Genomic DNA, 144,179 nt, shown 5'->3' with positions numbered 1-144,179 from the left:
TACTTCCTTACACCACACACGAAAATAGACTCAAAATGGATGAAGGACCTCAATGTGAGAAAGGAATCCATCAAAATCCTTGAGGAGAACGCAGGCAGCAACCTCTTTGACCTCAACCACAGCAGCGTCTTCCTAGGAACATCGCCAAGGGCAACAGAAGCAAGGGCAAAAATGAACTATTGGGATTTCATCAAGATCAAAAGCTTTTTTTTTTTTTTTAAAGATTTTATTTATTCATTTGTCAGAGAGAGTGAGCACAGGCAGACAGAGAGGCAGGCAGAGGCAGAGGGAGAAGCAGGCTCCCCGCCGAGCAAGGAGCCCGATGTGGGACTCGATCCCAAGACCCTGGGATCATGACCCGAGCCGAAGGCAGCCGCCCAACCAACTGAGCCACCCAGACGTCCCAAGATCAAAAGCTTTTGCGCAGCAAAGGAAACAGTTAACAAAACCAAAAGACAACTGACAGAATGGGAGAAGATATTTGCAAACGACATATCAGATAAAGGGATAGTATCCAAAATCTATAAAGAGTTTAACAAACTCAACATCCAAAGAACAAATAATCCAATCAAGAAATGGGCAGAGGACATGAACAGACATTTCTGCAAAGAAGACATCCAGATGGCCAGCAGACACATGAAAAAGTGCTCCACATCACTCGGCATCAGGGAAATACAAATCAAAACCACAATGAGATACCTCCTCGCACCAGTCAGAATGGCTAAAATTAACAAGTCAAGAAATGACAGATGCTGGCGAGGATGCGGAGAGAGGGGAACCCTCCTACACTGCTGGTGGGAATGCAAGCTGGTGCAGCCACTCTGGAAAACAGTGTGGAGGTTCCTCAAAAAACTGAAAATAGAGCTACCCTATGACCCAGCAATTGCACTACTGGATATATATCCTAAAGATACAAACGTGGTGCTCCGAAGCGGCACGTGCACCCGAATGTTTATAGCAGCAATGTCCACAATAGCCAAACTGTGGAAAGAACCTAGATGTCCAACAACAGATGAATGGATAAAGAAGAGGTGGTATATATACACAATGGAATACTATGCAGCCATCAAAAGCAATGAAATCTTGCCATTTGCGATGATGTGGATGGAATTATGCTTAGCGAAATAAGTAAGAACCTAGATGTCCAACAACAGATGAATGGATAAAGAAGAGGTGGTATATATACACAATGGAATACTATGCAGCCATCAAAAGAAATGAAATCTTGCCATTTGCGATGATGTGGAGGGTATTATGCTTAGCGAAATAAGTCAATCAGAGAAAGACAACTATCATATGATCTCTTTGATATGAGGAAGTGGAGATGCAATGTGGGGGGCTTGGTGGGAGGTAGGAAAAGAAAAAATGAAAAGATGGGATTGGGAGGGAGACAAACCATAAAAGACCCAATCTCAAAAAACAGACTGAGGGTTGCTGGGGGGAGGGGGGACGAGAGAGGGTGGTGGGGATATGGACATTGGGGAGGGTATGTGCTATGATGAGTGCTGTGAAATGTGTAAACCTGGCGATTCACAGACCTGTACCCCTGGGGATAAAAATACATTATATGTTTATTAAAATAAATAAATAAATTTTAAAAAAAAAGAAAAAAAAAGTTTCCTCTTTTCTCAAGCCATTTACTGTTCCTTTACAATCCATGCCCAGCATAAAGTGCCAGAGAATATTAACCCTTGCTCAGTGCTCACTGAAGCTATTTGCGACCCACTTGCTTTGCCCCATTCTCTCCATTGCTTTCTAATTCTTTCTCACAGTTCCCTGATCTTGTTATTTGTTCTTAAATTTCTTGTCTCTTCTCACCCCCAAACTTGACACTGTCTCCCTGGATATTGACTTTCTTCCCTCTAAACCATAATTTGTGTTCACTCTCAATGACACTTTCTCATTCTTTTTTTTTTGGGAAAAATAATCTTCGTGGCACAGGAGTTGGTAACATTGCTACCAAGCTTTTGTCCTGGCCCCTCAAAGGAGAACCAGGCAGCATTCATTCTGAAAAAACAAATGAACAGAACTTCATACTTTAAGAACGTATCTTTTTGTTATAATAGCCTACTGTATAGTAAGAAAACAAACATTTAATTTGGAAGTCAATTGGAAAGTCACACAATAGAGCTTTCTTTCTTTCTTCCTCCCTCTTTTCTTTCCTCCCTCCCTTCTTCATTACAGTCCTCCCTCCCTCCCTCCAGCCCTCTTTCCTTCCCTTCCTCCTTCTCTGTCTCTCCCTTTCTTCCTTCCGCCTTCCCTCCCTCCTTCTTTCTCCTTCCTTCCTTTCTCGCTCTCTCTCAATCTCTCTTTTTCTTTTCTCCTTCCTCCCTCCCTCTCTCCCTCCCTCTCTCTTTCTTCCTTCCTTCCTCCCTCCCTTCCTCCTTTTTACTTTGCCAATATCTTGACTTCCTTTCTTAACATATCCATCAAATGATTACTAAGTATATAATTAAGTATTCTAGTCATGGGGAACTTACTCCTTCCTGAGGCAGCCCAGTCTGTTTTTTGTTTCACTCTTTTGGAATGCTCTTCCTAATATTAAACAAAATTATATTTCATTGTCTAAATTCTTTGCAACTACATAGAACAAATCTATTTCCTCTTACACAAGACAATATTTCAACATTTATAAATAACTCTCACTGGGCTAACTCTTCCCGTTTACTTTGACCAGTCCTTGTAGGAACTTGTTTGGAAACTTCCACATCCTTGTCTATTGTCTTGGGTGGAAGAACCCTACTTTTTCAATATGTGGTTTAAATGATCTAACTACCTTTAATCCCAATGTGGCCTGCTCGGAATAGAGCGAGCCTGTTATTATCTTTGTTATGGACACTAAACATGCTTTTCACTAATAAATATATATTGGTCTCTTTTGGTTGCAAGTTGTAAAATAATCCAACTAAAAAAAAACCCACCAAAAACCCAAAAAGACAAATTTATGTTAGGAGTTAGTGAGCTGTGCACAGATTTGACTAGACTTTAGGAAGATCTGGAGCCCAGTACATAAATGTCTAAATGTTTTGAACCTAACCCTTTTAAATTTTGGCTGGAATAATAGAATACATAAGAGAGTAGAGCCCTGTCTATCCTGCTGACTCTCAATTATCTCTCTGAACTCTCCCCTCCTCTTCATCCCATGCTAGTGCATTTTTTGTGCAGACCTTTAGATTTTGACTGGGTTATGGCAATAACCTCAAAAGGGAGGCTGTGGCCACAGCAATTCACAGCATCACTATTGTAGATGCATTCTGGTTTCATAGAGAGTAAGATCCTAAGCAAATTAAATGCCCCCTCCCCCACCAAATACCAGAGAGGTCAGACTAATTATGGTGCATCCAAATGATGAAACATAATGGGCCCTTCAAAATCATGGATGGAGAATTTATAATGACATAGGAAAATGTTGATGATATAATTTCAGTGAAAATTGAAGGGCAAGAAACTGTATAACCCGTGTGATTCCAATTACATTGAAAACGAAGACTTCCACGTGGAAAATGAATAGCAACTCAATAGTGATAATATCTAGACCATAGATTATGGATGATTTATAGTTTCCTCTGAATATCTTTCCACAGCTTCTATGAGGGACATCATTAAGTTTATAAAAAATAAAACATAAAAGCCAAAAATAAGCAATAAACATTAAGGCTATTAAATTAAATAGGTATAAATTTTGATAATTGTGAGGATTATGCGATTTAATACATATAAAAGGCTTAAAAGAGTGACCATTTGTAGGTGCTCAATCAGTTTTTTTCTCTTTCATTTTCTCTGTTCAGTCCTGAGACTTTACATAAAATGATCCATCTAGATACTGCATACAAAGGCCAGATCGACAGTGAATAGAATTTAATGTAAGTCAACAGTATTAAAATAAAGTGTGTTGGAGAGAGAAAATAAATAAGTTTTGTGGTTTGAAGTAACCTCGGAGGTGACTTTTAAACCCTGGGTTTTGCTTGATTCTATGATCTACTCCAGTATGGTCCAATTAAATGTAGCATAATTAGGGGAATAAAATTCACATTTATATTCACAATAGTGTATGTGTTTAAACGTTCTCAAGGCTGATTGCCATTTCTGAACATCATTTAATACGCCAACGCTCTTTCAGGAGGATGTCTAACTTCACATGTGAACTTTTCCTATGAGGGCGAGGCCAGCCTTTTGGAGTCCCCTTGATCTAAACTTACGGAAATAAGCTTGAGAGTCAGGAAGTATTCATCAGTGTAAAGTAGAATTGGAACCAAGTTGCATTAGAAATGTTTCCTCTTCAGTTTTCCTTTTTTCTTTTCTTTTCTTTTTTAAGTTTGAAACTCTTTGCTAGTTCATTGTTTTGTTGGAGTGTTTAAAAAAAAATATCCTTGGCTTTTGTGTAACATGTCTCATGTTTGTACTGAATCTTCCCACCTCTCCTCTGCACACCATTTGCTCTCTTAGCTGTGAGTGTGATGCAGTTAAAAGCCTGCCTCAATGTACAATTATAAGCATTTAAGATGAAACCAAGCCACAGATTATACAAATGAAAGGAACAAAAATAACAGCATTTTGTATAAACAAGGGCAGAGAGACAATTTGTTCTAGTCAAAGATAAATAAAGTTAAACTCTACCCAAATTACCACCTGTCAAACTAATCAGAGGAAGCGTTGTTTCTGCAATGCTATTGTGCAAAAATAATTGAAATGACATTTTACCAAATCTAGCAAAGGTAATTTTTTTTTTTTTAAAGCAGGCCTACAAACTTTCAGATGCTTCAGCTCACCCTAAGAGCTATTTGTATTGTGTGCTCAACTGAAATAATTGAAGAGCATAGTTTCAAAATGTGTTCTTTCTGCTTGAGAGAATCAGGGCCATCTCCTGGGGTTCAAAGTAAAACTGGCTATGTTAAAGGGACCTCCCAAATTCCCTAGGCTGTCCTTTTGAGAGTCAACCCATGACTCTTATTTTTTGTTTGTTTGTTTCTATCAGTGCTTTTTATATTACCTGTCAATGTGCTCATCATAAAATCCATATACCTGTCATCTTTTCTTGCATATTGTATAAGAAATGTCTTAACAATGAGTCTGCTTTCTCAAAAGGAAATTGGTGTGAGTTTAATTCAGAAATTAATTTAGACTTTTATTGGGGCAGTTATCAAGTAGGAAGACTAGAACAAAGATGAATAACATATTCATTCTTTTTGTCTCTCATTCTATCTGTTCTTCTCTGAGGTCAATATTGCTTAAGGTTATAAAATGAAAGCTCTACAAATCACAATCACACAACTGTCAGGAGCCTTATTAAATTTCGTTCAGTTCTATACCAATTCTTAAGGGACCATCACTATCCTCCAATTTACGCAAAGATTGAATAAAAACTGATCAAAAATTTATGGGATTGAAAAGTCATTCTAAATTTGATCTGCTATTACTGTAGAGAAAACTAGGCCAAGAAGTTTAGCCTGTTAGGCAGTGGGGAGCCATTGAAAGCTTGTGAACAGAGGAGTGACATGATTATATCTGGCAGTGACAGAGAAAATTGATTCCTTGATCATTGCTTACATGTTTTTTTTTTCTTTTTTATTATGAAGGCATAAAAAACATTGTAGCAAGCCAAAGCATACAGACTTCTTGGAAAGTTAAAGCACTGTGGCAGACAGTACTCACAAAATATTCATGCAGTGTTCTCCATTTCTTAGGCTTCCTCGGAATTAAGTGATTTGTTTTGGCTGATGGTCTCTGAGTGACGTAGGTCATGGCTGGGCTAAGGTGGGAAAGAACTGATGTGTGTTTTCTGTCCTCTCTCCCCCTCATGATGGCTCGGAGTCATGAGATGTAAGCTGCCAATAGCAGCCACAAGGAGGAGGGTTGTTCTGGAGCGCGGACCAACGCAGGAGATAGAAGTTTGTTGAGTTCTGTCACTGATATTTCAACAAGGCCTAGCTTATCCTATCACATAGCCAAACTAGTATGAGAAAAGATACTCAAGCTTACTGTAATGGGAAAAAGGCAAGTTAAAACAATGAGTGAGGTACTATTTTACCTATAAGATTGAAAAACAACAGAAAGTCAGAAAGTTCCAAATTTGATGAAGAATATGGACAAATGGAAACCTTTTTGTATTGCTGGCAGAGATATTAAAAAAAAAATGATACAGCCATTTTGGAGAGTTTGACAGTAATAAAATTAGGAGTGACAGATCTGTAGACTAACAGTCCCCACTTCTCATTATCTATCCCATTAAAAATGTTACATAGGGGTGCCTGGGTGGCTCAGTTGGTTAAGCATCTGACTCTTAGCTTTGGCTCAGGTCATGATCTCAGGATTGTGGGATCAAGCCCTGTGCCTGGGTTTGCACTCAGTGGAGAGTCTTCTTGCAATTCTCTCTCTCCTTCTCTCCCCACCCCCCACATGCTCTTACTCTTTCTCTAAAATAAATAAATAAATCTTTTACAAGAATGTTGGGGTGCCTGGGTGGCTCAGTTGTTTGAGTTCCAACTCTTGGTTTTGGCTCAAATCATGATCTCAGGGTTGAGAGATCAAGCCCTGCACCGGGCTCCACACTCCGTGGGGAGTCTGCTTGAGATTCTCTCCCTCTATCTCCCTCTGCCCCTCCCCCCACTTGCAAGCTCTCTCCCAAAATAAATAGATCTTAAAAAAATATCACGTATGTCTATAAAGGGGATTATAGACAAGATTATTGTATCATCCCTTCTTCAAGGGACTGTCTCTTCCTGCTAATATGGTTCTTTTGTTGATCTTTAGATTTCAATTTGTTTATATAATATTTGTGGTAATGAAAAATTTGAGGTAATCTATGTGCCTATTTCTGGTAATATAAGTAAAATATCACAAGCAATGAAGTGGGTATATGTAATAAAACTTATATTGATTTTAGTTGCATAGTTTTGCATTATAAATTAATTAAGCATCATTTATGTAAGCTGAATACAAACATACATAAAATAACATTGAATGTTTTACAAAGTTATGTACACAGTTGAGAGTAGTGAGGAGAAAGGAAATGGGCACTGGTGATAGGGGGAAAATAAAAACAGAGTAAAACTAGAGAAGGGTTTGAGCAGCATGTTTACTTCAGAATTATAAACCCAAGGTAATAAACATCAGAAGGAAAAAAATAATTCCCTGTCCACTTTGAATTCCATCTTGTGGATATATCCACGTTAATATACTAGTATTTCCTGGGATGCCTGGGTGGCTCAGTTGGTTAAGTGGCTGCCTTCGGCTCGGGTCATGATCCCAGCATCCTGGGATCGAGTCCCACATCGGGCTCCTTGCTCAGTGGGGAGCCTGCTTCTCCCTCTGCCTCTGCTGCCACTCTGCCTGCCTGTGCCCTCTCTCTCTCTCTCTCTCTCTGATGAATAAATAAATAAAATCTTAAAAATATATATATACTAGTATTTCCTTTGCTATGCATACAAAACACCTATGAGATTGGTCTTTGCAAACTCTTACATTACCTCCACTGTAGGGGCACATCTCTTCCCACATGATCTGGGCAGAGATTCATTAAAATGAATTTCATCAACTGAAAACTTCCTTAGATAGTACCTCATCCAAAGAATAGCTCCATTTTACCAAACTCTGGCTCAAAGAGCTGAACTCAGTTTTTCGAACTAAAAGAAAAATTCAAGGGTCAGTGTCAACATGTTAAGTTCGATCTCCTGTAATCACTCATCAGCTTTTCCCATATTCGTGTTATAGATAAGAGTGTGGTAAGTGTCTGCACAAGATCAAAATAAACATCATCAGTCTGAATATTAGTCGGACTAATTCATGTTATACCAATTACGCCTGCCACTTGAAAAATACATTTTAAGATGATTTTTCAAGTGCTCAGGCAACATTTTCAGAGAAAACTATGACAGTACTAGAGACTGAGCTGCTGATTACAGACAGGGTGATTTTTTGGCTTCATGTGATTTGTCTAAAGAGGCAACAAAATAAATTGAAGTGGAAACAGGGTTCTGTCTGGGTGCTGTTCATCCTCATAGTATTTGGTCTTTACACTCAAATAAGAGGACTTCTTTAGCTATCATTCAGTTTTGTTATTACATTGGTTCAAGCATAGGAAATGTAAATGATTAAGAAACTTAAAAAAATGTCTAAACATTTAAAATTTTAATTCTAAACATTTTTTTTTCATAGTATTCAATTTCTGGAAAATCCCCAAGGAAACTGACACATTATATAAGGGTGAGATAGATAAACAGTGAGGAGGATCACTGCCTGAAATTGCTACTCCCAAAAATCTTCCACTGACGGTCAATGTGATGGTGGTCAGCATATTTTTAGGGTAAACTGTAACGTACATTGGCTTCTTAGGAGGTCAGTGAACATGCATGTGCTTTTTCAAAAGGACTTTCTGTAGGTGTAATCGCCAGGATCCCTATTTGAAGTTGCCAATATAGATTATTTTGAATAACAATATAGCCCTTATCAACTCTTATGAAGAATAAAAGCAAAATGGTAATAGATAATAAGACACAACAGCAGATATTTTCACTTTATAATATTGTGGACTACAATCTGTTTCTCAGTGTAACCTTTGACCTAGACTTTTACTGTTATATAGTACCACAGATGTTAACATTTATGTTTGAAAAAAAATTTTTTTTGCTAGAAAATCCAGAAATAGAACACAATCATTTAAAATCTCATTTAGGAAAATAATGTTTTTTTAAATGACATTTTTAAAATGTTTGTGCCAGAGTGTGAAATGGGCATTTTTTTGGTGTGTTTGTGGTGGTATAAATTGGTATATATGTATTTTTTTTTTGGCTAAATAATCTGTGTGAGCTGAAAAGATAATTTTTTAAAAACAATTTTACATCTATCAGCTCTGTGATCTAGAGCATATATCACTTAATCTTTTTGAGCCAGCCTTGTTTTACAACACTACTACCCCTAAGAGCTAATATTTTTTTGTACACTTATTATGGGGCTAGGAGTATACTGAAAGATTTTTCCTCTCACGCTGCGTCTGTGTGAAGTAGGTATGATTAACCTCTTTGAGCTTTAGTTTTGTCATCTGTAAAATAGAGATAATTAACTTGTCTAGAATTTCACAACTAAGAAGTGGCCAGGAATTGAACCCAAGTGTGTTGTACTCTACAATCTAGGGCACTTTTGATCACATATAATATTGCCTAGCCTATTACCCTTTCATGGCAAGGAGGGTAATACATCCCAACCCTATGTGTTCTGTGGGCTGATTCTTGGTGTATTCTTTGTTCTCCCTTCCGGTATACTAATTTAGGTCAAAGACTACCAGATTTTCCATCCTCCTTCTTCCTTTTCCTTTTGATTTTCTGGAACAAACAAAAAACCCAGTCTTCTCAAACCACAAATTTGATTGTGTTGTCTCTGATAAAAATCATTTAGTGGTTTCTGATTGCTCTCAGAAGAAAGTCTAAAACACTTACTATGATTTTCAAACTGTGCATGGTCTGACCCTGGCTACCTTCATGGCACCATCCTGCCTCACGCTTGCTCTAGATTCTAACGTTCCCCACTTCTCCCTGTTACAGGTTCTTTAGAGGAACACTTTCTTTTCTTGGAGACATTTTTCTCTACTCATCATCTATTAACTTTCTCAAGGAAATGTTTCCTTTTCATACAGTCAGTCAATTTTCTTGGTTAAATGCTCTAAGTGAAAAGCATCATATTGCTTTATAACATTTAGCTCAATTCATAGTGTTTTCTGTGCATTTGTTGACCATCACACAAAAGATCCACATTAAATTATCATTTAAGAGAAGACTAGGTGGTGATTTCATCAAGATAATGGAATTGGAAGCCTGGGGCCCTCCTTCCCCTCTTGAATACATTGGTTCAACAATATACAGACAGATTCCCTTAGTGAGAAATCTAGAAACTAGTTGCAAGACTCCTGTACCTGGGGAGAATGCAAAACCAGCCACACTGAAGTGGTTGGGAAAAACTGAGACACCCTCTGACCATAACCCTACTCCTGACACAGCACCGTACAACCAGAAGAAACCTCCAGCTCCTAGCTTCTCCCTGGGAGAGGGAAAAGAGCTCAACTGTAAGTCAATGTTCCAACTTCTCTGGGGGCTGCTCAATATACTGGCTTCTGTCTTACCTGTCTTGGCACACTTATGGGACCTGGAATGTTCTAGGCACCTTAGGATCAGTGAGAACAAAGATGGTGGTTTCTATTAGCATGGAAACAGTCACCATAACCCCTCCTTCAGGCTCCACATCAAGCAAGCAGGTGAAAAACCTAAGATCCCAGTTTCTGCATGGGTAGGGAATGAATTGGACTATATATTTAAATTTTCCAAAATTTCCACATACTATTCAAGGGAATAGTGCTATCTTGCTTATGTTGGAGCTCTGATGGGACCTACCATCCTCTACATTTGGTAGAGTACAGAGGGGGCTCTTACTTCAGTAGTGAGGAATAATTATCCCTGGACTGAGCATATCTCAGTGCTACCTAATGAATATCATTAGGAAAATTCAAAAAGATCAAACCATTTAGAGTAACTTAACTGCATTTCAGTACCAAGCTCAAGAATATGAGAATACAAAAAGTCCTGTACCCAATAAGGTAAATTCTAAATTTCTGGCATTCAGTGAAAACTTATGAGGCATGCAGAGAAGCAGGGAAATATGATTCGTAATCAGAGAAAAAATAAAACCAACTCAGAACTGACATGTATTAGAATTATAGGAAAGAACGCTAACACATTTATTATAATTGTATTCTTTATATTCTAAAAGTTAGTTCGGCACATAGAAGATCTAAAATAGATCCAACTAGAAATTCTGGGTATGAAAACCACAATGTATGAGATGAAAAATACACTGGATGGGATTAACAGCGGATTAGACATTGTAGAAGAAAACGTTAGTAAACATGAAAAGATAACAGTAGAAACTGAACAAAGCAAAAAGACAAAAGAGAATAAAAAATGCGTGGAGCATCAGTGAGCTGTACAAGACTTTGAAGAGCACCAGAAATGTAACTCTATGGGCAAATACAGAATTTTATTTATTTCAATTTAAAATTTTACTTATTTCTTGTTTTTAAATACCTTTAAAAGATCATTGGCCGTTCAAGCAAAAATAACAACATAGTGTGGCTTTATAATATATGTAAAAACAAAAAAATATGACAACAGCAGCATAAAGAGGGAAGCAGAGAATAGAAAGCATACCATTATAAGGATGTTATACTATATAGGAAGTGCTATAATATTACTTGAAGGCAGACCATGATAAATTAAAGGTGAATACCATAAACCTTAGAGCACTAAAAAATAAAAAATCCACTAAAATAACAAGACAAAGAATTATGGCTCATAAATCCACAAAGGAAATAAATTGGATTCATAAAAATATTTAATTTATATAATAGAAGACAGAAAAAAAGGAGAAAGGAACGTGAAAGATAGGACTAATAGAAAACAACAAGACAGAAACCTAATTATATGAATAATTGCTTTAGATATAAATACTCTAAATATATCAAGTAAAAAGTGGAGATTTTTAGATTGGTTAAAAAAAAACAGGACATTGTGTATGTTGCCTACAAGAAATGTACTTAAATGTAATGTAATAGGTCAAAAGTAAAACAATGGAAACAGCTACCATGCTAACACTGAGTGACTATTTTAAAATCAGACAAAGTAGATTTCAGAGAAGACTCTTACCAGAGAAAAGGTGATTCATAATGATAACGGATTAATTTATCAAGAGGACCTAATGATTCTAAGTGTGTATGCACCTAATAACAGATCTTTAAATACATGACAGTAAAACTGACAGACCTGCAACTAAGAAATAGACAACTCTACAATTTTTGTCATAGATTTTAATACATCTCTCTTAATACTTGATAGGAAAATGGATATTTGGTCAAGAAGACTCAAAATTGTTAAGATGTAAATTATCCCATAATTGATCTATGGATCCAGTGGAATCCCAGTCAAAATCCCCAGCAGTCTTTGTGTGTGGAAATAGACAAACTGATTCTAAAATTCATATAGAAACGCAAAGGACTTAGAATAGCCACAGCTTCTTTGAAAAAGAAGAATAAAGAATATCTGATTTGATTTCAAGACTTAATATGGAGCTGCATAATCAAGATAGTATGGGGATGGTTTCCTGAGTGTATACGTATGTCAAAATGAATCAAATTGTACACTTTAAATATATGCAATTTATTGTATGTCAATTATACCTCAATAAAATTGTTAAAAAGGATTACTGTGAAGAATCATAAATTTCAAATTATGTCAATAATGCAAGCAAGAAAGCAAACACTGGAAAATGATAGTCACATTTCTTTTTATTCCCCTACAAGCCTGTTGGCATGCACAGTGAGGCTAAAAACAACAAGCTAATCAAGTCAAACAAGAAGTAGACTGGAAAAAAAAAAAAGAAATTTTCTCGGAAACTACTTAATACATACATTACAGACATGATTATTAATATACCACATTCTGTTTATTTTGCTTTGAGATATTGACTAAAGCTTGTATGAAATCATCACCCTTAGCAAGATATTTAAGAATGATTCATCCAAACCATGAAGCAAACCCTGTGTGATTGGTAAATGAGTATTATGACTTATTTAGCAAGCTGATGATGTTCTTTCTTTTCCTTTTTAAAGTTTTCTTCATTGTGGGAGATAGCCAGTTCAGCTTTGCTAAAACATAGTTTTGAAATAAGTTGAACTAAGATCCAGACGTTTGAGTCACAGTTATATATTTTTAATGACAGTGAAAAGGTTCCTTATTCCAATAATACATTGAATAATTATTTTAACAATATGGGTCATTTCATTTTTAGTTCATATTTTAACAAGGTCTTTTATCCTGTACTCATAACATAGGATAGACTTGCATATATATAAAATTTATAAATAAGTGTATGTACGTTAGGAGAAGAATCCAAAGCAGAAACGAGTCTCTTGGGAATATTCAAGAAGTATGCAGACTGTCCAAGTGAATGCTACTGAATTCACAGAGAATTTATTAGTGTGTTTCTTGCAGTTCACCCTACAGGGCTAGTTCAAGTTTGAACTTAATAACATTGGAACTTAATAGTCCTGAAAAATATAGCATTTTGGACATATTCTATTTTGTGTTTTATAGAAAGCTGTTGAGATGTTGACCTACAACTATTTATACTAAGCCCCAAAAGACTTCAAATTGCAGAGAAAATACCAGAAACTTTCTCTAGTCCTATTGAATGGTGAGGGGCATACAAAATGTGGAATTAAGATCATGCCTCTATCTTTCCAATCTGTGTTATTTATTAAGAGCAGTCAAAGCTTTAAAAAAGTCCAAGAACAATAGCCACATACCTAGGATGTACTAAAACCATCTCAAATCAAATAGTTAAAATGGCAAATTTATTTCAGAGTTTCTGTTGTGATTGAGGAAATATTTTGATTCAATATTAAGAAAAATTCATAATACAAAACTGTGTGGAAATTATGATTTCAATTATCTGCTCAAATACATTTTGATATCTGTCTTTTTAGTTTTTTTTTTTTTCTAAACAAAGAGTAGTTGCCTTGGGATATGGATTTATTTACTATTTAATTTCTGCTTTTTAAATTTATATACTTTACACATTTATACTTTACAAATTTTATATGATTATATATTTTCTTAATTATCTGAAAAAATTTCTAACAATTTGGGGTAGCTTTACATATTTCACATTTTTTACCTTTTAAAAAATCAATTAAATGTATTTATAATCAATGTGATTTTAATCTTACAAGTTTAAAAATATTTATTTAAAAATTCAGGGGCGCCTGGGTGGCTCAGTGGGTTAAAGCCTCTGCCTTCGGCTCAGGTCATGATCTCAGGGTCATGGGATTCTAGGCCCACATCGGGCTCTCTGCTCAGCAGGGAGCCTGCTTCCCCTCTCTCTGCCTGCCTTTCTGCCTACTTGTGATCTCTCTCCCTCTGTCACATAAATAAATAAAATCTTTAAAAAAATAAAAAAATAAAAAAAATTCAGAAAATGGGAACTCTCTTTTGTTAACCTATGAACCAAATCTTTAATTTTGAAGAGAAATTTATGTCATAGGGCAGTGACATAGTGAGGATATTTCATATAAGATACTCTTTGCATCTCTTTATTATTGTCATATTTTTCTCCATATAACATGTTTTTATATATGATATGGGAACTAACCTGTACTTTCTCTTTTTAAGTTGTCATATTAGAGATGCATACATTTTTGGGTAATAGCTTTATGGAGGTATAAATAGCATACAATAAACTGCAAGGTATATAATAAGTTTTGATGTATGCTACACCCATGAAAACCTCACCACAATCAAGATACTGAACACATCTCTTATCCCCAGAAGTTTCCATGGGTCCTTTTGTAATCCCTATCTCCCCAGCTGTACAAACCTTTGCTTTATTCCTGGGATGTTCTTAGGCAACCACTGATCTGCTTGCTATCTCTACTGGTTAGTTTATGTTTTCTATAATTTTACATATATGATATTATGCAATAAGTACTATTTTTGGTTTCTTTTTCTTTAATATACAGTGTTATATTATTTTCAGGTGTACAATATAGTGATTCAGCAATTTTATACACTACTCAGTGCTCATTGTGATAAGTGTACTCTTTTTTTTTTTTCTAAATAAGATGTAAGTTTATTTTTCTTTCAAGGTAGGTAATCAAATGTAGGTATGTCAGTTGTAGGTATGTATGGTAGGTATGTCAGTTCAACAGTATATGTAGGTATGTCAGTTCAACAGTGCAAGAGACCCATGCTTCTTGTATTTTATTGCTCTAACATTCTCAAAACATGGCTTACATCTCATGGTACAAATTGGAATCACCAGCATTCACTATCATATTTAAAGTCCAGGTGGCAGGAAGAAATAGAAAAGGGGAGAGCTTGTCTCTTCCCTCTAAGTATATGATTCATATTTTGCATAAGTTACCTCCGATCTCCACCAAATTAGTCACAATTTAGTTTTATTGCTGTTTAACTACTAAGAAAGAAGGTTAAAATGGATATTGGAGGATTTGTAGCTTTTTTCTTTTCTTTTCTTTTTTTAATTTTTTATTTCTTTTCGGCATAACAGTATTCATTGTTTTTTTCACCACACCCAGTTCTCCATGCAATCCGTGCCCTGGTTCCTCCGACCTCCCACCCCCCGCCCCTTCAAAACCCTCAGGTTGTTTTTCAGAGTCCATAGTCTGTCATGGTTCACCTCCCCTTCCAATTTCCCTCAACTCCCTTCTCCTCTCCATCTCCCCTTGTCCTCCATGTTATTAGTGATAAGTGTACTCTTACTCCCCTTCACCTATTTCATCCATCCCCCCACCAACCTCCCCTCTGGTAATCATCAGTTTGTTAAGTAGTTAAGTCTATTTTTTGGTTTGTCTCTTTTTTTCTTTGTTCATTTGTTTTGTTACTTAAATTCCACATATGAGTGAAATCATATAATATTTGTCTTTATCTGACTGGCTTATTTCACTTAGCATTTTAGCCTCTAGATACATCCATATGTTGCAAATGGCAAGATTTCATTCTTTTTTATGACTGAGTAATATTCCATTACATATATACATATACCGCATCTTTATCCATTCATCTATTGATAGATACTTGGGCTGTCTCCATAATTTGGCTATTGCAAATAATGGTGCAGTAAACATAGGGGTGCATATATCTTTTCAAATTAATATTTCATATTCTGTAGGTAAATACTCAGTAGTGTGATTATTTTATTTTTTTTAAAGTAGTCTCCTTGCCCAGTGTGGAACCCAATGTGGGGCTTGAACTCATAACTCTGAGATCAAGACCTGAGCTGAGATCAATAGTCAGAGGCTTAATTGACTGAGCCACCCAGGGACGCGAAGGTAGTTCTATTTTTAATTTTTTGAGGAAGCTGCATACTGTTTTCCACATTGGCTACACCAGTTTGCATTCCTACCCACAGTGCAGGACAATTTTTCTCCACATCCTCATGCTCTGGCTTCTTTCATTCAGCTTACTTGTTTTGAGATTCATCCATGTTTGTAGTGTATATTAATAATTCATTTCTTTCTATTGCTGAGTAGTATTTCATTGTATGATATACTAATTTATTCATTCATTTACCTATTGATGAACTTCTGGGTTGTTTCTAGTTTTTAGCTATTACAGTTATATCTTTTATGAACATTTATGCACAAATATTTGAATGGGCATATACTCTTAAGTAAATAACTAGAAGAGGAATGGTTGGATCATATGGTAGGTGCATATTTAACTTTTAAAGAAAATTCCCATTTGTTTCCAAAGTGATCCTACCATGTTACTTTCACCAATTAACAGTATAGGAACATTCCAGTTCCTCCATATTCCTGCAAACATTTGGTATGGTCATTTAGAAAATTTTTTAAATGTTTAAGTAGATGCACAGTAGTATCTAATTGTGATTTTAATTTTTATTTGTCTAATGACTAATGATGTTGAACATTGCCTCATATGCTTGTTTGCCATTCATATATTTTCTTTGTTGACGTTTCTGTTCAAATCTTTTGCTCATTTAAAAAAAAAACTGGGTTGTTTGGTTTCTTATTGTTTTGAGAGTTTAAAAATATATTCTGAATACAAGTCCTTTCTCAAGATGTGTTTTGCAAATGTTTTCTCCCTGTCTTTTGCTCATCTTTTCATTGTCTTAAGTGTCTTTTAAGGAAGAGTAATTTTAAATTTGATGAAGTCTGTGATGATTAATTTTATGTGTTACCTTGAGTGGGTCATGGGGTTCCCAGATATTTGGACCAACATTATTCTGGGTGTGTCTGTGGGGATGTTTTTGGATGAGATTATCATTTGAATCAATATACTGAGGAAAGCAGGTTGTGCTATTATACCTGATGTGGGAACCCTTTGACCTCCTGTGAGGAGAGGGAACTCCTAATTGACTGCTCTGAGTATAGGACATTGGCCTTTCCTAGCTTTGGACTCAAATGGAAACATTGGCTCTTCTTTAGTCTCAAGCTTGTTGACTTTCAAGTGGAATTACACCATCATCTCTCCTGGTTCTTAGGTCTTTGAACTCAGACTAAAATCACATATCAACTGAGTCTCCAGCTTTGCTGACTATAGATCTTGATACTTCTTAGTTTCTATAATTGCATGAGCCAGTTCCTTACAATAAATCTCTTTCTATGTATACATCCTATTGGTTCCCTTTCTCTGGAGAATACTAATACGAAGTCCAATTTGTCAATTTGTTTTTTAATTGATCATTGTTTTAACTTCATATCTAAGAAAAATTACCCTAATCCAAGTCACAAAGGTTTTCTGCTATGTTTTATAATTTTCAGTTTATATTGTCTGTGATTGATTTTGGGTTAATTTTGGCATGTGGTATATATAAAAATTATTATCATTATGAATTATTATTATTATTTCTGCTTATGGGTAGCCAATTATTCCATCACTATGTGTTTATTTTATTTTCTACAGAGAGAGCACAAGCATGCAAATGGGGGTGGGGGGGTGTGAAGCAGAGGGAGAAGGAGAGAGAGAATCTGAAGCAGGTTCCACACCTACAGTGGAGCCCCATGTGGGCCTCTATCTCATGACCCTGAGATCATGACCTGAGCCCAAATCAAGAGTTGGACGCCCAGCTGACTGAGTCACCCAGGCTCCCTTCCATCACAAGTTTAAAAGACTTTTCTTTCTCCACTGAATTGTCTTTACACCTTGTTGAAAATCAGTTGTTTATGTATGTCTGGGTCTAATTTCTGGACTCTTTGTTCTGTTATATGGACCTAATTATTTTTATGGTAATAACTCACTCTTTTGATTATTGTAGCTTTATAATTATGATGTTAGTCCTCAACTTTTAAAGTTGTTTTGGAGATTCTAGGTCCTTTGTGTTTACTTAGATATCTTCTCCATTCAGTAGGTTGTCTTTTAGTTTTGTTGATTGTTTCCTTTGCTGCGCAGAAGCTAGTCTCAATTGTTTATTTATTTATTTTTTGAAGATTTTATTTATTTATTTGACAGAGAAAGCAGGGGGAGTGGCAGGCAGAGGGAGAAGGAGAAACAGCTTCGTGCTGAGCAGGGAGCTTGATGCAGGGCTCAATCCCAGGACCCTGGGGTCATGACCTGAGCCGAAGGCAGATGAGCCACCCAGGCACCCCGATGTAGTTCCAATAGTTTAATTTTGCTTTTGTTTCCCTTACCTTGGGAGGCATATCTAGAAAAAAGTTTCTGCATCCGATATTGGAGAAATTACTGCCTGTGCTCCTTTTGAGGATTTTTATAGTTTCAGGTCTCACATTTAGGTCCTTAATCCATTTTGAAATTATCTTTGTGTGTGGTGTAAGCCAATGGTATATGACCTGAATTTTTTATGGCTTGGAATATGCTATGTCTATAAGTATTCCATGTACACTTTAGAAGGCTATATACTCTGCTTTTATTGGGAGGAATGTTCTTAAATGCCAATTAAATCAAGTTTGTTTGTGATTTTCAAGTCTTCCATGTCTTTCCTGATATTCTTTCTACTTTTTCTATAAAGTATATTTGACTGTAATTTGTCTACTTTTACTTGAAGTTCTCTCTTTCTGCTCCATTTTTGGATGTATAAATGTTTGTGATTTATATGTTTTCTGTTTGACAGATAATAGACACAGCTTTCACATGTAACACATCTTAATCTACTTCGGTGTCTTTCCATTTCATTAGCCCCATAATGTACTTCTTTTTGTTTTGAAGGAAAATATGAAGATGTGACCCTTTCTCTTGTGATAATTATTTGTTTGACTAATATCAAATGAATGTTCTGTTACTGGTACTCTTTTTCTATGACTTTCTGTGTATTCAATCTTTCAAGTCAATGCAGAATTGTAACATATTTTCAAAGCTATTTTACATGGTAGTTAAACTCTACACATGTAGTTTCAACACTATCCAAACTCCAATGAAGAGATGAAAATATGAGCTGCTATGACCAAGTCTGATCATGTGTAAGCAATACCAATTATATATCAGTTGCTGTCTGAATGACATTAAGTATAATACACACCTTGATGTTTAAAAGTGAAAAAAAAGTGTGTCTTAAAGTCTCAGGAATACTATATATGTTAAATAGAAATATAGGATTCTATACAGTGAAGTAGCCAAGATTACTGTCCTCATTGAGCTTGCATTTTAATGTGTACAGGCCAAAGCAAAACAAGTACAAAATAAGCTAGAAAATTCTCACCCACGGTGTGTACTATAAAGATAGTTAATGGAGTCGATTAAAGGTGCCTTTGATTGGGTCATCAGTGAGGGCCTTCCTGAGGATGTCATGAGTGAAATGAATGGCACCAACACCTGAATAGTGGGAAGAGACCATTGGAGATGACTTGGCTGAAGAACATTTGGGTGAGACAGAGCAAGTGGAAAGCCTTTTATTTAGCAATGAGCTTAATACTAGAGAAACATAAAGCCAGTGTGGCTGGCATTTGGTGGGTAAGGGTAATCATGGAGCCAGGTGAAAGCAGAGAGATAGTTGGTAGGGCTATTTTTGCTTCGATCTCTCCAAAGTTGAGTCAGAAGATTAAGTATTCCTTCACTACAATGCATTAAACACATTGTAGCTCATGGATCTGTTTCATTTCAACCCTGACTGGGGACTAAAAGCAGAAAGAAATAAGTTGAGCCTCCCGGGGTGCTTAGCATCTGTACTACATGCAATTTAGCACTTGGATATATGTTTCCATGTGTTACTTGCAAATTGTATCATCTGTTTAAGCCCTTTCACTCTGAGCGGAAAGGGCCATATTATATTGGTTCGATTAATATTATATGGCTTCTCAAAAAGATGGTTATAGTTGGGGGAAGCAGGGGGTAGAAAAGGGTTGATGCAAAATCAGCACGTTTCCTGGCAATTATATTAACCTGTTAGCACTTAGGAGTATAATTGGAACATCTTTCTAGAGTGCAATCTGGAAATATGTGTAAGTGAATCTAAGGGTTTTTTTTTATGCTTTTATATAAGAAAATACATGAAAGAAGTGATTAGGACAAAGATACTTTAACTAGGATGCTCATTGAACTTTTTTTTTTATAATAGCAGGAAGACTGTAGACAAGTTAATGTTGGAAAACAGAGCTACCATGAAATATGTGGTGTTAAAGTTGTGATACAACTTATTTCTTGAGATGAAAAACATTGTCTAAAATAATTAAAGTGAAAAATATGGACAGAGGCGGGGTATAATCCTAGCACAGGAAAATAACAAATTTCTGTATGTATGAACAGAAAAAGAAAAAAATTCTGGCCATCTACAAAATTGGAAACAGTGGTTATTTCTTTATGGTGGGGTTATTGGTAGGTTTCTTTTTATCTTTGTATATTTTTATAATGTCTGAGTATTTATAGTGAACATACATGTTGTATCTAAAATGATTAGGAAGACATTCTTTCTATTTTGATAAAAAAACACAAGGGTTAGTAAGCTGCAAAACGAGCTGATTTAATGAGTAAAAGAATTTATGAAGTATAGCTAAGAACACCCTTGGGGCAAGTCCAGAAGAAAGTGGTTTCTGGCATTGTGCCTGACATGTTGTAGATAAAGAATAGTAAGTGGTTGTTAAGGGCTGAATTTGGTTCCCTCCAAAATTCATATATTGATGTCCCAACCTCTAGTACCTCAGAATGTACCTGTATTTGAAGATAAGTTCTTACAGGTGTGATTACATTAAAATGAGACTATTATGATGGGGCCCTAATTTGACATGACCAGTGTCGTTATAAGAAGAGGAAGAGATGCCAGTCATGCACACACCCAAAAAGGACCCTGTGAAGATAAAGGAAGAAGGCAGCTATCTGTAAGCCAAGGAGGGAGTCTTCAGAGAAACCAATCCTGCTGACACCTTAATCTTGGACTTGAAGTTTCCAGAACTCTGAGAAAATACATTTTTGTTGTTTAAGCCACCCAATCTATGGTATTTTGTTATAGCAGCCCTGACAGACTAATACGGTGTTTTTAAAAAAAAAGATGGCTGCTTATGTTGTTAAGACTTACAAATCCCAGCTACTGCATAAAGCAGCTTTACATGCATTATCTTATTTGTTCATCAAAAAAATCTTATGAATTAGATGCTACTGTTCATGTTTACTTTGCAGATAAGGTACTGAGGCTTAGGGATCGTAATTCATCACATAGTGGCAGAGCTAGGTTTTGAATTAAATTGTCTGATGTTATAATCCCTGCCCTCAAGTGCTGTACTAATATTAGTACAACAGCATAGCAGGGTGCAAGGTTAGGGTTCAAAGACGTTAACATGGCAAAATCAAAGATTTGGCACATTATTTCTACTATAAGTAATATAGCACATTATAACTATTTTCATATAATGTACACAATTTTTTCTTTTACAATTTTTATGTCCTTTTTTGTTGAATTAAAAAACTGCACTTCCTCTTTGTATAAGGTAAAGAGGTTTTGTGATATCTTATTTGTTTGATTTTTAAACCCTGGGAGTATAATTCCACACAGGTCTGTGAGAAGAATAATTAAGTACTAGAACTAGGACCAGGGTCTCAAGAACAAAAAGGAAGTTATTATTTGGAATTTGAAGCCCTTAAAGAGCCAGTGCCCCCTGCCAGTGTGCTTGGCTCTTTACATGTGAATACGCTTTCATGTACTCTTCAAATCAACCTTTTGAAGAAGGTTCTACTATCAGTGAAGAAACTTAGATTCTGGGAGTTTAAGCAACTTCTTTAAACTCACAGGTCTGACAGGTACTCCCGGGTCTTCCTAGTCCTGTGACGTGCTTGCTCAGGAGAGCCATGCTTGTTAGGGGAATCAACGCATTCTCTGTAGCCATTAATTTATATTTACTTCATGTTCATTCCATAGAAGACATTTGACCTTGTAGAAGAAACTCTGGGCTCCTAACAGCAGGGAGCTTTGAACTGCAGGTACTTGAGACTTGAAAAGTTTAATTCCCCAACATAATGCATTGGAGATGACCCAAGAAAGAAACATGGGGAAAATCACTCTTGTAATCTCAGGGTTTCCTAAATAATACTATTTCACCATTTAGCGGATGCTTCTGTGTGCCGTACACCATGAAACATATTACCTTATTTCTCCAGAATGCTGTGAGACGAGCACTGCTGTTATGTTCCATTTCTATATTAGGAAACTAATGCCCAGGGAGACTGGAGAAAGTGCAAATGGAATGTGGTAAGTATAGGATTGTAGCCCAGGTGCTTTATAAGCACTTGGTATTGCCCTGAGACCTACACTGGAAGAACTGCCATTTTAATTCCTGATGCCCCCTGCCTGCCGTCAGTTTAGGTCAATCATTTGCTTCCTCATTTATAAATTGGGATGTGGTGGCAAACTGCAGTGCACAATGCAGACTCACCTCCCATTAAGTATGAGGCATTCTTTTCCCCAGAGGCTGGTCTGGTTGGCTGCTAACGAAAGTGTAGAGTTGACTCCCTCTCTGGGAACTTCTGTTAGCCAGTTGGGTGGTCCTCATTCAATGACTAGTTGACCTAGGGTACAAGCACAGGTTAACACCGAGTAGCCATGCAGATCTCCCCCTAGATTTAACTGAGGCTTCTTTGTGGTTTATCTTCTCTATCTGCCCAGTCTTGCTTCTCTTATCTCTTACAAGTGTTTTTCCAGAGAGTGCTTCCCAAAACATCTCCTGTGCTCCAGTCTCTGCCTCAAAGTCTAGTTCCTAGGGAACCTGATCTAAGTCAGAAGCCAGTTAAAACTCTGTTCATTTGTTCACTCATTCATTCATTCATTCACTCATTCACCAGGTTAGTATCAAACACCTACTTTTTGCTAGGCACTATTCAAAGTCTTGAGAATATACTGGGATTCTTGGGATTTCTGAAAGCAAGATCTCTGTGGAGCTCCTTACTGGTTTTACTTAAAAAAAGGGGAGGGGTTTGCTTTAGGCTGGGAGAAAGTCTAAGCACTTTATCATTATTAAATGTTATTTAGTTGTTGCTTTTCTATTGAATTATAAAAATTACCGCAGCCCATGTAAACTCTGATTCAGGTTACAGCATCTGCCATTCCAAATTATTAAAATAACTTCTTCCCGGGTCTTCCTAAGTAATATCTCTTTGCTTCATCTTGTCCCTACTTTTGTTTTCTTCTTGAAAAGCAAATCTTATCTTCCAAGTGTCTGATGTGATACAGCTTTCTTGGTATATAACAAGCAGGCCTTACAGATTGGCTCCATGCAATATTTTCAGCTTAAACTCCCATCCCCAAACTTAACTGCTTTCCATCAGTCTCACTGATACCCCTTTTTCTTCTTATGATAGAAATAATTGCTATGGTTATATTATTTCATGTTCTTGAGGCTTTTGTACATTATTCCCTCTTGCTGACAGGGCACTCCATCTCCCATGTCGTCTGTAACCCTTATCAACATTTCTGCTTATGAACATCCTGGCTTAAATGTAACCTCTTAAGTTTTCATGGTTAATGTTCTTCCCTCCCCCACATAATGTCATCCAAATACAGTAGGATAATTCCTCCCTCTTCTATCCTCCCATGACATTTTGTGTATCGTCCTTTGTACACTTGACCAATGTGCATTGCAATTACCTATTTGTGTCCTTTAAAGAATTGTTACATCCTTGGTTGCAAGGACTATGGCTTGTTTATCTTCATGTCTCCAGCATTTTAGTGTGTGTATAGCCAAAAACTGGAAGTACTGCAGTTGAATGCATCTCTCCTTTTCCTGTTTGACTATCAGACACACAGAATTAGCATTCCATTCCACTGGATTTCCTCTATACAACAAAAGCAATATTTTCATATTAGTTTATATTGGTTCCTCCAGGGTAAATTTCAACCGCAGAGGAGAAACAGATAACGTGGTGGTGGTAGCGCCTTTCTCTTATTTAAATGATCTATTTCTTTGTTTTTGCTGCTATTTACCATTGTCTTTTTGCACTGACTTAGTTCATAATGCAAATCTCTTCAGTCAATAGATACGCTTGGAATAGTTAGCTTGTAGTGTGCTGTTTGGATAACTTTTCATCATTCAGCCTTCTGCATAATAAGTACTGTAGAACAGACTTGGGGGCTCATGTTGGAAGAGGGGAGCTGCTGAAGGATGAGTTGTAATGGAGAGCAGGAAAAGGAAGAACTGGGAATCTCTTCCAGTCTGGAAGCGTCCACTCACATTTCCCAAAAGTAATAACATGTTTTTAAAAATTCTATTAATTGGGGGCACATGGGTGGCTCAGTGGGTTAAGCCTCTACCTTCAGCTCAGGTCATGATGTCAGGGTCCTGGGATCGAGCCCCACATTGGACTCTCTGCTCAGCAGGGGGCCTGCTTCTCCCTTTCTCTCTGCTTGACTCTCTGCCTACTTGTGATCCCTTTTTCTGTGTCAAATAATAAAAATAAAATAAAATCCTTAAAATTTTATTAATTATTTGTGGGAGAAAACATGAGAGAAAGAGACTGAAAGACAGAGAGAGTGAGAGAGAGAGCGAGCGAGCTGGGGGCGGGGAGCAGAGGGAGAAGCAGACTCCTCACTGAGCAGGGAGCCCGATGCGAGGCTCAATCCCGGGACCCTGGGATCACAAACTGAGCTGAAAGCAGATACTTAACCGACTGAGCCACCCAGGAACCCAAAAAGTAATAACAGTTTAATTTTTAATAATTTTTTTTTCTGAACAACTGTATCTATGCAGTAGGTACCAGTATGTGGGAACAGGAATAGCATTAGTTCTCTCCCTCCACTTCTGCTCTCCTTTGCGCTCATGGTTCGGCAACTTGTGGTTAATCCCACCAGGGTTCTCCAGCCTCCCACTTTCCACTTGTCTCTTTCTGTTCTCCCCACACATACACCTCATATGCTCTTCTTCATTCCACTGCTGTCACCTCCTATTACCCTTCCTGACTCCCCGCAGATCAGAGTCATTTATTTTTTCTTCTGTGACATCATGTTTGTTTGCACCTGTACTGTTATTCTGGCAATGGTGTATTTTTTTGAAAGAGAACTTCTGATTACTTTTATGTACAGACAATTCAGCAGTGTACGCTTAGCCCAGTTGGGTGGCCTGTTCTTCAGCTTTTGCCTTTTCCAGCTTGACAACGTGAGCCACTGACTTCGGACGCAGAAGGTTGCCTCCCCAGTGATGGCCGAACTCATCATATCTGTCATTGCAATTGGTCCTGATAGATTCCACCAGCTTAGCCAGAGCTCCTTTGTCTTCTGAGTTACGCTGTGTGAGGGCAACAGTGGTGCAAGTCTTCCTGTGGACCAGAAGCCCAGCCTGGCCCTCCCCTTGATAAGGTGCTAGGGAACCGCTTCTCACAACGTAAGGCAGGCAGGAAGACAACCAGCTCACTGGGATTCACATCATGCACAGTTGCTATCAGCTGAGCCTTCCTGTTTTCCACCAATGTGGTGACAGTCATAACCCCTGCTTGAAGGACAGCTGGCCTCTTAGTGGGGACCGCCCCTTCACCAGCAGCTTTAAATTCTCAGCCTGGGCCAACAATCTGCTTCTTCTCTTGCTTTGTCTCTGGTCTGTGTTTGGGGGCCGGCTTAAGCAGCTGAGTAGCTATTTGGTGGTCCAAGGCCTGGGTGTACTGGTTAACCACGGGGGGCACTTTGAGATGTCTCCAGAGACTAGCCCTTTGCTGCTGCAGCCAATAGCAGGGCCATTGGACAAAGCAGGTGAAGTCCCTTTTGGGCTGGATGTCCTGTTCAGTTCTTGGATCTTTTCTCAAATAGGGGATTGACCACCTACTTGGGTTCCTGCTGCCTCACAACAGCAGGGGCTGAGGCCGACTTCGTTCCCTTGGACTTCTTTCCTTTCTACATCTTGGATGGTTGGAGGAGAGAGAAAGAGAAGACAATTGTCCTGGCGATGGCATTTAACTATTTGTTTGCATGGCTCCAAAAGAGAGGCTTGGATGACTCCGAAAGAGAGATTAAGTCTTATACCCCATGGCTTCTCAGAAGTTGCATGGTGAATGGGACAGGGCAGTCATTGGAAAATATGTATTATACAAATGATTCAGAAAAAATATTTATTGAGGGTGTTTTATTATATTACCTAACACAACTCTTCTAAGATATTTACCTATTTCAGCAATAATTTGTTCTTGCTCCAGGATGTGATAAAAAAGATTAGTACATGGCAAAGACAGATTCGAATTAGAAATACCACCCATCTATTTTTTTGTTTTGTTTTGTTTATTTGTTTCTCTTTCTCTCAGACACAAAACGTTTTTATGGTTTAAACCAGAAGGGTCTAAGTGACTGTTATTAGATGTAGCATAAGCCTTGAGTGTGTTGGCTACTTAGGAAACCTGAGCTAGTGTGTGATTAAAAATGTCAGTAACAGGGGCTCCTGGGTGGCTCAGTGGGTTAAAGCCTCTGCCTTCGGCTCAGGTCATGATCTCAGGGTCCTGGGATCGAGCCCCACATCGGGCTCTTTGCTCAGCAGAGAGCCTGCTTCCTCCTCTCTCTCTGCCTGCCTCTCTGCCTACTTGTGATTTCTGTCTGTCAAATAAATAAATAAAATCTTAAAAAAAAAAAAACAACCAAAAAAATGTCAGTAACAGAAACCTGATAGAATCTTCTTATTCTTCTTATTAATGTTATTTCTTCATGGAAATAAATATTCTCAGTATGCATAACAGATAGGATGTTAAGATTGACTCAGATAGGAGATATATATATTTTGTGTATATTTAGTGAGTTTTGTGGTTGATCATTGTTGTGCTATGATGTCCATTACTTCTTTAAAAATATTGGCTAATGGCTAGCCCTAATCTGATGTATACCTGTTCTTTCTAAAATTTATTCCTGTATACTTTATAGTATTACAGGTTTGTTATTTTGAGAAGAAGGAAAGAACATGTTGGTTAAAGTTTTATGTAATCCCCTTCTCTAAAGCATTCACTAGATGCAGAAATGGATACCAGTGGGGCACCTGGTTGGCTCAGTTGGATAAGCATCTGCATTTGGCTCAGGTCAGTGATCCCAGGGTCCTGGGATCAAGCCCCAGGTTGGGCTCCCTGCTGAGCAGGGAGTCTGCTTTTCCCTCTCCCTCTGCCTCTGCCAACTGCTTGTGCTCTCTCTCTCTCTTCCTCTCTCTCTCACTCGCTCACTCTCTGTATCTCAAATAAATAAATATAGTCTTTAAAAAAATGGATACCAGTGGCCCGTATCAGCTATAAATATTGAATGATGTAGGCAATTAGCCTTCAGGCAAACAGAAGTCCTATACTTAGCGATGGTACTAATTATAATCCAGCTTCTCTACTAGCTTCTTCTTAAATGGATTAAAATTTCTGTTTAATCTCTTCCACTGAGTTTAAAAACAAACAAATAGAACATCATGAATATTTGAAAGAGTGACTTTTAAGAACAAGGTGTGGTGCTTGAAACCTGAACCCCTGGAACTAACCAGAATATAAGGCATCGGAGCTAGGGAAAATGTAATTCTGATGTATGGTCCTACTTGAGGCAAGCTGAACTCAAGAGGTGTTTAGGGAATTGTAAACCAAAATGTTCCATCTTTAGTACTCAGTCAGGGTTAATGGAAGGAAAGTGTCATAGTCCCGGCTACAGGGGCTGGTCCCTGAGGTCTGCTCTGGGTTACCATGTCATCTACTCTGGTCTCCTAGGAGGGCTGCAATTGACAAGGCAATAAGAATCAATCTGGAGGGAAGAAACAAGCTATAGACTAAGAAACAGAAGGCACCAACAAGCTGATTTGGCTCAAAGGAGAGGTACTCAATCTTGACAATATCGCTATCATGACCTGTGTGACTATGAATTTTTTTGGTGATTATTTCTGACTTGACTTCTCTAATAATAGACAGTGAATTCCTGGAAGATCAACCTTATATCTTCAGTGGCAAGAACCCTGTTTGGAAAACACACACACATATGTGCCCCCCCACCCCACAGATACACACATACAAAAACATAGGAAAACAATCTATCTTTTGAGGTGTCTTTTGAATCCTACATTGTCATTTTCAAATGATAGATAATGAATTATTGTAGAAGGAAAGCAAGGAGGAAGGAAAGAAATGTTCTTAATCTTGACTTTCTCATCAGTCTTGACTTTTTCTTCTTCTGCAAAGTGGTTAGATCAGACCCATTATATTTCCTTTCCTTTCCTTTTTTTTTTTTTTAAAGATTTTATTATTTATTTATTTATTTATTGACAGAGAGAGACGGTGAGAGAGGGAACACAAGCAGGGGGAGTAAGAGAGGGAGAAGCAGGCTTCCTGTGGAGAAGGGTACCTGATGAGGGGCTCAGTCCCAGGACCCTGGGATCATGAGCTGAAGGCAGCCGCTTCATGACTGAGTCACCCAGGAGCCCCCCGATATGTTTTCAAAGCATTTTACAGAATTAATATTTTTTGGTTCCTTTGAAATGTTTGTTGTTATCCAAAGATAATGTTTGTTGTTTGTTTGTAAAATGTTTGTTGTTATCCAAAGAGGGAGGATTATAGAATACTCGTGCCGGCGAAGCACTTGGTGCTATCAAGCGTTGAAGAAGTAAACCTTACCAGTATCCATGGCCATTTCCAGGCTTATTTATTACCAGCCTTCATTGAACAGAAGGGGGTCTTCCTACTCGTGTCCTGGGGTTGTCAGAGTGGAATGAAACAGAGGGCAATTAAGAAAGAGTCCTTCGCTCAGTTTGTAAGAGGGCTCTCAAGCAATGTCCAGACAAAGTTCCTGCCTCTTCAACATTGCAGGCATGTTTTAGGGGATGAGGAATGATTTCATGGAGGGTCTTCAGCATCACAGAGAAATCTGGCCATATCACTTATAGGCATGTGACAGTGGGCAAGTCAAATCAAATGTGTAAAGTAATTGTAAATTTTAAGGAACTCTAACAGAAGTTGAAGCTATCAATGATTATTACTATGGATATTCGTTATTATTATAATTACTTCATCTCTTAAGTGGGGATGCTCAGTCCATTATTATTCTCTGGACAGGAGGTCATTAAAGTTTTCACTAATGCATTTATCAATAGTTTTTTTGTTGTTGTTGTTGTTATCTTGTGATGAACTGAACCTCATGCAGGGAGAGAGAATGCTAAAGTAGATGCTAGCACAGGAACTTTGGAGTTACATAGATCTGGCATAAAGATGAACACAATCTTTTAGCATATATGAGAGGTTGGCAGGTCAATAATTATCTCTGAACCTTGATTTTCTTTTTCTTTCTTTCTTTTTTTTTTACATAAAAAGAGTCTTATTTACTTTTTTTTTTTTTTTTTTTACTTAAAAAGGGTTTTTGAAACTTGATTTTCTTCATGTAAAACAGTATTTATATTTCACTCTCAGGATTCTTTGGAGAACTGACTGGGAAAACACATAGTCAACTTCTTCTAGTGGGGTTTTGGGAACAAAGCAGACATTCATTCACATAACCAAAATTTATTGAATACTTATTATTTCCTAATAATAAAATACTTAACAAAAATACAGTCTCTGTTCGCACAAATATTACTGTTTAGTTCCTTTAAATGTCAGTGTTTCCTAATAACAGAGAACACATACTCAAGGGAATGTGCACTAGGGTGGTGAATATTGCCAAGGGGGTATGGATTTGTCAGTCAAGAAAAATGGTCTCTGTTCTAGGGTGTGAGTGGTGCAAAGAAGAATCTGATGACAGAAGGGGCAGACATGGTTGAAGAGCAACCTAATTCAATCTTCACATTGTGTCCCAATAATATGATTTGAAAATAATAAAAATTAATTATTTAAATATAATCTTTGGGGCACCTGGGTGGCTCCATCAGTTAAGCCTCCGACTCTTTTTTTTTTTTTTAAATATTTTATTTATTTATTTTACAGACAGAGATCACAAGTAGGCAGAGAGGCAGGCAGAGGGGTGGGGGGAGGAACAGGCTTCCTGCCAAGCAGAGAGCCCGATGGGGGACTCGATTCCAGGACCCGGGATCATGACCTGAGCCGAAGGCAGCAGCTTAACCCACTGAGCCACCCAGGCGCCCCAAGCCTCCGACTCTTGATTTGGGCTCAGGTCATGGTTTCAGGGTTGTGATATGGAGCCCCATGTCAGGCTCTGTGCTCAGCAGGGACTCTGCTTGAAGATTCTCTCCCTCTGCCCTGCCCCCTACTAATGCACTCATTCTCTCAAATACATGAAATCTTAAATATATATATATATATATAATCTCTTACTAAACTAATTTATTTAAAAGTAGTAAGTGTCCCATAAATATCTTTGTAACTTTTTCATGCCTGTACAATGCCTTAAGTACAGAGGACCCAGTGTTTGTTGAATATCTTTAGTGAGTATTTGCTCATTTAATTCTCTCAGTAGACTTATTTGTAAGTAGCATCCATAAGCATTCCCACTGTATAGATGAGTAAACTTGTGAAATTAAGCAGCTTGCTCAGGATCAAACATTTAATAAGTAGTTCATGTGGAATTGAACTCAGGTCTCATTGGCTTAAAAAAGTTATCCCACTGTACTTTGTCAAAATGCAACAGCAAGAAAAGGAAAAATAAAATGAATAAAAGAAGTACTAATTTTCTTTATTTGAATGAAACCAGAAATTACTTGTGTCTGTAAGAGGGTAATATGCCCAGTTTATCTTTTCAAATGTTTATATGAACTGTGGTGAACAGTTGTTGGTCAAGGAATAATGAACCCTTCACAAATTCAGAATTTTCTATTGGCTACCAACGAAAATTATCAATTGGTCACTGTTTAAGTTGTTAAATGTTTGTTAACTTGAATCTATTTTCTGTGTAAATTATTGCCATGAGTCCACATTCTGTTATTGGCCAAATTATTTCCGTAGAAGATCTTTGACATTTTCCTTCATAATGCCAATACTGTGCATAAAACCTGTGAAATTATGAGTAGGCGTCTCTATATGCTTTGAAAAGTGATTTGTGTGGCTAATTTAAGCACATGAAGAAAAGATGAAGAAATCTGTGAGTTATGATTGTGTAAGCATGAGTGTGTGTTCTCTCATTTGTTCTCATAATTTTATCATGAACAGAATGACAGTGACTTTGCTTTAAGTCCCTTAAGCCGTCTATCAAAATATGAAGTGAAAAAAATGTAAAGAAGATAAAGAATGTAACACAAGCCTGTTCCTCATTCAGAAAAGGAATTATGGGAAATGCCCTAGGAATTCTGTCTCCACAGAGATAGGAAATTTTCTGGACATATACTCATAGTGGTTGAAATTGCTGGAAGGGGCACCTGGGTGGCTGAGTAGTTAAGTGTCTCAGCAGTTAAGTGGCTGCCTTCAGCTCAGGTCATGATCCCAGGGTGCTAGGATCAAGCCCCACGTTAGGCTCCCTGCTTGGCGGGAAGCCTGCATCTCCCTCTCCCACTCCCCCTTCTTGTGTTCCCTCTCTCGCTGTGTCTCTCTCTGCCAAATAAATAAATAAAATCTTAAAAAAAAAAAAAAAAGAAACTGCTAGAAATAGAGCTTCTCTAGAAATTCTTCTTCCTTGTGAATTTCTGGTACAAGCAAGCTGTAGAAACACATTATTACCAGTTGAAGGTTTGGCTTTATCTATAAATGTGGACCTTCTTCCCTAGACACTTACACTGCCATACCTTGGTATAGCCAAAACACGTACCTAAGCTCTTGCCATCCAGGTCTGAGCACGCCTGCCTGAGGACTAGAGGAAAATGGCTTAAACCTGAAGCCAGCATAGTGGTGGCCCTTCTATATACCCTGGGTTGCTCCCAATATTCTCATGGCCTATTTCCATTAACCACATGGGTGAAGAGAGAGTATTTAGTGGGATGCTTGATTTTTTCACTCCTTTGACATTCCCAGTCTCTCAGTCTGTGACATGTCACATCATCCCAGAGTGTGGTTAATCCAGATCACCATCCTTCTTTGAAATGTAGGGAAGGGGATGAGACCACAGGAGCCAAGATCCTCATTGAGAAGCTTACCCATCTTGCAAGGATCTTGTTACAAGAAATGTGGTAAGTGAACAAGAGCATATTCAACAGTTCACTGTGTGGCATTTGTGAAAGTGCCTTATAAAATCAGTTCTGATTAAGAAAAAACAAAACAAAACAAAACAAAACAAAACAAAACTGTAGGCGCGCCTGGGTGGCTCAGTTAGTTAAGCGACCGATTCTTGCTATCAGCTCAGGTCATGATCTCAGGGTCGTGAGATGAAGCCCTGAGTCAGGCTCTCAAGTCTGCTTGTCAGTCTCTTCCTCTCCCTCTGCCCCTCCTTCTGGTCACACTCTCTTGCTTTAAAATAAATAAGTATTACAAAACAAAACCAAACCTGTGGACTGCTACTAACCTAATTATACTTCTTTAAATTTGAACTATATAATATGGGCCCAACAGAATAAATCAGCCAGCCACAATCTGGATTAGTTTTGTCATCTAGCTACATTTTAGAGGAAAACATATTAGATATAATATTACAAACAAGGTACTAATGTAATAAATGAGAATATACAGAATTAAATTTTTTTTTTTTTTGCATTGAGATTGCCATTTTTATTGGTCAGCTACATAGGTTCATCTGAATACCTGTGGGAATGAATTCTCTGCTAACATTGCCTGAATCACAGCATCAGCTGCCTCACTTCTGTTCCTCATCAAAGTTAGATCTGGGGTAAATGCTGTGTTTCCATCACTGGTTCCTATTTTCCAAATCTATATGCTCATCTTCCTCTCTCTGTATATCATCTTGCATGAAACCATGATGAGAATAAAGTCAATTACCAAAATCACTTTTTAATAAAATTTCCTCAGTGGGTCAGAGATTTTCAGTAACAATGGGACTTTTTTTTCGTTCATCCAAAATATGCTCACATACTACCAGAACTATCTTTTTAATAAGTTTTTAAAATAGGTGCACATAAGTTTAGCAGTGAAGGCTCAGACCTTTCATTTTCTGCTTATAATCAATTTAGGACTATTTATCCTATGAAAGAAACAAGAGCAAAAAACTAACTCAGAAATTATAGCCTTGCATGTGTTACTATGCTCCACAGGCCATATCTTTAAATATGTTCACATTGTGAGAATAATTGTTTTTGTCTTCATAGTCAATTCATCTGTTTGACTAAGCATTAAATTACAAATGTACTTAGTTTTTTCTGTGCTGTCCTACTTTTGCTTTAAATTTGTGTGAGTTGTACTAAACTTGTATCATGTATTTTACTGATAGAATCCTTCAATTTTCCTTTTTATTTACTCACATTTCACTGTTAGCAAAAGAGAAGATTTGACCCCATCAATTTTCTTTCTATGACTCATATCTGATGACTATATGCTTTAAAGAGTAAACTCTAAGATTTTAATGTTTCTCTTTCTATTCCCAAAAAGCTGTCATTCAGAGAGGAGCAAAACAGCATGTTTTAAGCAAATAAGAATGTTTAATGTGCAAATTATCAGTATAATGTGATACGATGTGACAAGTATACCTCAGTGTGGAAGCTTGATATTACTCTATTATTATCCTTAAATGGGAGAAAAAATCCTTTATTCTGAGGGTAACCATATGCAAAGTGTTCATTGGAATATTGCAGGATCTTTGGGATTTGGTTGAAACGTTGACTCTTGAGTTAACACATCTTCACAGATCTGTTATGAGGGCAAATGCATGAACAAGTTCTGATGTGACAACTTGTCCCCCAGTATTTAAAAAAAAAAATAATTCAGGGGGTAGTCCAAGGTGGCAGAGGAGAAGGAGACCGAAATTTCATCTCATCCCAGGAATTCAGCTAGATAGCTATCAAACCATTCTGAACACCTAAGAACTCAGCAGGAGATCGAAGAAAAGAATAGCGGCAACTCTATGAACATAAAAACTACCACTTTCTGGAAGATGGGGCAAGACGTCTTGTTGCTGTCAATGAAAAAATAAAAGAAGGTGCCAGTTATTAAAGAGAAACAAAACAAATCAGATTGTTTATACTTTTGCATATTACAAAGCCCAGACCATGGGTTTTTTCTCATCCTTGTTGAGGAGATAATCCATTGTGTTTGGATGCATCTCTCCATCAGAACAAAAAACACAGTGCTTTCAAGGCTTCATAAGCAGGTCCTTATTAGTAGCTTTCTAAAAAGGCACAGGGGCTAGTTTTCTAATAATTGAAATCAGGATATAAGAGGCCTGTTGAGGGGTGAGCTCCTGCTCCTTAAAGAACAGCCCTCTAGAATATCACATGCACGAACATGATTGTGGTCCCCTCTTCATCTCCTATTTCCTCTTGCTTACTTTTTTGGAGGATTTGCTACTAGCCTTCATAGTCATACCTTACGTGGTGCGGGTGCATCCCATTATGATAGCTTAGCCTGATTTTTCCTTCGCTAAGTGCATTAGCTTTGACATCTGCCAATGTTCTTCTGAGGTCCAGTCACTGGTCCACTTTGTATCCTCTTACTCAAAAGCTGGGGATGACCATTTTAACTAGGAGAAGTCAACACATTTCTCGAACGTTGCAGGGGTTCCATGCAAATGGAAGTTTGAAGCCTACAAAATAGAGGAGGGAGAATGGGTTCAACAAATGTTAAACGTATTTGTAGGAGAAGCAGCACTTACTGTGTGCTCTTACGTGCCAGGCAGTGTCCTGAGCGCTTTCCCTGTTTTATCCCAATAATTCCTGAAAACAAGCATTGCCTGGGTAAGGAAAGTATCCTCTCTGGGAGGCGGTTACTATTATTATCCCCATTTAACAGTTGAGAAAATAGAGGCAGAGGTCGGTTATATATTGAGCTGAAGCTCAAGAAGCCGATGAGTGTCTGAACTAGGATCCAAAACCAGACGGGGTTTAAGCTCTTAACTGTTAAGCACCGCTTCTTCCTGGGAGCAGGCGATTGTGGGTGGAAGGTAAATGTGGGAAGAGGCATGTAGAATTGAAGAAGAAGGAGGAAAAAGAGTTCTCTAAATGATAGTGAGAACTACTTCCTCTAGGACCCATAGGGAATGATGAAAAATCTCTGGCAAACATTATCCAATTTAATTTAAAAAATAACGCCGGAATTTAGATGCCATTATATCCATTGTATGGGTAAGAAAACGGAGTTGGGTTGGAACCATCGTGTGGCATTTTCAACATTATGATCTGAGATATATTTTATCTCTCAGACTCCAGCAGATTTCATCTTTTTTGTTCGTTTTATTATGCTGCGCTAAGGAAGAAAAAAAATGCAGAGACTAATTCCATTTCCTAGCTTTAAGAAGCAGTAGTCAACTCTAGGCATGACTGATAAAAATTTATTTGATTGTGTAGTATTTACCTAAGTCCACTGAAGGAGCCAGATTTCCTTTAGTGTAGTAACAAGCTCCTACGTGACCTGAGCATTTTTCAGGAGAAGGTAGGTATAAAATTCTCCTAAATGGAGAGGGATATTTTTCCCTTAGTCCTATTACTGACAGCTTCTAAATTTAATAACACAAATGCTCGCCTACAAATAAGAGTAATAAAAGCTTAACTTGCCACAGGGGGAAAAAATGCTAAGATGTAACAGACCCAGGAATAAGTGAGATTTCTGGGAAGGTCACTGCCTGAGGCTACTTGATAAACTCTAGCCCTTATATGTATCCACTGTTTGATGTTTCAGTTTCGGATGCTGAGCCTGGTCACAGCACACAGGTCAACAGTTTCTTGCTTAGACTTCTCAAGAAGGTGACAAAATAAAATCAGTGTAAAGCTGTCAGATGAAAGGCTCTCCCATGAATTATATTTTGCTCAAGTAACCCATCTGAAGCCAAAAGTGTCCTTTGCTAACTCTTTCGAGAATTCAGCCCAAGGAACACCAAGGGGCTCCAGGATTGTTTCCCATCTGAGTCTCTTTTCAGAAAAATGCAGGAAAATTCTTGAGTCGACCTTGTTCTGATAAATCTCCTTGAAGCAAGGTCATCATAATTCTCACCCACATTTTTCTGCTGTCTTGTCAGATGAATCCGTGAAATTCACAGATTAACCCAAGTCCCTCACTTAGACATTCTAAACGCGCCAAATGTTCAAGTGTAACAAAAAATTACACATCTGGTAATTCTGCATGTTATTTATAGCCTTTCTGATAGAGGCATAATTGATTCAGAAATGTAATTTACAGCTTGGCATCTCCATTTCAAAGCCTCAATTCTATGACATCCACCAAGAGAGTAATCTCATTTTTGTGAGGAAGCAGAGATAATAATTATAAAGAATTTTTGTACGATAGCGTCATGCTTTGGCATAAAGTTTTTCTTTCTCCTTGTCTTTTCCTTTGCAAAGTGGGCAGTATTCATGTCAGCCACACACTTAATTCCACGGTATGATTTATGGAGACATAAATGAGGCATAAAGTTGATCAACAAACCCTGGGGTGATGGCAAATGGCTAAGGCAAGTTTCTCTTGCCCTCTATTTTTAATTGCAATCCTCCTAAGAAAACATTCTTTAATTTAACCAGGTAATTGTTCTTCTCGAAGAGAGCATTTATTATTTAGTTCCATTTTGAAAATTACTGAAGAATGCTGGAACATTGTCTTTATCAAAGAAACCCTTCTAAAGCATAAAATGATTCCGTCATTTACTGCTTTAGTCCCTGTCTAGGCCTTGTGCACGTTTTGAAGAAGATATATGGAGGAATTAATTTATGTTAGCCAGTGGGGTCCAGTATGAGTTTTATTGACATCAGTGGATGTATCTTATATTTACCCTCATGCCCCCAAATCATTACCCTAATTCTGACTGTGCATATCTAATCTAGGCCATGGAAGACTGACTACTTCAGTTCCTAAGGAGGAGCTCAGATTTCTCTCTGCTTGCAGAAATTGATCTGTTGAGTTTCCTTATTTTGGCATTGTTGGCCCACCCAGATCCAGACTACATTGTTATTGTTTTAATTTATGATTCTAGGAGCTATTCTGGGACATTTCTCTTGGCCGTTCACTGAGTTCCACCTTCTGGACTTGCTCTGGGCTGCCTGGTTTTCATTCCTGCCTTTGATACTAGTGTCAGACCCCAGTGTATTCCACCCACCTAACCTTTGGCGTTAGCTCTGAGATTCCAGCTGTGCTACTCCACGTCGGCAAATGTGACCTCTCTTTTTTTTTTTTCTCAAGATTTTATTTATTTATTTGACAGAGAGAGATCATAAGTAGACAGAGAGGCAGGCAGGGGTGGGGGAGCAGGCTCCCTGCTGAGCAGAGAGCCTGATGCGGGGCTTGATCCCAGGACCTTGGGACCACGACCTGAGCTAAAGGCAGAGGCTTAACCCACTGAGCCACCCAGGTGCTCCGGCAAATGTGACTTCTTTGGTTATGGATACTGGCCCAGGTGAAGTCAGAATTCACAGCAGCCCTTTTACTCTTCTATTATTTTTTATTTGATTCATCACAAGAAATCAGAAATACACTTCAAAGTCTAATAAGCAAATAAAAATTATACATAAGACAAATAAAAAACTGTCATCATATTTTGTGTATTTTTCAGTCTATCTATCATCTATTATCTATCTATCTAATTAACATCATACTGGTAATGCAGATTTTGTTTGATTTTTACTCAGTATTTTGTCATTTCTGTGCTCCTGTCTGTGAAGAATTTAAAAAACCTTTTTTTTTAATTTTGAAAAGGAAAAATGCTAATTTTTACCTTATATATGTGCCCCAGTTTGTTTACCCATTTCTATATTTTGGCATTTTGCAGAGTTACCAATTTTTTTTTGTTTTTGTAATCAAACCTTGATGAATATATTAGTATTTATCTAAGATTCTTTATTGAATACTTATTTTGTGTGAGAACCTGTTTTATGCATTGAAAACTCAACAAATGAAGTTGCTGAATTTAATAATCATGTAAAAGCAGAAGTCTAGAAAGGAATAGGAAAAAATGGCAATTACATTATTGTGTGAAAAGTGCTGGGGGCATATAAGTACTGGGTAAATTTGGAAGTCAGAGAAAACTTTTTTTTTTAAAAGATCTATTTATTTAGGGGCACCTGGGTGGCTCAGTCGTTAAGCATCTGCCTTCGGCTCAGGTCATGATCCCATGGTCCTGGGATTCAGCCCTGTGTCTGGCTCTGTGCTCGGCGGGAAGTCTGCTTCTCCCTCTCCCACTCCCCCTGCTTGCTTGTGTTCACTCTCTCTCTGTGTCTCTCTCTCTCTGTCAAGTAAATAAATTAAATCTTTAAAAAAAATCTATTTTAGAGACAGAACACGCAGAGGGGAATGGCTGAGAGAGCCTTATGCAGATGCCTCAGTGCGGAGCCTGAGGAGGGCCTCCATCTCACAACCCTGAGATCAGGGCCTCAGCTGAAACTAAGAGTCAGATGCTTAACCAGCTGAGCTACCCAGGCGCCCTAAAGTCAGAGAAAACTTTAAGGAAGAGGCAGTCTTTAGACTGAAATCTGAAAGGTGAATAAGAATTAACCAGATAAATGAAAATACTGGGGAAGGAGCCACTCTTCTAAGTGTAGTCATCAGGAAGTGCAAATACCTATGAACAAGAAAGAAACTTATGAGTTAGAAAAACTACAAGTAATTCAGGATATCTAGAACGTTGAGTGATAATAGGCTTCTTGAGAAGACAACTTGGGCCAGATCAAGAAAAGACTTTTACAAAATTTTAAGGAATTTGTTCTTTATTCTGAAGGCAGTGAAAATCTTTAAAATATTTTAGCCATGGGCTTAGGGGGGACAACATAATTAGAAATGCATTCTGAAAGATTAGTGGTGACTTTGTGGGGATTACATTGGTGGGGGAGCAAAGCAGACAAAGAGTCTGGTTAGAAAATGATTCCCATAAGCAAAGCATAGATGATGATAGCTGGACCTAATGTAGTAGGAGATTGGGAATTAGGATGGAGAAAAAGGATTTTTTTTTCCTTTTAAATAATGCTGATAAGACGTGATGGTTTTACTCAGAAAGTTAGGAAGGAGAAACAGTCAAAGATGGTGTTCCTTGGGGGAGGTTGTGGTGCCATGTGCTTAGAGAGGCCAATGTAGGGAGGAGTAGATTTGTTTGTTTGTTTTTAACGATTTTTATTTATTTGGGAGAGAGAGAGTGAGGGGGCAGGGAGGGAAGGGAGAGAGAACCTGAGGCAGCCTCTGTGCCAAGAAGGAGCCTGAGAGCTGACGTGGGACTCTATCCCATGACTGTGAGATCACAACCTGAGCCAAGAGTCAGGTGTCTAACCGACTGAGCCACTCAGGCACCCCAGGAGGGATACGTTTAAAAGCTGTGATATATTCTTGAAGAATTTTGTTTCTGAAGTTTAAAAGAGAGATTTGAGTGTGGGTAGAATAGAGATTTGAGAGTGAGAGATATGTCGACTCTGATCATTTTATTAGAAGAGAATTCTAGATGTGAAATTATTCATCAAAATTTGTTGATGCATTTGACACAGTGATGTTTAGAAAGGTCACAGATATTGGCCATTTGGCACAATAATTTGGATTTGGGGCCAGGTCTGTCCCTGTGTTCTTAGAGACCTTTTATACTCTGGGTTTGGTGCTTGAGACCAGAATGTCTTTTTCTCCTCATTCCACTGTTGCTGCATCAGAATGTCTGCAGGAGAATCATTTTACATCTTGACTCATTTCTCTGGTCCTCATGGGACAGGGGAAGATTAAATGCATGACATCTCTGAAGTGTTGTTTTAGCACTCTGAGCGGCAGCTGGAATATTTCTACCAACAATAAATAACACAGTGAAAGAGAGACCTTTTTCAATATCTGGCTTCTACTCAAATTGTGGACTCAGCTGTGATCCCTAAATATTTTAATTAATGTCTCTCAAAGGGAGGTTTTACTAAAGCAAATGAGAGGCACCTTGATACATATCCATTTATGTACTGAAGCTTATGAACAGGGGGCTCTGACATTCCCTAAAGATCTTACCTTTCATCTTGGAATAGATGATGCTTCCTACTCAGATGATAGGTCTGCATTCCTTTTACTATATCACTCTATTCCAGAAGCAAAGGAAAGGAATTAACCCATTAATCAGATAGTGAGCCACTGAGTGCTGGAGAATGGGTTTTGCCTTAAGATACATTGGGATTCTTAGGACTGTATTCATATAGTTAGGCCGCATATTAATTTCTTGAAAGGATAGAGTGGGAAAAAATATTGCATGTGAATGTACTCTAAATCCATTATAAGAAGATTCGATGCCATCTACCTAAGACAGAGCACTTTATTCTGCTTTAAGTAATAACTGGTATTACATGTTGGCTATTTGTTAGATATCCAGGAGTTATGTTAAACACCTCACATGTTATTCTCTTTTAAGTCTAACCACCAGTCTGTGGTATGCACAGTATCAAGATCATTGTATTGTAGAAGAGGAAACTGACTTAAAAGAAGAAATGTCTTGTTTGAAACCATACTAGGAGTGTAGTGGAACCCATATTCACACCTGGGGAGTCTATTCAGAGGGTGGATTGGAGATTACACAGGATGCAGGGCGGAATAGTTCAAGAGTGTCTGGAACAGAAGTCATTCTTTGTTCTCTTTCTGGGACTCACACTGCATCATAATCTCACAAAGGAAGGCAGATTAAAGTATGATAATGGTGTCAGTGTGTGTGGAAGACAAGAATTTCTAAATGTCTTATAAAAAAATTGCTTGTATAATTTCTAGTAAGGTATAAGCAGATTGATCTTCTGGTTCTATCTGTTCTTACCCTTAATTAGCAAATATTTGTCTTCTGTGAGGAGAAACTGAATAGCCATTGGGGTTTAAACTAGTCATAATTCACATGAAAAGAAAACAGTAATTTCTTTTTGGGGAAGGGATGGGATTTCATTATTTGATTGGGTTTTTAAGGTCTCAACCTAGTCGGTGGATATCCACTGAATCCGCAGTGGATCTCAGCTAAAGCAAAAAGCCAAACTCCCTTTCTTTGATTAGTAAAGAGGTACTTCAGGTAAAGTCAATATGAACTCTGTGGGTGTGACAGGACTGTTGAGAAGGGCCACAGACAATACTCTATACCACTGAACCCTTCATTCTCAGCTTTCCCATTTGCTTCCTGTCTTTGATTGACCTTTGAAAAGTTAGTCATTTTCACATTCTATACATATATATTTAAACTTTTTATATCAGCGCTTTTAATAGCTCTTCCGTAGTGGTTAATTCTGTCTGCCATAGAACAAGCCAGCATTAATCTCTTGATGTTTAATAATACTGATTAATTTCCCAGTAATATTTCAATATTCATCAGTAATGAATTTTTATAAGAGCTGATCTTCGAGTCTGTCTTCTGTCATCTAGGATAAACTCAAGTCGACCTGGTGTGTCTGTATTTGGAGGATGATATATGATTTTTAAGGACTTCTAAGGTCAAACAAAGAAGGTTACCAACTGTGTTGATATATGGATGTACTGTCAGTAGTTGACGTAACACACTGGGATCACTCACTATCCTAAGGGCTAAAACCTAGAAATGTTGGACAACTAGCTAATAAAAGGCAGCCCCCACATTATAGGTAAGTGCTCATTTGTCAGTATTTATTGGGGAGTCCTGTGCTGCTTTCACTTCCAGTTTATCTGTGGCACTAGATTAAGTGGCAGAATTACAATAGTCTGGGATTCTTAAGTTTAAGCCAAGGTTGGGCTTCGGTGAATGCCCTTTTTCCAGCCTGAGACATGAAGAGCCAAGGAGCCCATTAGAGAATGAAATTGGTTAGACAGGCCTGCTTATTATAACTGAGTTCTTCACTTTCAATACTAATATTTGAAGCAGCTCATGAAAATCCCATGACATTCACAGGCATCATCACGTTGGAATTTTAAAACTGTGTGTGGTTAGGGGATGTTATTATGTAAGAATAAGAAAAGGAAATAATGAAAAGTTCCCTCAAAATGAGAAAACGTCTGGTTGGAAATTATATCACTACTGTTCATTAGCTGGGCAATTTATACAAGTCATTTGTCTCCGTGTGAAATTATTCTATTTGCTTACTCAGTACCCAGTTTTCTTTCTTCATCCTTTCATTCCTTAATTCCTTCATTTCTTCATTTATTAAATACGTAGCACTTTGTGTCAGATCTGATTCTAAGCACTTTACATACATTAACTCTTTATTAACCCTGATTTTATTCAGGGTTGCGCTTGAGTTTAGAATACTCAGTTCACTGGCTTCCCTTGTAGAGACAGGTGGTTATGGGAAGGATGGAGTTCCGAACAAGAAGATTAAGCTTTGGGTAGAAATTCCAGAAAATCCATTGTCATTTTGATAAAGTGAGGCAGATTTGGCTGGCATGGCCCTTTCCTGTTTATTCTTTGTTCTTTAGCTTCCCACCTGGAATGTGTTTATAACATCCAGAGTTCCAGCAGCCACGTTGAAAGAGTAAGGATAAACCCCACGTACTGGGGATGGCATATCAGGGAGGCAGAAGTAGCCTGAGTCCCTCATGGCAGTGTTGACCCTTTGTTTTAGCCTCTGCTACCCACCCCAGACTTCCTATTACCTGAGAAATGATGCTTTACTTGCCCAAGCCACTTTTAGGTTTTCTGTAGCCCATACCTGAATGATTCTGCTAAACTCCCTTGGGTTCCAGTTTATTCATTTGTCAAATGAGAACTGTATTCTGTGAATGAGCGGTCTGTTAGGATAAAAGAAAATAGAGCATATAAAACACAAAGCACATGGTGTTATTCAGTAAATTCTACTTCTCCTTGCCATGTGGATATAAACTTTCTCTATTTTAGCCCACGGAGGATAGGGATAAGAGTAGGACGTTAGATGACTTTGATTGCCACTGACATTTTATACTCATTTAGTTAGCTTTTAAACTATATTTTCTTTTCTTTTTCTTTCTTTTTTTGGTTCTTTTTTAGGGGAGGGGAGTGGCAGAGGCAGAAGGAGAGAATCTCAAGCAAACTCCCTGCCTCAATCTCACAACGCTGAGATCATGACCTGAGCCGAAATCAGAAGTCGGATGCTTTACTAAGCCACCTAGGCACCCCTAAACTAGAATTTTCTATTCTCTCTTTCTCTTTATTGCCCTCACAGACAGTGCTATGAGGGCACAGCGACTGCCCGCTCAATGTGAATTCTTGTCAAATTTCTTCTTATATTCAATGACAAGGGAGGAGGAAGAGTAATGTTGATGTAGGACTAGAGAATGGACACTGTTATGTTTTTGAAAAATATGTACTTTGATGAAAGGGTGATGTGATTTTGAGTCCCATCTCCTTAATATATGAACTGTGTGACCATACTGGCAAATTGCTTATCCGTTCTGAGCCCCCTTGGAAACAATGGGGATAAAGCCCATCTCTCTGACACCTTGTAAATGTCAGGCCCCATGTCTGGCCTTCAGAGGAAGCCCTAAGCGTTCCTTTCCTTTGCCTGAGATGAAAAAACATCTCAGTTTTTCCATAGCGAACAGTTAGGCTCTTTTTGTTTTTATCAATTTTGGCAGCCCAATTCCAAGAAATTTCTCAGAATACACTCTTCAAGTGGCCAGAGAGAAGGATGTCTCTGTATTGGGTCTCTGCATATGGAGCTCCTTATGCTAAAGCTGAATAGTACTTTAATGTCTTTCCCAAAGGGATTCACTCTAAGTGGTGTTTTGCAATGTAGGGAGATGTGTTTCATTTGTAAAACAGAAGATAAAAAGTTTTCAACATCAAAAATTCTTTTAGATACGGAATCCTGATAAACATTGCATTCTGGTGAGTTTGAGGTTTAGAAAACAAAATGGAAATGTAGCCAGAAAAAAATGACAGATTTGAACCTCTCTCCTACATCACCCTCATGACTTAAATAAAACGAAGATTTGCTCTGTTCAAAATATCCGTTGATATTGGAACACTTGCAAGCGAGTAACCTAAAGAGATACTGGAAAATAACACAAATCTTTAGACTATTTTCATTTGCAGTGGTGAGCTGGGGGCATGGAGTGAATGGCGAGAAAAAGTGGTTGAAATCGCATCAAATGATGAAATTTCCAGAAGCTCAAGAGATTACAGATTTCTGGTCACTTATTGAAATTCTGAGAGGCAGCAGATATCATCTGTGTTACCTTAAGAGGCAGTGGCCTCATGCGGTTCCAAAAATACCCAGGGACAGAGAGAAATATTTAGAACTATCCCCAGATGGAAAAGCTGCTTCTGAAGAAAGTGGATTCTTTTACATCAGAGGAATTGTAGAGGGTATATTTGTCATATCAATTTAGACTATTGCTTTTGATTTTCTTAGCAGATGGGGTCTGTGCAGTGGGAGCCTTCTCTAGGACTGAGCCTGACAGCCATTTTGTGTTAGATAACCTTACCTCATTGGGAAGAGACAACTGGACTAGGTTTAGACACTTAATTCAAGTTGAATCAGTCAGGTTCTTTGATAATTTATACTGTGAAAAATAGAGACTAGAAGTGGGCAGTGATCCAGGGCAATGGCAGATTTCTAGATGGAGGTCTATCAACCTCTAAAACTGAGGCCCTTGGAGTTTCTCCCCCTTTTGGAGAGGGTAATAGATGGTCTTGTTAAAGATTATTTATTTATTTATTTGACAGAGATCACAAGTAGGCAGAGAGGCAGGCAGAGAGAGAGGAAGGGAAGCAGGCTCCCTGCTGAGCAGAGAGCTGGATGTGGGGCTCGATCCCAGGACCCTGGGATCATGACCTGAGCCAAAGGCAGAGGCCTTAACCCACTGAGCCACCCAGGTGCCCCGGTAATAGATGGTGTTGTAATAGGAGGTGAGGTCTACGCAGAACATTCTCATACTTGCCACTGTCTGCCCTTGTGTCACACATTTCTACTTTTCACAAAGATTCAGGAAAGAGCTCCTCCATAGTTTCCGGGGGGGGGGGTCTATCTTTTTGAGGGGAATTTCATGAAGAAGGAAGCTACAGGGTTGGACTATGGCTCCTATCACTACAGTTGACCTTGGGGCTGCTACTGGTATATTCTCTCTCCTCCTCCACTATCCAGCCTAAATTCTCCTCAGTCTGAGCTATCACCTCAGCAGACCTGGGTAGCTCATCTGGTAGTGTGACCAAATCTTCATACCTGAATGATCTGAACATCAGATAATCATACCTCTCTCAGTTAAGCATTGTTAGAGTGTTTGTTCATAGTTATTCCAAGGCATGAGAGTACCGGGAGGCACCTCATCGAGCCTAGGTTCAATATCTATTTCTCCCAGCCCCTGTTGTGTAAAAGTAGCCTTACATCTCTTGCTGATCAGGGTACAATACCCCTGCCAGTTTGGTGACTCTTCTCATCTGCTGGCCTTTGGACACAAGTGGTTTTAAGGGCTCTGGAAGCAGCTGTATCTGGTGGCTTAATAGAAAGAACCATGGTGATGTCTGCTCATGAGTCTTGGGTCCAATACCTCCAACTTTTCATAGCCCAGAATTATGGGGGCAGAAAGCACAAAGTCCCCCTGTGGGTCATTGAGAGAGATGGTAAAGGATGGTAAGTGAGAAATGGTAAGTGAGCCACTTCTGCTCCCACTTTTTAATTTCCAAACCCTTCTATTTTTCCTGATGGGGAGTTAGCATCATATAGGGATCTTTGATTTAATAAGTATGTTATACCCCAAAGGTTGATACCCCATCCTTTTAGAGTGTTTCTTCCAAGCTGGCAATATATCTGTGCGTTTAGAAGCTGTTCTAGTGTTCTGTGAAGCTAACTGGATGCTTTTGGCTGGTGTGGTATGTGATGTGAGTAGTAAACCTCATGGTCATGGGTCCATGCCTACCTCTCTTTTGCTGTAATGTAGGTCCCCTGGTTGGATGCTGTGCTGTATGGAATTTCATGCTTGTGGACCAGGAATTCCCTAAGTCTTCAGATAAAGATTGTTGGGATAGATTTCTGTGAATAAAAAGCAAATGCATATCTGGAGTAGTTGTCTCTTCCTGTAGGCCTGTGGGGCTCATTGTTACAGTTGCCACAACTTCTTAACCTGGACTTTGAAGCTCCTAATGATTTAGTCCCAACCTTGTTTTTTGAGGCTAATGTTTCCCCTACTGTATTTTGTGAAGCTTCTTGTCTGGTTAGGACATGGATTTTGATGCTTTATGCCTCAACACCAGTTTGATAAGAGAAATAAATGTAACTCACATTTATAATATGTCTCATGAATTAGGACTTAGTTTTGCTCCCCTTTTTGTTTATTGGCTTTCTTGTTTGTGTCTTTGTTTTATTGATAGGAAAACTGAACTTAGAAAGAAATTCTCCTATGGTATAGCTTGTATATTAGAAAATTATGTAGAGTTATTTGAGATGAGACAAGCAGTAAATGCTTTCCAGTAATCCTCATAATGGCTTTCTGTTTTATGACGTTATCCCCCAAGAAAGCTGGAAGAGTTCTCTTTCTCCTTCTCCTAGAGAAACTAAGTCTTTTCCTCAATCAGAGCTGTGAAGACTTCTTCACTGTGTGAAGACTTCAAATCACAGTTCAGATTTGCTATTTACACAGTTTGGGAAAGCTGGTCAATCAGGTGAGACTGCAAAATCCTTATGAATCTTGGACAATATTAACATAGGCCTGTTTGGAAATAAATGCACATTTTCTCTAGAGTTCAAAGGATTTACCATCTGGTTCAATTTGCTGAACTGAATTTGAAGAAGATCCCCTCTTCCTCCACCTTTTTTTTTTCCTCAACAATTTTGCTATATGAAATCAAGCCCTGAGTTTTGTTTTGATTTAGCTCTAATTGGAGCGATGCTTTTACCGAATCTAATTTCAGTTGGAACTAATTACAGGGGAAAAGGTCATAGCTGTACTGAGAGTATTACTCTGCTCAAAATATATTGGCATCGTATAATATTAACTCTCCTTCTGTAGAGATACAAATGAAGACAAGAATAAATTACCAAAACATTGTAGATCTTCCTTTTGTTTAAATCAGTAGGGGAAAATCCATACACCGTTATTGACAAGAAAACCTTTCTTACGTATGAATAAATACAACCTTTACAGTTGATTTGTGTCTATTTCCTGACAACAATATGGGAATTGCCAAGTAAGAGATGTATTTTGTACCTATTGAGCTTGAAATGATGATACAATTGTATTTCAATTGATGTACCGTACTCACCTATACAAAATGCTCTTATAATAATCTGGCAGTCTGCAGGAGAAAAAGAAAAAGACAAACACCATTCTTTTCTTTCTTTTCTTTTCTTTTTTTTTTTTTTTTGAGGAAGGAGATGTTTAAGTGCATGAATGAGAGAAACATTTGTCCGAACTTAGAGTAAGTCGTTGATTTCTAAATACTTCTAAATAGTTATGTGACATTTTGGCTAATGCTGTTACCTTTCTGTCCGGGGCGGGTTCATCTTTCTTGCTAGACTCACCCTGGATTCTTATTAATGTGCGTCTGTTGGGGGATTCCTTACCTCTATCTGCTAACCAATGGCTATTGCTCTGGGGTTTTATATAACTCAGTGTCAATTAGTAATACAGTTTTGTGTCAGGGTAAAAGTGTTGTGGAATATAAGACAGCATCAGAGCATACTATAGTCTCTGCAGAAATTGGTTTTATCTATCATCCAGCTCTGAATGGTCAGATAGCGGATTTTCATGTGAACATTTGAAGATGTCTGATCATCTGCCTCAATTTCCTCATTGGGGAACTGACCCTGTATGAGAAAGCATGGATGAGAGTAAGCACTAGGTTTCTTAACCTCGCTTCTCAGTATAAGCCTCCTTGCAGATTTCTTCTCTTATTCTCTTTTGGTGGTCATGGTGGTGGCAGGGTGTTGAGAGCACTCGTATCAAAAAAGAATGAGAGGTTGGTGTTCTTGTCTCTCAAGTACTGAATGCAAATAAATTAAAGAAAAATATCTGTGGCTTCCAGCAACCCATCAGGGTTGGGGACCATTTGTTGTGGGATGCCAATAATATAATGTAGACTCTTAAGGAAGTGTATTTTTTAAAGTTTTAAAAAATTTTAAATTAACATATAATGTATTATTTGTTTCAGGGGTGCAGGTCTGTGATTCACCAGTCTTACACAATCCACAGTGCTCACCATGGCACATACCCTCCCCAATGTCCATCACCCAACCAAACCATCCCTCCTATCCCACTCCACTCCAGCAATCCTCAGTTTGTTTCCTGAGATTAAGAGTCTCTTAAGGTTTGTTTCCCTCTCTGGTTTTGTCTTGTTTCATTTTTTCCTCTCTTCCCCTATGGTCCTCTGCCTTGTTTCTCAAATTCCAAATATCAGTGAGATCTTATGATAATTGTCTTTCTCTGGTTGACTTATTTTGCTCAGCATAATACACTCTAGTTCCATCCATGTTGTTGCAAATGCAAGATTTCATTTTTTGATGGCTGCATAATATTCCATTGTGTGTGTGTATGTGTGTATATACACAACATCTTTATCTATTCATCTGCAATGGACATCTAGGCTCTTTCCATAGTTTGGCTTTTGTGGATATTGTTGCTATAAACATTGGGGAGCACGTGCCCCTTCAGATCACTACTTTTGTATCTTTGGGGTAAATACCTAGTAGTGAATTGCTAGGGTAGCTCTATTTTCAGCTTTTTGAGGAAACTCCATACTGTTTTCCAGAGTGGCTGCACCAACTTACATTCCCAACAACAGTGTAAGAAGGTTCCCCTTTTTCCATATCCTCACCAACATTTCCTGACTTGTTAATTTTAGCCATTCTGACTGGTGTGAGTTGGTATCTCATAGTGATTTTGATTTGTATTTTTAGGGAAATATATTAACACTAGAGTCTGTATGCAGGCCCTGTAATATCCATGAAAAAATAATTATTTGGATCCAAATAAAAGTGATAAAATATTTTCTTTTAAACTAAGACTACACCACTGTGAAGATATTTATGCAATCCAGATACTGGCTCTATTCACACTTCCAGGTATCCAGATAGTAAAGACTAACTATATGCCATGATAGAGGGAACAAAAGATTCATCAGAGTCAATGATTGTTATGCATCCTTGTGGAATTATTGGCTCGAAAGTCCTCTTGCCTTTGTATATTTATTTATGTATTTATTTGTTTAAAACTATCTGCTTATTGCTCAACACTCAGGTTTGAGAAAGAGAGAGTTACATTCTGAGTGATTAATGGGCCTAGAGCCACCAGCCAGGCTCACTACTTGAACATAAGCAATCAGTTAGTAGAACAACCCGGTTCTCTCTGGGGGATCTGATGTTGTCTTGGTCCTGTGCAGAGCACGCTTCACTCTAAGCAGTCAGGTGTGGGCCCCACAGAGCAATCACATCCCACTATAACTCACTGATTTGGAGATTATCCTGTGGGGTCCCTCCCTGAGTTTTCTGGTCTGTTTAAAAGTATGAGTCATAGTTGCATATATCATTTCAAATGAGCTAATTCCTGTCTCCCGGCAATCATGAAGCCGTTAATAACTAAACATAGTTTTAGTAATTTCATCAGAGAGGGGGAATTCTAGGAGAGACATACTCCACCAGGACCCTATAACCCCATCTTCTCCTACTCAACACACTGACATTTTGTAGGGCTAACATGAGCAAAGAATAATCATAATACTTAGCATTTATGTAGCTCTTAACAAACATGAGATAATTAATCCTCACGCCACCTCTGAAAGGCAAGCGCTACGTCTATTGTTATCCATACTTTTCAAAGTGTGGAACTGAAGAAATGTTAAGAGATTCTCAGAAAGGTTAAGAGACTTGCCAAAGGTCACAAAACAAGATAGTAATAATAGAAGTTAAATTCCAGCTGAGACGACATGTCATGCAGACATGTGGCCTCTTGGGGGTGTGAAGGTCTGTTAGTAATAGGAGGCCTGCTGGGACTCTGTGAAATACCCAGTCACATTATGGAGAAAATATCATTCAGTAGCCAGAAACAGCTTATGTGCACCCTTCAATAGTAGATTGGAGGAAAGAAGCAATGTGATCTTGATTCTACCCCTGGCAGGAGAGTGTGTGTCCTACAAAGCAGCTTCTTCCTCTTTTCTGCTCTTTGAGATTATAGAATGGTATGTGCTTGGCTCTTAAAACCTGCCAAAAAGTTGAGAGACCTTCAGATTTACCCTCTGGGCCAGTGTCCGACTAACAGAACTCCCCGACCGAGGAATAATATGAGAGGGGGGGTAGCAAGTTTCATATTTGTAGACCCAAGAAAACTCAAGAGAAATGATAATTACATGGCATATACATCCTACTTGCGAAAGAACACACATCCAGAAAAAACAAAAACAACAATGAAAAAGCCCAGAACAATTAAACAAACAAAAAGAACCCCTGAAGTTTACCTATTCACTTGTGAGAAGTTGTCTTGATTTACTTATTTTTTTTAAAGATTTTATTTATTTATTTGACACACAGAGAGAAATCACAAGTAGGCAGAGAGGCAGGCAGAGAGAGAGGGGGAAGCAGGTTCCCCGCTGAGCAGAGAGCCTGATTCAGGGCTTGATCCCAGGACCCCAAGATCATGATGTGAGCCAAAGGCAGAGGCTTAACCCACAGAGCCACCCAGGCGCCCAAGTTTTCTTGATTTAAATAAAGAATATTCCTTTCAATGGTCACCAATTCTCATGAGTTAGGAGTATATGATAATACATCGTAAACTATAAAACTGCCTTGCAGAGGTAAAGAAGGTTGAGATCAAGGACTGAGCTCATTCGAGGGATAGGAAAATGTTTGTTGAATTAACATGAAGTCAGAGTTATAAGTAACGTAAGCATCTGTGGGTCTTGTGAATATTTGGGTTGTTCTGCCAGATCCAATACTATTTTATTTTTATTTTACTTTATTTTCTCAAAAATCATTTTTTTTCGATAGTTCTTTACCATTACTAATTTACTAGAATAAAATTTTTTCAGTTTGATGTTCTGAAAAGGAAAAGTCGCCTCCCTTAATAATAGGAATGCCTGGAGCTCGGGCAGAAGAAAAACCTTCGGAGTGGGAAAGTCAGATGGGAAGACATGAGATGTTGTCACCACACTAGTGACCAGGGAAATACTGCCTGCTCCCCTGGCCCACCCGCTTAAAACCCTTAGTGCTGATGTGACAAAATCCCTTGGTTTGTAGAGCAAAAATGAGATAGTGTGAGACTTCCTAAAAAGACTTTATAAAAGATAGAGGAAAGGCAGAAACAAATTTAACCATGCCGCTGTGGGGAGCAGGAATACCCACCTACTACTCAAACTACAATGACATTAAGAAAAATCAGCGAGCTTTTAAAGCTCAAGTGATCTGTTCTATGGCTTCAAAATAGCCGGCACATTTCTCTAGGCATTTGGCCAACATTACATATTCAAGATCCCATGCTTTAGGTGAGGTAGGTCTGGAACTCCTTTTTAAAGCCTATTTTCGTTGGTTAATACTCCACACTACCATCTATCCATCAATATAAAGGTATTTATTCTTAGCAGAGTTTAATGTAACTCAAGCATTTAAATGTTCATCTCAATCTCGTGGTCACTCCTATGCATAAGAAATACTTAGAATGATAATATTTAATGAACATCTCATTAAAATGCCACTGTATTTTTATTTGCTAGGGATTGATAAGATATCTTAGAAAAAGGACTGTGCTTGGCAACAATTGTCTGCTGAGCATGCTAAGTAGGATCAGAAGCTAAGCAGACCAGGACCCCAGCTACCATTCTCACTTTGTAGTCTGACAATGTCCTGTGTAAGAACGAGCCTCCTAGCCATCAGGAGAGAAATATACAAGAAGAAACTCACTGTGAATCCACACTTTGAGGGAAATTTTGAATTATTTGTGGTAAACTTTTAAATTATTTTTCTGTACTCAAACATGGGCTGCAACTTAGAATACCTTTAAACAAGCCAATCGTGATTTTGTGTGAAATTGTTGTAAATCAAAATAGTTCCTTTGAGGCGTCAGCACCTGGTCTTAACCATCTTGTAATAAATCACTCAGAGTTGAAAGGTGAAAGCGGTACTTCATAATCAAATAATAAAAGATTGCTTCATCTACCCACACGTTTTTGTATTAACTGTCTTAACTTCCCAACATATTAGTGCTTTATGGTGCTTTCACCTGATAGGACAGAAATGTATTTGAATCATTAGTATTCTTAGGTTGAAAGCAACAAGGTACTCACTTTCAATTCTGAAAAGGCTCTCTCTCAAAGGTGACTTATACATTCATTATATTCTGATGCCTTGCCTATGTAAATCAGTAATCAAATATTCTAAATGGGTGATGGAAAATAATTTTATCTACGCTAGCATCCTAAATCATACTCATAAGGTTTAAAAAGTCTGATTGGGAAGTTTTGTTAAAATGTCTTCCTAAGTGTTATTTTGGTACATTTTCCAAGTTATTAAATCTCCTATAAGCATATGAAAAAAGTCTATATACATAGATGTAAAATTTATTTTGAAGGCAAATTGGATAAAAAAAATCTTTGACTATGCTCAATTTAGTCAACTTCTTCCTCATCAGATGAGCTAGTGGAATGAATGTACTTCAATTAATTTATTGGCTCCTCGGTCACATGAATGCTGTGTTAATCAATCATTTTAATAGATTGTCTTCTATGTATTTTTTTTTTGAGAGAATGAATCAACAAATTTTCTAAAAATTCTCTATTTGCACAGTACTTCAAAAGGCATCCATCATTATCAGATGTTTAATTACAGTTCTATAACATTATAAGTAGATGATGCAAATGTTTGATTTGAAAGAATTTGAGAGAAAATCAGTAATTTAACTAGATGGATATTTAGATAGAGAAGATTTAAAAGTAAAATTCTTTTTTTAGTTTGGAGTTCTGAATTTTGACAAAACGTGTAGTCATGTAATTACTCTGACAGTTAAGACAGGTGCTTTATCATCCTTCAAATTGCCTTCATGACCTTTGGGTCTTTCATTTAGCAAAATGCATTTAAGATTTATCCATGGTGGGAAGTTCCTCAAAAAATTAAAAACAGAACTACCTTCTGATCCAGTAAGCACATTACTGGATATCTACTCCAAGGATATGAAAATACTAATATAAAGGGACACACACATACATGTTTATTGCAGCTTTATTTACAATAGCCAAACTATGGAAGTGGCCTGAGTATCCATAGATAGATGAATGGATAAAGAAGATGTGGTACACACACACACACACACACACACACGCACGCACGCACCCCACGCAATGGAATATGATTCACCATAAAAAAGAACGAAACCTTGCAATTTGCAACTTGGATGGAGCAGTATAATGCTAAATGAAATAGGCCAGTCAGAAAAAGACAAATACCACACTATTTCACTCATATGTGGAATTTAAGAAACAAAACAAATGAACAAAGGAAAAAAGACAAACCAAAAAAACCCAGACTCTTCTTAACCATAGTGAACAAACAAATGGTTACTGGAGGGGAGGTGGGTGGGTGGATGGGTGGAATAGAGGGAGGAGAATGAGAGTCCACTTAGTCATGATGAGCATTGAGTAATGTCGAGAACTGTTGAATCGCTATATTGGATACACGAAACTAATATAACACTGCTAACTACACTGTAATTAAAATTAAAAAAATAAATAAAAAACTAAATTAAAAAAAAAAAGGATTTATCCATGATGTTATGTGAATCAGTAGTTCACCCATTTTATTGATGAGTGGTATTCCATTGTGTGGATGTACCAGTTACCCATTCATCAGTAGGTATGTCACTTGTTTCTAGAGTAGATGATTATGAATAAAAAACACTAAACATTCATGTCTAATTTTTTGTGTGAATATAAGTTTTAATTTCTTTTTTTTTAGATTTTTAAAGTAATATCTATACCCAATGTGGGGCTCAAATTTATAACCCCGAGATCAAGAGTCACATGCTCCACAAACTGAGTCAGCCAGGTGCCCCTAAGTTTTTAGGAAAGGGACTACACAGCCACATTGTATATGCATATTTAATTTTTTAGATGGCCAAACTTCTTCAAAGTAGCTGTAACATTTTATATTTCCATTAGCAGTTTATGAGAATTTCAAGTCATATTTGGCAGCACTTGGTATTATATCTCATTATGCTTTTTTGTTATTGTGTTTTATTGAGGTATAATTGACCTATAACATATTAATTTCAGGTGTATGACATAATGATTTTATATGGCATAATGTATGTATATATTGCAAAATGATTATCACAATAAGTTATTAACACCCATCACCACATAGAGTTACAAATTTGCTTTTTCTTGAGATGGGAGCTTTTAAGATCTACTCTCTCAGCAAATTTAAAATATGCCATAGAGTATTACTAAGTATAGTCACCATGCTGTGCATTACATTCCTGGACTTATTTATTTGTAACTGGAAATTTATACCTTTTGACCACCTTCACCCATTTCTTCCATCCTCCACCTCCCACCTTTGATAGCCACCAATTTGTTCTCTGTATCTATGAATTCATTTTTTGTTTGTTTCTGAGATTCCATATATAAGTGAGATCATATAATATTTCCCCTCTGAGTTGTATCCCTTAGCATAATGCTCTGAAAGTTCATTCATGTTGAGGCAAATGGGAAGATTTCTTTCTTTTTTGTGTGCCAAATAATATCCTTTACATACATATATATTTTATATATATATATACACACACACACACATGCACACACACATATATATTTTTTTCCTTTGTCCATTCATCCATTCATGAACACTTAGGTCATTTTCATGTCTTGGCTGTTGTCAATAATACTGCAATGAGCATGAAGATGCAGATAACTTCTTCAGTTAGTGTTTTCATCTCTTTTGGGTAAATACCCAGAAGTAGAGTTGCTGGAATCTGGGTATTCTATTTGTAATTTTTTGAAGAACCTTTATACTGTTTTCCATAGTGCCTGCACCAATTTACCAATTTACATTTCCACCAACAATGCATGAGGGTTCTCTTTTCTTCACATCCTTATGAACACCTGGTATTTCTTGTGTTGTTGATAATAGCCATTCTGGAAGACGTGAAGTGGCTCATGATGTTTTTTGAAAATTTGCATTTTCATAATGACTAATAATGTCAGGCATCATTCAGAGATTGATTTATTTGCCATCCTATATCTTCTTTCGTGAAGTGTCTATTCATATCTTCTGCAATTTTTCCATTGTGTTGCTTGCATTCTTGAATTTTGAGATTTCTTTATATGTTTTGGATATGTACTTTGGATACAAGTACTTTTTCAGTTGTATTTTCTGCAAATATTTTTTCTTGGTCTGTAGCTTGCCTGTTGATTCTCTTAACTGTGTTTTTTACAGAGAAGTCAATAATTCTGATTTATCCAGTTTTGTAATTTATTAATTTTTTAAATGGATGAATGAACTACAACATGAATAAACTACAACATGAATTTGGTATTGTCTAAGGTATCTTTGCCTAACCCAAGATCATAAATATTTTCTATTTTCATTCTAGACATTTTATAGTTTTAGAGTTTACCTTTAGGTCTCTGACAAATTTTGTGTTTACCACAGTGTGTTTATTCATTTACCTATTGAAAGACATCTTGGTTGCTTCCCACTTTTTGGAGTTAGGAATAAAGCAATGGTAAACATAAATGTCCAGATTTTTGTGTGGACATGTTTTCATTTCCTTTGGACAAATACCAATGAGCCTGATTGCTGGGGTCTTATGGTAAGACTATTGATTAGATTTGTAAGAAACTTCCAAACTACCTTCCAAAGTGGCTGTACTATTTTTCATTCACAACTGCAGTAAATTGAAGTTTCTGTTGTGCCACATCCTGACCAGCATTTGGTGTTGTTAGTGTTTTGGATTTTAGTCATTTTAAAATACGTTTAGTATCTCATTTTAGGTTCTTCATATTTAAAGGATATTTTCCCCAAGTGCAGAGTGCTTGGTTGAGAATCTTATTTTACTTTTAGCACCTTAGAAATGTCCCTTGGTTGCCTACTAACTTATATAGCTTTTGATAAGAAGTTCTACAATTAATACCATTTTTCCTTTTATGTAATATCTTTTTATCCTCTGGTTGCCTCAAGATTTTCTTGTTATGTTTGGTTTCCAGCAGTCTGACTGTGGCATTTATTTATTTGTTTTTAAAATCCTATTTGGTGTTCTCTGAGCTTCAAGAATCTTTGATTTGACATCTATAATTATTTTTGGAACATTTTTGCCATTATCTTTTCAAATGTTTCTTCTGCCCTGTTTTTTCTTTTTTATTGAGGATTCCAGTTACATGTATACTGGACCTTTTATTATTTCCTTAAAGTTCTTGCGTATTCCTTTAAAAAAAAAACAAACAAAAAAACTCTTTTTACTTTGCATTGTAGTTTGGAGAGTTTCTATGACCTAACTTCAAGTTCACTGATTCTTCAGTTGTGTAGAGAGTACTGATGAACCCATCAAAGGCATTATTCATTTCTGTTACTGTGTGTGTGTGTATGTTTTTAATATACTATTTGCTCTTTTTTATAGTGTCCATCTCTCTGTTGAAATTGTCCATCTGCTCTTGCCTATTTTTTACCATTACCACTGGAGTTATAACTGAAGTTAATTTTTATCCCCTGTCTTAACGAATTTCTGAAGGAATCTTAAATTCCTTGTTGATAGTCCCAATTATATGAGTCTAAATTTGGTTGATTACTTTGTGTCTTGACAGTGGGTTTCTTTTTTTATATGTCTCAGAGCTTTTGGGTGAATGGTAGACATTCTGTGTAGAATAGCAGAGATTAAGGTTTGTGTGTGGAAATAGGCACAGCTCTTTTTCTGCTAAGCTGTTATTGTGTGGAGTTCAGTTAATTTACTCAGTTAATTTACCAACTCAGGTGAGTTGGTTTTGTGTTTTCTTGTTTTTATTGTTGCTATGGTTCCTCTCAGTTGAGCACTGGCTTCCAATTCCTTTGTATAGGCAAAATTCTTTTGCTTAGGGTGGGATAAGATGTTGGAAGATTCTTAAAATGCTTCTGTTCTACCCTCAAATTTAGGCCTTTGTTATCTATATGAACATCAAGAATGAAGCTTTTCCCCCTCACTCTTGTAACTTTTCTCCTGAATTAGACTACTGTTACATGTTTCTTTTTAATTGCTGCCTGATTATATGTGTCATGGGGGCATTCTGTCTTATCTTGTTGACGCCTCAGTCTTAGGCATGCCATGTTTCTTGGTCTTGAGAATATAGATTTTTTTGTGATCCAGCCTTTACCCAGTGGGTAGTGTTAGGGTATCTCTAATGGTCTGGATCCAGGATGGATTTGTCCTTCTTCCAGAGGCTGAGGATTCCTTTTTGCTTCCTTCGATTTGCCTCAGTGGTTCTTCACCTATGCCCTGGCTGCTTATGACTTTTTCTCTGTAGAGGAGATAGGAGAGAAGGATCCAGTTGGGATTTTGTACCTGTCCTACAGTGAGTGGAAGAAAAAGGCTATTTCCTTACCCCCTGGCCAACACTACTGAAGGAAGCTTTCTCATGGTTTCCCACTCCACCCCATTTTTCTCTTGAACATGGTATTAGTTCACTAGGCCTGCCATAACAAAGAACTTTAAACAACAGAAATTTATCATCTTGTAGGCCAGAAGTCCAAAATCATGGGGTCAAGAGGGTTGGTTCTTTATGACGGCTGTGAAAGGAGGATCTATTTCAGGCCTCGACTTGTAGATAGGCATCTTCTCTCTATATCCCTTCACATCATCTTCCCTGTATGTGTATCTCTGTTTGTATTCCTCCTTTTTATGAGGCTACCAGTCATGTTGGTTTAGAATTCACCCTAATTATCTCGTGTTACCTTGATTACCTCTGTAAAGACCCTATCTTCAAATAAGGTCACATTCTGAGATATTGGGGATTATGACTTCAACACATATAAATTTTCAACCCATTACAAGCACCCCAAGTGTAGAAATGGGTGTAGACTCTCCTTGTGTCTGTAGATCTTGCAGATTCTCTTCTCTCACACTGGCCACAGCTGACTTTTGGCAGTTCGTTAAAAAAATTTAACCAGTCTTTTGACCTGCTTCTATAGTAGCTTTGCCTTTTCTCTGGTGCTCTGAGGTAGGTAAAACAGTACTGTGTCTGCATCTCTCCTTGGAGATGTGTGTCTTTCCTTATTCGTGTGTCTTTCCTTAGATTCCAGGCTGTGTGGTTTTGAGAAATGTTATAGTTTTATTGATTATCTGACTTTTAAAAAAATAGATGAAAATGATACTCATTCCAGCTTTCTACATACTAAGGGAGAAAAGATGGTAGCTTTAAAATTTTACTTTCCAATTGTTCATTGCTATGTGAGGAAATGCATATGATTTTCATTTTATTGAGTTTGCATCTTACAACTTTGCTAAACTCACTTATTACTAGTTCTAGTGGCTTTTTGGGGAGATTCCCTAGGATATTCTATGTAGATAATCTTTTAATCTGAAAATAGAAGATAGAGATAATTTTATTTCTTATTTTTCAGTATATACACCTTTATTTGTTTGTTTAATTTAAAAAAAATTAATTGCATTGGCTAGGACCTTCAGTATAATGTGAAATAGCAGTGGCATGAGTGAAATTTTCTTGTCCACTCTGGAAGAAAACATTCAGCCTTTCACTATGATGTATCATGTTAGCTGAAGGATTCTTTTCTAAATGCCTCTTACTAGGTTTAAGGAAGTTTCCTCCATTCCTAGTTTGCTGAGAGTTATTTACTATGAATGGATGTTGAACTTTGTCAAATGCTTTTTGACAAAACATTTTTCAACCTGGTTGATTCTTCTTTCTTCTTGAGAAGAAATACTTCTTTTACGAAAATTATTGAGTGCCTTGAATAAAAAAATTCAGTAATGGCTGTAATCCCAGACTATTAGGAATATAAAATGAATGTACTGTTCCTTCACTGTCACCCTCTGATTTACAAACTATTATTTAGTATAAATCAGGTTAGTAGAGGTTTCTAGTCAAAGTAAGAGCTTTAGCTATAGAATCATCAAAGAATTGTTACCTCCAAAGTAGTCCCATCTGGGTGACCTCAAAAAAACATTTACAGCTGTTTTTTAAAAAGATTTATTATTTATTTATTTAGAATTTTATTTATTTGAGAGAAAGAATATGAGGAGGAGGAGGGGCATAGAAAGAGGGAGAAGCAGACTCCATGCTGAATAAGGATCCTGACTTGGGGCTCAATCCTAGGACCTGGGGATCATGACAAGGGCCAAAGGCAGATGCTTACCTGACTGAGCCACCCAGATGCCCTTTTTTTGTTTTGTTAAAGATTGATTTGTTTATTTGAAAGAGAAAGAGCAGGGTGAGGGGCAGAGGGAGAGGGAGAGAGGGAATCTTCAAGCGGGTTCCCTGTTGAGCACAGAGCCCAACATGGGGCTCGATTCTAGGACCCTGAGATCATGGCCTGAGCCAAAACCAAGAACTGGTTGCTTAACTGACTGGAACAACCAGGCATACCTACAATCATTTTTTAAAATTCCGTTCTTAGTGACTTTATTTTCTATTGTGTTTTTGGCATTGTGCTAGGTGTCTGGCATCCAGTATCTCATTTAGCCCTAACAAAAACTTTGAAAGATTGGTATTAATATCTTCTGGATATCACACTGTATAAGAGTATAAATACTAAAAACCAGCTACCAGCATTCATATTTCAGCTCTACCACTTACTTGCTGAGTGACGTGAATAAGTCACTTGACTTCATTTAATCCATTGTTTCATGTGTAAAATAGGGAAAATAGTAACACCATGGTTTAGTTGTTATGATATTTTATGCCTTGGCATATTTTTTGTGCATTGTAAACCTTAAATCAAAGTTAGATATATTCCCTGCTATTTTACAAATGAAGAAATGGAGATGCATAGAAACAAATGCACACAACTAATACATGTTCGAGCTTAGATTCAAATTTAGGCCCAGCTGCTTCCGAAAAGCATTAAATAACACCCCCCTCCCAAATTATGCTGTTGTTACTTTGTGCTCTGATGAGGGAGAGAATATTTTGCTAATGTACAGTGTGTACATTGGTTTATGCCTGTTCTCACAGAACAATCATTGATAGTGTCCCCTTTAACTCCCATGATTATCCATTTTGATGATAAATTATATAATTTCCCTACTAATAACCAACATTTTTATTTACGTTTTTGTGGCAGATTGTTATTTCCAGTTCTACATTTTCCCGTGGAGCAGCTTCTTTAATACACACACACACACACACACACACACGCACACTGTGGAGTTTATGGTGGATTCTATAAGAAAGTTGTGGGTATTATGTGATAAAATAATTTATTTTATTTTAATTTTTTTAATTAAATTTTTAAATTTTTAAATAAACATATAATGTATTTTTATCCCCAGGGGTACAGGTCTGTGAATCACCAGGTTTACACACTTCACAGCACTCATCATAGCACATACCCTCCCCAATGTCCATAACCCCACCCCCTCTCCTGGCCCCCCTCCCCCCAGCAACCCTCAGTTTTTTTTGTGAGATTAAGAGTCACTTATGGGGGCACCTGGGTGGCTCAGTCACTAAGCGTCTGCCTTCGGCTCAGGTCATGATCCCAGGGTCCTGGGATTGAGCCCCACATCGGGCTCCGTGCTCAGCGGGGAGCCTGCTTCTCCCTCTCTCTCCCTCTGCCTGCTGCTCTGCCTGCTTGTGCTCACTCTCTGTCTCTCTGTCAAATAAATAAATAAAATTTAAAAAAAAAGTCACTTATGGTTTGTCTCCCTCCCGATCCCATCTTGTTTCATTTATTCTTTTCCTACCCCCCAAGCCCCACCACGTTGCATCTCCACTTCTCATATCAGGGAGATCATATGATAGTTGTCTTTCTCTGATTGACTTATTTCACTAAGCATAATACCCTCTAGTTCCATCCATGTTGTCGCAAATGGCAAGATTTCATATCTTTTGATTGCTGCATAGTATTCTATTGTGTATATATATCACCTCTTCTTTATCCATTCATCTGTTGATGGACATCTAGGTTCTTTCCACAGTTTGGCTATTGTGGACATTGCTGCTATAAACATTCGGGTGCATGTGCCCCTTCGGATCACTATGTTTGTATCTTTAGGGTAAATACCCAGTAGTACAATTGCTGGGTCATAGGGTAGCTCTGTTTTCAACTTTTTGAGGAACCTCCATGCTGTTTTCGAGAGTGGTTGCCCCAGCTTGCATTCCCACCAAGAGCGTAGGAGGGTTCCCTTTTCTCCGCATCCTCGCCAGCATCTGTCATTTCTTGACTTGTTAATTTTAGCCATTCTGACTGGTGTGAGGTGGTATCTCATTGTGGTTTTGATTTGTGTTTCTCTGATGCCGAGTGATGTGGAGCACTTTTTCATGTGTCTGTTGACTATCTGGATGTCTTCTTTGCAGAAATGTCTGTTCATGTCCTCTGCCCATTTCTTGATTGGATTATTTGTTCTTTGGGTATTGAGTTTGATAAGCTCTTTATAGATTTTGGATACTAGTCCTTTATCTGATATGTCATTTGCAAATATCTTCTCCCATTCTGTTAGTTGTCTCTTGGTTTTGTTAACGGTTTCCTTTGCTGTGCAAAAGCTTTTGATCTTGATGAAATCCCAATAGTTCATTTTTGCCTTTGCTTCCCTTGCCTTTGGCGATGTTCCCAGGAAAAAGTTGCTGCGGCTGAGGTCAAAGAGGTTGCTGCCTGTGTTCTCCTCAAGGATTTTGATGGATTCCTTTCTTACATTGAGGTCCTTCATCCATTTTGAGTCTGTTTTCGTCTGTGGTGTAAGGAAATGGTCCAGTTTCATTTTTCTGTGTGTGGCTGTCCAATTTTCCCTACACCATTTGTTGAACAGACTGTCTTTATTCCATTGGACATTCTTTCCTGCTTTGTCGAAGATTAGTTGACCATAGAGTTGAGGGTCTATTTCTGGGCTCTCTATTCTGTTCCATTGATCTATGTGTCTGTTTTTGTGCCAGTACCATACTGTCTTGATGATGACAGCTTTGTAATAGAGCTTGAAGTCCGGAATTGTGATGCCACCGAATTTGGCTTTCTTTTTCAATATTCCTTTGGCTATTCGTGGTCTTTTCTGGTTCCATATAAATTTTAGGATTATTTGTTCCATTTTTTGAAAAAAATGGATGGTATTTTGATAGGGATTGCATTAAATCTGCAGATTGCTTTAGGTAGCATAGACATTTTCACAATATTTATTCTTCCAATCCAGGAGCATGGAACATTTTTTCCATTTCCTTGTGTCTTCCTCAATTTCTTTCATGAGTACTTTATAGTTTTCTGAGTATAGATTCTTTGCCTCTTTGGTTAGGTTTATTCCTAGGTATCTTATGGTTTTGGGTGCAACTGTAAATGGGATTGACTCCTCAATTTCTCTTTCTTCTGTCTTGTTTTGGTGTAGAGAAATGCAACTGATTTCTGTGCATTGATTTTATATCCTGACACTTTACTAAATTCCTGTACAAGTTCTAGCAGTTTTGGAGTGGAGTCTTTTGGGTTTTCCACATATAGTATCATATCATCTGCAAAGAGTGATAGTTTGACTTCTTCTTTCCCGATTTGGATGCCTTTAATTTCTTTTTGTTGTCTGATTGCTGAGGCTAGGACTTCTACTACTATGTTGAACAGCAGTGGTGATAATGGACATCGCTGCTGTGTTCCTGACCTTAGTGGAAAAGCTTTCAGTTTTTCTCCATTGAGAATGATATTTGCGGTGGGTTTTTCATAGATGGCTTTGATGATATTGAGGTATGTGCCTTCTATCCCTACACTTTGAAGAGTTTTGATCAGGAAGGGATGCTGTACTTTGTCAAATGCTTTTTCAGCATCTATTGAGAGTATCATATGGTTTTTGTTCTTTCTTTTATTAATGAATGTATTGTATCACGTTGATGGATTTGCAGATGTTGAACCAACCTTGCAGCCCTGGAATAAATCCCACTTGGTTGTGGTGAATAATCTTTTTAATGTACTGTTGGATCCTATTGGCTAGTATTTTGGTGAGAATTTTGCATCTGTGTTCATCAAGGATATTGGTCTGTAATTCTCTTTTTTGATGGGATCCTTGTCTGGTTTTGGGACCAAGGTGATGCTGGCCTCATAAAATGAGTTTGGAAGTTTTCGTTCCATTTCTATTTTTTGGAACAGTTTCAGGAGAATAGGTATTAATTCTTCTTTAAATGTTTGGTAGAATTCCCCTGGGAAGCCGTCTGGCCCTGGGCTTTTGTTTGTTTGGAGATTTTTGATGACTGTTTCAATCTCCTTACTAGTTATAGATCTGTTCAGGTTTTCTATTTCTTCCTGGTTCAGTTGTGGTAGTTTATATGTCTCCAGGAATGCATCCATTTCTTCCAGATTGTCAAATTTTTTGCCATAGAGTTGTTCATAATATGTTCTTATAATTGTTTGTATTTCTTTGGTGTTGGTTGTGATCTCTCCTCTTTCATTCATGATTTTATTTATTTGGGTCCTTTCTCTTTTCTTTTTGATAAGTCTGGCCAGGGGTTTGTCAATCTTATTAATTCTTTCAAAGAACCAGCTCCTAGTTTCATTGATTTGTTCTATTGTTTTTTTTGGTTTCTATTTCATTGATTTCTGCTCTGATCTTTATGATTTCTCTTCTCCTGCTGGGTTTAGGCTTTCTTTGTTGTTCTTTCTCCAGATCCTTTAGGTGTAGGGTTAGGTTGTGTATTTGAGACCTTTCTTGTTTCTTGAGAAAGGCTTGTATGGCTATATATTTTCCTCTCAGGACTGCCTTTGCTGTGTCCCACAGATTTTGAACAATTTTGTACTCATTATCATTTATTTCCATGAATTTTTTCAATTCTTCCTTGATTTCTTGGTTGACCCATTCATTCTTTAGAAGGATGCTGTTTAGTCTCCATGTATTTGGGTTCTTTCCAAATTTCCTCTTGTGATTGAGTTCTAGCTTCAGCGCGTTGTGGTCTGAAAGTATGCAGGGAATGATCCCAATCTTTTGATGCTGGTTGAGACCTGATTTATGACCCAGGATGTGATCTATTCTGGAGAATGTTCCATGTGCACTAGAGAAGAATGTGTATTCTGTTGCTTTGGGATGAAATGTGAATATATCTGTGATGTCCATCTGGTCCAGTGTGTCATTTAAGGCCTTTATTTCCTTGTTGATCTTTTGGATCAACAAGGATGCTTGTTGATCTGTCCATTTCAGTGAGGGGAGTGTTATAGTCCCCTACTATTATTGTCGATGTGTTTCTTTGATTTTGTTATTAATTGGTTTATATAGTTGGCTGCTCCCATGTTAGGGGCATAGATATTTAAAATTCTTAGATCTTCTTGTTGGACAGACCCTTTGAGTATGATATAGTGTCCTTCCTCATCTCTTGTTATAGTCTTTGGCTTAAAGTCTAATTGATCTGATATAAGAATTGCCACCCCAGCCTTCTTCTGATGTCCATTAGCATGGTACATTGTTTTCCACCCCCTCACTTTAAATCTGGAGGTGTCTTCGGGTCTAAAATGAGTTTCTTGTAGGCAGCATATTGATGGGTTTTGTTTTTTTATCCATTCTGATACCCTGTGTCTTTTGATTGGGGCTTTTAGCCCATTAACATTCAGGGTAACTATTGAGAGATATGAGTTTAGTGCCATTGTATTGTCTGTAAGGTGACTGTTACTGTATATTGTCTGTTCCTTTCTGATCTACTACTTTTAGGGTCTCTCTTTGCTTAGAGGACCCCTTTCAATATTTCCTGTAGAGCTGGTTTGGTGTTTGCAAATTCTTTCAGTTTTTGTTTGTCCCGGAAGCTTTTTCTCTCTCCTTCTATTTTCAATGATAGCCTAGCCGGATATAGTATTCTTGGCTGCATGTTTTTCTCGTTTAGTGCTCTGAATATATCATGCCAGTTCTTTCTGGCCTCCAGGTCTCTGTGGATAAGTCTGCTGCCAATCTAATATTTTTACCATTGTATGTTACAGACTTCTTTTCCTGGGCTGCTTTCAGAATTTTCTCTTTGTCGCTAAGACTTGTAAATTTTACTATTAGGTGATGCGGTATGGACCTATTCTTATTGATTTTGAGGAGGGTTCTCTGCACCTCTTGGATTTTGATGCTTGTTCCCTTTGCCATATTAGGGAAATTCTCTCCAATAATTCTCTCCAATATACCTTCTCCTCCCCTCTCTCTTTCTTCTTCTGGAATCCCAATTATTCTAATGTTGTTTCATCTTATGGTGTCACTTATCTCTCGAATTCTCCCCTCGTGGTCCAGTATTTGTTTGTCTCTCTTTTGCTCAGCTTCTTTATTCTCTGTCATTTGGTCTTCTATATCACTAATTCTTTCTTCTGCCTCATGTATCCTAGCAGTAAGAGCCTCCATTTTTTATTGTACCTCATTAATAGCTTTTTTGATTTCAACTTGGTTAGATTTTAGTTCTTTTATTTCTCCAGAAAGGGCTTTTATCTCTCCAGAGAGGATTTCTCTAATATCTTCCATGCTTTTTTCGAGCCTGGCTAGAACCTTGAGAATCGTCATTCTGAACTCTAGATCTGACATATTACCAATGTCTGTATTGATTAGGTCCCCAGCCTTCGGTACTGCCTCTTATTCTTTTTTTGTGGTAAGTTTTTCCACCTTGTCATTTTGTCCAGATAAGAATATATGAAGGAGCAAATAAAATACTAAACGGGTGACAAATACCCCAGGAAAATGTGCTTTAGCCAAATCAGAAGAGACCCCAAATCATGGTGGGGAGAAAGGGGATAAAAAAAGTTCAGAAAAAAAAAATTAAAAAAAAAAGAAAACAAATTAAAAAATATATAAAAAAGAAAAAAAATATATATATTAGACTGGTGACTAGAACAGGGTTACCCACTTAATTTTGGGAGTATTTTGGTCTCTTAGAAGAAACTACCTCCCAAAAATTTAAAGAATGAAAAACATATATAAAGGTAAACACAATGGAGGGATGGAATATGCCTATAAAGATGAAAAAAAAATTTTTTTTAAATTTCTAAAAAAGGAGTTGATAAAGTCAGTTGGTTGGGAGAATAAAGAACAAGAAAGTGGAGAGATTTTGCTTGGGCTGGAGACTAGAACAAGCCCGGAGCTAGATTTAGGGCATATTTTGATGTATTAGAAGAAGTTGTACCCAAATTTTTTAGAAGAAAAAACCCTATGTGTATACAAAAAATAAAGTTAGATACAATGAAGGATAAAATATGACTATAATAATGAAGGTTCAAAAAAGATTATTATTATTATTATTTTTTTAATGAAAGGTATTGTTAAGATAAACTAGTTAAAAAACGTTAAAAGAGGAAAGGGCAAAAGTTAAAAAAATTTAGAAGAAGAAAAAAAATAAAATAAAAAAAAATTAAATTAACTGTAAGACTAAGGAATCATGGGGAGAAAGCCATGAATTCCATGCTTTGCTTTCTCCTCCTCTGGAATTCTGCTGTTCTCCTTGGTACGTGAACTTGGTCTTGGCTGGATTTCTTGTTGATCTTCTGGGGGAGGGGCCTGTTGTAGTGATTCTCAAGTGTCTTTGCCCGCGGCGGAATTGCACCGCCCTTACCAGGGGCCGGGCTAAGTAATCTGCTCGGGTTTGCTTTCGGGAGCTTTTGTTCCCTGAACGCTTTCCGTAGAGTTCCTGGAGGACGGGAATGAAAATGGTGGCCTCCTAATCTCCGGCCCGGAGGAGCCGAGAGCTCGGGGCCCCACTCCTCAGTGCGCCCTCAGAGACAAGCGCTCAATCACTCCCATGTCCCTGGCCTCTGGCCGTGCTCCGAGCTCACCCAGCCTGTGACCAGTTCAAGGTAACCCCGAGCTGAGAGCTCATTCCTCAGCTCTGTCACTGTACCTGGCTTCCCCTGTCTAATACCTGCGAGCTCTGTGACACTCAGACACCCCCGATCCTTCTGTGACGCTGCGGGACCTGGGGCCACGCTGACCCCGCGTGGGCTTCACCCCAGTTTAGCCTCTGGAGCAATGTCCCTCAATGGAGCAGACTTTTAAAAGTCCTGATTTTGTGCTCAGTTGCTCCGCCACTTGCCGGGAGCCGGCCCCTCCCCCCGCGGTCTATCTTCCTGTTGCTTTGGATTCACTTCTCCGCCGGTCCTACCTTTCAGAAAGTGGTTGATTTTCTGTTTCTAGAATTGCTGCTCTTCTTCTCTTTGGTCTCCTGTTGGATTTGTAGATGTTCGCAGTGGATTGATAAGCTATCTAGCTGATCTCCTGCTACCTGATGTAGTCTCAGCCTGCTACTTCTCTGCCATCTTCACTCCTCGTGATAAAATAATTTAATGCACTTCGCATTCAAGCTATAAATCACAATTTAGTAACTTGATGGTTTATGCAGAGTGAACACATACCATTTCAAAAATCTTGTCTTATACTGACATGATTGCAAATCTATTCCTGATATTGGGAGTGCCGCACCAATTCCATATGAGTGGATACACCCTGAACTTGCTACCATTGAAGTCAATTTGGCCTATTAATAAAATGTTATTGGTTGTCCAAACTAGAGAAATGTGGTCTCATAGTCATTTATCGTCTATGAATGTTTCTAGGTGTGATTCTTTTGGGGACTTGTTCCAAGAGAAAGAGGAAGATAAAGGCTATGTGATATTTCTAACACACTTTTTTCCCCATAAGGAGAATTTAGCTCATACCAGGCTTTTAGAATTTTCTTAGTAGTTTTATAGAACAGCATGTACCAGTCCTTTGTAAACATCTTACTGTGAAAAAAAAAAAAGTGTCTTCCTCTGTTTCTGTCACCTTTAAACATGTAGTGTGTATGTATCTACATAAGCGAAGTATCTGTACATATGTCATAATTGAAATATTTGCATTGAGACTCAAAGAGAGAGCCAAGATTTTTTCCTGCTCTTTATACACAAAACTTTTATAGAAACTCAAATTCAAACCATTTTATTTTTGTTCTTTTGAGCCTTGGTGATATTTACCCTTTACATTTCTTTATACCAGTATTTTCCTTACAATGTATATTTCAGTTTTAAGGTAGTTAGTTTAATTCCTTTTGTACTACATTTTATGAACGCATTTTTTTTCCAGTTGTCATTGGAGGCCAAACCATAAGCAATGTGTTTAGTCTTCTCCTCACCCAATCATATTTAGCCTAAAAAATAGACTTTCATCTGAAGAAATTCCCTGTGGAGTAGGAAACACAGCTGTTTCATCCTACTAGACAGCCTGCAGAGAGATACTATTTTCCTTGGGGGAAAGGACACTCAAGTTTTGAGACTCTAGGTACTGCACCATTGGGGAAAGAGCTGAAAAGAAAATAGACCATCTTTTTCAATTCTATTGTGCAGAATATAAAGAAGCTCTTTGTTCAGATTTCGTGTCTTCCTCCTTCTCGCTCGATCTTTAGTCTTTTAAAATTCTACCCTTAACTAAATGGGTAAGCTGCAAGAAAGATTAAACTTAAAAATATACCAGGAATACAGAATGAAGAGAGGTGATTGATCTTTGAGTAGGTATCCAACAGTGCAATGAAATTCTCAAGCAGGTTCCTTTTTATTTCAAAATGGGTTTGATTCAGAGGGATTTTATAGCTGCTAAATCATGCAGTTGGCAGAGATTGTGCGTGCTTCTCACAGTTACTTTGAAAGATGTCAAATTTGGCAAAGGCAGTAAAAATACGGGGATTTACTGAGCTTGCTTCCCCCCTCCCCCTTAGAGAATGCTCTAAAATCTAGCATGCTCCGAAGTAATACAGTACAATAGGAGTGTGCAGAATCGCAGATTTTACAGAAAATGTGACTTCCTCAGCCAGTGTGATGCTGCTGCATCGTTGGCAAATGCCTGGCAGCCTATGCTTGCTGTTACAAAAGGCTCCGCTTTACCACTAGTGGACTTGGTTTCGGTGTCATTGCCATTGGCAGTGTAGGCTGCTCATTTCCAGCATGATAGCTGTTGAACAGACTTTGCTTGCCTGGAGAGAAGGAGGTCTGCACAGCACCTCTGGACTCCTAGGCCTACTATGCAAGATTGTCCTTCTATATTGGGACAATATACTCATCACAAGCGTGGCTCTAGATTTAGAAAGCCTTGGTTTGAGTATCAATTCCACCAGTAACTTGGATGACCTTTTCAAGCCCTGACTTTACTGTGTGAGATAACAGAGCATTTCTTTGGTTTGGTTAGAGTGTTAAGTTGGATGCAAAGTACTTGGGACAGACACATAGTAAGTGTCAATAAATGCCATTATAACTATTATGATTATGTTCAATAAATGGGATTTATTTTTATTACTACCAATCTAGGAGAAAAGATTATTATTCATAAAGTTTGCAATTTTTTTTATAATACAAATTATGTGGTTGTTACTACTAATACTTACAATACCTCACCTTTGTCTTATCAGGAAGAAAGTGCACTTGCCTCTCTGTGGGTCCCAAGATGTTGTTCTGCTATCAATCAGATTCAGACTTATATCTCATTTTATATATATAAAAAATTAGCTTTTTAAAACTAATTTTGTTTCTAGAGTCAAACTTGTGGCCCCTTTGATGGATGAAACACGTATTAATACACAAGAGCATGGTCAGTATGACTGAAGGATGCATCCAACTGGTTTAGGTAATCTGCTAAGAAATTGCCCATCTATAGCAGATCACATATAAATCCCTTCCTAAAATCCACTGACATCCACAGCTCAAACAAGCCTTGATTATAGGCAGGAAATCACAGTAGCGCTGTAATTCTAAGCACTTCCATTTCTCCTATCAAGGGTTCTATACATATGGCGTTTGAAAATGGGTTTGGCTATGTCCTGGTCACTGTGACAAATGATTTAAAACACTTGATCCTTACAACACTACTACTATCATCCCCATTTCCATGTGAAGACACATTCTTATTTCAAAGAAAAATTCTTTTAGTTAATATGACCTTCGACTTGAATATTCTGAGATTCATTCATTCAGTCATTTATTTTCATTCAAGTAGGGACAGCCCATCTTATCCATTACTATAACCCTAATGACCAGCATAGTGTCTAACTCATCATACACAATGAATAAATATTTCAATTAAGTGAATGCATGAATATTAACAAAGAGATTCTGAAGAACTATAATGTCTTCATTAGCTATATTCCTTTCAAAACCTGTCCCTAACTGTAATAAAGTATACAAGCCCCTGGTTGCTTGAAAGAATGGTGAGAATAGATTAAGGTAGAAACCAAGACTGTTCAAGCTTCAGGGATTATCCAAAACTGTGACTAAGCCTCTATTATTGGACTAATGGGATTCAGGGAGAAATTAAGCCATCATAACAAGTAGGATGGTGGAAGCATTTAAATCTTCCAACTCTGCCAGTTGGAGTAAATATAAATGAGAAGGCCCAGTGTTGTAGACAACTGATAGATAAGTTGGGGGCAGTTATTGTAGGCCATCTTCTCATTTTGTTTTTCCCAAAAAGCCCAGGGAATAGGTTTAAAAATATAAGTTGTTTTGTCCCACATCCTCCCATGAAATGCATCCATTTCTTCTTGTGGTCTTTTAAATTCAATACAGATGCTTCCATGGCCTACCAGACCCTATGTGATCTTAGCTCCTTCACCTCCAAACCTGTCCCCTCACCTTGTGTACTCTCATCACGCTGTTCTGAGCTTCTCAAGATCCCTTTTCCTGCTGTTCCCTTGCCTGGAGGTGCTCTCAGCGCTTTTCATACCCAGCTCCTTCTGATCCTTCAACTTCTGCCCAAATGTCATCCTCAGAGAGACCTTCCCAGACAATTACATCTAAACTACCCTCTATCTCTAAACTCTGTCACAGTGCCTTGTTGATTTCTGCTTGTGATAAATGCAGTGAAAGGGATCATCTTCATGTCATACATCTCATTTCTAAATGTATGATGTAAGCAAATATGTTTTGTGTGAGCAGGAGACTCTTTTTTGTTGTTGTTGCCATATTTAAGACAGGTGGAAGCCTAGAATTTGGTATGTCCTCATTAAATATTTGTGACACACACTACTGTCTGAAGAATGCAATGCTGTGTGCTATGGGATGGCCTAAAATGTAGATTTATGATTTTGATGATTACAGTTTTTTTAAAATTTATTTTTATTCAGGTATAATTAACATATAGTGTTATATTAGTTTCAGGTGTACAGTGTAATGATTCAACAATTCTGTACATTTCTTAGTGCTCATTAAGATAAATGTACTCTGAATCCCCTTTATCTATTTCACCCACTCACCTCCTCTCTGGCAACCACCAGTTTGTTCTCTGTATTTAAAAGTCTGTTTTCTGTTTGTCTTTTGATCCGTTTGTTCATTTGATTTTTTTCTTGTTTTTCAGTCTTTAATTCCAGTTAGGTAATGTTCATTGTTTTATTAGTTTCCCGTATACATTGTAGTGATTCACCAGTTCCTTATATCACCCAGTGTTCATCATGACAAGTGCACTCCTTAAGCCCTATCACCAATTTAACTCATCTCGCATGCCATCCTTTCTAGTAGCCCTCAGTTTGTTTTCTGTAATTGAGTCTATTTCTTCTTTTATCTCTCTTTTTTCCCCTTTACTCATTTGTTTTATTTTTTAAATTTCACATGTGACTGAAATCATATGGTATTTGTCTTTCTCTGACTGACTTATGTCATATAGTGTTAGACTCTCTACCTCCATCCATGTTGTTGCAATGGCAAGATCTCAGTCTTTTTCATGGTTGTATAATACTCCATTATTCATCTATATCTATATATGTCTATATATCTGTATTTTCCATATCATTTTTAGCCATTCATCTGTCATTGGACACATGGGTTGCTTCCATATCTTAGCTATTGTCAATAATACTGTAATAAACAGGGGTGCATCTATCTTTTTGAATTAGTATTTTTGTTTTCTTTGGAATAATACCCAGTTGGAATTACTAGATCATATGGTAATTCTATTTTTAATTTTTTTGAGGAAACTCCATATTGTTTTCCACAGCAGTTGCACCGATATACATTCCCACCAACAGTCACGAAATTTCCTTTTTCTCCACATCCTCAACAACACTTGCTATTTCATATGTTTTGCCAGGTGTAAAGTGATATCCCACTGGGGTTTTACTTGTACTTCCTTGATGGTTAGTGATGTTAAGCATCTTCTCAATTGTTTATTGGCCGTCTGTATGTCTTCTTTGGAAAAATATCTATTTTTCCTCTGCCCATTTTCAAGTTAGATTATTTGCTTTTTTGGTGTTGAGTTGTATGAGTTCTTTATATATTCTGGATATTAACTCCTTATCAGAAATACCATTTTCAAATATCTTTCATGATCATAGTTCCTGAAATGACTAGGGACATTATACTAACTTGATAATTAGGAACTAGTATCATAGCACTGAAAGCTTTCTGCCAGAACAGGACAGAGGGAATGAAAATTTGCATTGGGTTTGAGAGAATTCAGACAACTGCCCTAAGAGAGGATTGTGATGGCTAATTTTATGTGTCAAATTGGCTGGGCCATGGTATCTACATATTTCATCAAACATTATTCTGGATTTTCCTGTGAGTCTGCTTTAGGATGGATAAACATTTTAATTGGTGCACTTTGTTCCCTTCCATACTGTGGGTGGGCCTCATCCAATCAGTTGAAGGCCTGAATATAAAAAGGACTGATCTCTGAACAAGGGGGAATTTTGCCATAGGCAGCCTTCAGGCTTGAACTGCAGTATTAGCTCTTCCTGGAGTCTCCAGCCTGATGGCCTACCCTGCAGATTTTGAACTTGCTAGCCTTCACAGTCCATATGAAATAATTCTTGAAAATAAATCTCTCTGTATATACACATCCTATTGTTTTTATTTTTCTGGAGAACCCTGACACATAGAAGGGTATTGGGATGAAGGATCCAAAGTGCTCTGAAAAGGTCAGTGGTGATTGCAATATTCATAGCATATTTATCATAGTCTGTAAGTCATTGGCTGGGATGTCTTACAGGGCAGTAGTCATATCTGGGAATCTGTCCAAATGAAGTGGCATTTCTCTTACTGGTTTGAAAAAGTGCAAAAAAATATTCAGTTTAGGGAATGAGGAGACAGTAAGCAGCAAGTCGTCAGACGGAGTTGAGATGAATCCAGAGATGCACTAAGCACCTTTTCTACGAAAAGATGAAATGGGAATTTAGTAACAAAGATAAAGCTATCATCAGGGGCTATCTCACCTGTTTTATGTGCATTATCTATGTAATACCCACAAACAAGACTTCAAGGTGGATAATAGTGTACCTATATTACAGATAAGAAAACTGTGACTCAGAAGAATGAAATTAGTTTGCCAACTTTACATAGCTAGTAGTTGCCAGTATCAGGAATCACACCCAACCATATTGTTGTTTCCAGCATCTGTCTTGGCCTGCTGTGGTGTTTCCTTTATTCCTTTGGCTCTGCAGGACCCTTGAGGGTGGGGGTTCTTAAAAGCTTTAGTACTTAGGTACTCATGCTGAGCCAATGGCTCCCTGGAACAAAAGAAAAATATTTTCTGTATTTTTAGGGGCTTCACTATCGAAATAACTAGTATTACCACATGGACATAACGTCTAATACCATATATCACATTTGAAGTCTCTGCCTCCGTGAAATTTCATGCAGTATATTTCAGAGCAATGTATCCATTTCCTTCCACTGCCCTCTGGAAGATCTGGACTTTGGGATTGGGTTCATTGCTAAATGGTGGCAAAGGGGGACACATGATTGGAAAAATGATACACACTATGCCCCTTTGGGTATTAACTGTACTTGAGTCTAAGAAAGTATCTTCTTTTTAAGAGGCTCTGCATTCATGAGTCAACCCTCTCCATCTACTGAAATTAAAGACATTTTACTCCCATTTCAATGAAAAAGTTCAGGAAAAATATGGACTGATATGTGTAGACCCTAAAATTTCATTTGCAAAAGCTTAAAACCATAAAACCATCTGAAACTCCATTTCAGTGAAAAAGTTCAGGAAAAATATGGACTGATATGTGTAGACCCTAAAATTTATTCCAAGAGGAAAGCTGTCTCTATCTAAATTTCTTTTTTTTTTTTTTAGATTTTTTTTTAAATTTATTTATTTGACAGACAGAGATCACAAGTAGGCAGAGAGGCAGGCAGAGAGTGGGGAGGAGGAAGCAGGCTCCCCGCCGAGCAGAGAGCCCGATGCGGGGCTCGATCCCAGGACCCTGGGATCATGACCTGAGCCGAAGGCAGAGGCTTTAACCCACTGAGCCACCCAGGCGCCCCTCTATCTAAATTTCTAATGCTCTTTTCTCCATCCTGTGTGGCCTACGCCTTTGTTGCTTTGTCACCAGCATGATTAGTAAGAAGCACAAGGCATATTCTTCAAGTGGTATTTGTTTCAGCATGGTTATAAGCAGAAACTCAAAATAATAGAGGCAGAAAAGTATTTTTAGACCTTATGTTTGAAAAGAAGTATAATACTTATCACAATAGTAGAAATCTGAATACACACTTACCATGACCTAGACATTGTCCTGACATAGTTAAGTATGCTGTCACCCCCAATTCTCACAATAGCTGTGTTTCCTCATTTGCTTATTCAGAAACTGAGATTTGGAGAAGTTATGATGCTACCAAGGTCACGTGCTGTAGAAGAGGAATCTAGCCATTATTCATACTCAGGCTCATCTGTTCCTCGAGCTTGTGTCTTTTTACATCTAACTTTTTTACATCTAACTTGCTGAAAATCTCTACTAAGACTTGTGCTGCCCAGTGAGCCATGAGACAAGGGGAAAGCCCCATGCTATCTCCTAGAACAGCGAATCCTTAAGTAACATGCAGTGAGAGAATTTGGGTATTAGGAATTCCAACAGGGAGTGTGGCCAACCAGAGGAGCTGAAACCTCAGGGATGCTGCCTGAGAATTTGGACGTTTTCTCATATTTTAATAAGAAACAGCAAATTTTCACACAAAAAGAAATACCAGTTGACACATGCAAGAAGCCTGTTGTTGGGTCAAAAATTCTTCCCTGGGATCTTGAGGCATCTGTTTCCCAGCATCCCCTGGAGGTCAAAGACCATTTTCCCTTCTGGTTCCTAAATCTACAAGACCATCTCAGAGCTGAAGCTAGCAGGCGCCTCTATCCAAATGGAACATTAAACATATTTTCTCTCTTGTTGTCTCCTCATGCAGCCAGTTTCCTTCTGTTGCTAGCTTGAGGGGTTATCTGTTTTTAGTCACAGCACAAGGGTGACATTTTTGCAGCCTTATCATGGAGTTATGTTCCGTGCTTTCTCTTTTATTCAAGCAAGTCTGTCTAATAGAATTATAATGCCCAAACCAATCTTACCATCCTCACACCTTATTTTATGGCTCACGAGACTGCCTAACTAGAATACTCTCTTGTCCCTGAGAAGTGATGGTTCTGTGACGAGGCTTAATTTGTGTAGGAAAAAAAAAGCACTGGAATGTTTGCTTAATTTCTCTTCTTTCTCTCTCTCAGGTTTTCTCAATCTTGGCGCTATTGACAGCTCAGGCTGCAGATTTCCTTGTGGGGGCGGGGGCTGTTCTGGGAATTGTTGATTGCTGAGCAGCACCCTAGCCTCTCACCACTGGACGCTAGTAACACCTCCAAGTTGTGACAACCAAAAAATTTCTCCAAACATTGTCAGATGTTTCCTGGAAGAAAAAACAGCCCATGGTTGAAATCATTGATCTCATTCCTCTCTCCCTTTCTTCACACATGCACCCACACACACCTCAATAGCATTTTGAAGGGACAGGTATTTTCTTAATAAAATTACCAGTTGTAGGCATAGGACTTGCATCGTTCTGTGCGTTTGACTATGGAAGAAATTCTTCTACATCTAAAAATACACGGCTTGCTGTTTCTTTAAAGACAAAACCTGGGGTTGTGTGAATTCTTAGGCCTTGCAAAAGCTTAAAACCATCTGGAGTTAACTCCCCACCCCCACCCCGGGCACAACCCCCCTCCTGCAAACCTGACATCCTTGCCCTGGAACCTGCAGATGGAAAGTGCAGGAGGGGTGGGGGGATGGGATGTGGGAATCATCTCAACTTTATAAAAATGAAAGCTTAAGAATAAATTGCTTTTAGCTCCCGAACAATCCTGGCTTCTGGATTTCAATTCAAGGCAGTAATAAAAGCTTCTTTCAATTGCTCTCCACTCGGTGTAATGGCGCAGGGTCAGAACAATAGCAGGGAGGTCCTCTGTGCAGAGAGGCTGTTTACCGATTAGTTGTACTGATGCTGAACAATGAGAAGGGTCTGGCTTCCCTTGGGGACTGGTGTGAATGGCAGTCGCCTTGCTTCTCTGGGTGGGATTTAAAAAAAAATTAATACAAATTATCCGTCTTAGTCTGTGTGACTTTCCCAGAAGTTGCACCACCATGTGGATGAACCCCCTGAACTCCAAGTAGTGGTCCTTAGGTTTTAAGTATGAAAAAATTTCTGACTCATGGAGTCAAGCAGCTTAAAGTCTTAAACACTGGAGTTCCGTGGGGATTTATCTTTGACTCTCCATTTTATTTATTTTGTATCATTTCTTTAAATGACCTATTCTAGTCTCATTGGTTTAACTATAGAGACTGTTGGTTCTCAGTTATACTGTCGTCCATCCTAACTTCTTTCTCAAGCTTTGGGTTTGTGAGCGGTTTGCTGGGTATATCCATGTAGAATCCACAAGAAATTTCAATTCAATACATTAGAAACTTGAGGGTTATGATCTTATCCTCAAGCACTGTGAACTTTTTTATTACCTTAAGTCTACTAAGAGCTCTGTCACCTCCCTAGCCATGCATTTCAGAAACATGGGGATATCTTCCTTCTCCTTCTCCCTTCTGTTCTTCCTTCTCCATCCCATTCCCCTGTTCTATATTTGATTTTTTTCCATTAAGTTCTGCTGTTTTTTCCTTCCTAACTTTTTTTTTGTTGTTGTTGTTGGTGGTGGTGGTGGTGGGGTGGGGGGTTGTTCTCGCTAAAACTGTCCTCTTTTCTTTATTTCTATCGTTACTGTCCTAGTAAGTGTCCTCAGTGTCTTTCTTCCTTCTCGCCAACCTTGCTTGTGTTAAATTTCGCCTTCTTGGAGCAGCCAGAATGAATTATCTTGAAAAGGAATCCAACTCTGATGCATCCCTCCTCACTCTAAAAACTGGTTTTCTATGGAACTGAGCCCAACACTTTTAACATGTCCCCATCCCCGTCTACTTCTCCAGCTGTGCTTGTTATAACTTGTTCTAGCAATAAGTTACCCTGTGACTTAGAAACTTAGAATATCCTTTTTCTTTTTTAAAGATTTATTTATTTGTTTATTTGACAGAGAGAGATCACAAGTAGGCAGAGAGGCAGGCAGAGAGAGAGGAAGGGAAGCAGGCTTCCCTGAGCAGAAAGTCCAATGTGGGGCTTGATCCCAGGACCCCGAGATCATGACCTGAGCCGAAGGCAGAGGCTTAACCCACTGAGCCACCCAGGCACCCCTAGAATATCCTTTTTATACATTCTATGGGTCAGGAATTCAGATAAGGCCCAGCAAGGATGGCTTTTCTCTGATCCATAACATCTGGAGATTCAGCTGGGAAGACTTAATGGCTGAAGTGGCTAGAGGCCTGGGGGCTGGAGTGATCTAAAGGCTCATCTCATATCTATGTTGGCATAACTCAGAGGTTAGGACACAACCAGATTGCCTCCATGTAGTTTGATTGGTTTATAGCATGGCGACGTCTTAGGGTTGGGCTTCTTCTTCTTCTTCTTTTTTTTTTTTTAAAGATTTTATTCATTTATTTGACAGACAGAGGTCACAAGTAGGCAGAGAGGCAGGCACAGAGAGAGAGGGGGTAGGAAGCAGGCTCCCTGCTGAGCAGAGAGCCTGATGTGGGGCTCGATCAGAAGACCCTGAGATCATGACCTGAGCCGAAGACAGAGGCTTAACCCACTGAGCCACCCAGGTGCCCCAGGGTTGGGCTTCTTATAGTATGGTTCAGGGCTCTGAGCATGAGTGTCTCACTGAAAAAGGCGGAAGCTTTGTAAATCCCACAAAATCACTTTAGGCAATTCTCTGTTTGTCAAAGCAATTACAAGCTGTGGTATAATAAATAATACTCTGGTCTTTGTCCCTGGTTCCTCTCACAGAGCTTCAAAAACCCTTCAAAACCCTCTTCTGAGGGTTCAGGGTGTCTTTTGCATCAGACTGATTGACAGAAAAACTGACCATATGATTAGAGTGCTGGAATTTTCATTTCTACCCTCTGACCTCCAGGGAGAGGAGAGGGGCTGGTGAGCTTCCTGGCTGGTGAAACACATATGTACCAGAAGTTGATGTACTCTGACTTCACAGGGACAGAAACTCCTGGGCTTGGGACCCTTGCTTAATGTACCTGTTCACCTGTCTGTTCTTTCGTATCCTTTATAATAAAATGGTGATGTCGGTTATAGCACTTTCTTGGGTTCTGTGAATTGTTCCAGTGAATTATTGAAACTTCAAGGGTTCAGGGCAACCTCTGAATTTGTAGCCAAGCCCTTTGTGGTAAAAGTGTGGTAATCCTCAGGACTTGCGGCTATAGTGTGAAAGGGAGACAGTCTCATAGCACTGAGCCCCTTAACCCATGGGGTCTGCTAAATCTGGGTAGTTAGAATTTAATTGAATTATAGGACATCCATTTGGTTTTAGAAAATTGATGTTGGAAAGCACAGCCCAACCCAGATTCAAGGTAGGGTCATGGACCTCTTGATGACAGGAGTATCAATATTCCTCTTATCATGTTCTTTTCCCAGCTATATTGAGATATAATTGACAAATTATATTATGATTTATGAAGTTTACAACATGATTACTTGATATACATATAGATTATGAAAGAATTCCTGCCATCAAGTTAATTAACACATTCATCACTTCATATATTTATTTACATCTCCCCTTTTCTTGGTGATAACACTTAAGTTCTATTCTTTTAGAAAATTTCTATTATACAATAAAGTATCATCACCGTATTATACATTAGATTTTCAGACTTTATTCATTTTCTTTTCTTCCTTTTTCCCCTTTTTTCTTCTTTTCGATGCAGGGTTTGAACTTATGACCCTGTGATCAAGACCTGAGCTGAGATCAAGAGTCAGATACTTAACTGACTGAGCCATCCAGGCATCCCAGGCCTTATTTATTTTATAATTAAATGTACATACTCTTATCAGCCTATCCCTATTTCCTCCATCCCCTAGAAGCCACCACTCTATTTCTATGAGTTCAACTTAAAGAAAAAAAAAAAGAATTCTCTATATAGGTGATACCACACAGTATTTGTCTTTTTCTGTTTGGTTTACTTCACTTGGCATGATGCCTTCCAGATTCATCCATGTTGTTGCAAATGGTAGGATTTCCTTCTTTTTCAAGGCTGAATGATATTCCTGTGTGTGTGTGTGTGTGTGTGTGTGTGTGTGTGTGAGAGAGAGAGAGAGAGAGAGAGAGATCTTACATTTTCTTTATCCATTCATCTGTTGATACACATTTAGGTTGTTTCCATCCCTTGGCTATTATGAATAATGCTGCAATGAACATTGGAGTACAGGTCTTTGAGATAGTGACTTTGTTTCCTTTTGCTATATTCCCAGAAGTGGGATTGCTGGATAATATGGTAGTTCTATTTTTAATCTCTTGAGGAACCTCCATACTGTTTTCCACTGTGGCTGTACCAGTTTACATTTCCACCAACAGTGTTCAAGGTTTCCCTTTTCTCTACCTTTTGTCCAGCATTTGCTATCTCTTGTGATTTTGATGATTGTGATCATAACAGGTATAGGTGACCTCTCTTTGTGGTTTTTCAGTTGCACTTCTCTGATATTAGTGATATTGAGCACCTTTCCATACCTGTTGGCCATTTTTATGTCTTCTTTGGAAAAATGTCTATTCAGCTCCTTTGGTCATTTTTAAATTAGATTATTTGTTTTTTCTTGTTACAGAGTTGTAGGAGTTTCAGGTGTATTTTGGATATTAACCCCTCATCAGATTGTGATTTGTAAATATTTTCTTCCATTCCATAGGTTGCTTTTGTCTTTTAACCTTTATACTAGAGTTGTATGTGACTTACCTACTATCACCATTATAACATTATGGATTTCTGATTTTAACTATTTATTTACCTTTACCAGTGAGTTTTATACTTTCATATCTTTTCATGTTAATAAATGGTGTTTTTTTGTTTCAGCTTAAAGAACTCTCTCTAATATTTCTTACAGATATTCTGCTGGTGATGAATACTTTCAGTTTTTGTTTGTCTGGCAAGCTTTATTTTTCTTTTACTTCTAAAGTGCATCTTTGCTAGATTCAGTGTTCTTGGTCGGCAGCCTTTTTTTCTTTCAGCAATTTGAATATATTATCCCACTCCCTTCTGACCTGAAAAGTTTTTGCTAAAAAATCTGCTGAGAGTCTTATGGAGGTTCTCTTCCATGTAACAACTTGCTTTCTCTTATAATTGCTTTCTCTTACTGTGTTTTAAAACCACCAAAGATCTATCCCTTTAAACTACATACTCTCTAAAGTGGAGCAACTGTAGTTTCTTACACATATTTATTAATTCACATACTCTTACAAATCCATACCTTTGCTCACTATGTGTTTTCTTTGCTAGAACATCTTTTCTATCTTTATTCACCTAATAAGTGGAAGACAAGGACCATGTCTTATTCCTCTTTATATTCCCAATAAGATATAATAAAATGCAAAAGTCAGTCATGCTTTTAAGTTTTTTGTGGTTAAATATTTTGGACTTTGTGAGTAAAATCTGATATATTACGCTGCAGATATCTCTGAAACATGTTAGTTCAGAGATTGTAACTGCATAGTATATAAGTAGGTACCATCTCTTCCTTTAACTGTGTAGATACTGTTTTTTTTTTTTTAAGATTTTATTTATTTATTTGTCAGAGAGAGTGAGCACAGGTAGAGAGGCAGGCAGAGGCAGAGGGAGAAGCAGGCTCCCTGCTGAGCAAGGAGCCCGATGTGTAGATACTGTTACTGATACTGTCCCACTGTGTAGATACTGTTAACCAGTAAGAATACCCTACCCACATCGGTCTTAACTTGACCTCATAATATTTTTTCAATACAAAATTAAAAAAATATTTTCTCAACTCCTTGGATTACTTGGATTACTTGGATTACTTGGATTACTCTTCCTTATTTTTTTTTAAAGATTTTATTTATTTATTTATTTATTTATTTATTATATTTATTTATTTATTTGTCAGAGAGAGGGAGAGAGAGAGAGCGCAAGCAGGCAGAGTGGCAGGCAGAGGCAGAGAGAGAAGCAGGCTCCCCGATGAGCAAGGAGCCCGATGTGGGACTCAATCCCAGGACCCTGGGATCATGACCTGAGCCAAAGGCAGTGGCTTAACCAACTGAGCCACCCAGGTGTCCCACTCTTACTTATTTTTTAATCAGAAAATAATCTAACATTTCTTGATTATTTGATTCTGATATCATTAACGTTCAACTCTTAAATGTATTATTGGAGGAGATGGAGTTGATAGGCAACACAAAGAAGAAAATCATAATTGACTGGGTATTACATGCCACACCATATACTTATATCATCTTTAATTCTATCGATAGTTATCTAACCTAAGTATTTTCTCCATTATACAAAGGAGCTAATTGGAATTCAAAGTGTTAAATCATTTGCTGAAGGCTCCAGAACTGGTAAATATGGTATAGCTAGGATTTAAGCACAAGCAGTTCTATTTCAAGAATTCCTTCGTCTTTCTTTGGAATATCACTATACTTCAGCACTGTGCCTCTGTATGAAAGGACTATCTCCCTTGACTCTCACATGACTGCTGGACACTGATGCCTTCATCAGGGTACATTATGACAGGAGTTTATTAAAAGGCATGTGGTTCCTTGTCTATCCATGTCCTTCCTTCTCTTGATTGCTCTGAATAGGAATTAATTTTCTGATTATTTCAGAGGCAAAAGTAGAGGTAAGCTTTACTTCCTACTCCAGATCCTAATGAGATAAAAGGTTAAGGGATTTAATGTTTACTTTCTCATCTCTTCAGATAGTGACCAGCAAGGAATTGTCCAATCAGCAGCAGCATGGACCAAGTTCAGGCTCTGTTGTTTTAGGATTCTCCAGAGAAAGACAGGGCCATTGTGCTTTCCCTTCTGAACCTCACTGAATATTATTTTGATTCTTGTTGGAAGGGCCAGGAAGAAATGAGTAGGCTGCCTTATTACATTAAATGTAATTAGTTTCAGGAGCTGCAGTATTCAGATACAAATCCTTTAAAATATGCATAGTTAAATAAATATGTATTTATATATTTTTCATAGACTAAGCTAACCCTCCCACTTCAAAAACAGTATTGTTACCTCAACTGAAGTTACTCTATTATAATTAATGGCACCAAGCAGCTTTCTATCTAAGTCTAAGAAACCAAGCAGGTTTCAATTACTTCGGGATACAATCTGGTAACTGAAGATAGAAATTCTTACCTCAAAGTGGTATTCACTAAGAATTTCCTCCCCTTGGGGATGATACAGAGGAATCCTACCAGTGTGCTTTCCTTTCCCAAAGTATGGGGCACACATATAGTAGTGTGTGTGTGTGTGTGTGTGTGTGTCCTCAGTGACTAAATATTAAAAGTACAGACATTGTACATTTAGGCACTCTCTGCTATGATGATAGAGGATCTTCTACAAATATCTGTTGGAGCACTTAACTCTTTGAATTATTACTCTCTATCTACTCATTTTCTAGATTTTAACATTTTAGAGCATGTTCATTGTAGTAGTAGTGGGTAGTAGTAATTGTTTTTGCTGTAGAAGTATTAGTATAATATAAATTATAATAATAAGAAGAACTAACTTCTTGAGAATACACTATGTTCCAGGTACTGTCCATCCATATTTATTTTGTTTGTTTATTTATTTATTTATTTATTTTGTTCTTACGACCAGCCCTTTGAAATAGATACTATAATATCCCAACATTTGAGGGAATTATAAGGATAGTAGTAATTCTAATGGACAGAAACTGAGATAGGCATAGGGGAGTATGTCTGTCGGAAATTGATCACCCACCAGTTAAAAGCACTCAGACCCACTTAGCTGAACACGTAAGCCAGGAATTCAGGTGGCCAAGTCTAGAGCTGAGAGATATAAATAAAGAAGCAGTGTGTGTACCTGAAAGAGTACGATTGTTAGAGTCAGACAAATCTTGTTTAAAGGTTTTTTTTGTTTTTTGTTTTTTTTTTAAGGCTGGGAATACAAGCAATGTGTTAAGAGACAAATATTAGAACTAACTTGTAGAATTGTTCAAGAATAGTGGTGCCTGCCATTCTAGCTGGTACTGATTGGTGGGATAAGAATTTTTAAAAGTTGTTTCTAGGAGTGAAGATGTAAGGGAATATAGGGCCAAGGGTTCAGTTGTGTTATGGGCCTTTCCATGCATGGGGTGGTAGGAAGAAGAAATGTGGATGGGACAAATGAATGATTAAAGAGGCAGAAGGAAAAGCAGAATAGGAATTTGTAATGGAAACCTAGTTCTTTGGTCATGGGTATAAAGTTTAACAAAGATATAGGTCAAGGGGATTGTTAATAATGAAGTCATCTCTGAGAGAGAGGACCATTCTGATACAATTGCGACCACAAACTTGGGAAAATTATTCTATGATTTCCCCACAGACCCAATAATATAAAAGACCAGGATCCCTACAAACTAGAGCTCAGCGAAGTTTATTGAAATGTGACGTTTGTTAGGGAGTAAACGTTAAAGAAAACTTTGGGCCCAAGTTTGTCTGGATCAAGGTCCACAGGAGTCAGTATTTCCAAAGCATGAACCCAATTGTGACAGATGCAAAAATGATAATTTTTTCCCTTTTCTTCAGAAGTTGTGAATAGCAATTGAGATCAACAGCTATTATATAACTAACATTTTGGTAAATCCCTAGTTAGATAGATATGCATTTTTAAAAAGGCATAGATTAAATGGGGGAAAGATGCCACAGATCAATAAATCAACACATTTTATAATTCCTGGGTCCTACTTTGACCAAGTGTTCAGTGAATACAAGCTCAGTTCTTCAGGGGTCCTATTTATATAACTATAGCCTAGCCATGTGAGGAGTAAAACATGATATTTTCTGTACCTTTTAGAATTAAATGGAAGTAAAGGGGCTTTTTCTTTAACAGTGGTTATATAAAACAAATATTTATGGTAATTTTTGAAAGCTTGTTTCAGGGCAAAAAATAAAGCAATTTCTAAGACAAAGGAGGTAAATGGCTAAATAAGACAGTTGAATGATTAAAATGTAGATACACGTGAATCAAAAAGCATGCTTAAATTACCCCCTGAAATCCCAATAAAAGAGGAGTATGTTATTGCCAAATAATTAACACTCTCTTTAGGTGTACTTTTTTTTTTCTATACAGGCAAATTTAAAATCTTATTGGGTCTTTTTCTTTTTCTCAGAAAAATATGTTGTCAGATAAGCCCTTATCATCCATATACAGAGTTGTCATAATTATTGATTTTTGTTTATAAACATGTCCAATGGAGTCCATGCTTGAGTTTGCAGATCTACCCATTACTTATATGGAGTGAGCAGACAGATGAAAGAGTGAAGACATGGACTTCTATAGCTCACTGAATAATAACTGTAGTTAACATTTATCGAGCATTTACTAAGTATCAGGGATGGTGTTAATGCTTTAAGATGATTGTCTGCTTCAGTTAACTCTATGAATTAAATGTGAGAAAACTGAACTATGGAGAGATTAATTTAATTTCCCAGAATCAAATAATTAAGAAGTGGGTAGCCTAAGAGTCAAAGCAGCTAGACTCTATAACCCTATTTATTTGTTTGTTTACTTATTTACTTTTTTTTAAAAAGTAAGCTCTACACCCAGCATGGAGCTCAATAAGAGGTTTGAACTCATAACCCTGAAATCAAGACCTGAGATGAGATCAAGAGTCAGATGCTCAAGCAACTGATCTATCCAGGCATCCCTAGTATCTATACTCCTAACGAACAGTTATATTCTTCATTTTCTTATCAATTTGAAGACAAATTGTGAGTTTAGGCTTTCACACTGACTGGGTGCTGGATCAGTATACACTTAACATTGAAAAAATTTTGGTATTTCTTAAATTTGCTTCTGTGATATTCTCCCTCATAGAGCTGAATTTTCTAACAGTAGAAGATATTTTTTTAAATGAGCTTACGTTATCTGTAACTGACAGCTTTGTGACATGATTTTTATTATTATTAATAATGGTGACAACAGCAACATTAAAAAACAAGATAAAAACACTTAATATGTACTGAGCATTGACATATATCAGGAGTGAAATTTGAAGAGTATCTGTGGTTTTTGCTTTTTTCTTTGGGAATTTGCTACTCTAGTTAGTCCAGATATTTAGCAAAATGCCTGTTCCTTCTCTCTCCCTCTCACTTCACATTGGCCACAAGGAAAATACATGACCCAAGCTCAAATAATCAATATTCCTCTTCTAGGCATTTGAATATTGAACAAAAAGATTGAAGGTAATTGGAGTTGTGTCTTTAAGAATTACCCTAGAAATGGTTCGTGAGTTCCCATGTCTGAGACACTCAGAACTATTTCTGATTTTCCTGTAACATAGTTACTTAACTATTTCTTAGGCTCTATAAGTTCTCCCACTCATTTCCAATAAGTTTGTGGTTATTTTATTTTTTTTATTGTTTTGTTGTTATTGCAATCCTGTAGTTAGACCTATTTGGTTGGGAGTGAAAGAATATAATTCCAGCTCAGTACTTGTGATTGGGGTTCTGATCTCAGGTTCAGAAGATAAAACTAGAGTGTGAAAAAGTTAAATGGAAAGATAGACCAAGATACATTAGATTATTACTCAGTGTCCAGAACAATGAAAAGTTTGTCATTTTATTGTACTTACAAGCTATCAGGTTAGTCTGCTATAGTGTCATGGACACTGGCTGAAGACATGAAACTCCTGGCTCAGAGAAAAATAAAGTTATTATTCCCAGTAAAAGCAGGACCAGAGCTTTATGTTTATTTGTGTTGGTCCCCCTCTTGCGATTTCCAAGGAGTGCATTACTGGACAGAATCTCTAGATTATGGGATTAACCACTTTCATAGTAAGTGGAAGCAAGTCTGGTTTTTGTTGATGGGGGGTAGTGGTGGTGTAGGAGGAAGAGACATTACCTCATCCCTCCAGGTTACTTCTGCGAACATAGCCCTGAGAAATGGTCTATATAAAGCTCTAGGTCTTGCATTCTTGACATACCCAGCAAGAATATGCAGGGATGTTCAAGGTCCATGGCAGATTTCTTCTCCCAACTCTTATTGTGCTCTAGTGCTTTTCAAATATTGGGGTGGTCATATTGATAGTCCAATAAATTACAACATAAATCTCCCATATCTCCTTCTTTTTGTGCCCCACTCTTATTTGTCAGAAGCAAATTGAATTGGAGAGAAAAGGAACAAGCTTAATTAGTAGAGGCACCATCTCTGCTTAAAAATATTTTTAGGCCTTTTCAGGCTGGTTAGTAGGCATAGACTTGGTGGATAGTAAAAGAAGCACAAGAGAGAGATCATGGCATCACATTTGTTTTGATATACTGTTAACATCTTGGTTTTGATGCCTTTGACAGAAACAATGCAGGATCCTAAATGAAAGGGATGTATGTGTACACACAGTTGTATACACATTGAAAAATAAAAGCACAATTATTACCAATGGATATTTTAATAACAGATACTTAGTGACTATCTGCTTCAGTCTGGGTACCCTGATGGATGCTATGAATGCAGGGATAAACAAGGTAGATTTGGCTTTTGGTTCAAGAGGCTTGCCATCTAGTGACAGTTTTAGAGGAAAATTCTTATTAATGGGAGACTTAAGTGAAGTTTGTGCAGTAGTTTACTGAGCAGGTCCTTTCATGTTCACTCTTTCATGTGATCCTAAAAATAATCTAGAGATGGCAGTATTATGAATCACTGTGGCCAAAAAATAATGAAACTAATTCTTAGACAAGTAAATGATTTGGCAAAGACTGTACTTCTAGCAAGTAACTGAATCAACACTCACAAAATAGTTATTAGAAATCTCATTCACTCATTCAACAAATATTTATTGACCTCTGTGTGCGAAGCACTGTGCCATGTACTGAGTGTACAAAGGGGATTGTTATTTGACCCCATATGTTCTGTAATATCATAAAACACTTCGATATCATTCTGTCAATATTGAATACTTTTCTTTCCTTTACCTGGTAAATTTTCTATCTTCTAGATTGATGATCCTCAATACAGCCTTCCATACCCTCAAATGGCCCCCGCCAATTTCTGCCTTGTGGTATGTATCACCATTAGAATGATATACTTATGTGTTTATTTCCTAGATTGTGGATTTCTAATTAGACTGGATGCTCCCTGAGGGGAGGGGCTGACTGTGTTTACTTTTGTTGCCTATGTCTTATTCAATATGTAGTAGTTTCTGACACATACTATGCATTCAACTAATTGAATGAATTTATGAATGACTTGGAAGATTATCTTAAATATGGTTTATGGTGGTTATTTAATTTTCAGGTTGTGACAGGTATTATTGAGTCTGTTTTTCAGGAGAAGAAAAGTAGATTCAGGGAGTTTAACAGAGGTCCCGTAGCTAATAATCCACAGAGCTGGGATTGGAACCTGCTCTACCCGGCATTCAAGTCAATGATTCTGACAACCTCAACGAAGATTTTATTCATGTCCTTAAGGGGATAATTTCTCATCAAGTGACTCTTTCTCCCATTTCCTTCTGCATGCAACTTGCAGATTTTCTTTCTCGCAGATCATAGCTTGATCCCCAGCTTTATATTTCCTTTTCTCCTATCTCCTGCTAAACATCCAAACAGCACACAGCAGGAGGTGATCAGGAAGGAAAAGCTGGCAAGGGGAGAATCTGTAATTAAGCAAATGAGCAATAGCAGACAGTATCCATGGGCAGCACCACCTGGACCGTCCTTCTAGCCAATGCAAATGTGACCTTCCAGAGGCCTGGGCATGGGGGTGCTAGAGGCTTTAGCTGCCACAGCAGAAATCACTTGGGGGAGAAGTCAGGAGGACTGGGGAGAGATGACTTTGTTACATGGACCACTGTTCCCCAGGCAGGCACTGCAGGCTTGGTCTTCAAAGACCTGCTGCTGTTTTGTACGTTCAGAAGCAATTTGGAAAATGCTGTCATGTCAACTTTATTTCTTTGCTCTCTAGGGGTACTCGGTGGTTACCCATAAATAATCCCCTCTGAGGCTGAAAGGTACTGTAAGGTGTTCACTGCACTGGGCTTAACTTCAAATGTATAGGAGCCAGAAATGTTAATTTATAAAGTTTATCGATTTTTTTCTAATTATAAAAGAAAGGCACACTCATTATAGAAAAACTTCAAATTACAGATAAGTATCAAGCAAATGAAAAAAAAATCTGTAATCCATGTTTTATCTTATATTTATTGCATAATTCACTCCAAGGGTTTTAGGAAATATTCTGAAGTCTGTCTCTTAAATGCTTACTAAAATATAGTGGCTTCTTAAAGGAGATGGGGCTCTTGAAGCATTAGGTATCTTAAGAAGCATTGGCACCCTGTATTATGTTTTCTTCTAACTCCATTACATAAAGTAGAATCTTGGTGAGTTAGAGTGCACTGACTACTCTTGTCAGAGTTCATGGGTTTATAAGCTTCACATTTATTCAATTTTACTCTCTCCTGGATTTACCACCAAGTCCTTTCCAGAGCTCCCTGCATATTTATACCCTTCAAATAACTGTAAAGCCAACTCTACATGAGAATGTTATTTATTTGGGGATAAGATCTGTGGAAACTCCAAACGGTCAGGAAAGAAAGTCAATGGAAGAAAGAATTGGCAAATGAATGAACAGATGTATGAACGGGTATAATGAATTCTGTTAGACACTTCAGTAGGTGTACTTTATCTTTAATTTTTTCCCCCCACAATTTACTAAACAGGTGTGGAATGCTTTTATAGTGTTCTCAAACCGGGGGTGATTTTGTATCCCAGGTGACTTTTTGTGGTATGATATCTGGCATTTTTGTTTTCACGACTAGGGGATGGGTGTGCTCCTGGCATCTAGTGGGTGAAAGAAAGCCAGGGACATTGCTAGACATCCTAATATGCACAGGGTATTCCCCCATACAGCAAGGGATTATCAAATTGTTCATTCCCCAAATGTCAAACCCTGCTTTAGCATAAATCTGGCTGCATTTCCCTGGTTTCCTATGGGAGAGTAGGAGAGCAGAGGAGACTGTCAGTGAGCCCAGTGAGTACCTGCAGGTCAAACATGGAGGATTCTTGTGTGCAGATAAGCAAGATCGTAAAAGTGACAATAAAACAATGCCATCTTTTCTATTAAGAAAAAAAAATCATCTTCTTTTCTTGGCACAGATGGTCTTAGGCCTGTAAATCTGCCAGTCTTTCAGTAATCACATGAAGAAAATGGATGATTTAAAGCAGTTATAAGGTTTATCTTGCAGAAGGAAAGTGTGGGTGTCTGAGGAAGAATAGTAAACATAAATTCCGTTTTACATCTGAGAAGCAAAGCCATTTAGAGTACAACACAGCTTCCATCTGAACTGTGGCTGAAAGGGAGGTGTGAGATATGGTCAATGATTTTAAATGATTTATGAGGATTTCTGTAAAAGAAATACAAAGGCCTGGGTAAAGCCGGGCCTTCCTGATGTGCCATAATAGAATTTTATACTGTTTTTCTCACAGTCAAATAAAGTCCCATAGTATAGATAGATTGTTACCTTGTATTAATACTTTTTAGTCTGCCTGTCAGAATGCTTTATTCAACAAGACAGATTTACATTTCACAAGGAAATGATCTCTAAAGCTCTTCCGTTAATAATTTTTCATTGAGAGAAAAGCTAGATTTCAGTCATTCCACCCATAGATTGAGAAATTTGTCCGGAGTGAGCTCTGCACGTAAAATACTTTTTTGGTATTTAAATAAGGAATAGCATTTTAATGCTGTGAAAGAGAACATAGAAAAATGACTCATCTCTTTACATAAAATTCTACTTTGGTTGTCCTTCGGTTTTCTCTCCATGAAACCAGCTGTTGATGAGGAATATCCCTAATAATTCGTATTGCTTGAGCACACAGCTGTTGGTGCAATGTGCTTGCTTGATTTGCATATATGTGCAAGGTGCCCAAACAAAGTACCTAGGGGAAAAGACTTGTAAATAGGAAGATATGCGTTTGCTTGGAACAAATTTCTTCCTTCCTCTCTTTCTACTCATTCATCAATGCTTTTACTTCCTCAACAAACCATTATGGAGCATCTACAGGGTTCCTAGTACTGTTGTAAGATCAGAGAACAGGAGGGCGAAAAGAAAAAGAATATAAACAACAACAACAAAGGGTCTATTTGTACATCCTGAGCACTGTCCAGGGTGCTGAACTGTTGGACGTGTCAAGCTTATAGGAAGGAGAATTTGTATGTAGAGAATGGCATACTGGAAAAGAACAGGATTAAAAATTGGGATCTGGGCTGTTACCCAGTATTATGGATCATCAGCTCTGTGACTTTGACTAAAATATTTAACCCTTTCAATAAGGTTATTTTCCAGATGTAAAGTTGAAGTTCAATGTGAGATTCCAAATTGAAGGAAAGGGTAGCTTCCAACAGACATTTAATTCAGTTCAATACAATAAGCAATTTATGGAGTAACTACACTGAACTAGGTACATATTGAATGTTGGTGAAAACGGATACAAAATGGAATAAATCCATGCCATTAAGGAATTAACAACAAGAAAAATAAATATATGAATTCTTGTTTGACTGTTAAGCTAAAGGAAACCTGTTATCACAACATTTGATGTAACAGAAGAAAGCTTTATGCCTAATTCAATAATGAGCATACATATGTTTATATGTTTTTTGCATATGTACAGAAGCTTATTTATTTATTTATGTATTTATTTATTTAAGAGAGCCTAAATGAGAGAGGGACAAAGGGAAATGGAGAAAATCTTAAGCAGGCTCTATGCTTAGTTCGGAGCCTGCTGTGGGGCTTAATCTCATGACTGAGATCATGACCTGAGCTGAAGTCAAGAGTTGGAGGCTCACCTGACTGAGCGACCCAGGTGCCCCAGAAGCTAATTATTTAAATAGACCTTCAGTGAACATTTTCCTCTTGCCTTTTCAGATACACTTTGTACCCTTTACCTCTCTGTTTTGTGCCATGAGAGGCTGACCTGTATACATTATATCCATGGAAAGAAGGAAGATGGAGATAGAGTTAGGGGTATTTAATCCACTGGATCCTTTCTGTGACCTGCTGCAGGCTTGTTCCCTCTTTCAACAAATGTTCTCTGCTAGCATACAATGGCTCTCTATATACAGTCCTGTCCACTTTGAGCCAAACCTCCTGTCTTTTTACCCAGTCAGTAGTAGGGGTCAAAATAGAACTCCAGGGTACTGTAGTATCTTTTATGGGTTCTGTATACTCTTTCTCACATTTTAAAATAGGCTCCTTATTAAAGTCTCCTCAAATTATCTTAATTTTGAAGTGCCATGTTTTTAGCTTGTAGACTTTCTATTTTATGTCTACTTCATATTACCTTGTAGTGCTATGTTACTTTAAACAATCATGTATTGAACATGATTGAACATACATGAACATGTATTGAACATGTGTCAGCCAATACAAGTACTATGTAAAATTTCCCTTTTAATTTTCTGATAAGAAATAATAATTTTCTCATTAGAATCTATGTAATTTGGGGTGCCTTGGTGGCTCAGTCGGTTAAGTGTCTGCCTTTGGCCCAGATCTTGATCCCAGGGTCTTGGGATCAAGCCCTGTGCTGGGCTCCCATCTCAGCAGGGATTCTCCTTCTTTCTCTCCCTCTGCCTTCTGCCCCCACTCCTGCCCTGTCTCTCACTTTCTCTCTCTAATTTTAAAAAAAAAATCTTAAAAAAAAAATCTATGCAGTTTTACCGAGGTCTACAAAGTTCATGATATTTCCATCAATTTCTGCTCACAATAAAAATGATGTTGCATTATAAGTCTATGGAAAATTTTGGGGCAGTGGAGACTGATATTGAATGGTAGGCAGGGGCCTAATTATGATTAAGATGATGGTGATCATGATGATGATGATAATACTCGTGGTGGTAATGATGATGGTAGAGGTAAAAATCTTTAAAATTGATAGAGCATATGCTGAGCTAAGTGCTACATGGTGCATCTCATTTAATTTTTAAAATGAACCTATGACATTTTCCGTATAAGTTTCCACAAATTTCTCCCTATACTTCTGCTCGTGTCTTCTTCTCCCACACGTTAGCACTACTCCACTTAACTCCTACTCTTATCAGTATCAAGTAAATTTCTGTCTGTGTCTCCTGGAAATTTTCCTCTTAGTCCCTGGACTAAGGCTTCCTCAGGCTTCAGTGAGCTGCTAGGAAGATCTTCTTGCTCTGTAGATTGGCCAGGAAACAAATTGAAACACGTTTTGAGAGAGTGGTGGTTGTATTTAAAGTAATTAAAAATTAGGGGTTCTTGGGTGGCTCAGATGGTTGGGGATCTGCCTTTGGCTAGGGTCGTGATTCCAGGGTCCTAGGATCGAGCCCCACATTGGCTCCCTGCTCCATGGGGAGTACGCTTCTCCCTCTCTCTCCCCGTTCTCTGCCCTGCTTGTGCTCTCTCACTCTCAGTGTCAAATAAAAAAAAACCAACATAATTAAAAATTAAATAAAATTAAATACCAATGGTGATATTTATATAGGTAGCTCTTTAAAAATTGATATATCACTGACATATAACGTTGTATTAGTTTTAGGTGTACAACATGATGATTTGATATGTAGGTAGCTTTTTGTTCAAAAGCTATCACTGTAAAAAATAAATGTCCTTCTAGTACTTCTAGATATGATTGGAAAGACTGAAAAAACAAACCAAAAAAAGAAAAAAGGCAAGCCATTGTACTTTACAGTATCTAACTCCATTTTTGATGTTTGAATAGAGCCATCCTTCCCATAAATATCCTTACATATTTAAGTTACAGAATATAGGCTTTGAAGTCTCAGCCAGAATGCTAATTTAATTATGTCTATCATTGCAACTGAGTAACCTTTGGTAAGTTATTGAATGTCTCTGAGCCTCAGACTTCATCCCCCAACTAAATCCTACCACTTAAGACTACTGAGAAGATGAACTAAGTCATTATGTAAAGCACTTAGCACATAACAATAGATCAAAAATAGTGCTGAAAGTTTCTATTTCCAGTATGAATTTATAATATTAGCTATCATGCAGAGGTCAAAAATTAAATAACTTTGGAAATGAACTCAGAAGACACCCCAGCTTTCCCCAGTCTCTGACTGAACTTCTCATGATTGGATTGCTTTGAATGACACAGACACATAACACAATATGAGGCAATGTATGACAGTGGTTAAGGCACCACTTCAGCATGGGACTGGTTGGGTAATCTTGGCCAGATCACTTAAGTCCTGTGCCTCATTTTTCTAATATATAAAGTAAATATCATGATAGAGCTATGGTATAGAGTTGCAGTGAAAATTAAATTAGCAAATGCATGTTTAATCTTAGAACATTGCCTAGATCTAATATCAGCTTAATTAAAAATTTTCATTTATTATTGTTATTCTTTGCCCCTTTCTTTCCCAGCTAATACAGTGAGAAAAATCATGTTAAATAAAACAAGAACACCTGCCTAAAAATACTGAGGGGAAAAAATAACACACATACCTATCAATAAGATCAGAGGCAAAGGTGGAGAATGTGTATTTAAGATTTTAAAAATATTTTTCAAGAGTCACTGAGGAAACTGAGATTGACTTTCCAAATTTAATAATAAAGTGATTATTTCATTGCCTATTGACCTGTGGTTATGAGAAAATAATTTAAATTTTCAGAATGTGAGTTATTTCATCAATATATGGAACTAACACACATCTCAGTATTAAATTAGGTAATGTGTAGGCCTGGAATATTTTTCTGTATTTCTCTACCCTACCACCACTACACTTAATCAGTTTCTTTTATTATTTAGTTCTTGCCTTACCTATTATTTTCTCCCAATGCCTTTGCTTAGCGGGGAATACCTGAGGGAGTCTGTTGGGAAGTTAAGGAACTGTAGAAAAAGCAGTAAATGTCTGTAGGCAACCCTCGACAAAAGAGGAAAAGGGGTCACTGCTTATCTTTTCCTTTCATGCCTCCAGGGAATAATTCTAAACACTCTTTAAAGGGACCTGTGGGATCATCAGGGCCAACTGGATGATATAATTTTTTCTTGGTTTCCCTCCCTCCTCTATTTTTTTTTTCTCTCTAGTCATAACTCCTGCTTCCCAAGATCACCTCCCAAATAAGCCACTTGTACACAAGCTCCTATCCCAACCTCTACTGTGGAAGCTAAGACAGAAGTCCTTAGATTCAATCAAAATACTGTAGCGGACTTGTTTGATGTACCTCATGTTCAGTATCCTCTGACATTTTGCGAAAAAGATAATCAGGAGTTACCAAATGTAGGCCTTATCTTATGTAGTGTTTTTTGTTTGCAAGATGCAAAAGCAGCTCTGGCTATCTGAAGCCCAAAGGGAGTTTATAGAAAAGAGATTGGGTGCCACAATACTAAAATTTGCATCTCAGGAAGGTCAACAGCCTGGAGAACTCTTGGAACATTAGGAGCAGAAATTTATGGGGCATCTCTTTTAAGTATCACCCTGAGGTGCCTCAGAGGCAACTGTTTCTGTCTCTAAGTCATACTTAAGAAGGGGAAACTGTCAAGCTGCAGGTCCCTGTGTCTAGCAGTAGGTTCCCTTATTTTAGCCCCCTAAGAATTCTAGAACCGCAGAAAGGCAAAATGCAAAGGTCAAGATTGTGGGCAGATATAATGCCTAACTCAGTTGTAAATCCCGCATTCCTTGTTTCTTACTTTATGACTTTCAGCCCATCTCTCTCCCTGTCCAGTGATTTCTGGAAGAGGGGTATATGCAACCAAGTTAACTTTATGTTATCTATCAGCTGTGACTTATTTTTAAAATATGGCCTGTAATTTTCTTCTTGCTGGATCACAGGTATCCTAGTCTTAACATCTTTTTCTCTGCCTCAGTAGCTATTTATGCTTGAAATCTTCTGATGTCATTTTATTTGACTACTGGAAACTCAACTGACATACCCATAATGGCTGTAGTTTGCAATTAAAAAATTACACACTACATACATACAAGTAGGGAATTGATAGCTAGGGGACAATGATGGCTGAGCACATATGTATACAGAATTCAGAAAGTTCATGAATTAATAAGTGAATGAATGAGCCCTGGTGTGTGGCACTATTGTTTGTAAGGGGATTGATGTTTGAGAAGGTCAATATTGTTGTTTATCAATTTCTCCAGCTTTTTCCAAATTCTATCCTAAAAGACCATTAGAATATAAATTATATTGTTCATTTCATCCTTAGCATTTACTGAGAGTTAAGGTGATAGCAAATTGAATAATATGAAAATGCCTTCCATAAAACCGTAATTAAGTATATTATGACTTGGTTGACTCCATGTCTTCAAAAGGAAATCCAAACAGTGGCTGTATTAATTAAAAACAAAAACAAAAACAAAACAACAACAATAAAAACCATGCAGAAAGTACCCACTTTCATTTCTTTCAACATTTACTAAACAATGACTATTCGTCAAACCTCCTCCCATGATAGTGATGTCATTGTATTCGTTATTGCCTTCCTTGAACCAACCACAGTGCATGCCATACTGAAGAAGGGCCCTTTCCTTTGCTTCTAGAATCATCCCCTGTACTATGTTTCTCTTTGTCTTCTTTATTCTTGGCTCCTATGGCCCCATACTTTCATCACATTCATTTCTTTAGATAGATTCAGAGGATGCTTCCTATTAAAAAAAAAAAAAAAGGTGGTGGATGGAGATTTATGTGCTTAAAAATATTCATTTTTTTTTTCTTCTTGTTTTTTGAATTAGCAATTAGAAAATATAGAGGAACTTGTTTTTCCCCCCAAAGCAGGACCTGGTATTAATTCTGGTTCTGAATGTGTTCATTCCTTCTGCTCTTTTTGATTAACTTACCACAGGTTTATGTCTCATTTTACCTATGCTTTCATTTACAGACTTCTCATGCCCCTTTGAAGCCAGATGGGGCATGAATCTTAAATCAATAAATAAGTAAAAAAATATGATAAATGATCACTATCTTGGTTAGTTTATACCATAAAAGTGAATTCAATAAGCTTATAAATATACGTGAATTCTGAAATAAAATTCCATCTGCTTTTGTAGGAAAAAAACACACATTAATTTTATATCGTAACATGTTATAATGTGCAAATTCAATTCAGTGATAGAAATAAAGTAAGTATCTAAATATGTGGAAGGCTCAAATTATGTTCCTGCTTCTGCCAAATTAAAAAAATTATTTTATTTTATTTTTTGCAATAATGTGCATTTAACTGAGTTAGATTTTAAAGTCCGGAACTGGCAGATTTCCCCAGAGTTGCATCAGATATTAGAATCAAGGGTTATTAACATTACAAAGAGCACCACTGTCCTACAGTGTCCCCTTTATCATTTTGAGCAGCTGCCTCAAGGCAACGCATTTAACCTTGGGAAATGTGATAGAAAATCTGGATAGTCAAAACCTGCCAGTAGATTCCCTCACCTGGGATCTACTGTAAAGCTTTATTTAGCTGCAACACGGGAAAAGGATGAAACTCTTATTATCATTTGGATGTTTATCATTTCCATTCATCCCTTCTAAATCCCTTGCAAACTGTTGCTTTTACTTATAAACAGTGATATTCCATTTACTGGTAGGACATTGTTTTCCCCACTGAGAATGTAAACAAAGGTCTCCTGAGACATATGTGGTGAATATTTTTTAAATAGGTGTCTAGATTATTTCTTTCCAGGTGTTTTAGAGTAAGACTCTAACTTTGACTTGTGTGTGTGTGTATGTGTGTGTGTGTGTGTGTGTAGAATTTTAGTTTATTTTATATTTTGGCTGAAAAAGGCTGTTGTTTACATGATTACTTGCTTCAAGTTAGAAAGCCAGTGGAAGCAGGGCTGGTTGACTAGATAATGAAGAGGCATGCTCGAAAATGACTGGTGGCATAACCATGGACATAAATCTTTAAAAAGCAAACTTGGCAAAATTTCTTGAAAGACTTAAAACCTTTTATAGCTTTGATCCAGTAATTTCAGTTCTGGGAATCTACCCTATGGAGATACTATTGTTTATGAAGAGAACAGGCTATTATTTTATGCCTTGTGCGATCATCTCTTTTGATTCTTAAAACAACTCTGTGAATTCAGTATTGCACATGAGGAAACTGAGGCACAGAGAGTTTTAACAGCTTTGGGATATCCCACAGGTAGGAAATAAAGAATCAGGTCTTCAGCCTTCAGGATCTAACTAACATCTGTGTTTAAACACAAAAATCACTGAATGTTGTGCAACATTTTATCTCCTAAAGTATTTGTTGCCATTGTATTTATGGTCATTCAAAAGTTTAAAAAATAAATAAATAAATAAAGAGAATGGTTACATAAATTATACTATGTAAAATTATATAAACAAAGTTCGTTTATTGACAGCTTTAAAAAAAATCCTAAATGTAAATGTAGCATAAAAACATATTTATTTAAGCTACAAATTGGAAAATAAAAATCAAAATGTCAATAGAGATTATATTTAAGTTGTGAAAATATGATTGAGTGTCTTTATTCTATTTTTTCTATTATAATGAGTATATTGTTACAGAGATAATAAAGATATTTTTTAACATTGATATTTTAAAAAATACCTGTCAAGGACATTGGAAACATGTTTTTATCTTTTTAAAGTTGAAAATCCTCTACTTTGATTTATAGGTCACTCTATACTTGCAAAAAAAGAGAGAAAATATTGACTTTCATCTTCATTTTCAGTTGGTATACCAAGAATCATAGGACATTCTGATACCAGGGTCAATGTACTAATCTATCTGGAAGGTTAGAGAAAGAACAAACTTTGCCTTGGATCACAGAGGCTTAGATTTACAAAAATTTCAGGTTATGTATATTTAGTGACATCTGGTGTCACAATTCATGCTAAATCTGGAGTTAAAAAAAATACTTTATTGTTTCTATTTTAAGATCATGGTTATTTGTATCCATGATCTGTTTACTCAAACAACACCATTTGAGTGTAATTGTTCACCTAAGAAAATTAAGAAAGAATGCATTATTTTGTATTTAATTCACAATAAAATTTGCAAGCTCTAGCATTTGCTCAATGAAACTGATAGAGCAACCTGATCGATTAGCCAACTTATAGTATATTTTATGGCAGTTCCATTGAAAGAAAAACTACATTTTTTTAGGCAGATGAAAATTCCTCACCTTGAGTGGTGTGTCTCTGATCCTCAAGTTTGAGGTTTAATTTAACTCTGTATATTGTCATCAGGCCCCATATTACAGATCCTGTTTTCTCACTTCCAAGCTCAGACCTTATCTCTTCTTTCTGATATGAAGAGATTTATCCACATCCACTAAAGGCTGATCTATCCTGCCCCCATCAGAAATCTTATTTTTTTTTCAGTTCTGATTCTATTTCTCCCAGTATGGATCATGTTTCTCATTATTTTGCCTGCCAAATTAAGGCTTAAGAAAGCTCAGGTTGGTTTTTCTTTTTTAGAGATCAGTGCTGTTCAATAGAACTTTCTGCAGTGGTGCAAATGTTCTAATATTCATGCTGTCCAGTATGGGTAGCCACTAGCTACATGTGGCTCTTGAACACTTGAAATGTGGCTCAAGCAATGAGGAACTGGATTTTTAATTTTATTTAATTTTAATTTGGTTAAATGAAAGTAACCTAATGTGGCTAGTGGCTACCATATTAGGTGGTACAGATTTAGTATATCTTTGTAGATTAATAAAATCCTAATTTATTATTATGTTTAGAGAGAAAATGGAGCACACTGGAACATTAATTTATTTTCGTATTCCATTGATTGTGTCCTCCTTCTTCTACGGCATTTCCATCATTTCCCCTTTCTTCTGTTCTATTGCTCTTCCCTCCTTCCCTCTCAACAAGATCTTTGACACTTGTTTAGCAGTGTGGGAATAGGAGATCTTGAGGGCATATGGAAGAAAGGGTGACAGCTGGCTCACAAAAACAAATGGAGGGAATTGAGTACGAGAGAAAGCTCAAAACTTTCCTTCTCTTTTAATCATCTCCACTTTCTAATAGGAGGAATTCTGTCCAAGGACAAAATAATATAAGTTTGACAGGAGTATCCTCTAAGGTATGTGATATTCATGAAGCCAGACCAGCTAATAAATTCTCTTCATTGTGTAAGCTAGTTTGAAATTGGTTTCTATCAACTAAAAAGTTCTCCCTAATTCAAAAGGTTAGTATGAAGATCGTTTGAATGATACATGTGAAATAGTGTGGCACTATGATTACTTAAAAGGTACTATTTTTTTTTTTCTTGAATCTCATCTGGTACCATGCATAGTGATATGTTCTTTTACTGCATCCATTCACCCAGCACATTCATGGAAATCCTGTGATTTTCATATTTTCAGAAAAGAAATATACCGTAGAGCCCATGGTGCTTCCAGAAGCTCTTCCCTCTAGTTCTCTTAAATACTCTGATAGGTGCAGGTTGTTTTTAGATTTCATTAAGTGCACCATTGATGTTTTCCTTTGGCTTGATGCCACGTGACAGGCCACAAGACCTGCTTCAGTTTGGTGGTTTTCACACTGGGCACAGCCGTTGGCATCTCTTTGCCTTCATTTCAGAGGGTCGATGCTACTGGCAAGACATCAGAAGGCGAGCAAGAGAGTAACTGGGGTTTCTTTTTAGCAGAGAAGATGCGGAAAGATAATCTCCCAGGCCATTTCTCTACCCCGACTGTATTTTAGGCAGTTCCTCCATTTCACTGATGAAAAGTCAGATTTTTTTTTTCCTTTATTTTTCTGATTCACACACCCCAGTGCATAGAGGAAAGGCTGAATTGTCCCATTTTTATTACATTACTTGCTGTTTTAGCACAATACTGCACTTGAAATTACAGCACAAAGAGACAGCTGTTACACAGAAGGCATATGCCCTGCCTGCTGGGAACAGACTCTCCAGATTCATCCCTGAGCTGTGAACTGTGAATCAACTTATTAGTCTTTTCTAGAAGGCAAACGCAAATGGAAGGACTGTCCTCTTCAGTTGTTCAGTTGACTGATGCTTGTCTCAGTAGTGATTTGGAATTGTAGGGTGGCAACCAAGAGAAACTGAAATGAGACTACTCACAGGCAAGGGTGGGATATTGGAAAGTCCCAAAAGGGTCAGGGAAACGATACAATACAAGAGGAACAGGGAATAAATGTAAAAGTCCTTCAAGTAAGTAAAAAATAAATAATCAGGATTGATGAGGGAACAGAAGGCAAGCTGAGGACAAAGCAGAAGCTGACAGCCTCTCCCCTACCACCCCATGAGATATATGTGACATTCCTCAGGCACTCCTGGCTGCCGGAAAGGAAAAACAAATAGTTAACTTGCAGAGATCACAATCCTGCAAGACAGGAGTCTCCCTCAGTTTACTTGCAAAAGCCTTAGCAATAGCTTCCAGAAGGGAATATAAATACAATTAAATGTCCTTATAATCTGCAGCCCATTGGCAGATACTTGAAGCAGGGAGAGTATAATGTTCCTCCAGGAAGTTCCCAACTATCTTCATGTTAATACCTTGCTAGAGGTAAAAACAACCTTAACCTGACAATGGCAAGGCCTCTGGTATCCTGTGTGTCTTCTTTAACATATGAAAATTCTTTGAAACCTCCCTTTTTCCTTACCTCCCCCAACCCTATAGTATATAATCAGCCACCCCTCACAACCTCAGTGCAGCAGCTCTTTCTGCCCACAGGTCCCATCCCTGTGCTTTAATAAGCCACCTATTTGCACCAAAGACCTCTCAAGAATTCCTTTTTCCTCTTCTTTATTTTTTTCTATTTTTAAAAATTATTTATTTATTTATTTACTTATTATTAACATATAATGTATTATTTGTTTCAGGGCTACAGGTCCATAAATCATTAGTCTTACACAATTCACAGCATTCACCATAGCATGTACCCTCCCCAATGTCCATCATCCAGCCACCCCCTCCCTCCCACCCTGTTCCTCTCTAGCAACCCTCAGTTTGTTTGCTGAGATTAAGAGTCTCTTATGGTTTGTCTCCCTCTCTGGTTTTGTCTTGTTTCATTTTTCCCTCCCTTCCCCTATGATCTTCTGTCTTGTTTCTTAAATTCCTCATATCAGTGAGATCATATGATACTTGTCTTTCTCTGATAGACTTATTTCACTTAGTGTAATACCCTCTAGTTTTATCCACATCGTTGCAAATGGCAACATTTCATCTTTTTGATGGCTGCATAGTATTCGTGTGTGTGTGTGTGTGTGTGTGTGTGTGTGTGTGTGTACACACATCTTCTTTGTCCGTTCATCTGTTGATGGACATCTAGGCTCTTTCCATAGTTTGGCTATTGTGGACATTGTTGCTATCAACATTACAGGTGTGTGTGCCCCTTTGGATCACTACATTTGTATCTTTAGGGTAAATACCCAGTAGTACAATTGCTGGGTCGTAGGGTAGCTCTGTTTTCAAATTTTTGAGATTAGTTGTTGGCTCCGGACCTTACCTCACAGATATCCCAAAACCACATCAGGATGCGGAGATAAAATTTATAGATATTTATATATTTGAGAAAAAGAGTGCATAAGAAAGCATCTGAACAGTGGGGAGGGGTAGAAGGAGAAGCAGACTCCCTGCTGAGCAATGAGCTAGAAATGGGGCTGTATCCTAGGGCCCCTGGGATTAGGACCTGAGCTGAAGGCAGACGCTTAACTGACTGAGCCAGCTAGGTGCCCCTGTAATGCTCAAAGTTTACTATGAACTATACAGTGCTAGGTGATTTGCTAACATAATCTTATTGACTCATCATGATAATTTCATGAAATAGGTATTATTAATCCCATTTTACATACAAATTAACTGAGGCTAAGACTTAACCATGCGAATAATGAAATGGATTCAAACCTAGGGATAACTGACCGCAAGCCTGTCACTTTAACCTGCATTGTGATGCACGATGGAAGGTAGCCCGTGTATCAGTGGAAACTAGCAAGGCTCCCAACTGGTCCTTTTTGGGCATCAAGCTCTGATCTCAGCTCCATGATCTCCATGCTTCCTATCCCGGTCTCATATCTCTTTTCTCTGTGAGCTTCACTTTTTCTTCTTTTGTTTGCTTCTAACTTCATTGTCTAATTTGAAGGAGCATTTGGATACTTGGAGTTGGAAGAGGATATTGCAAAATACTTTAAAGAGTTGGGACATGATGGATGGAAGGATGTTGGTGGTATTTGGGAAAATTGGCAAGAGCTTGATTAATTTAGCAGTGGGGAGATTGGACTATTTAAAGTGAGTAAAGAATGATAACAAAAACCAAAATATTTTAAGTTACAAATGTCTTTCCTTGGTTTACTCACTATAAATAAATATTGGTTATTTTGTGGGTGGTTAATAATTACTCAAATAATATTATTGTGCCATCTGAAATTAGTTTTCCTAAAGTATTTTTAAAGATTTTATTATGGACATGAAAAAATTATTTTATTTATTTTTAGGTTTTATTTATTTATTTAGCATAATGTGGAAAATAATCAGACTGGTGAGAAACCAAATGACATTCGGAGGAGTGGGAGAACTCAGATGGATTTTATGCCAGCAGACCCAGATCTCATGCTTAAAGTTCTGGGTTCCTGGTAACTGGGTTATAGGGTTTTTATAGGGGTCTGCAGGCAGTCAGGTTCCAAGGGCTCTGCTGACTGCTGGTGGGTGGGTTTAACCTGGGGGAGCGGGGGCTGCTTTAGGCGGGAACAGTAGTGCAGGAAGCCTGTGGCGGGAAACCTGTCCACAGAAGCAGAAGTGGCTGGTTATCTCTTGCTCCCAGTAGGGCTTCTGGTTATCTCTAGCTTACTGTTAGCAACTTCCATTTTCTGGTGCCTTCTGATCTGGGCCTGTTGTGGGTAATTTTCCTCTTCAGGCACAGGGAGAGAGAGAGAGAAAAAAAAAAAAAAAAAGAGACAGAACACAAGCAGGTGGAAGCTGTAGGCTGAAGAGGGAGAAGCAGGCACACCCCTAAACAGGGAGCCCGAGATGGGGTTCGATCCCTGCACCGCGGGATCATGACCTGAGCCCAAGACAGACATGTAACAGACTGAGGCACCCAGGCGCCCATGAAAAAAGCAATTTATTGCGGCAGTAAAGACATACCCGTGTGTGAGAGCAGCTCTGCTGGGAGTGATTCGGGGGGGAAGTGGCTCAGGATTTGTTCCTTTATTGTGATTATTTTTTGGGAAGAGGTAATTTCTTATTTTAGAAGCAAACCGTTCAGTCTTTCAATTTCTCGATCTCTGTAAGAGTAAATGTTGTCAACTTTCAGAGTGTGTTTGATTTCAGATGAATATCCTGAAGCTTTGGAATTGAAGTTAAAAAGTACTTTTGTGGACAAAAGATCTTGTTTTCCTGTTTTTAAAAAAGTTGGGGTGGAATTCACATAACATAAAATTCACCTTTCTAACCATTTTAAAGTGTACGATTCATTGGCTTTTGGTATATTTACAATGTTGTACAACCACCATTACCACTTAATTTCAGAAAATTTTCCTGTCCCCAACAAGAAACCCCATACTTATCAAGCACTCATTCTCCATTCTCCCACCCCAGCCCCTGGGAACCATTTATTTGCTTTCTGTCTCTATGAGTTTGCTTACTTAAGATTATTCATATAAATGGAATTATATAATATGCAGACTTTTGTATTTTGTTTCTTTTACTTACCATGTTTTTAGAGTTCATCTATGTTGTAGTATGTAGTTTTGTGCTTTAACGGGGTTGAGGAAGTCAAACTTTTCAACATAGATGCAGAACTAACAGCACTGATTTTCATGTAATCTTGGATATAATCAGGAGTTTTCTTATTTCTTTCATAGCACCCATGCCCATCCAAAAACACTATTTATTATATTTTTAATAAATAGAGGGAGATGCTATCATGCAAACTTAAATATTCTCCCCACTAGAATAATAAGGAGTAAAGAAATAAATATTGAATGGACACTGAAGAATAAAAGATAGGAGAAATTCAAGATAAACATATACATTGCCGCTGAGGCTAAGACTTATAATTGTAGTTTGAGCTTCCCTGAAGACAGTGGACAAGAGAGCACATACCCTGCCATCTGATGAGATCAGTGTTTATGTTGCCCGACCTAATCTGTACCAGGAGTACAATAAGTAGATGCTCATATGAGCAATGCTGAATCACTTCATGGAAAATGCCCTCAAAAGTACAAACATGTTCTTACCTCAGCTGCCACAGGTATAATTTGCCTTGACCCATCTATCTGGTTGTCCGCTGCCCACTTAAGGTTTTTCATCGGTTGAGGGATTTTTGTGATTGCTTCCCTTTGCCAGGACACTATCTCAACCCCAAACCATATCCCACACCTTCTTGGGTTGATGGGTCCCATTCTCCAGAGTTGGCTGGACTTGTGATAAGCAAGTTTTGTTTCATTCAGTTTTGTTTTGTACGTTTACTATGTAAACTGTGCTAATGAAAGAAGCTGAGAAGGTGATACTAGAATCAGTAGTGACAGGGGTTCTTGTCCAGGAACAGTTGGTATTTAGTGAGAGATAGCAACATTTAAACAAACTAGAACTGTGCATCATAGTAAGGGGCCACTGTATACACAGGGTAAGGAGTCATGGAGAGACAGGCTGTGCTCAGTAGAGAGGGCCATCTAACCTCATTCCTTTCATCTATGCCAAGTCAGAGAGAAAGGGAAAAAGCCAAAGACAAACTATCAGGTTCACTGAGGACCACCTTTTTGTTTGCTCACCAGACCTGTGACTGACTCTCTCCCCTTCTTTCCAGTCACTGGCTTTGTAGTCTGCTTTTATATAATGATCTCAGTATTCCTCATGTAGTTTAGCATGGACATCCCTTTACATTAGTCACTAACTCAGATGCTCATCTTCTCTTTAGTTTTCCTGGTGCACCTCTGCCATTTTTTTTCCATTGGAACTCTTCCTCCAGCCTGTTTTCATGTGCAGAATAATCAACATAGAGCCAGACATATTTTAGATTCCCAACAACACATTCTTTATTAAATGAGTATGTTAGCAGTTAGTGTAGTGTTTAAATGGTTGTTCTCTGGAATCGTTGGTTTCCATACCTGGCTCTACTATTTGTCAGCTACTAGTTGTTGACCTTGGCAAGTTATTTAGCTTTTCTAAGCTTCAAGGGCTTCATCTGTAAAATCAAGATAAAAATCACCTTTTTATAAGCACAGGGCTATTCTAGCATTCAATATGATTTGCACGTCAAATGCCTGGTGTATAGTAAATGCTTAATAAATATTTGCTACAACTCAACATCTATATTTGCAACTCCTCTTGAAATTCTCTGGACTATATGTTCACTCTCTTGGGACATCAGAGGCTCTTCTATGGTAAAATTCATTATATCTAAGTTTTTGGTCAGCAGGAGGATTTAATGTTTTTTCTTTAGTTAAATTTTTATTTATATTTATCTGGGATAATGGAATTCTAGCAGTGTTTCCCTTGTTATTATGAAAATATAATAAGCAAATGAAATTATATACTTATTCAACAATTACATATTGAACATTTGTTATGTGGTAGGCACAGCGTGGTTACCCAAGATACAACAGTGCATAATATAGACAAAAAAAACTTCTGCCCTCTTGGATCTTACATCCCAGTACTTACTATAGCTAACAGTGTAAAGGGCTTATTATGTGCCAGGAATTTCCCAAAGCTCTTTATAAATATCACTCCATTTATGATATCACTTATATGTGGAATCTAAAAAAAAAAAAAAAGAAAGAAAGAAAGAAAAAGAAACATTAAAAAAAGCCCAGAGTAAATGGTGGTTATCTGGGAGTGGGTGTGGGGGGGTAAGATTAGTAGTGTTTAAGGGTACAAACTTGTAACAAATACTAAAATAGCCATAAAGACTTAATGTACAGTATATTGAACATAGACAAAAATATTGTATTTTAAATATGTAATAAGGTTAATATCATTACAATGGCAACCATATTACGATGTGTAAGTGTATCGAGATAACAGGATGTGCACCTTACATGTACACAATATGACAGATTTATCCAATAAAATATGTTACCTCATTATGAAGGAGATTATATTATTCTCCCCATTTTCACAAATAGGGAAACTGAAACACAGACCAAGCATTGTGTCCAAGATCCATTGTGTTGCTGTGAGTGACAGTTGAGAATTTAACTCAGGCAGTTTGGTTCCAGGGCCATGCTTTTATGCTATTATTCTATGTACATGACTTACAGCAGTCAGATTTGCTGAAAAGGCAAATGGGGGAAAATAAGACAGCTTTTTGCTTAACTAATGTTGACCATCATCAATTTGATATCAAAGGGTAAACTAGACTAGAGAATTGAAAGAAGAAAGAAAACCCTTATAATCAACACAGTTAGAGAGTACTTGGCTTAAAAAAACAAGTTAAAAGCCATAAACATCTTGGCTCTTTCTTTAGTGCCTCTGAAAGACAGTTAAAATAAAATTCCAATAATGTTATTTTTAAAAGGGTAGAAAAGCTCTCCAGAAAGCACTAAGTACTGTGTGAGAATGGAGGGGACCATTAAGGTAACTGCCCCAGATGTCAATTTGCATCTGAGAAAAGGTTTTCAATACACAATTGTCTTCTGGAGACTTCTTCTCTACTAGGTTACATCATCTGCCTTGTGATGGGAAAAACCCTGCAAAGCTGCAAAGATAGGATTTAGCCCACAATGGAGACTCCATCTTTTATTTCCATGCAAACCTTATTAATTATCCACGGGACTCACATACAAATACACAGCAGAATGACTAGGCGGATTACATGCTTGGTATGTTTATCTTATATTTTTATTTTAAGAAAATTTTAGATAAAAACATTTTACTGAAAGACAAAGCAATCACATTTTATGACAGTTGTATTTCAACCCATTCTCCAAATTATATTCTTCCCACCTTTCCTACCAATGGAAGTCATTCCATCATTTAGAAAAAAACATTAGAAATAAGTTTTATTGTAATATGTCATGTGATGTAATTCTTTCCCCACCATTCCACACCTTTACCTTGCACCAGCCTCTCTGTGTTTATTGCATATTTATTACTCCACCCTTTTAAATGTCACGCTCAAGCCTTGCTTAATCAAGGAAAACATTCCTGACAAGTTCAGGTCCAGGTACAGTTTTTTTCTTTGAACTCTTTTTGTATGATTGTCTAGGTTTCTTAACAACCAGATGAGCAAGTCTAATGGGAAGTGTTAAAAAACATAATTCACCCGAGTAAATTTGAAGATCAAATTGGTTTTATTAAACAATTCATGAATCAGGCAGCATCCCAACTAGCAAATAGAAAAGAGCTCCTCCAAACTGCAAAAAGGGAAAGCTTTTTAAAGGTGCAAAGGGGATAGAAAAAGGAAATTATTAGCAAGGAATGCATTGTTTCAGGCAAGGTTGGTCCCCTTCCTAAGGGCAATGGAAGGGGTCCATTGGGCAGGTTATGTTCACTAGTGCCGACCAGGTAATTCCATGTTGACTGGTTAAGAAGGTTACATTCCGGGGTGCTTGGGTGGCTCAGTCAATTGGGCCGCTGCCTTTGGCTAAGGTCATGATTCCAGGGTCCTGGGATAGAGCCCTGCATCAGGCTTCTTGCTCAGCAGGGAGCCTGCTTCTTAAGGAAAAAAAAAAAAAAAAGGTTACATTCCTAGGGGGCTGAAACTGCAGTTAGGGTAGGTATTAAGTCCTGGGTTGCTGACTTCAGGTTTAGCACAACTGACTCCATTTTGGGCTCCTTGTCTCCTTTTAACAGGGGGAAAGCTGTTGTAAAGCATAGGTAAATGCAAATGTAAGGTAGGCAGCTTAGCTTATCATCAAGGAATTAAGACAAAGGCATGCAAAAATTTTCAAAAATGCACTTGATTTGGTTACACACTTGTGTCTTGGAGGCAAGTTAGAGACCAGAAAGGTAGCATGTATAAAGATGCTTCCAGGAATTGGGATGGTAGGGATTCTGGTTTCAGTCCAATTCAAAGGTAGGAAAAAAGCTAAAGAATGCAGAAAATCAAGTAATGCAGGGAACATGGAGATGGATTAACATGGATGTACATCAGTTTGTGTGTGTATATTATTCTTTTTAATTGTGCATTTTGAGAGCTGCCCTGAGCCTAGAGTTCTGTGTCTACTCTACCCTTCACCTTCATTGCAAAATGAGTAGAAAGTGTGCTTCTAAATTAACAGGCTCCAAAAATAAACTTGGCTCTGTTGGGTGACTTTGAGCAAATCACCCAACTCCTCTAATCCTGTCCTTTTATATCCAAATGAGAAAAATATGAATACTCTTACAGTTTCGCTTCAGACCCTCAAATGTTAGATGACTTCTCTCATATCAGTATTCTTTCCTTCTTGTTTTCACTTTGCCCTTGGGTCCTTTGTGAATGTACATGTGTTTAAGCAAGAAGTAAGTAAATTGTGCTATCACTTCACATATGCTTGTCTTATCCCTAGAGAGCTTGCTGAAGCTCTCTGGGGATAGAAATTATGTTCTGTTCCTTTTTTTTTTTTTCTATCTCAGGATTCTTTGTACTACACAGATACTCAATATACCTTGTTTGATGATGATTGACAAGAACAAATTCAATTGCTCTGCTTCACCTTTCTGAAAGATGCTTGCCTCCCCTGGAATGCTGCATCCATTAACTGTCCCCTCCCTTCTGTGAGTTGTGTTAAAGCTAAATTCTTAATAGCTGTCTATTTTTCAATTACTTGAATTTGATTTCTGAGAGATAGAACAGAGGATATTTTTGAGGAGTGGGGATAATGTAGAGGCCTTTATTCTGGTACATTTTTGTCTCCTAACTAATCACTAAAGCGCAAGAACAGAGCTAGATTTCAATGCCTTAAAGACTACTTTAATGCTTTTGGTTTAGCATAATGGCTTAATGAATGTCAGCATTCTACCCCATATTTTCTTTTACCTTTCTTGTAACTCAGTCTTTATTGGTTCTACTTATCTGACCACTCAGTTCGTTAAAGGTGATTTGAAAGCTCTATGTTCTCTTCACTGAAACACCACATCCTTACTATGAAAAATAATGGGAAAATATAATTGGGAAAAATAATACTCCTGGATCAGACACATTTAGCTCCAAAGCCTAGCTTGGTGATGCATCTCTCAGTAATTATTGCCCCAAACTTTAGTGGCTTAAAACAACTATTTTATTTTGCTTATGATTTTGTGAGTCTGAAATTTAAGTAGAGTCTGGCTGAGAAGTTCTTACCTGGGATCTTTCCTGCAGTTGCAGTTGGATATTGGTGGCCATAGTCATCTGAAGGCTCAACTGGGTTGGATGTCCTTGGTGGTGCACTCACATGACTGGCAGTTGATGTTGGCTGTTGGCTGGAAGCTCAGCTAGGGCTATCTAAGGAATACCTACATGTGACCTCTCCAGTGTGGCAGTCTCAGGGAAGTTGGAGCTTTTACACGGTCTCCCCAGGGTTAGAATCCGAAGAGAGCAAGGCAGAAGCTGCATGCAACCAGCCTTGGAAGTCCAATAGCATCACTTCTGTTATACTCTGTTGGTTAGAGCTGTTAAAAGAGTTCCCAGAAGAAAGAGGAGGAAACATAGACTCCACCTCAAGGTTGCATTGTAGAAAAACACGTGGAGGCATTGTTGTGACTGTCTTTGGAAAATGCAATATGCCATAGCCTGAGATGTTTATTAAGTTACTGATGCATTTTGAGCCTCGGTTTCCTCAGCCCTAAAGTGGTGATAACTTGTAGGGAATTTTATGACAATCTGATCGATAGGTGAATGTTTGCTAAACACTTTTCTCTGAAAAGTTTGACCACATTACAATTATTTGGGATCACAAAATCCAGTTTATTTGCAGAAACTTTGGACCTTTAGGCATGTCCATGGATGCATGTCTCTGAAAGATAATTCTGGGACTCTATCTGCATTTTCATATAGAAAGGGCTTTCAATTCCATTGTGACTGTAATATATCCAAACACTTCAGTTCTCTAATGGAACATTCCCTAACAGACTGTCATATCTAGTGTAGTTAACGGTCCAAATTTAATTATTATTCAAGCAGTGAGACCTAATATTCATTTTCTTGCAAAGAACTTGGCTTTGGTACTATTGGTATGTGCCAGGCAATAGGTTATTACTGAAATAGGAAGGGAGACCTGACTGCCATCCTGGTTCCAGGATGGAGCATTTTGGGATCATGATTGTTGGATTCATTTCCAGTGTTGAAGTTCAAGCTGACCAAGCCCAGGAACTGTGCTTCCAGAAAATGAGCTCCCCACTCCCATTTCTATCCCAATTAGCAACCCATAGAGCCAACTCTCTCCTTCAGTTATAATTAAGAGGAAAGCAAACAGTACAAATTTGCAATGATCTTTTATGTCATATTTATTTTCTTATGAATTATTCAATGGCTTACCATCCAAATTTAGTTAACATACCTGCTAATTTGAAGGTGGGAAGGACTCAGACCTTCACATCCATTTATTTAATGGGCATGCCTAGCTGAAAATAAAAAGTTCTCCATGTAAAGGTTCTCTACTGTTATTGCAGTGTGTAGTAGGACAGGATCACTATATGTAATACTCATAAATGTCCAGTTATGCTAAGAATGTAAAGGGAGAGGCCTGAATAAGAGAAAAGTATGTTTGGAAAGACATAGTGTATGGGTCAATTTTTAAACAAATCATGAAAATACAGAGATATTTAGGAAAATCTTAGCTTATCAAGCAACTAAACTCTAGGACCTCCATTTACAAAACAGTGGCAGGATTTATCTGCCTGAATTGGTTCACTTTGTAAGCAATGTTTGCTTCCAGAAATTAAAGAGACTTAGGTGATGCCATCACACTGTGCCCAGTTTTCTGTTGTTTTACACAAGCAGTGCAAGAGTGTGCGTGAAAAGATCAAAAGAAAGATGCATAGATTTTACAGTAAAAAAGAAAAAGAAAAGGTTCTTTGCACATAGCACTAACTTTCTCATGAGATGTTTGGTAGAAAGCTTGAAAATTAAAATGAAATGAAAGGCATATTAATAAAAGGGCTGGCTCCAGTCTTGTGCATATGTATGCGCAACATTGCATTCTTGTGGCACAGATCTAAAATGTCTTTTAGATCTTTTGGATATTTAACAGGATAGAACTGATCTCTTACCCTAGTTGGATTACATGCCTCCTGGGAATACAGATTCCCAAATGGAAAGTTTAGAAATGCTCTCTAGACCTAGACTGTTTTTTGTAAACCTGAATCATTTTTTACAAATTGGGCTCTGTGCCATAGGATGCATCAGTCCTGACAATCTGAGTTCAGAGGAAGAAACAAGCCCAAGAACTGGCATACTTTATTTTTCCTAAAACCCAAAATCTTAAATTTAAATCACTGCGAATGAGTGTTTGGGAATATTTCCCAGCTGTTTAGTTTCAAGACAGAAAGGAAATGCAGTTTATGGGCAAAAAAAGTGAAGAAGTCATTTAAAATTCTGCTTCATCATAAATCATGTCTCTGGGTCTTAAATGTGTAAGGATATGTTACATATTTAATATCTCTGATGTGTAACATTAAGATAGAGTAGTATGTTGCAATCCAAATCATCTTGGACCACAATATCGCAAGAATAGTAATACAATTTCATGTTTTTCTCATTTGTTAAGATGTTGTCATACTTACTTGAATGGCTTTTGTGCCAACTACTGTGCTAGGTGGTTTAATTATGTTATCTCATTTAATCTTTGCAATACTGTAATAGCTATTTGTTAGAGCTGGCAATTCGGTACGCTAAATTCTAAAGCGTAAACTCCAAAATAGTAATTTCAAATTTACTTTTCTTCCTAGCTTAGTGACACATTACACTTAATTACATTGTTAGGCTTATCTTAAAATTGTATTTCCTTTCCATGGAAACTATCTAAACAGGCCCTTCCAGTTCTACCTCATGAGCTGCCCATGCAAAGTTTTATTTGTTGACTTGATGAAATTGTAAGCATATGAAAGCCTTGGCTAAAACCGGTCCTATGTGAATTGAGGGAAACATGAAATGCAAAGCTTTCCAAAGAAGCATAATCAATTTCAGAGGCAATTAATACAATTGGGCAAGAAATTAGCCTGGAAAGATTTAGCAATACCAAAACAAAAATAGCTCTGAGCACCTTCATTGTGCTAGCAACATCAAGTCTATTATTATTAATTTTCATGGAATCCTTGAAAATTAGTCATTGTTATTCTTATTATATAGATTAAAAAAATGGCCTAGAGGGATCAAGAACTTTGTTCAAGGTCACACAATCAGTGATAAATTTAATTAGCAGTATATAGCTTCAAGGATTCTTTACTATCTCTTGTGCTTGGTTATCAATGGGAACTCTCACTTTGAGCATAGAGATAATCTAGTCTTAATATTTGACATAATATATTTCAAAACGTTGAGATAGACTGAGAATGAAAAAATCAATCCAATTGATCAAGACTGTTGAATGTGAAAATGGTAAAACGAAAATCCAGTGGTATTACAACTGGTTCCATTAAGGGAGGTAAAGATTCAGGAGAGATTAAAATAGTAATTTGGCAGTTGTATCATCAACACAGATGAAATCTCGTCTCCGTGTAACTTTATGCCTTGCATTATTTGATTTGCCATCTATTTTGATTAAATTATACCAAATAATTGCCAAATCTTCTCTTCATTGTATCTTGCACAGACAGCTGAAAGGGTAACATTGGACTAGAAAAGCACTGAAGATAAATGATTAGATTTGTTTTTTTTTCCCTTGTCCATGAAGCAATCTAGTTAACTGTGTAGAACATTTTTGCTTCTATGATCACTGAGTTAGTGTCAGAGCAGGCGCTAAAAGTAGAATACAGACACCTGTAGGAGGTGTGCACTTAATTTACGTGTATGAAGCATTCAGTGTAATGAAAAGGTGTTAAGTTGCAGGTACTAGAACTGAGCAGGACAGCTACCTATTTGCATTGCCTTTTAAAACACATTGGGCATAGGATGCCATGTGTTACCATTTTTTTTTAGCATCCTGAGGGATGTTGTCCAACAATGTGTCTTAATTTGAATTTCCCTAGAAGCAGACCTAAGACAAGATGTAGCACCTGGGACGTGATTCCAGAAGGTGCTAGAAGGGGAGGGCAAAGGTAAGACAGGAAAGAAAGGCAGAAAATATAGGGAGCATGAATCAGATGATTACTTCTGTGAGCCCTGGTGTCAGTCCCACTAAGGAACTCTGGGTGACATTGCTGAGTATTTCTGAGTTGTTCTGCCCAAGAGATGAAGATATTGTGTCATTAATCCACCAGCTCCTCCTGTCCGTCATTCACTGAGGGCTGTTTCTCATGCTGTTAAATACTTAGCACTGATGGCTTGCCCTTTGCGGGATGAGAATGCTCGGATAATGGGAGAAACCTTTAGGCAGAGCGCTGCCTGTGTTTGCCATCAAATGCCGTTGGTGAGTACAGAGCTTAGAAGTGAGAGCCAAGCGTTTAGGAATGGACCACCAACTGTACCTGCTCCACAAAGATAATAATGTCAGGCAGGCTTTTATTTGTCACACTTCAAAATTGTCTAAGCACCTACTTACCTTCTCTGCCCGGTGAACTGAATTAGGTGCTGAGACGTGTAAAAACAAAGAACAAACCTCCTCTACCTATGAGGATTCACCATCTTTAATAGTCCAAAGCTCACCTAACATGGTTTCTCGTGTTTTCTTCAGTCCTCTGTCGTGTCACCGGAATTAGGCCGAACCAGAGAAATGGGAGCGTGGAATTTTAGGCACTGTCACTGTGACAGGTCACCACATGCCTTCTTGAATCAAGGGTGGAGACCTGTGCTCTAAGCCCTATGTTCACTGCTACTTTGCCTTTCCTTAAACTTTCCTTAAACACTACATTACACTCTTATCTTTCTCTTCTTCTCTAAAAAAAAAAAAAAAAAAAGGAAACTACATTCAGGGAAACATTTTTTCCCTGACTCTAAACTCCTATGAAATTATTGCCCCCTTGTTGACATTTCACTGTTACATCCACATACCCAAAAGAATAATTATGAAAATATAATGTGAAAAAAAGAGAAACATCATCATTTTAATTGGTGAGGATTAATCAAATCATAAAACCACTACATATTAACCTCAATGAACTGTTTCAGACTCTCACCTCCAAAGTTGATATAAAGGTAACCTGAGCTCTCCTGTGAGGGCTATTCATATCCATTAATTGTTACAATACAAGATACGCTGGGTCTCAGCTGGTTGCCATTTCTTCTGTATTTGAAATGTGCTTCTCAGCAGAGATCGGAGGACACCATTGGGACTCATTTGAGTCTGACTTTCACATTAATTTTGCTGTGCTGTGAAGAGCAAAGACAAAATCAATGTCCATCAGTGATGATTCAAGGTAAAATATCTAGTGATATTGAATACCAATGGCAGCACCAGGCATAAAATTTACTTAAGGTTTGTTGAGTTGACAGCCATTTATTCTAGTCCTGATTCATTTTTCATGCTGCACATATTTTTTTTTAGGAAAATAAAACAATTATAAGGAAAAAAATAAATTCTACTTACTAACTCAATTTGCCAAAAACCAGATCTATTTCAGAATGGTAGAGAAGAATTAAAGTGGTAGGATTTTAGAAACCTAACTAAGAATAATATCTTTCCCACCGGTAGAAGCAAAATATTTCACAGTGCACGTTGATACAAAGCCACGTGGCTCAATTAAATTTTCATAATGAAGGCTCTTTGTAACTCGTGACTGAACTTGAAAAAAAGAAAAGCCTAGAGCTATTTTTGGGGCCTGAATAAATATTCTTAAGCTGAACACATGCTCATGGCAAAAGAGCAATAATACATTTGGGTTTAAAAGTTTCTTTCCCCTGTTCTGTTGAAATCCATACAGACTCTCAATGCTATGTAATGCTTTTGAAGAAATTACAAACAAAAAATAAGTAATAACAAGAAAATATTAAAACCTTATTTATTTTTATCATGATTGAAGCTCTAATGTAGGTTGTCTATACAGTATCTAACTTTTTGGTTAAAGTATGATAGAAGCAGGGATGCAGAGGGGAGGAGGTCCCTAGCTTGGACCACAGGCCCTGTGCCCGATATCCTTTCCCACCAAATGAAGTTGATGGTGCTAGGTAGGTACATGCATCATTTCTGTTATTTCTCTCTGAACTGTTGTTTGTACATTGAACGCTGTAGAACAGAAAAGAAAAAAAAAATCAGATATGAGGCTTTTTTGGGGGGGGGGTCTTTCTGATAGTAGCCATTTGAGTAGTCTGTTTTTCCGCTGCGTATTTTGTCATAGTATACTCAGTACTTGGCACTTATATGAGACTTTTCTTCCAAGTAGTATCTTCTAAGAATTATCTTCCATTTTTCCTCTTCTCTTTCACATGAGAACTTTAGGATATAGCCCTGAGGGATACTCACTGCTTTGTTTGTTCAGGTTTCCAGTGCTGGGAGGCCAAGGACCATGAGCTGAATCAGATAAGAGTTTTATCCTTCCCACTTTGCTCCCTCTTTCAAAGCCTGAGGTCTGAGGTTTGGGGATTCTGTTCTAACTCATGATCAATACATGCGTGTCCCACAGCAGATCTAAGCCTTTGGTGGAGCCATTTTCCCTCCAGAGCGAAGGATACACGGGGCTATAGAACCTATATATTAGATAGATCCACAGTCCCTGGAATAAGACTATAGCAGCGGGGGATGGGAAGGGTCTAGTCTGCTAGGCAGAGTGTAGTATTTAGGCAGTCGGCACACGAGGGTGTATGCTCAGTGGATAGAGTGACAAATGAAATAATATGCTGCCTACAAGGAGTTCACAATATTGTAAAGAAAACAATCAGATCTAAAACAACTACAGCTTTACCATAGTAGTAAAGTAGGGGAGACCTCACTTTGTGGAATGGAGGAGGTATTGGAGATAGGGCAGGAAATGGCAGGATACTCTCACATGGCTGCCTTTAAGAACAGACCTGTAGCCTCTATCCACCTTTGAGAAAATTAGGATCCAAGGACTGAAGTCATTGCTTAGCAGATTCCTCTCTTCCTAGGTAGGGGAAGGGTGAGGGCTTAAAGGTGTGAGATGAACAACCTATATTCTATTAAGAAGTTTTATTCTGTGTACTACGAATCCAATGTATTTGGTTTGCAATAAATGCGTTCTTATCTTCTGTGCTTTATTGCCAGTTAGGGCACCGGCCAAGTTTATTTTTATCATTTGATTTTCATGCCTAGCATAGCACCTGGAACAAAGGGTAGGGTGTACAATCATGTGTTGACTGAATAAATTTGAGCCAAGAGGACACAGCCTATGTCTGGGAATTTATATCCCAGTTTTGTTGCTAATTGTTCTCATAACCTCGCTAGTCTGCTTCGGCAGCCTCAGTTTTTTTTTTTTTTTTAAGATTTCATTTATTTGACAGCGAGAAATCAGAGCTAGGCAGAGAGGCAGACAGAGAGAGGGGGAAGCAGGCTCCCGCTGAGCAGAGAGCCCGATGTGGGGCTCGATCCCAGGACCCTGAGATCATGACCTGAGCCGAAGGCAGAGGCTTAAACCACTGAGCCACCCAGGCGCCCGCCTCAGTTTTCATTATGTGTATAATGAGGGGGCCCTACTGGGTACCCCAAGTAGAATCACTACTCAAAATATTTTTGCCTTGGTTTTGCCTGTTCTTGGAGCTCAGTGTAAATACAGTATGTACTCCTTTGGTTCTGACTTTCTTTCTCAAAATAAAATTTTTGAGATTCATCTGTGTTGCTGTTATATTGATGGTTTGATATTTTTTAAATCGCAGAACAATGTCTTATTCTGTATTAATAAATCACAACAGATCACCTTGTGTGAATCTACCATCCACACAATGTATGAATCACTGTGCGAATCAATAAGTAATTCATACATTGTATACTCATGTATGAATGAGTATGCCATATTCCTCTTGAACATTTGGGTTGCTTCCACTTCTCAGCTATTAGAAACAAAACTATTCTGAATATTTCTGTGCAAGTCATTAAATGCCTCCTCAATTTTATCTGACCTCTAAAAATTTGGTCAGTTGGATATTGGGCATATTTACCCCCACCCCCATTACCATACAAAAACCCAGACAATGTCTTTTCCTTTTTCTAGGTTTGTCCAGATAAAATTAGGATACATGGACACTCCATCAATTAAACAAGTGGACGTGATTACTTTTCACTCAAGAGACATATTTTACAAGAGAAGCACTGCATGTGTTCAACAAAGATAAGCTCTTTCCTGTGACTGGTTCCATTGAGTCCCCAGTCTGATAGCTCTATCTTCTTGTCAGTGTTGCCGGTTATTGATGGCTTGTGTTTGACCTTCTTGCAAAAGCCACAAGTAAGCTCAGTGGCTGGTGTCTGATGGGCACATGACACCAGTTTCTTTGTTAGAATCTTACTACAGAGTAGAAAAACCATGTCGCCAGAAAGGACCGCTGGCCATGTACTCATAAATCAGTCTAGGTGTAAAATGCAGTTGTTCCTCCAATAAATATCAAGAAAAGAAGGAGTGGAAAACTAGGCTATTGGCTAGAACTCAAATGACTGGTAAGCTTTGAGGAAGGCGTATGTCTGAACTATTGATTGGTATAACAAGAGGACAGGTAATTGGAATTTATCTATTCTAGCCTGTAGGCTAGAATAACCATTGTAGATTAACAATACTCACTTTTTTTTTTCTTGAGGTAATTCTCGAATTCATCTTCCACATTAGGAACTCATTCCTGTCGTTGATTATAAAGAAATTTGTTGGGAAAATGTAAAGAGCAGGGTGGATGTGTCATCCTAAATTCTTTACACATATAAGTGTTTAGCATATATATCCATAAATTCCCTGCACCACACATAAATACACATACATACATTTAAAATTTGCCAAGCGTCTGAACACACCTGTGAACTACCACAGTGGAGTGATCAACAGGATTGCTGGAGTCTTTCCAAGTCTAAAATTTCTCAACGGAAACATTCAGTTTACTTTTGATCTTTTATCTCCTTCTTTGTTTCTTGGATGTCCATTCATTACGCCATGCGAAGTCAAACCCATGTAGCTGACTTCCGTTAGTGTGTCTAGACAGGTGTCTCTCTTCTTACTGAAGAATAGGTTTCTGTAAAGTAGAAACCTGGCCACAGGAGGGCATGAAGGGGTAGTATAAGCTGTGGTGCTTACGTGTTATTACTCTCATTCTCCCCATCACCTTCCCTCACCTGGGCCCACGTCTTTCCAAGGCTGTGGAATTGGAGCAGTCATCGTCCGTGAAAAGCACAAGCTCCAAGTGGAGACCAGTATTGCCAAGACAAATTTCCCAGACTCCATTTAGAAAAACAGAAAATGACATTGTTAATTGGGGAATGGATATCTGGAGAGTTGTGCCAATATGCCCTTATCTAACTGGCCTTTCAAAATTGAATGCACTCGCCGAAACCGCTGGATCAGATATTGTCACTCTTCATGTTCTGAGGGAGATAATTTCAGGACTTTCCAGTTAGTCTCTGTTCAACTCAAATTATATCGAATTTAAAAGAAGGTGAAACCAACCACGATAGTTTCATTCCACTTCGTGGGGAGAGATATCCGAACCCCATTATGATGATCTACTTTATTTTTCATCTAGAAATTTTCATCAGACTCAGTGAGGAGTTAATCAGCTCACCGACAAAGCAGTTAGTTCCTGCAAGTCTCTAAGATGAAAGGTGCTATAAAAACGTATAATGATAATAATTAGAATCATGGTATTAATGATAGTGGAATTAACACTTTGACCTTCATCTTCTTCCACAGGTAAAAACATCAAAATCTGAGCATCATCCCTGAAAGGATAGCTGAAAAAAGGCTTTTCTACAACTTGTCCTTCTCAAAAGCAATTAATTTCCACATAAGAAAGTGTTATTAGAATTCACAATAGTTTTAAAATATAATACTAATTTGCAGGAATATTCTGGCCAATGATTCAAAATAACTTTTGAAACTTAGCAATGACATCATCCTCCTTACAATTCCACAGAGATAGGTGGCAAATAGTAAGCACTTCATTTGAGTTTTCTCAATGAATAAATGGACAAACAATGAGGTAAGTATTGAATACTTACTACATTATGGTTTTTAAATGCCTAAAATGTTTGCTCTTAGCATACTTATTATGGAAAATTTTAAAGATAAATATTAAAATATATTATGAAACAAAATTAATTATAACTTAATCCCACTATTAGAAGACAACAGTGACATGGCATGATGAACATTTCCTTCTAGTCCTGTTTTGGTGAGCATATTAAAAATAGTAATAATAATAATAATAGTGATTTAAACTCAGTGCATAATTTGTATACTACTTATTCTAGTTAACCAGTTTTCAGTTGTTAGCTTAGATCTTTGGATTGCAAAGACAAAGCTGTTTTAGTTCCTTTAAGGGAAATAAACCAGCCAACAAAAAACACAGGAGGCTGCTCATTCCTGAACCGCCATTCTGACCTCTATTTGGAACTGAGAACTGTTAGAGGTGGCGGTAGCTCTGGTCAGTTTTTCGCTGTTTCTTTTGACTTTGTTTTATGGTCTCTCTCCTTCCTTCTGTAAATCACTCTTTCCTTCATCACCTGGCTCATCCTTGCTGTGGTCTCTAGAAGAAGCTCCAGAAGAAGCCAGTTTAGTCTGGCATAATTATTTACCATTGCTTTAATCGAGTAAGGGAGGTATCAGTTGTGTGTTACTTCTTAGCTGGTTCATGACGATCCCTGCCTCTCCCCTGCCCCGCCAGCCCTGCTCGGATCAGGCTCCATCTCTAGTTTGTTCAGGTGTGTACAACAGCCTCAGCTGATTTCACTTAAGTTGGCATTTTTGGTCAAATCACTTTCTACTGAAAGGACAAGTTGAATAGATATATATGCCCAACATACACCATTTACCATGTCAGTGTAAACTTTATTAACATTCATTCATTCAATGGATGTTTATTTTCTATTTTTATAATAAATATAATGATATATTAATATAATATAAATATATAAATATTAATATTATATAAACATACCATTATATTTTATTAATGTATTATTAATTGTTAATGATATAGTAATAAATACATCATTAATGTTTTGTTATATAATTATATAATTATTAATGATACATTAACAAACATATCATTAATATTTTATTAATTAATTCATCAATATAAATATTAATATTATATAAATATATAAATGTAAATATATTTAAATTTATTTTATATTTATATTTTTACCATGTGCCAACACTGCTGAGGATACATTAATAAACTAGACAAGAATCCTCTTTCTGGGCCTGAGATTCTATTGGGCAGAGATCAAGAGCAAACAGAATGAATGAATAAATGAATGAATGAATAACAGTGTGTTAGATGGTAATGAGTGCCAATGAGAAAAATAAAGTAGGGAAAGACATTATGGAGGAAAAAGAAAAGAGGGAATGGGAGTGTCTGTTGGTGGTAAAAGAGGAAGGGTTGTTTGTTTTTGGTTTTTCATTGGCCAGAGAAGTGCTTTATGAGATGAAACTTGACTCAAGGTCTGAAGAATGTAAAGGAATAAGCCCTATAATTTAAACTATATTTTTATTGCTTTTGTTAAATAACCATTGCAACAATTATTAAAATTCCTTAAAAACAGTGTTCCAGGGACCATTCCATTTTGTGGTGCAAAGTGACCAAAATGACCAAGCATTTTGTGCCCATTTCTGAGTCCTTTTTGATGGCTGAGTGGTATTCCATTGTATATATGTACCACATCTTCTTTATACATTCATCAGTTGATGGACATATGGGCTCTTTCCATATTTTGGCTATTGTGGACATTGCTGCTTTAAATATTGAGGTACAGGTGCCCGTTCAAATCACTATGTTTGTGTCCTTTGGATAATACCTAGTAGCGCAACTGCTGGGTTATAGGGTAGTTCTATTTTTAATTTTTTGAGGAACCTCCATACTGTTTTCCAGAGTGGCTGCACCAGTTTGCATTCCCACCAACAGTGCAAGAGAGTACCCCCCCCTTTTTTTTTTACAACCTCCCCAACACCTGTTATTTCCTGAGTTGTTAATTTTAGTCATTCTGACGGGTGTGAGGTGGTATCTCACTGTGGTCTTGATTTGAATTTTCCTGATGCTGAGTGATGCTGAGCATCTTTTCATGTGTCTGTTAGCTATCTGGATGTCTTCTGGAGCCCTGTTCTTAAATGCTATCACTGCTCTTCCAATGACATGCTAATTTAAAAAAATCAAATAAACTCACAACTGTACAAAGAAGAAAGATAAAAGCAACAGAAATTCCCTATCTAGGGTGTGCAAAAAATGATTCATTTTGATTACTGTTTTAGTTGGGTACCTTTCTATGTTTCTTAATGCAAATCAATGATTGCAAACATTTCACCCAAATAAAACAGTACATACAATGTACTGCCTTTCTACTCAGATATATATTATAGGCCTATTTCCAAGTCAGTAAATATAGATCTATGCCATTATTTTTACTGAATTTTGAACATTTCATCTTATGGATACATTGCTATTTAGTTAGGCCATTTTTCAATTTTTGAACATTTTATTTATGGAAATCAGTCTACAGTAATATCTACCCTCACTCTCTCTAGCCATTCCTAACAGCTGATGTGAATTCCCAGAAGATCAATATGGCCCTTTAGCAATTAGTACCCATTATGAAGATGACTTGAAGGAAAAGACAACGATTATAGGAATAGAAGTCACTTAGGACTTCGATAACCAATGTTTTAGGAATTTTTTCATTCAAGACATAAAAGTTGATTTTCCTTAGTCTTCCATTTATAGAATATATTGACTCCAGTTTTGGGGTTTGGGAAAGTCCATTTATGGTAGGATATTAAAACAGAATTGAGCTTCCTCTGGGAAGCATTCCAGGCTATCCCTGTTAAGGAAGGTACCCTATTTCTGAACACCTATAGCTGTCTAGCCTTACTACTGCCTATTTTCATACTTACCATGCTTTATTTTAGTATTGCTCCACTAGTCTATTTTTTCCACCAGATGAAAAATCATTAAATGAAAAACACGTCGTCTTAATATCTGGGTCTCCAGCACAAAGCTCACTATTTCTGGTATCTAATATGTACTTTAAGAATGTCTTAGAGGGGCGCCTGGGTAGCTCAGTGGTTTAGGCCTCTGCCTTCGGCTCAGGTCATGATCTCAGGGTCCTGGGATCGAGCCCCGCATCGGGCTCTCTGCGCGGCAGGAGCCTGCTTCCCCCTCTCTTTGTCTGCCTCTCTGCCTAGCTCTGATTTCTCTCTGTCAAATAAAAAAAAAAAAAAAAAAAAAGAATGTCTTAGAAAAGAAAGGAAGACTTCAAGGGAAGGTGAAGAACAGCTTAGATTAATTATTAGAGATGGGCAATGGGCTGAAAGTGAAGGGTGAAAGAAAGAGCAAAAATCAAGGAGAGGGGAGAAAAAAGCTGAAAGACAAAATACGTGAATAAAAATGTTGGTATTGTTGAATGAACAATATTGTTTCAGTTAAATGTATTAATATCATTTGAGAAGAACAAAATATTTATGCCAGGGACAGTATATTCACTTACTAAATCACAAACAGTATTTAAAAAATTCTACTCTGTATATTTTATAGAATTTATTAGAAAGACTGTTGTCGATGGCTGTAAATTCAGTTTCTTGATACCATAGGTATATATAATGGACTTAAAATATTTATTGAGGTTCTACTCTGTGCATGGTAATACATTAGATAGTGGACATTTGGATGTGAACAATTCAAGCCCTGCTCCCAAGAAGGACACAGTGGAATAGGATATTCAGAGTATAGTGTGATAAGTAGCATTATAGAAATGTTTATTATGCAAACCGTGTGTTGTGCAGGAATCTCAGAGGAGATCCTTCAGGCGTGCTCCAGAAGCTTTAGGGAGGAAATGACATCTTGGCAGAGTGGTAATAGAGTTTGTAGAGAAAGGGTAAAGAAAAGGAGTTGAGCCTGAAGAGGGAGGCAGATGCCAGATTATGAAAGATTTCAAGATTGGGCTTTACCCTGTAGATCATGAGGAGCCAGAGGAGAGATGACTGAATTGCTTGGAGCCTCATAGGCTTCCTAGGGACTGGTAATTATAGGAAAGGCAAAGAAAAACTTGACAAAGCAGCTACTTCTTTATGCTAAATGGCAAGTCTTTGGGGGCAAGTGAGTCTTAGTGGAAAAAGAATGAGATGCCCAGACCTTGAATGTCTCTCATCAACTCAGATAGACATCTTTGGGATTCTACAAATAATAGGGTCTACAAGTATTAGTGGTTCCTCCCAGGTCAAAACTGGGTAAGTGAGCCAGGCTGGACTTTGGGGCAAGTTTTATGAAATCACCACTATTAGTGCTGAAGGAGATTTAGACTTCCCCGTGCAATTCCTCTGTAAGACTCCTCTATAAACAGGCCAGGGAGTGTTTTACACAGGGAGAGTCTTCTTACACAGGCAACTCAGCTGCTTTTAAAAGAGTACATCTCAATATAAGGTCTTTTTAGATGGAGCTAAAGTTCTGTCCAATCTAATTGTCACACTTACTGGTCCTACTTCTTTCCTCCCAGTCGCCACAGATCATAATGCATTTTATTTTCCAGGGTAAGTATCACGAGGCCCTTCAATCTAATGCTATTCCCTGGTTTAATATCTGCCTTCTGCCTTTGTTTCTATAACCTTACCTCTGACCTTCCTCTGATTGTGTCCTGTTTTGGTCATGTGCCTTTTAAATTGTGGGATCCAGAGTTGGAGTCCGAGATCAAGATTCTCACCATTGTTGGCATGAAAGCGAGACATCTATAACCCTTAGGAGTTAAGAAGGAAAAATAAGACACTACTATATTTGCATGTGGGATATAGATCTAGGAAGAGAACTTTTCAGAGGCAATTTCCTGTGCAGTATTAGCATTTGTTCAATTCTGACCTTTGAGCTATAGGCAATGAGAGGCAGCTTTTATAAGTTTTTCTTTCCTAATGCTGATTTTCCAGGCATGAAGGTGCCAGCAGGGGCTGGCAAATAACAGAGCCAAGCTTTTCTCCTATTCCCTTCACCTCCTGGACATCTCATGAAGCACTCTCTTGTTTGATCAATTCTTTCCCACCTAGTAAGGAAGAAGCCTACAGGGCCTGCCTTAGCAAGACTTCCCAGAGGCTCCAAATGAATATTGAGTGGCTCCCTACAAACTCGCCAGTCTGGTGAAATTTAACAGGAGTCAAAAAGTTCTGAGATGGCAAATGGCAAGAGAAAAGGAAGGATTTTATCAAGCGTTTAGAGTGGCTTTGTGTGGGGGCCATGTTTTTAAATTGCATTCTGGTGGGACAAAGTCACCAAACTTGTAGGACATGTCTCAGAAGGTACGATTTGCATTTGCTCTTTTTTTTTTTTTTAAACATTTGTTGAGTTTTGTTTCCAGATTCTTCTCCATTTATTAAATATGTTTATTTCTTTAGCAATTACTATGTGCCAGACACTATGCCAGATGGTTGGAATATAAATGTTAACAGGAAAATTGTAGTTCCTTTTCCGAGGAGATTTATCTTACACACACACACACACACACACACAGAGGGAGAGAGCACGTGAGGGAGGTTGAATAGGTATCAACTGTGTTTAGCACTTTGAATGAAACAAAGGGGTGCAGGCATAAAGACATTCAGAGGTACCTCAGATAGGAGGCTCAGAGAATGCCAATCTTAGTCTGAAGGATTAAAAGAAGATCGTTACACAGAGATCAGTAGATTTGTTGGCTAGGGCTGCAATAGCAAAGTACTACAAACTAGGTGACTTAGAACAACTGGGATTTATTCTGTCATAGTTCTGAAAGCCAGGAGTCTAAAACCAAGGTGTCAGTTGGGACTTACTCTCTCCGAAGGCCCTGGGGAAGGACCTGTTCCCAGCTTCCTAGCCTCTGGTAGCTGCCAGCATTCCTCGATTTGTAGATGGCCATCTTCCTGTGTCTCTTCACCTTGTCTTCTCTAGGTGTGCCTCTGTCCAAATTTCCTTCTTTTACAAGAACATTCTTCATATTGGATTAGGGCCCACCTAATGACCTTGTTTTAGTTTGGTTACCTCCATAATGACCTTCTCTCCAACAGGGTTGCATTCTGAAGTTCTAGGACTTAAGTATATGAATTTGCCTGGGAAGGAGGGGGGCACAATTCAACTCATAACAAGCAGGACAGATACTGTTCCATGGAGAAAAAACACATGTTCGTGTTCCTGAGCTAGATGGAACCTGGAGAGTGGGAGAGACAGAAGGCTGGTGGTCTGTAGAGAGTGGGCAGGGAAGACCAAGAGAGGAAACCCTTTGGCAGCTCTAAAAACATCAATATAGATACTTCATTCATTTTTGCTACTAATACCTGCAGCAGTAGATTTTGAGGGACAGAGAGAGATTGTTCACATAGTTTTCTCTTTTCCTTTCTGTAGTTCACGGAGTGCAGCTGGGAAGGAGGTGGTAGGGAACCCTGACTGGTCACGGTAGTTGCCAATTTAGAGAGAAACATTAATTTTCTTTCAAGTCAAATTGCCACTTTTGTGTCCCCTGGCTGGATCAGGAACCACAGGAACCATCCTGTGAATCGTCTCCAAATAAAACTGTGAAAGACAGCAGGACGTGGGCTTCGCACCATGTCAGAGTCAGACGCCAAGTGGCCTCCTCCAGGGATCACACCACTTTTCTGGCTGCTGGGTTGATACCGAGAAGGCTGGGTCTTGAATGCAGTGGGAAAGGACACAGAAGAGGTGAAAATGAACATTGTGAAATTATGATCTCACTCCTACCAAATTGCTTTGGGCTTAGTATATTTAAGAAATTGGACTTTACGTCATCTGTGTCTTCAGTTTGACTACTTATATCCCCGGGGCCATGGATGCCAATGCATTTTTCATGAATCTGTATTTATCTTCTTGATGATGTTATTTCTATTTCCTTTACCCTGTCTTAATCTACTGTCAAGCATGGAAGTTTATACTTCTTATTTTATCTCATACACTTGAGAGCTCTGGGCCAGACTCCCTCTCACTGTAGTGATTAAATGGAACTTGTTTTTAATTTTTTTGAATTTCATGTATAATTCGTTCCTTTAATCCCTAAACAACTTTTTAAGGTAGGTAGGTAGCTTAACTGCATTTTAAAGATAAAAAGAGTCTGGAATGTGGAGAATCCAAGTGGTAGTAAGACAGTGACAGAATGTAGAGTGATAACAGTGTGAACAAGGAGCCACCTGCCTGGGTTCGGATCCCAAGTCTGCCATTTACTGGCTGTGTGACCATAAGCTAGTTACTAAACTTCTTTGAATCTCAGTTTCCTTATCCATCAAATGAAGGATACACACACACACACACACACACACACACACACACACACACATTTATATTTATATTTATATTTATATTACAGAGCTGATATAAATACTAAATAAATAAATATGTCTAAAGGACTTGGCCCAGTGTCTGGCATGTAATATACACCAAAAACTGAGTATGAATTTTAGCTGTAGAACTTACTAGCTATGTACACTTGGGAAAATTCTTTAATTTTATTAAATCCTCATCCCTAGTGTTCTCTCTACCAACCACTGTGCCAACGCACTATTGTGATGAGTAAAGGTGACATTCCTTGTTGAGGAATTAAGCCACTGTATCTGGCCTAATGAGCATTACACAAGATGAAGTCAGAATGGGAAATGTGCATGGTTTTGTAAGTCAAGGTGCCGAGTTTGGACTTTATTTGAAACACACTAAGAAAGCATTGGAGGGTTTTACCTAGAGAAATGACATGTTTTAAGTTTCAGAAAGACCACTTTGGCTGTTGTGAGTTAAATGAAAAGTGGGGATTGAGAGTTGAAATGGAACAGCCAGGAGGATATGTCAGATAGTTAGTCAATAAATGTGGCAGCCAATACTATGGTAGAAGTGGAGGCTGGGAGAAGTGACTTGATCCAAGATCTATTTTTGAGGTAATACTGGACACATTTGCTGATGGATTGGATGTGGGCAGTGAAGAAAAGGTGAGAAGTTGGTGCTGGTTCCTGGAGGACGATGGTGCCATTTATTGGAAAGGCAAGGATGACGTTGGGTTTTGAGGGGGAGATATGAGTTCTGTTGGGGCATTTGAACTTTAAGGTGTTATGCTTGATACAAGATGCTGCTTGATTAATAAAAGAATAAGCATTTAAGGTGCTCTATAGGTTTTTTAATATTGCAATCCCCCCCTCCAAAAGTTGATATTAACATTGACACTGCATCTACTGAACTAGGAATAAAAGATCAATGTCCATAGAAGGATGAAAGTCAGCTCCTAACAATAAAGATTAATAGAGCTCTGATAGAGTGTGTGATTTACATTTCACTACTCATAAAAAAACTCAGGATCATTCACAACATTTGAGCATCTGAAAGTCAGAAGGCCACAAACCATTTGCATCAGGAAGAATGTCGTTTTTGAAATGAGTGGCATAATTAACAATGTCTGTATCAAGAATTTTAAAGCAAATCAGAAGCCAATGTTATACTAATTTTAACCATGTTATCTTAAATCAGGGGTGAGAACATTAAAGTACCGCCTCTTAATGTACATGACAGGGATCATGGTGGTTTCTCTTCTACCTTTGAGTCATTGGTAGTTAGCACAGCAGCAGGCAAACAGTTTGTGCTTAAAAAGTTAGGTCATGAACAGAAGAGTGAGTAAGGAGGGGAAAGTAGGGGCCAGATGCTAAGCCACAAGCAGCATTTGTCTCTCCACGACAGTCATCTGGAGGATACAGTAAAATCTACCAAAACTTGGCATTATTAGAGTTCACCTGGGAACTAAAGAGAGGGATTAGTATTCTACCTAGGGTGACATGGCTGTGTGTGAGAGCCTTTAAAACAAAAGTGTTAGCCCAAAGCCGACTATTTGTAAAGTAATGAATGCTTAAACTTAGGGAGTGCCTCAGGGCTATGTGTTGAATTGTACCCCACTCCCTGCTCCCCAAATTCATACATTGAAGTCCTATAACTTCTAGTATTTTAGCACGTCTTCTAGTATTTCATACTTCTAGTATTTCAGGGTCTTTACAGAGGTAATCAAGTAAACATGACGTCATTAGGATGGGTGGGCCCTTATCCTATATGACCTATGTCCTTACAGAAAGGGGAAATTTGGATAGCGATATACATAGAGGGAAGATGATTTGAAGAGATACAGGGGAAGACAGTCATCTACAAACCCAGGAGAGAGGACTACAAAAGATCTTTCCCTTGCGGTTGTCAGAAGGAGTCAGCCTAGCAGACATTTCGATCTTGGAATTCCAGCCTCCAGAACTGGGAGGCAGTAAATTTCTATTGTGTAAGCCCTTGGTCTGATTATTCTAGCAACTCTAGCAAACTAGCACATCCAGGCCATGGACTCCAGGTTTCAACAGTTACATTGACATCTCAGGGGCCAGATAGCTTTCCCACTGGCATTGAGTTATATATAGTTCACCACAGTGCTTCTCAAACACTGATAGGAATCACCTACAGAGCCCATTGAAACACAGAAACCTGGACCTCTACTCCTGGAGGTTCTAATTCAGTAGGTCTGAGGTGATGCCTGAGAAATTACATTTATAGCAAGGATCAGGTGTTGCTGACGCTGCCAGACAGTACCTTGAGGAACACTGGTCTAACACCATGCCCAGGACAGAGTAGATGCTCAATAAAAATCAAATGAGTTAATTTTGGGACTTCTGCTTTAGACAAGGGGTCACTCATCTCATTCAGTGATTCTTAATTGGGGGTATGCTGGTGTGCACAGAATTCAGATTTCTGGGGAGTATATTTAGGATATGTATATTTTGATAGAGACCATGCTCAAAGAGAACCACTCCAAGCAAGGCATCATTTGAAGCAGACTGCTTTAACAAAGTTACTCTGATGTTGTTGAGGAGGAGAAGGTTTTGAAGGATAGAAGTAATTGCTTCAGCCAGAAGTCTGTAGTTGCAAGTGATTGAAAATGGTGGCTGGGTCAGAGAATGCTAATCATCCATGAAGTGGGCTCACCATGACTCTGACACAGTGTCTCCTGGAGCACTCTGTGGTAGGTGCATCTTTGCTGAAAGAATACAAAGTGAACTTGACGGGAAAGGAGACCTCAGCAGTCCTACAAAGGCAATTTTGCAAGCTGTCTGGCTGTGGAATTAGTGGAATGTTTGCTCAGGAAGAAATAGCTGACGTCAACTTTGCTCTCTTTGTATCTCAAGGGCATATGCCTCTGGCCTGCGCCGACACACACAGAGGGAAGAATGGCTTCCAGAGGGAGAGGTTAAAGAACAGGTCAGCTGGGCATCCACGCTTTCATTTCCTCCCTCCCCCCATTTGTCATCTTTCTGGCAAGGTGAATCCAATGCCCAGTAATTCCTTCTGACTTTCTAAGAGCTATGGGACATACAAGTGTGAGAAAAGTCATCCCGGCACTAACAGGATTAGCTCAGCTTCATAACCTAATCACTCTGGCCAGAGAGAATAAAAAGGAAGGCAATGGGCAGGAGGCAAGAGACAGAATCATAAATGGGGAATTTCTTTAAATACCAAGAAGTGAGTGTACATACGTTTTGTCTGTCTCACAAAGGCTGACCTCCTTTCCATTGATGGGGGGCTTGTTAAATATGCAATGGGAGCATGTCTTATCTTTGCCTCCCCTAGAAGCGATCCCAAGGACTGGCGTATAAGGTCCTATAAAAGCTTCGTTGAATGACTAAATCAAAGGCCGTTCTGATATTGACAAAATAATAATAGAAGCAGCAATTAATTAAGAGAGGCAGAGTAGTGTGGCAGAATGAGGACTCAACTTGTTGACAGACACTAGGCTCTAATTATATTTCTAGCACCACTTGCTGGAGAGACTTGAGGAAATCTCGTGCTCTTTCAGGAACCTCATTTCTGTATGGGTAAAGCAAAGAGATTGGACTAATTTCTCTCCATTGTTTTGTCGGATACCCACCAATGAGTAGGATGTAATAAGTTAACTTCTCACTGTATGTGTTTTGTATAATAGATTGATAAAGTATATAGGGTCCATCTATGTTGGGTATGCAATTTAGGCACTTTTATAAATGTCTTGCGTAGAAAAAAGCACAATGGTTAGAGCACAGATTATGAGGTTTAGATAGAGCTGGTGTTTGGATCTTCTCTTTGCCATTTACTAGCTGTGTGACACCAGACAAATTGCATAAATTCTCTGGTCTTCAACTTTTTTATCTAAAAAATGGAGAAACTGATAATATATGACCATACTTGTTGACATCATAATTCTGCATTTTCCATGAAGGAGGTGATGGTAAGGTAAAGTTTATAGGTGGGACAGCTTAGGGAATTCCTGTGCTAGGCACATTTTTTCATTCATTTAACAATAATGAATGGATGGACTGATATGATTTGATACAAAGTAAATAAGATACAGCCCCTGAGTTTAAGGAGCTTAAGACCTAATCGAAGCAGATACGTTTTCATACTTATTTTCCCTTCACTAAAAGACAGATTTTTGAGACCTTCATGTATAGAAAAATTACCTACTCTCTCCATATTTTAATATCATCATGTGCAAAGATAGGATTGATGTTATTTAACTTATTTCATAGACTAGAAGGACAGTGCCAGCCACTAGGAATTTCAGACCACACAAAAATTCTGCTTTTCTCTTGGCTGCCTTTCCTTCCTCGGGTTCCCAGACCTTGTCTTCTCATCTCAACACAGGCTTGAGAATCAGTGCGAAGAAAGGTTGAGCTTATTGAAGAAAATAAAGACAGATGGATTGTGTGTCTGGGAAGGAAATGACATCAGCAGCTGTTTTTGACCAGACGGTGAGCAAAAGATATAGGGGAGATTGTTGTTATCTAAGATGGGTCAAGTCCAGCTTGTCTAGAGGAGTACATTGTACATTACACATGTGGCAAGGATGTGTGAATACCACTACCTACTAGTACTACTGAACTTTTCTAGGCCACACATTATTAAAGAAATGGAAAAATAGGGAACAGCTCATTTACTTAACATACAGTGTTATATTAGTTTTAGGTATACAACATAATGATTCAGTCATTCTGCATATTACTTGGTGCCTACTACCATAAATGCAGTCACCATCTGTCACCAAACAACATAATTACAATCTGGAAAACATAGGTTTTTGAGCATGAGGAGAAATTGAGTTTTACAGGTAAAATCAAAGAAATTAGCCCATAATTGATTGGCAGAAATGACGGAAGTTCACTTCCAGATAATATTTCCACTGAATTTTCATGATAGCATTTACTCATCAAAATTTTATTTGATGTCATTTCAGTTTTAGATACTGGTTTGGGTTGTGGATAAGAAGTAGAGAGAAATATGTCAGAGCTTATTTAGGAACACATAGCAATAAGCCCTGTGACTCAGTACTCATTATTACCATGGAGGCATGGATGGGCATTGTAGGAAGTAGATGTCATGGATGAATTGAGATAGTAAAAGTGGATTTCTCAAAAGATGTAACATTTGAACATAGACGTATTTCTCTCAATGGAATATGAGTTATCCTGGAATCCTCATCTTAAAATGTTTGGTATGGTTTCCTCTAATCAAATACAACTTACTGAAGAATCTATAGGTTAAAAAAATTTGATCATATATAAGGGATTATGAGCATAAAGTAAGGATCAAGCTTCAGTCACTGGACTGTGCATATGTGTGTGCACACATGCGCACGTGCACATATAAGTATATCTTCTCCTCCTCTCTTCTTCTCCTCCTCCCTTCCTCCTTCTCTGTCTTCCTCTTCCTCCCTCCCTATTTCCCTCTCTCCACTTCTCTTCGTCTCAGATCTGAGAGTCCTTTTCCAGGAATGCTTTTGCAGAATTCAGATCACATATATTTCATCAAAATAGCATCTTTAGGATAATCTCCTCCAAATCTATTTTTGTAGAAGATAAGAGGAGGATAATGTGCAGCTTTTAGAATGACTATGAATGAATCATGAATGCTGACTTTTGCCTAGTTTGTTTTGTTATGAACATTTTGTGGCTATTAAAAAACAACAACAACCAAAAAAGAAACATTGTACTGTTGGCAGGCATAATGAAAGTATATAATTTCAGCAAAGCCCAACTAAAACATCACGGGCTTATATCTAAGTTTTTCATTACTAAGAAATATAAACTCTTTTTAATTTTTCTCTCCAAATGGAAGATACCAGATGTTCATCTGTTACCATGAAAGTCTATTTTAATTGGCAGTTGTGGTCTCAGAGTAATTTTAAATTGCTACCAGGCTGTCACTTTTGCTTTTGCTGACTTGCAAGGAGGTTTAATGGCTCCCCCACTGGGCTAGACTTAATCCTTCTAGTTGGAACTGTTGGATCACCTCAATTTATGACAAACTTAGAAGAGATTTAAATAGTCCACAGAAATGGCAATGAAAATGCCTGAGAGTAGTACGATGTTTTAAAAGCGCTCTGAGATCCACAGAAATTACTTGTTATGAGGAAACATGTACAACAGATAGAGGCATCCCAGGTAAGGAAGAATAAGGCTCTTTAGTCAGACTGAATTATTATAATTATTATAATATACTTGTAACAACTATTGGTTAACAAGCAAGCAATCACCTCTACATATAATCTATCAAATTTTATTTTTAGAGTGGGTGACGGAATTAGAATGCTGGTTTCCTGTCAGCTTGCTTGCTTTGTCCATCTTGATGAATGCATGGGGAAACTTTTATGACAATTCTGTGTGAGTAGGTATTTAATCAAGGTGTAGGTGCTGGGAAGAATGGGGGTTAGGAGACCATATAGGGTGAAAGCAAACACAGGTGGCTGGGAACCAAAGGATCTGGAATTTATCCTAGCTTTTCTGCTAGTTAGCCATGTAAGTGGTGTGAGTGTTTTGTGAAGCGGGGATATTGAGCAGTATGATTCTAGAGATTTCCTCCAATAAAAAGAATTTATAATTTTTATTCATACTTCGTACACTGTGTGTTTTTCTGGCTTTGCTTCTTCTGCTTCTGGAACTTTTTGCTTTCTCCAGATCTGTGGTCCCAAATGTCTCATGTGTTCTCTGTGTATAGTACTAATAGTACCATAGTACTAATCTTGTGTATAGTACAGGCACGGTAGAGTAAGACAGACCTGGGCATGTGTCCTAGACCTTGGAAAAATTATTATACTTCATCTGAACCCCCTTTATCTGTATCTGTAAAATGGATGTATATGCCTCACAGGATTACTATGAGGATAGACTGAGAATTGATGGACAGTGCTTAGTAGAGAGGAATTGCTGAATGATAGAGTATGTATATATTCAGCATTTCTATTGCCTCCTTTTAAAATTTGTGCCATTCCAATCCAGTATGGTTTTATCACATTTTGACTGTAATTTTAATTCTTCCTTTCACAAAAGAAGTTGAGTATCCTTTTTTTTTTTCTTAAAAAAAGATCTATTTATTTATTTGAGAGAGAGAGCTTGAGTGTGTGAGCCAGGGGAGGGGCAGAGAGCAAGAGAGAATCCCAGGCAGACTCCTGCTGAGCGTGGAGCCTGAGAGTGTGGGTCGATCTCACAACACTGAAGTCATGACCTGAGCCAAAATCAAGAGTCAGATACCTAACCTACTGAGCCACCCAAGCACCCCAGTTGAGCATCTTTTATATATTTACTGGCCACTTGAGTACCATCTTAGGTGAATTTCTTGTTCAAGTGTTTTGCCCATTTTTCTAATGGTTGTTTGTCTCTTAATGATACATCTAAAAGAACATGTATTTTGAATACAAGTCCTTTGCAAGCTGCAAGTTGTATTGTTACAGCATTTCTTTAATAAATTACACAAACTTGGTGGCTTAAAACAACAGAAACTTATTCTCTCCATTGTAGAGGCCAGAGATCTGCAGTCAAAGTATCAGCAGAGCGGCAGTCCCTCTAGAAGCTCTGGTGGAGGGGATTCCTTCCTTGCCTCTTCCAGTTTCTGGTCGCTGGATTCGTTCCTCGGCCTGGGGTTGCATGACTCCCATTTCTGCCTCTATGTACACATGAACCTTCCCATGGTCTTCTGCCCTGTGTGTCTTTGTCTTAAATCTCCCTCTCCCTTCTCCTATGTGGACACTGGTCATAGATCCAGTATGGGGCTTTGGGTACTGGATCCTAAATCGAGGATGATCTCATTGCAAGATCCTTAATTTAATTTTATCTTCCAAGACTCTATTTCCAAATAACATTATGTTTGAAGCATCAGTGGTTAGGATTTGAATATATATTTTTGAGATATGCTCTTCAATCCATTACATATGTACTATAAATACTTTCTTCAGTCTGTGGCTTGCCTTGTCACATTCATGTCGTATCTTTTGGTGAATGAAATTTCTTATTTTAATGTGGTACAATTTATCTTTTTTCCTCTTTATGATTAGGAATATTGGGGTATTTTTAAAGAAATATATGCCTTTCCCAAAGTAATGAAGTTATTCTCATATGGTATTACTAAAAGTTTATTGATTTTTTTTATTCATTTATATGGACGCCTACACTCTATTTGGAATCAGCTTTTGTTATGGTTTGAGGTAGGAGTTAAAATTAAATTTTTTCCTTTATGGATATCTAAGTGACTCAGCATGAATTATTGGCTCTTCTTTCCCCACAGAAATGTATAAACATTCTCAGAAAACAAATGATTATGTATAGGTCTGTTTTTTTTTTTTTTTTTAAGATTTTATTTATTTATTTGACAGACAGAGATCACAAGTAGGCAGAGAGAGGAAGGGAAGCAGGATCCCCACTGAGCAGAGAACCCGATGCGGGGCTCAATCCCAGGACCCTGAGATCATGACCTGAGCCGAAGGCAGAGGCTTTAACCCACTGAGCCACCCAGGTGCCCCAAGTGTATGGGTCTGTTTTTTGATATTCTGTTACATTGGTTTGTTTGTTTAATTTTGTACCAATATGGCATTGTTTTAATAGTGCATCTAAATTTTGATATGCTAAATCTTTCAGTTCTGGTAAATCAATAAATCTTCCTGTACTGTCCTTTGTCAATTTCCACAATTTCTCTCTCTCTTTCTTATACACACACACCCCTCCAGGGATTTTAATTGGGATTAGAATCAATTCATAGATTTATTTGGGGACAATTAATATGTTAATAATATTGAGTGTTCTAGTCCATGAATATTGCTTATCTGTAATTTCTTTATATTTTCTTTAATTTCTCTCAATAATACTTACTGTTTTTAGTGTGGCAATCTTATACATCTTTCATTAGATTTGTCTTTAGGTATTTAATATTTTTGAAACAATTATGAATGATATTATTGCACAAATTCACTTTTCTATTTTTGTTACTATATGATTTTTACATTTTGACTTTATATCCAACCACTTTGCTACATCCACTTAATTTTTGAGTGATTTTAATAGTTTGCCTATAAATTACAGTCATGTTATTTGTGAAAAGTGACAGTTTTATTTTATCATTTCCAGTCCTTATGCCTTTGGGATTTTTTTTTTTCCCTTACTGGATTAGCTATAGCCTCCTCCTCCGTAGAGTTGAACAAAAGTGTTGATACTCAGATCACTTTCTAAAAAAGTGATAATTACTTTTTATTCAGTATTTTCATTTCACTCCATGGTACCCTTTTAGGACTTCCACTTCACCTAAATGTATTCTCTTTAATCCTGATTATTTCCCCAGTTCTCCTTTTTGGGGACATGGGGATAGTAGTTCCACCTTCTTCTCTTTGCATGGAGTCCAAGCTTCAGAGCTGAGGTTCTCCTCTGTCTTTCACTCCTCTAGTCAGTTGCAGGGGTTCTGTTGTATCTTTCTTCTGTTTCCATCTCATCGCTGCCTTGTGTCAGTGCCTTCTCTTGCTTTGTTGTAACCTCCTAAAACATTCTGAAGTCTATAGTTTTTCTGCTTTCCAGTGCTTCTTCCACTTTGGCATGGTCTGACCGTTTCAGTTCCCTCAAAACCACAAATAGCTTCTCATGGGAGGAAGAATGAGATCTATACTTCTTACTATGGCACTCCTGGCCACTAAAGATCTGGAGAGGTAGTAAGGCCCGGTGACCAAAACCTACATTCAGGAGCACATAGTCCCAGTTTGGAGTCTTACTACATTTACCGACTGGATAATCTTGGGCCTGCTGTTTCACCTCTCTTTACCTCGGTTTCTTCATCTAACATAGTATCCACCTTATATGTGGATTAAACAATTTAATGTACATCAAGCCCTCTGCACAGTCAAATGGTAAGTTTTGTAGAACATGAATTTTGTTAGTGCGTTATTAATACCTTTTCTTCCAATAATAGTAGTACTGAGGACAAATTACAACCAACATTTATTAGGCACTTAGTATGAACCAAGAACACTGTGACACACTTTCCTTGCAGTTTTAATCAGTGACAACCCTGTGTTGTAAGTATCATTTTACTCTAGGAGTAAACAGTAGTAAGAGACATATTTTCTGACCCTTCCTGTCTAGACCCTTCTTCTCAAACGTGCTTTTGACACTCCCTTGTCACAACTTTGCTCCCAGTTCCCTTATTCCTTGAAGGCTATTCTGCTTAATGTCTCAGGATAACCTACCAATCTTTTGATGTTCCAGGCCAACTTCTGCCATTCCAAGGGGGAATAAAATGGAATGGAGAAGAAATTAGATTCAGAGTTTCTAAGCACATTTGTTGGAAGATAAACGTGCTAATTCCTTCTCCCTGCAGCATCAAAAGACAGCTTTACACTAGTGAGCTGGACTTTCCTGGCCCCTTCATTAGCAGGTTGATTCTTTACAAACTGACTACACTGACCCTCTGGCTCTTTTTTGCAGTTTCAAGACAGCCTCAACTTGGTTCTTCCAAGTGGCTCATCAGACTAAGCTGAGTTAGTGCAGAGCTTCCAGCCAAGTAAGTCCTCTCAGCACGAGGTGTCAAACATAAGACAGCTAATGCTGAGAGCCAGAGGAAGAAGGCTCTTCTTGACCCTGCTCTGAGACTAGTGCATTCACAGAGAAGTGGCTGGCAGGCTCCCTTTGATGCACTGAACAATGAACAGCAGGAATTAAGTCTCCCCACATCCACTTCATGCCTCTGTGTGTGTGTGTGTGTGTGTGTGTGTGTGTGTCCATGTGTGCGTGCATGTGTGCACGTGGGTGTCACGTGCACACACTTCATCCTAGCAAAAGACAATGTGGAGAGTCTATGACCTATGATTTGAAAATAACCTACAGAGGATCATAACGAGGCAGAGAGATCCTACAGGCTGGACAAAGGTAATGGTAGGCAGAGCTGGCATCCTTAGACTCCCTTTTACAAATGAGGAAACGGAAGGCAAATGAAAGGTTGTACGTTTCCCCCATGTTTGTGTTTAATCTATGTTCTAAGCTTCCCCCAGTGTGGACATTTGGGTACAAGGTTCACAAACCATAGTGGAATTTTAAGTCTTCGTTAGGCTCTTCTTGAATGAGATAATAATGATGCCCATTCAAACCTAGATGGTCAATATGGACATAATCTTTCCCTTCACAGTTTCTTGTTCTTGGGGGACAGCTTCTCATTCTAGTGGTTTCTAGACTGGAACTCTCATGTTTAGAGATACATACTTGTTTGTCAACAGTGTTAAAGATGGAAAAAAATCTGAAGTTTAATTTTTTTAAGGTAGGGCATACACTCTGATGTTACCATGAAATAGCATCACCTCTGTTGTCTCAAACCAGGTTTTTTGTTGATTTTTATTTTTTATAAGTTTATTGGTTCTGTCTGGCCCCTGATGGCATATGAGTTTGTGATTGCTGCACCAGACACGTTTTACTACTTCTATGAGCCGTAGAGTTACAGACTCAGAAGAGGCCTTTGACTCTAAAACTTAGAGTCAAGTGGCTATCAGGCTTGATTTTTAAAAACTTATTGTTAGAAGTTGGGATATTTTCTTTAAAGATAATCCTGAGCAGAAATCCAATATATCAAACTGATAATAGTACAGATGTGTTATGGGGTGGAGGAATGAGAAGGGCGGCCTCCAAGTACTGTATCATTTGGTTTCCTCTTGGGCCTCCGAGGTACCTAGAAGGCAGAGCTCTGAGGTGCCCAGTCTGAAAGGCACTGAGAAAGCATGCTTCTTCACTCTACAGATCAGAGGACAGGGGCCTAGAGGTGGCTCAGCTGTAGTTCCCAGGCACCGTTCTCTTTCTCACCAGTGTGTCTAACATCTTGCCCAGTCAGATCTTTAAAAGTAGCTTAATAAACCCCCGAAACCATGGGGTTTAATGATCAGGACCAGTTAAATAATTTTAATCATATTACTAATTTATACGTGTACTTTATTAGTGAAAAATAATTTATTGTAATTAATTTATTCATAGTTTACTTTATTTGCATATTTAATTTATTTTGTACATTTGATTTGGAAAGTTTCTTTGCACTTTTACTTTAGAATGTAATCCAGTGGTTCCTTGGATGCTGTGTCTGTGTATACCCCTTTCGAGTTCTTCTCAAGTTAGAATAATCTGTTAGAGCAGAAATATGCATGGACTGTGGGCATGAAGACAGTTTGAAATCAGGGTATAGGGTCTTTTATCTATGTGACCTTTGGAAAGCTATTTAATCTCATGGAGTCTTACTGAGCTCTTTTTAAGAATAAGAATCTTAATGCCCAATGTATGGGGGTGTTTGGAATATTAAATTATATAATGTCAGGGGTTCACTCAGTGTTTGGAATGTAGAAAGCAGGCGGTAAAAGTCATTTCCACTATACATATACCATAATTTTAAGGGTTGATTGCACCTTCTGGACTCCTGTGTAGCCCAGCTTTGCAGATATTAGGCACTCAGGAAATGTTTGTGAGAGATAAATAACTATTACGAAACATAAGGAATGTATCTGGTCTTCAGACTCAAGGATATGTATAGCTAACAATTTTCCTATGTTCAGAATAAAGGGTGGTGGTGGGGAGTGAATCTGTGAATTTCTGCCTGCCATACAATATGTGTTTTATAGACCAAAGGAGGCTATCTCAGAGGAAGGAAACTTTCCTAAAAAGAAGAAGAAAAAAAAAGATGAAAGATCTTTCTTTCAACAAAGAACTGCTAGTACTTAACTTGTCAGGACAGGATTTTGAAAAACAGCATTCCCAAGTATACCTTTGTAAAAAGCCTTAAAAAGAAGCAATGCAAACCTGGTCTCCACTAGCCTTTTATTATTTCTCATTGATAATGGCTTGCAAGAGCCTCATTTTAGAAAACTCAACACACAACTGTGAACATGAAAAGCAAACCTGCTTTCATAAAGCTGATGTTCCATTGGGTAAGTAAGGGCTCAGCGATAGCCTGGCCAATTATAGATTTTGGCTGTGTTTACGCTGTGCCCAAACAAGGGAAGGAAATGTGAAAAATTCACTCCAAACATGAAAATGTTTTGGAAAAGAGGAACAAACTCTTGCTTGTATTGAATGCAATCACAAAGCACACATACTTGAAACTCTTCTCTCTCTCTCTATGCCACTTTTATGAGACAGACAAACATACTCGAATTAATAATCAGAATTCTGCAATCTTTGAATTGTAGTCACTGACATTCCCAAAGATGAACTGATAAAAATATTAAGTAACCAGTAGATCATGAAATGATGTTTATGTAGTTGAAAATTGATGGCACATTAACTTATTCTTTAAATACTCATCAAATATTCAGATACCAGACAGTGCTCAATTTGCTGGTGATCCAGAAGTGAACAGAACAAAATCTCATGTAACTTTTATTATAGTAAGAGTAATTGAAAACTAGTTCCGAGGTATTTGAATATAGTACTGAGTTTGGGTAGTGGAAGACCTTCATTATAATCCCAGTTCTTATAACATAACAGGCACTTGCTTAGTATTTATTTACAGAATTAGTTCTGCCACTACCTGGTTCTGTGATCTTGTACAGACCAGTTAAATTTGAGTTTTTTTATGTTCATAAAGTATGAAAATTGTACTAAATGGTCTATGCAGAAGTTTTCAATTTTTTTTTTAAAGATTTTATTTCTTTATTTGACAGACAGAGATCACAAGTAGGCAGAGAGCCAGGCGGAGAGGGAGAGAGGAGGAAGCAGGCTCCCTGCTGAGCAGAGAGCCCGATGCGGGGCTCGATCCCAGGACCCTGGGATCATGTCCTGAGCCGAAGGCAGAGGCTTTAACCCACTGAGCCACCCAGGTGCCCCAGAAGTTTTCAGTTTTAAATTTCTACAATCACATAGATATGAGAACTTCATATTCTGGGATGAAAATCTTTAATTTTGTTCTAAAAAACATGCACTAAATACATCACACATGACAGAGCTCTATGTTCTATGAGAAACACACATAAAGTAGTCATGGGCACCCAGGTGGCTCAGTCATCTAAGCGTCTGCCTTCGCTCAGGTCATGATCCCAGGGTCCTGGGATCAAGTCCTGCATTGAGCTCCCTGCTCAGCCAGGAACCTACTTCTCCCCTTGAGTGCTGCCTCCCCTGTGTGTGCTCTGTCAAATAGATAAATAAACTCTTAAAAAAAAAAGGAGTCATGATATTTACCCTAAAATAATAATCTGTTGAAGCTTAATCTGTAGTAGTTGTTAGTATGATTGGAGAAGAAGAGTGGAGGCTGGGGTGACAATGGGAAAGCCCTAGAAATGTAGTGTTGTCCTGTGTAATGACAGTACGGCTCTTTTCTGTTGGTATCAGGTTCAGTGCCCAAGTTGATGGTTACTAGTGAGTTGGGAATTCAGACTCAGGGGTCCTTTTTATGCTCTTGTGAAGTGCTCCTGCAACAAACCTTCTGCTTGTCATTACAAAACATTCTCTACGTATCTTACTATATTTTGACTATTCTTGCATTATTAATCAGAATGGTATACAGGAAAAATTTATTTTGAAGGCAGTTGGAGTTTTCCCTCCAAGTAAACAGCAGTCTGCATATTTAGATGGGTTGCTTATTTCCTTTGAACATCATCTTCTTCACCTTGAAATGAGTGGTAATGATAATTGCCTCTTAGGATTGGTTTTATAGATTCAATGAGGTAAGAGATACCAAGTGCCTAGCATAGCTTTTGACACATAATTGGTGCTCCAGTATCCGTCTGGAATGTTAGAATTTTTCCCCTTCTACTGAGATCTTTGTCAAAAGTTTAAATTAAGTTACTGTGAGCATTGATTCAGTTATTTTAATAGGATTCTTTTTGCAAATAACCAAAATTATATATCTTTAAAAAACTTTCTACAATCTGATTACCATTAACAGCTACCCTATTTTAACTCATTTAAACTTTATTGATTATCAGATATAGCTGGTTATAGTGGAAACCCCATATGGCTCTTGGTCACGAACTGAAGCATTAGTACACTCCTGCGAGGCTGGATTGCCAGATGGGTAGCTTGTTTGTGCCTTCTAGTTTAGTTTGCTCTCAATGCTGAATGTATCATTTCATATCACAATGTATTGTTGCTTAGCTTGTCTTAGCATAAAACCCTGTGGATCAAACTAAAACCATGATGAACACAACTAATGATGGAGTTGTGTTTTGGTTGTATGGACGGTGTTACACCATCATCAGGCACTTTTTCTCTGTACTAGGGCCTAGAAGCATGCCAGGATTTTTTTTTTAAAGATTTTATTTATTTATTTGAGAGAGAGAGAGAGCAGGAAAGAGGTCAGTGGGAGAAGCAGACTCCCTGCCGAGCAGGGAGCGCGTTGTGGGACTTGATCCCAGGACTCCAGGATCATGACCTGCGCTGAAGGCAGTCGCTCAACCAACTGAGCCACCCAGGTGCCCCAGGATTTTTTTTTTTTTAGGGATATAATTCTTTGTTTCAGATGGCACGCCTCTACTCCAGAAATGTAGGTGGTCTCCATTGTGACTTTTTACTCTTGGGTTTGTCATAAACTTCACAGTATCTTTTTCATGACTGATACCTCAAAAACCTTATGTTCTTCTGGCTAAAATATCCTGTAAGGGGTAGAGGTTTTGCAGTGCAGCCTGGATCTTCTGCACAGTCCTTTCATGCTGTGGTCACCATTCAAAGATGACAGCCTTTTGTGATACTTGGTATATGGGTAGTAGACCTAGTAGTAATAGTAATAGTAGTAGTAGTAGTAGATAGTAGTAGATCCAAATAATGAAAATAGTGTTTCTAGGGATGCCTGGGTGGCTCAGTTGTTGGACATCTGCCTTCAGTTTGGGTCATGATCCCATAGTCTTGGGATTGAGCCCCGCCTCGGGCTCTCTGCTTGGCAGGAAGCCTACTTCTCCCTTTCCCACTCCCCCTGCTTGTGTTCCCTCTCTCACTGTCTCTCTCTGTCAAATAAATAAGCAAATAGAAAGAAAATATTGTCTCTAGAACCCAAAGAGATCTACCAGGTAATAGGCTTCCTTCATTGTGGAATGAGGTTTAAGAGGTAATAATTTGTCCTTTACTGTGTAGGGGATATTCTAGCATGTTCCTGACCACCGGATCCCTAAAATTTTACATAGATAGAAAAGTGCTGAAACTTTGTGGGGCTTATCTTTTCTTCTCTAGAGCACATGAAACTTCCCAAATGTTCTAACTTGATAGACATTTCTTATTTATCCTTTTTTTTTTAAATTAGCATGGTGTAATTGATGTATTGGAGCAAGATCCAAAAGTATCAGGCTGTTTCCAGGTAGTTTAACTATGTCTCAGAACAAAGTTTTAGAAAGTTATAGGAGTATGAAAAATAACACCAAAAAAGGTAAAATTCACAATTTGGCATCTAATTAAAAATTACCAGGCATCAAAACAAAACAAAAGAAAATGACAACAACCAGGACAATAGGCCCATAGTTAGTTGTAGACAAGACATAATTAGTGGACAAAGACATAAGTAGAAAAGTATAACTACATTCCAAATATTCAAGAAACTAGAAGAAAGATTAAACATACTAAGACATGGAAGATAAAAAAATGAAAATCAAATAATTAGAGGTAAAAATTATAATGATTGAAATAACTGGTTGGAATTCATGGTAGATTAGAAATTTTGAAAGAAAATATTAGTGCACTCAAATATATAGTAATATAAACTATGCAAAGTGAAACATAGAAAAAAGACTTAAAAATGCCTCAGTGAGCTGTGGGAAAACATATATATATCTCTCCATATATAAAAATAAATATATAAATAAATATATCTATATAATTGTGGCCATTATTCCTTCAAATAACTTTATGTCTTTTCTTGCTTTCTGGGACTTCAAATTTATATATGATAAAGTATGATAAAAAAATAAATATGATAAAAATTCTGAAGCCATAGTGCTCAAATGGGAGTACTTGTGCCCTCTTGTTTAGTTCGCCCTCAATACTGAATGTATCATTTCATATCACAATGTATTGTTGCTTAGCTTGTCTTAGCATAAAGCCAACAAATACCAATAAATAAATAATACTCAATAAAACTTCAAACACAAGAAATATATATACTGAGGCACATAATAATCAAATTGCTCAAAACCAATGACAAAAAGAAAAAAATCTTAAAAGAAGCCAGATGAAGAACCTTTATGGAGAAACAAAAATAAGGATGGAAGTGGATTTCTCATTGAGAACATTATAAACTAAAAGACAGTAAAGCAATGACTTTAAAATGCTGACAGAAGGGGAAAAAACCTTATCAACTCAGAATTCTTACCTAGCTAACCTGTCTTTCAAAAACAAAGGTGAAGCAAAATATTTTCAGACATACAAAAGCTGAAAGATTTTATCACCAGCAGATCTGCCCTACAAGAAATATTACAGAGGGTCCTTCCAGTAGAAATGGTAACTGTGTGCGTAAATATAAGGAATTATTCTCAACTAAATCTATTTAAAAGATAATCTAATCAACTTATCTTTAAAGCAAAAATAGTAACAATATATTATAAAGTTTATAACCTGTGTAGAAATAGGATGTATGACAACAAAAGCAAAAAGCCTAGAAGGGGAGAAGTGGAAATATGTTGTCAGTTTTTTAATTACTATTATTATATGTGAATTGATACAGTAAAATATAACAAGGTAAACACTATATGCCCTGAAGTAACCATGAAAATAACAAAAGAAGTTAGAGCTAACAAATCAACAAAGGAA

At 37.8% G+C, this 144,179-nt stretch overlaps 1 pseudogene across 1 annotated transcript; it reads right to left on the bottom strand.

Annotated features, from left to right (window-relative positions):
- Positions 1-25,051: 25,051 nt before the first annotated feature.
- On the bottom strand, positions 25,052-125,122 carry LOC308358334 (large ribosomal subunit protein eL8-like; annotated as a pseudogene). Its single transcript has 3 exons — positions 124,959-125,122; positions 118,741-118,897; positions 25,052-25,833 (listed from the first exon to the last, which is right to left on the bottom strand). The product of its transcript is annotated as a large ribosomal subunit protein eL8-like (transcript).
- Between the last annotated feature and the right edge of the window lie 19,057 nt (positions 125,123-144,179).

Source organism: Martes martes, assembly GCF_963455335.1.
Source record: "Martes martes genome assembly, chromosome: 17".
In the NCBI taxonomy this organism is placed as follows: domain Eukaryota; kingdom Metazoa; phylum Chordata; class Mammalia; order Carnivora; family Mustelidae; genus Martes; species Martes martes.
Note: the sequence above shows the minus strand (reverse complement) of the source record. Positions and strands in the feature narration are given on the sequence as shown.